Source organism: Sturnira hondurensis, unplaced genomic scaffold (genome assembly GCF_014824575.4).
Source record: "Sturnira hondurensis isolate 20B ecotype Veracruz unplaced genomic scaffold, ASM1482457v3 Scaffold0001390, whole genome shotgun sequence".
NCBI lineage: Eukaryota > Metazoa > Chordata > Mammalia > Chiroptera > Phyllostomidae > Sturnira > Sturnira hondurensis.
In genome coordinates, this window is record NW_028074021.1 from 40 (window position 1) to 144,218 (window position 144,179).

At 41.0% G+C, this 144,179-nt stretch overlaps 2 protein-coding genes and 1 long non-coding RNA gene across 4 annotated transcripts; 1 reads left to right on the plus strand and 2 right to left on the minus strand.

The window, feature by feature from the left end:
- Positions 1 to 893: 893 nt before the first annotated feature.
- LOC118974507 (uncharacterized) lies at positions 894 to 23,619 on the minus strand. The gene is made up of 3 exons (XR_005063917.1): positions 23,425 to 23,619; positions 3,496 to 3,623; positions 894 to 1,007 (listed from the first exon to the last, which is right to left on the minus strand). It is a non-coding gene; the product is annotated as an uncharacterized LOC118974507 (long non-coding RNA).
- Positions 23,620 to 41,478: 17,859 nt separating this feature from the next.
- LOC118974511 (ropporin-1) lies at positions 41,479 to 75,916 on the plus strand. 2 transcript variants are annotated; one of them, XM_037027975.1, is made up of 7 exons: positions 41,479 to 41,691; positions 42,148 to 42,227; positions 64,576 to 64,703; positions 67,467 to 67,584; positions 69,681 to 69,842; positions 74,777 to 74,952; positions 75,720 to 75,916. In XM_037027975.1, the coding sequence occupies exons 3-7, from the start codon at positions 64,588 to 64,590 to the stop codon at positions 75,784 to 75,786; spliced, it is 639 nt and encodes a 212-aa protein (XP_036883870.1). In that variant the 5' UTR covers positions 41,479 to 41,691; positions 42,148 to 42,227; positions 64,576 to 64,587; the 3' UTR covers positions 75,787 to 75,916. The 2 variants fall into 2 exon arrangements, with proteins under 2 accessions (XP_036883870.1, XP_036883861.1); XM_037027966.1 differs by lacking the exon at positions 42,148 to 42,227.
- Positions 75,917 to 91,800: 15,884 nt separating this feature from the next.
- LOC118974521 (coiled-coil domain-containing protein 14-like) lies at positions 91,801 to 120,045 on the minus strand. The gene is made up of 10 exons (XM_037027983.1): positions 119,849 to 120,045; positions 114,472 to 114,527; positions 114,073 to 114,145; positions 113,752 to 113,821; positions 113,540 to 113,662; positions 100,756 to 100,998; positions 100,555 to 100,649; positions 98,914 to 99,412; positions 96,778 to 96,919; positions 91,801 to 91,915 (listed from the first exon to the last, which is right to left on the minus strand). The coding sequence occupies exons 1-10, from the start codon at positions 119,876 to 119,878 to the stop codon at positions 91,807 to 91,809; spliced, it is 1,440 nt and encodes a 479-aa protein (XP_036883878.1). The 5' UTR covers positions 119,879 to 120,045; the 3' UTR covers positions 91,801 to 91,806.
- Positions 120,046 to 144,179: the final 24,134 nt, after the last annotated feature.

Below are 144,179 nucleotides of genomic sequence, written 5' to 3' on the forward strand. Positions count from 1 at the left end.
CATAATTAGTGGCGAAAGTAGAACTAGGTATTAAATCTCTTGCCTCTAGACTTCATGCAGTTCCTGTGCTAGGCCTCACACGCACCCCTCACCCTTTCCCAGGAACAACGTGAGGTCTATGTCTGGATGCTTCATGTTGCTTGGCCCCTGCTACCTCGGATCCCTGCCATGTCCACTGCACATGGTACCGGGTGGTTAAGAGGAAAAGGGAACAAATGGCCAGCTGTTGGCCAATGATGCAGTAAGGGCACAGATGCCCCAGTGAAACATAACTACACTTTCCCAGGCCCTCTGATTCTAGTGAAATGCTGAGCCTCTGGCTAAGTCAGACTTAAATCGCCCCGAACTGCTCTGTCCTGGTTTCTAAAGCAGGGTTTCATGGTGCTAAACCGTATTCCTCATCCATTCTGCAGGCGGCCCCCAGGATGACGTGGCAATGAAGAGAGCCAGAATTCTCCTGAAAATTAGGCTCCCTCCATCCCCACCTGGAATAACCAGGGAACTACAATATGCCCCTCCCCAAACTGTGATTGTCCTCATCTTGTGATCTTGATCCAGATCACAGTAAGAAAGACACTGGCAAGGGATGAGGACTTGCAAAAACACTTTCTGGACAGGAGGGGTTAGTAGCATTTCCTGGAGCCCCTGGACATTCTGCTCACCACAAGGAAATCTGGGGTGACCTCACTGACAGCCCAGCTTACTGCCCATTTCGGTGTCATTCCTATTTCCCTCAGGGAAGAGTTACTGGCAGTGCATTGTTTAGTGAACTTTAGGATGATCCTTAGTGGCCAGCTGGCTTTTCAGGGGGGTGGTGGGCTTTTGTTTGTCCCTGCCGACCTCGATGTCGTACCCCCGCATCTGCTCAGTGCTGCAGTATGACCCTTACCCTAGAATGCAGGATCTTCAACAGCTCAGGTGTAAGCTCTGCAAAGTTAGATGAGGCAACTGGCTGAGACCCATCTCTCACTGGAGGAACGTCTCCGCGGGTCAGAGCTCCAAAATACCTATAACAAAATAGTTTCTGCAAACACAGCACATAGGCAAAGAAATTTTTGCTTGTAAGGAACTAAGTATACAAGGTCTGTCCAGAAGGTATCCAGCCATGTAATATGAAAAACAGAGATATTTATTGAAGAAGATACAAGAAACATTGTACACAGGACAATGACATCTCAGTCCCCTTCAAAGTAGGCACCTTGGGATCTCACACAGTTCTCCCAAACACCATCAGCTGCCCCATCATGTTTTCCTGAGTCTTATCAACAGTCTGAAATCTCTTCCCTTTCAAAGGCGATTCTAGTCTTGGGAAAATCCAGAAGTCGCAAGGTGCCAAATCTGGGCTGTAGTGGGGCTGAGTCACCTGGCTGGTTTGATGTTTCACCAAAAACTCTGCATGAAGCATGATGCATGAGCAGGCACATGGTCATGATGAAGCCGCCAGTCACCAGTTGCCCATATCTATGGCCTCTCAATCATCCAAACAGCTTCCGCAGAGTAATGTTCAGACTTAATGCAAAGTCTGATGCAGACTCATTGCTCTACTCACTCATTTTGAATGTGACAGCCACACAATACACATGCTCAGCCAACAAGGTCGATCACCGCCCCCTTCCCCCTCTTACTAGTAAAGTGCAGGCGTCATTGTTCACACATGCTCATTCTAGTCCACTTTCCTTGGCTGTCAGGTTACATTGATTTCATGTAAACAGTTCTCATTCTATTAACAATCGCTGGACTTTTCCCAGACAGACCTCATATAGTTTGTCTTGGAAATTCTTTGTGGAGTTCTATGCTCTAAACTGCTGCAGGTCTCTTAGTCACATGAAACCATCTGCTAACAGCTTTTCTGTGTATGAATAGATGGAGAGTGCTGTTGGTCATGATCTTCTTTTTCACTGCTGTTGACCTGCAAACTGACTCTTCATGGATAGCTAAAAAATTTATAGCACATGATATAACATGGGAGCAAGCAAGCTATAAGAATGGAGTGTTTTCTTACATAAATGTCATTTCTTACGTTCAAGAAATGCCATTTTTCGTGGTGTAAAATAGCAGCACAAGAACAACAAAATGAGGTTTTAAACTATTGTATCATATAAAACAGTGTGCCTGAGAAGCCAAAAGAAATCAGTCTTCTGACACTGAAGTTCAAGCTTAGAGATAATGCATAAAATTCAGAATGCAGAACTAAACAGGCATCATTACAGCAAAGCAACCCCATTTCCATCTCTTTTTATGAGCAATCACTGGCTTATTTTCATTCCATTTATAAGAAGCCTCATTGTGGCCCAACCCAGGAACATGAGCACATTGTCCCAGAGCCTCTGGAAGCCTCCTCTCAGTCTGCATTGTGTGTGTTCCCCAGGTGTCCACACCTCTTTCCCACCACCACTCAATCCACCTACTCAACCTCACCTTCTCCCTTCCCCCAACCCACCAGCTCTGATCAACAGCCTCTCTTACTCTACTTTCCTACTTGAATGCTACTACAGAGGCCGTCAAACAGTGAAAACAGACTGAAAATTATCTGGGAGGTCTGGTAAGCTCCCAACTCCTGTCCCAAGTCCCAGTCCCCCAGTTGCCAGGAGGCACTTTGTCTAAAAAGCGATTTCAATGCCGAGAGACTTTCTGTACAAAGCTGTTTCAGTCTGGCCAGCAGCCACTGTGTAAGCTCCTTCCACTGAGCAGGTTCTGGGGGCCCTCCTGACAGAGGGCACCTGCATTTGAGGTGCACTGTTTGCAGCCAGGCCAGGTGTTCGGCAGTCCTTATGGACTCCAGAGTCCTTCTGACTCTGTTGTGCCTCATTTCTCCAGAATGCAATATGCACTGTGTGGACAAGTCAGTTCAAAGAAACATGAATGAGAATTAAAATTTCCCTAATGATAAAATACAAAAGGTCACTGGTTGGAGATCAAGATCAAGTTTCAACAACAATGGAGGAAGGAGTCTCATGAAAGGAGTGAACCAGCTTGGACTAGTCCCACAATTAATTCACCCTGTGAGCCTGTGAGCCCACCACAACCCTCCCCTGGGTGCACTGCTGTCATCTAGTGGTGATGCCAGAGACCGAGGCCAGGCTGTACATGGGGCAAAGCCCTGCCAAGTTCCACGATTCTGAACTTTTCTTTCCCCTGGGACAGTGAGCTGGGGTGCAGGGATGGTTGGAGTGTGGGTGTCCTGATGTGAGGTGATAATCCGACTTAATGATTGCCCTGGGACAGTTTGCCTATTGTCCTGGCATCCTATTGCTCGGTCTGGTTTGCTCAAGGGCATCTCATCTCCACTCGGTTTGATGAATTTATGTGTAGAGTTTAAAGCATCAAAGAAATGAGAAAGTTGAACATCAAAGATTGTGCTAATCCATCCCAACTCCCAGGGTGCAGTGGTGACAACCTCCTCACAGTCTTCCAAGACCCCCCCACCCTTCCACTCCAGCCCCTATCTCCACCCCCAGTGGAAACCAGGGCTGGAGGTGAGGAAGGAGCACGTACTCGGCAGCCCACTGGATGAGGTCCTGTGGCTGGGTCCGAAGGGCGGCTTTGGTAAATTGCTTCAGCAATTCCGGCAGCTCCGGGGGAATGCATATTTGCTTATCCATCTGAGGCATTGATTGGTTGGCCTATTGGCAAAGAAAAGAATAAAATGGGAAACTCTGAATCATCAGGTGACAGGAATCCTGGACAGGAGGGTCCCCAGCCTCTTTGACACTTCAGTAGTGGGGAGTTCATGACCCTACCAGACAAATGCATTCTATTGGTCCACAGCTCTGAAGTTAGAATGTGGTTTTACTACTTCTTGCTTTTTGTTGTAAATAATTCTCTCCTTTGACATTAAAGAACATACAAAACATTCTTTCACTGAAAAAATAGAGATCAATAAGAAATAAGCAAAAAAATCTTCTAGTGATATCAACCTAAATACTGGGCATCTCCTTCCAGAATATTGTCAGTGTAAACTGTTTGTGTGCATCAAAGTGGGGTCATACAAGACAGCTCATGAACTCCACAGCATATCGCCAACATCTTCCACGCTGTGCAACTCTTATCAGCCAATTAAGACTGGGGCAAAATCTGTTCTGTGAATCCTCTATTATTTGGCATTAAGTTGCTTACAAATAAAAATGAGCATTAAGTAGTCATTTGATGAACATCTCTCTTTACATCTATAGGAACTTATCTATTCCAGTTGTAAAAGAGAAAACTCATACATTTCACTCAGAAAGTTCCAGGATATGTTGGAACAAAATATGAAAATCCATACATACTCTATGCACAAACAACAAATTAAAAGATTTTGACTGTATTTAGTGCAGAAAGAGTCTAGGTATTCTGAAAAGCCCTCCCTCAAAAACCACCCAGGTGTAGACAAATCCCAGCAAACAATACCTTTCAATTTGCCTTGTTAAGTTGCAAGAAAATGAGGGAAATCAGCAATTGCTCAAGTAAAGTGAGTAAAGTAGAAACAGAATGATAAGCAAATGACAAAATTAGGGGCCAGTGTTGATGCCAGGAACTTGGAACTTTCAGACAAATGGCCAGACAAGTTGGGAACAGACTGGATCTGGGGCCCCCAAAATGGAAACAGCTGAACTGAAGGACTCTCATACCACTGTCCCCTTCCAATTTGAGACCCTCCAGAGTCCACACGCCCTTAGGGTGAAAGGGTCGGACTGAGAATATCTGCCTATTGGCAGGGGGAAGTTAGAGAAATCCGATTCCATTGTTACTTCTTTTGGGGGGCAAGATAGTTTCCTACAAATCTGTAACCACAAACTAAATCTATGCTCTAAATTTATAACACCCACCAACCCTGTCTTGTGCAGCTCAGTGGATTGAGCACGGTCCTGCAAATCAAAGAGTCACTGGTTTGATTCCCAGTCAGGACACTTGCCTGGGTTGCAGGCCAGGTCCCCAGTAGGGGGTGCACAAGAAGGAACCACACATTGATGTTTCTTTCCCTCGCTTTCTTTCTCCCTTCCCCTCTCTTTAAAAATAAATAAACAAAATCTAAAAAAAGATTATAGCACCTACCAGCCTGGTTGGAAAATCCCAAGACAAAAAGTTAGAGAGGCCTCAGTTTATTAGTACTCCATTATATTTTACTTTATGTTCTTTTATTTGGAGGAAGAGGAGCATAAAGATATTAATTTTAGACTTTGTGAAAAATCAAGTATGCACAGTAAAATTTCAAGGATAATACTATGAAAGTAATATCACCACCAAACTGGCAAAGGAGACATAAGGAATTAGGAACAACCATAGCAAAACAAAACAACTTGTTAATCAAAAAGAAGTAAGAAAGGAGAGGGAAACATAGGAAAAGTGTATAAATAACATAGTAGAAAAGATTCCATTTATATCAGGAAGGAAGGAAGGAAGGAAGGAAGGAAGGAAGGAAGGAAGGAAGGAAGGAAGGAAAGAAGGAAGGAAGGAAAAGAAACAGTGATACAGAAATTACCAGTGTATTTTTGAAAAATTCAGCTATAGGCACATCTGAAATGATGTAACGATGTGGGAGGACTGTAGGTAAAAGCACATATGATTAAATAGGCAAATGATAACCAAAATAAAGTTAATATAGACGTGTTAATACTAGACAAAAGAGACTTGAAGGCAGGAGGCATCATTAGGAATTAAAAGAGTCACTACATAATGATGAAAGCCTCAATTTGTGGAGAGGACAGCTGTAGACACCACCATGTGTGAATCTCGTGACGCTGGCTGGAAAGGCAATACACAGTTCAGGGTTACACGCATTTTCCCAGGGTTATAATGAAGAGCACCAATGATAAAACCCAAATCCGAAAGCTCTTACCTGTGTCAGGGAAGGAGAGGGTGTGGTCAGGAGATGCAACAGGGGTCCCAACACTATAGGTGATGCGCTGTGTTTTAGCTCAATGGTGGCTGCCCACATGTTGTCTCATTACTTTTATGCCTATACTTACATTGTGCATTTTGTTTTGTGTGTATAAAATATTTCATAATTTTAAAGTTACTAATACAAGTTGATTGTCTCTGGTAAGTTTTCAACATATTTTACTTAGCAAAGAGCATTGCTTTATTTTGTTCACATTGTCTGCAAATGTATTTTTAAAAATCTGGTAAAATATACATAACACACAGTTTTTAGCTTTATGTTATGTGTCTTAAGTGTCCGTGGACATTGAGCACATTCACATTGTTGTACAACCGTCACTACCTTCCGTCTCCAGAACTTTTTTCACTTTCACAAACTGAAAACTCCGTATCCATTAAACAATAATTCTCTATTTCCCCTCCTCTGAAACCCTGGCAACCACCATTCTGTTTTCTGTCTTTATGAACTTGACTCCCCTAGGTACCTCATGTAAGTGGAATTGTAAAATGCTTGTTCTTTTCTATATGGATTATCTCACTTAGCATAACGTGCTCAGGGTTCGTCCATGCTGTAGCATGTGTCAGGATTTGCTTTCCTTTTAGAGCTGAATAATATCGCATTGTCTGTATGCACCACATTTTGTTTATACATTCATCTGTTGTTGAACATCTGGGTTATTTCAATCTTCTTGCTATTGTGAATATTGCTGCTGTGAACATGGGTATACAAACATCTCTTTGGGTTCTTGCTTTTAATTCTTTTGGGTAGTACACTCAGAAGTGGGATCAGATGGTAATTCTAACTGTAAGTTTTTGAAGACCTGTCCTACCGTTTTTCACAAGGGCTGCACCCTTTAACTGTTCTCATATATATGGACAAGGTCTTTGCGTCCTGCAGCTCTTTGATTGCTATTCTGAAGGCTCAGGTGGCCTCATGTAGATGAAAAAAGGCCCAACCCTAATGAAATAGGCTTCCACGACAACACTGATCATGATTACCCTTGCTCACCACAGGCTAGACAAATAAAACCTACACTTCACCCAATTACCTCTCTAGCAACTGTTCTGTGGCCTCTCATCATTTTTTGGCCAAGGAATCCCTACCCATGCAAATTCTCCATACCTGTTTATTGTCCTTTCTCAATCTTCAGTTCTTCTTTAATCTCTCACAATTTTTTCTGCTCTCATCATTCTATTGTTTCATTAAAAGTCACCAATTACATCTGTTAACTTCTGACATGTGCCAGATACACTGTTAAGTATTTTGTATACATATTCTCACTCAAAATATCCTTATGAGGTAGATTATAGTATCAGCATTCTACAAATGATAAACTAAGAGAGAAAAACTTTTGAAATGACATGTAACTAATAAGAGGCAGAGGTAGGATCTGAACACACAGCCGGAGGTAGTTAGTAGCCTGTTCAACATGACTGTCCTGTCCCTCTTGAGGCTTTCTCTTGACTTGATGGTACACACCATTCTTGCTTTTCTGTTTTCCTCATCTCCTCTGTCACAGTGACTTTTCTTCCTCCTTCCTCTTGCTAAACCAGAGTTCACAATCTTCCCAAAGTTGAGTCTTCAGCATTCTGAGCTTACATCTTTCCACTGCCCTTCTTGCAGAGCTCATACCCTCTCACGGCTTCCCCTACCACAAAACTGTGCTGACCTCTCACTTACGCTCCCATTGCACACTTCCTCCTACCTCAAGGACACATCTCCACAAAAACTCATTCTCCCTCTCCCAGCTGAGTCCCAGATTTGTTTCTGAACACACTGTCACCATTTTCTCAGTTACTTGGCATTAAAGCCCTAGGACCATGCATTCTCTTCAATCTGTTGAATCTGCCACTAAACCCCATTGATACTTCCTTTGAAATATCCTCCCTTCTCTAGTTCCAGTCCTTTGACTTTGATTCAGCTCCTTGCCACCTATTGTGCAGCCTCTTAGCTGGAATCCTTGCCTCCAGTCATTCTCTGGCCTATTCTGGTCACTGTGTCTAGATAGATCTCCTATGCCTTCGTTAACAGGTTAGAGAGCCCTCTCTTAAGGCAATTATATCCTGATTTTCGAGGTTTTGCATGAGTCTATACATATGATTTTCAACATAAATTTTCTGCTAGCACTTAACACAAATTTGCAACACAAAGTTTACTGTGGCTTCTTTCCAACAAATTATCCATTCAAACCTCAGCACTTTCTCTTCCTTTGTTAGCCATCATGTTTTTCTCTTTTCCTCAGGATGTTGCTAATTCTGGTTTCCTCTTCCTTTTCATCTATTCAAACCCTACACACCCTCAAGGTTTGTCTTGAGTCCATAGTGTGCCAAAGGTCCTCCTAGAAGACTTACTTGCGTATGATCAAACATTATTTGTGATACATTCTACTTTGTACAGATTTCTAAAGCTGAGCTTCTTACAAGTGGTCATGGCAGAATATGTTAGAGGTGTGCCCCAGAGATTGGTGGTTGTAAACATTTTTATAGTGATACAAAATTTACAATCATTCTACGCCCATTCACAAATTTAAAATAGTTGAAAGTCTACTTGGATACTGTTTGGACAAGTCAGTAAACTCCCAGATTTCAGTAATTATTGTTTGTGTTCTTAAGGTTTTATGCAAAGCATCCGCCATTAAAGATGCTTATAGAGGATTTTCCCCTTTAACCATCATGTTAAACCGTAATTCTGATTATTGCTTTAATTGCAATGCATTATCAGTTATCATCTTTTGTGAATATGTGTTGCTTTTTAAAAAAGATTTTATTTTTAGAGAGATGGAAAGGAGAGAAAAAGAGAGGGAAAGAAATATCGATGTGTGAGAGAAACATTCACTGGCTGCCTCTTACAGGCCCCCACTGGAGACCTGGCCCACACCCAGGCATGTGCCCTGGACAGGAAATTGAACCAGCGACCTTTCTCGGTTTGTAGGCCGACACTCAACCCACTGAGCCACACCAGCCAGGGCATGAATGGGTGTTTCAAATATTTAGTTCTTTAATTTGATCTTATTTTTCACATAATTTTCTCCCAATAAAGAAGGTATATGTACTTTCATCAAAATATAATTGATTTTTTTCATTTTTAAAATTATGATTTGAGCCCTGGGCAGTGTGGCTCAGTTGGTTGGAGCACCATCTCATAAACCGAAGGGTTGTGTGTTTGATTCCCAGTCAGGACACATGCTTAGCTTGTGGGTTCAGCCCTGATTCTGGTGAGTCCAAGAAGCAACTGATGGATGCTTCTCTCTCACACTGATGTTTCTCTCCCTCTCTCTCTCTCTCTCTCTCCCCCCCCCCTCTAAAATCAATAAACATATCCTTGGGTGAGTATTTTTTTTAAATTGTGACATTTTACATGTATGTATATTGATATATTTTGGCCTTTGATGCAAAATATCCAAAATCTGATTCTTCATTAATTTTATAATGACATTATTTGTTTATAGAAATAAACAATGTTTGTTTCTAAAAACAAATAATAATAGAAAATACTTTAATTGGTTCAGTAAAGAAAACTTCAACCTTTAAAATCTTATGAAAAACACCCTGGCTGGTGTAGCTCATTGGATTGAGTGGAGGCTGAGAACCAAAGGGTCACCAGTTCAATTCTCAGTCAGGCACAGCCTAGGTTGTGGGCAAGATCTCCAGCAGGGGGCATGTGAGAGGCAACCACACCTTGATATTTCTCTCCTTCTCTTCCTCTATCTAAAAATGAATAGATAAAGTCTTTAAAACATCTTATGAAAACCACTTTTCAAAATATTTTAACTGTACTTGAGTATAAAGAATATTTATATTTTGTGAAAAGCTAGCACTTCAGTTATTAAATTAAATGATAATACTTCTGAAATTCCCCCTTATCAAATACTTACTTTTTCAAAAACTTTATGACTTATAATAGCTTAAGAAGATAGACCTTATTTCCTTTGAATATTGATTTATTATAGTCAGAAACACCTATGTCTCCTTAAGTACTTTACATGTTATGTGTCTTTCTACCATAAAGTATAATTTAAATCTAAATATTAATCATTTTAACTATATTATTATAGTTGAATACTTTTTAGAGATTCATAAAACATATGCACTTAAAAATATAAAGTTAAAAATATATAAAGCTAATAAATATATATAAAATTAAGTCACTTATTAGGCAATATAGTGAAGTTTATTTTGAATTTGGATGTGTTTGCCTTGATCATTTTTTCCTTTTTCTGCCTAAATAACTCATTATCATTGAAAAGTTATCAAATGAAAAAAATGATGGTGCCAGGTAAATTATGCCAGAGCCTTAACAGAAAATGTCTATATTGTACAGAGAATGTCTTAAGGCAGTAATTCTTAAAGTTTGGGGCCTCAGCACCCCTCTACGCTTTTCAAAGCTATTTAGGCCCTGACCAGTCTGGCTCAACTGGTTGGGCTTTATCCCACAGAGGAAGAGGTCACCAGATCTATTCCTTGTCAAAGCACATGCCTGGGTTCTGGGTTCGGTCCCAGCCTGGACTGGAGAGGAGGACGAGAGGTAACCAATTGATGCTTCTCACATGGATGTTTCTCACACTCGTTCTCCCCTCTTCCCCCCTCTCTATAAATAAATAAATAAATAGTTTTAAAAAAAGTTACTGAGGACCCTAAGAACTTTCATTAATGTGTGTTATATCTATCAATATTTATCATTTTTTAAATTTAAAAATATGTATTTACTTAAAATACAAATATTTTTATTTGTTAACATAAGTAATGTAACTTTTTGAAAAATACTTGTTTTCAGAAACAAAAAAGCCCTTAGTGAGAACTGAGACATTGTTTCACATTTTTGCAAATCTTCTAGTATCTGGGTTAATAGAGAAGAGCTAGATTCTCATATCTGCTTTGCATTCAATCTGTTGTGCTATCACACATCCTGTGGCTTCTAGAAAACTCCACTGCACAGTCTTAAGAAAAAGAGAAAGATATATCATGTCTTTGCAAAACTACCAGAATAGTTTGAACCTTGTGACTCCTAACCCACCAAAGTCTCAAGGATCCTTAGAGGGCCCCAGAACCACACATGGAAAACCAGTGTTTGTGAAACTGTGTGCAACCATACTGACAAACACAACAGTAGTTGACATCAGACTGGTCACATACTTAAGAGGTAAAGGTCACATACTTAAGAGGTAAAGCCACAATGTCCCTACAGTGATAAAATCACTCATTTACTAACCTGCCTGGGAAATGACATTAGGAGCTAAACTAAGTAAAGGAAGTAAGAGAAGCGCTGCTCTGGAGCAACACTAGGAAAATGCCCGGATGACGTTCTCTGGGAGACTGATCCATCAGAGCGCTTCCTCGCATAGCAAGGAATCTGCAGATGGAAGGGACGGAGATGGGCTAACAGCTTATCTAGTCGGAATCCTCTAAGAGGAATGCTTGGAAGAATATGCTTTGCCTAAAATTACCAAAATAAACGACTCAGGATAAAGTATTTGGGCACTTTACATACTTTAAAACAAATCAGATTTTCTGGGTTATCCAAGCACAGTGGTTTCCATGCCGGTGGGAAAGCTGTGATGACCAGAAGGTGAGGAGGATTCACTTCCTCTCTGTTCTCCATGGCCTGAACACCTAAGATGCAACTAAGACATTGTTCTGTTCACGTAGAGCTCTCAGCTATGCATTTGCCTGTAGATGCAAATTCCACATTAAAGGACGTTACTAATAAAATCCAAGCAGCTATGGCTCAGTCACTGCATTGTTGTGGCTTAATGCAAAGAAAGGGTGAGATGTTTCCTACCAAGGTACCAGCAATGGAAAAGGGTTTTCTGGAGGTTAGGACCTAAAGGAGGAATTTTTAAAAAATGATTCTTATTGAAGAGTTGGAGAGGAGAATTTATTGTCTTTACAAAATTGGCTTAACACTTTTTGAGGACTGGAATGAATTTAATCAAAATTGTGAGGAATGTGTGAAAATATAACGAAGTATACAAGCAATGCTCATGAATTCCAAGGAAAGGTGAGGTTAGAATTAATTCAGTGGGGGGGTTTGACTGATAGTCTAACTTTGGTCCTAAAGAAGGCTAATAGCAAACATCTGCTAAGCGTCACATTATTTGGAAATACATGACATGCAAAAATTCAAGTACATGAGAAATCCATTCATGTTATCATAAGAATTTCAATGAAAGAAGAGATAAATTACCCGGATTCTAGTTAATAGTGAGAAAGGAGTTTCTGTCAATTGGGGAAAAACCAATAAATAGCCTTGTACCACTCGCAAAGACCCATCTGTGGGGCCACCTTTCTCACCGATGGTGACTACAAAGCTGAAGAGAACAGCACTAAAAAGTTTTGATCAGGAACTACACGTAGTCATCTCAACACAAAGCAGGATACAGCAAATGCATGATAAGAAAGCAAGCTTGATTCCTCCATTAAAAATAGTAAATATTTCATTTAGAATATTACATGTTTAAATAAATCAAGCACTAATATCTTCACTCTCATTCTGTATTTTCCTTTTTATTGTAATTATGTAAATATATATCCTGCACTTTTCATAAGTACCCTATGCACCAGCAACACCCTGTAGTTCACCCTGGTGTGCATCACAAATATTCTCTCTATGGGCCGTGGTATGAGCAAGGCTGGGGAAGCCTGCTGGTACAGTGCAGTGACAAGTACTTCTGTTGAAAAACGTCTAAGTTCTGTTTCAGTCTTTTTTAAAAATATTTTTTAAATATTTTATTTATTTATCTTCAGAGGGGAAGGGAAGAAGAGAAGGAGAGAAATATCAATGTATGGTTGCCTCTCATGAGTCCCCTGCAGGGAACTGGCCTGCAGCCCAGGCATGTGCCCTGACTGGGAATCGAACTGCGATCCTGTGGTTCATAGGTCCGTGCTCAATCCACTGAGCTACACCAGCCAGGTCAGTCTTTTAACATTACGTGTTATAAAAGAAATGCTGGTGGTTACTGAAATCAACTTCTGGTGAAATCTGAGATTTATATCATTAAAAAATGTTCATTAGAAGGTGAACTGTGACAAACTAATTGTTAAGGCAACAACTAACTTCTATTTTAAATGACTCAACTGTGGTATTGATTAGAAGCCAGGAAGAAAGTTCGACACAAATTATCACAGCAGATGAACTTCTTCTGATGACAGAGAAATTTTGATTGCAGAGTTCATATAGTATCACACAGACCAAAGACACTTGGTATATTGTAAAGAAAATAGAAGCCAAGGAAATGAGAACACCTAGCTAACCGCTCACTAACTCTCTTACTGAAACAGCATGATAAAGCGATGTAACTTTCTATTGGTTTGTAACCAGAAGCTGGGATCCCCTGGAGAGAATTGAAATTGTTTGCTGGGGTTGGTAGAGGGAGCAGGGCCTTTAAGAATCTGACACCTATAAACAAACAAAGCAGGAACAAAGTTTAAGATGGCCATGTGATTCTAAGATCCAGATAACCTGAGAAAGCTGAAGAACCAGAAAATAGGCTTGTATCAAGTCAGGCTTCATTTCATCGACAACCATTCTGGATACAGGTTGTTCCTTAGGCCTCGCTCTACCTTTATTTATGAGACGATAACATAGTGGCAATCTTTACAACACCACCCAGTGCTGCACATGCCAACCTTGCATCGCTGCTACTCTCTAGCTCCTCCTGCTTCCACAGTGATTGTTGCCATTCCCCAACAAAACAGTTGTTTCTTATTTAATCTCCACTGAATGCCTTTCCCTTCCAGCCTGCACCGCCCCGGACTATTGTCCTCACTCTCAGTAGCTGCAGTCATTTCCTACCTGAGATCAAGGGTGTAGAAGTGAATCACACTGCCATTCTCTGCCTACTTCAGTTTATCTCTCTGATCTTATATTCTTTCCTCTACCTCTTGAGCGTTTAGGTTTTGCCTTGTCCAAGACCTGAGCTACAGACTTTGACTGGTACCCCTCTACATGCCCCAGAAAATTTCCTTGTTGCTGCCTCCCTGGCACCTTCTCTTCCAACAAACAGGCACAGTCTGGCCATCTCTTATTTATTTTTCTTTACCCTTGCTACCCTTCCTTTGGTCTAATTCTCTCTTTCAAACCTCCCAAGTGCTCTAAGGACTGACTTTTTCCACATGATTCCTCCTTCTTTAAGCCCTGATAAAGCTTCCATTCTGATGATTGTCCTGGAACTGCTTTCACAAATTCAGATGTCATTGAAGCCTCAAGGGCTATAAATCCAGTGATTTTCCCCATAACACTTCCTGGGATCTGTTTTGCATTTGAGAAGTTGATCACTCTCTCATGAAGCATCGTGTACCTTTGGACGACGCTTATACAGTCTGTTATACAGTCTTGCTTGTCCTAAGTGTCCGCTGTTCCTTTTTCCTTTCCCTTTTGTTCATTTTTGTCTCTACCATCACTTTGTCAAAGAATTTCCTAAAGGTCAGCCCCTGGCTGTTTGTTTATAATCCATATATTTCTCTCTCAAATAGTTTTTATAAATTTTGGTAAATGTTCTGTGTATACCTAAAACAATATTTCCTCTGGAGCTGTTGGGTGCCGTGTTCTATACATCAGAGGTTTAGTTACGTAGTTCAAATCTTCTATGTACTTTACTTTTTTCATCTGATAACTCCATCGGTTACCGAGATAGGTATGTTAAAAACATCTCTGGGGTAGTTGTTTTTCTTTTAGCATTTACAAAAATATGTTAATGAATGCTCTTGAATTTTGTAAATATAATATTCATTATACAATCAAACATATGGAATCTGAGTTCTGGCCATGATGGATGCACAGGTAGAAACCCTTCACTTCTTCTCACGACCAAAAGGAAGACAACAACCAATCTAAAATCAACAAACAACCAGAAATGCCAGAATATTAAACTGCATGGAACTCTGAAAACTAAAGAATTAAAGAAACTGTCAACCAGATCAACCAGACAAATGTGCACAGACAAAGAAATAGGGCCCAAATGAAAGAACGGAGCAAAACTCCAGAAAAAGAGCTAAGTGATATGAATATAGCCAACCTATCTGATGGAGAATTTAAAGCCCTGGTAATCAAATGCTTACAGAACTGACTGATCACAAGGTGAATGAACAAATGAAAGACACCCAAAGTGAAATAAAGCAAAATATGAAGGGAACCAGCAGTGACAGGAAGGAAACCAGGACTCAAATCAACAATATGGAACAAGAAAGAAATAAACAATTAACCAGAACAGAATGAAGAAACAATTCAAAAAAGTGAGAAGGGCTTACAAACCTCTTTGACAACTTCCAGTGTTCCCATATCCAAATTATAGGGGTGCCAGAAGGAGAAGAACAACAGCAAGAAATCAAAAACTTATTTGAACAAATAATAAAGGAAAACTTCCCGAATCTGGTAAAGGAAATAGACTTCCAAGAAGTCCAGGAAACCCAGAGAGTCCCAAAGAACTTGAACCCAAAGAGGAACATACCAAGGCAAATCATAATTAAATTACCCAAGATTAATTTAAACTCCCAAGATTAAAGAGAAGGAAAGAATCTTAAAAGCAGTAAGAAGAAAGGAGAGAATTTCCTACAAAGGAGTTCTCGTAAGGCTATCAGCTGATTTCTCAAAAGAAATCTTGCAGGCAAGAAGGGGCTGGAAAGAAGTATTTAAAGTCAGGAAAAAGAAGGACCTACATCCAAGATTACTCTATCCAGAGAAGTTATCATTTAGAATGGAAGGACAGACAAAGTGCTTCCCAGAGAAGGTCAAGTTTAAGGAGTTCATCATCACCAAGACCGTATTACATGAAATGTTAAGGGGACTTATCTAAGAAATTGAAGATGATCAAAAACTATGGACAGTAAGATGACAACAAACAACTATCAACAAGTGAACCTAAAATAAGAAAAACAATGAAAACAAAAACTAAGCAAACAACTAGAACAGGAACAGAAACAGGGAAATGGACATCATATGGAGTATTTTCAGTGGGGAGGGGGAGGGGAGGAACAGGGAAGAAAAGGTACAGGGAAGAAGCAGCATAATTAGTAGGCATAAAATAGATGGGGAGAGATAAAAAATGGTATAGGAAACTGAGAACTCAACTTATATGTACAACACATGGACATGAACTAAGAGGGTAGGAATGCTGCAGGGTTGGGGGGGTGCAGGGCAGAGGGGAGACAAAGGATTAAAAATTGGGAAAACTGTAATAGCATAATCAATAAAATATACTTAAAAACATATGGAATCTAGTGGAACTAGGTTATTTTATAGTAACTGAACTACAAAGCAGAGCCATGAACTATGCAGAGTCACTTTAGTAAGAGAATCAAGGATGACATTATCTTTCAAAGCTTTCTCTGTAATACTAATTTCTTTTTTAAAATTGTTTTGTTGTTGTTCAAGTACAGTTGTCTGCATTTACTCCCCACCCCAGCCATTCCTCCCTCCCTCCCTTGCTTCCACCCTCTCCTGGTTTTGTCCACGTGACCTTTATAGTTGTTCCTGAAATACCTTCCACCTTTCCCCTCATTATGCCCTCCCAGCTCCCCTCTGGTTACTGTCAGTTTGTTCTTAATTTCAATGTCTCTGGTTATGTTTTGCTTGCTTGTTTGTTTTGTTGATTAGGTTCCACTTAAAGGTGAGATCATATGGTATTTGTCTCTCACTGTCTGGTATATTCCACAGAGCATAATGCTCTCCAGTTCCACCCATGCTGTCCCAAACAGTGGAAGCCCCTTTCTTTCTGCTGCATAGAATTCCATTGTGTAAATGTACCATAGCTTTTTGATCCATCCATTACTGATGAGCACTTAGGTTGCTTCAGCACTTGGCTATTGGAAATTGTGCTGCTATGAACATTGGGGTGCATAGGTTCTTATGGATTGGTTTTATTTATTCTTTTAGTTTTGTCAATTGTTGCTTGATAAATTTTTCCGCTCTGCTATTAGGTGCATACATATTTAAGTTTTTTCAATCTTCCTATTGAATTAACCCTTTCATTGTGTTATTGCCCCTCTTTATGCCTAGTTTTACTTCTTTTAAAGTCAACTTGATTTGCTAGTTGGTTTGCTTAATTTTTGCAAGGTATACATTTTTCCAAACTTTTCTCACCATTATCTTTGTATCTTTTTGTTTATGTGTCTTTTGGAACCAACTTTAAGAAACTACACTCTGAAAATTGTGTCTGTCAATTGTATTATATAGTCCAGTTACATTTAGTATAAATACTGGTATGGTTTTTTAAACAAATTTTGTTTTCTGTCATTTGTTTCTTAAAAGTACATGTCCTTCACATCTTTGGTTACATTTATTCCCTTATAGTTTATGCTTTCTGTTACTGTTGTAAATAGGATTATTTTCTTAATTTCTGTTTTTATTCTTTTCTTATCTCTTTAAAGCAGTCAAATATTTTTTACTATTCCAACTTTTCTCTTCTATTAGCCTTTTTAGTTATATATTGTTTTATTATTTCTTTACTGATTACCCTAACAATTACAATTTACATTCTTAATTTATTAAGTCTACCCTAATACTTTTACTTCATCAATAATAACAATAACCTTATAACAATTTAATATTTTTCTCCCACCCATTGTACAATTACCATTTATTTCTACATACATTATTGTGGACATATGAGTTATTTGTAAATAGTCAATTTTCATTTTTCTCACTTCTTTAAGCCCATGTGTTCTCCTTTCCTAATGGTCAAGGTTAAACCCTTAATACTCTCTGGGCTTATTTTCTTTCAGGTTGAAAAATTCTGTTTTCAATAGTGCAGGTTTGTGGGGAAAGAAGTCTATAATTTTTTGTTTGTGTAAAATGGATTAATTTTGTCTTTCTTTTCAAAGGATATACCCACTGATTATAAAACTAGGTTAGGAACTTTTTCCTGGCAGTTCTTTAGGTCTGTAATCCTACTGCCTTTTTGTCTCCAGCGTTGGTTAAAAATAAGCCAAATGACTTTTAGTTGTCCCTTTGGAGGTAATGCACCTTTTTTCCTCTGGTTTTATGCTTTTCTCTTTATCTTTGATTTTCATTAGTTTCATTATGATGCCCAAGTGTTTCTAGGTTCTGCTGAGCATCTTGGCTGTGTGGGTTGATGCATTTCATCAACTTTAAAAAGTTCTCAGGCATTGCTTCTACAAATACTGACCCTACTCTTACATTCTAGAATTCTACACTCTCTCTCCTGATGTCCTAGGACATTGATTATATCTATTTTAGGCCATATATAGTCTGTTTTGTTTGTCCATTTTTTCCATCTGTTGTTCAGTTTGGATATTTTCTGTAGATCTCCCTTTAAGTTCCCTAACCATATTTTCTGCTTTCCAGGCTGCTGTTAAACCTGTTCAATGAATTATTTTTTTATACTCACCCAAGGACATTTTTTTCTCACTGGTTTTAGAGAGACGGGAAGGGAGAAAGAGAAACACCAATGAGAGAGGGAAGCATCAATCAGTTACCTCCCATACAAACCCATGCTGGGGACTGAACTCACAACTTAGGTATATGACCTGACTGGGAATCAAACCTGCAACCTTTCAGTTACGGTATGACACTCCAAATAACTGAGGAATACCAGCCAGGGCTATTCAATGAATTCTTAATTTTAGATATTGCATTTTTTTCTTCTAGAGCATCGAGGATTTTAATAAAATATAATCTCTGTGTTGAAATTCTGCCTGTCCGCTTTTGCATTTCTTCTGTTGATTTTCTTGAATATGTTCTATATAGGTAGTTTAGGGTCAGTGTCTGATGACTTCACTGGTTGGATCTACCTGTGGGTCTCGTCCCTAATGTCTTTTTTCCTCTTGATTCTAGACACACTTTCTTGCTTCTATGCATGCCTCGTCCTTTTCAACTATGTCAGACATTGTGTAAAAACTGAAGTGTTTGGATGCCTTAAAGTTCTGACCTGTCTTGCCAGTGGTGTTTGACTACTCCATAGTAAGTCTTTCGGCAGGGGTCAAACACAGTCCTCAGTCCACATCCAAAGTTGGTGAATGTCCCCAGGGAGGAAAATGGCTTGTGATCCTCAGCGCACCTTGGAAGGACTCTCCACACTAGAAGTTTTAATCTAGTCCTCATTGTTTCTAAAGGTCTCTGATGTCTTTACAGTGTTCCTAAAAATTACTTTTCTAGATTTTTTTTAGTTGTTGCAATGGGAGCCTGGAGCTGCTTCAAACTACTCTTTTCTAGTTGGAGGTAGAGATGCTTTAGTTAGTTTTGTTTTGCTTTAGGATTTAACCAGAGCTTTGTGGCAGTGACTCCCAAATCTCCAGCTGTAAACTCTCAACCATGCGCACTTGTACCCACCACCTACCTACTCTATAGTTCCCCTGTCCCACAAAAGCATCCAAAACAAACGTCTTTTACTCTTTCAGTTGCATCAGTCTGATGTATCATAGCCCTTTTTGATTCATCCTTCTCTTCCATTCCCCACTTCAGTGCTGATGAACTTTAAAAAAAAAATCTGTCAGGAAAATAAAAAGGAACATCTTTGCTTTTTTTTTTTAAAGAAGGGGCTTAATTTGACTTACAATATCGTTCAGTGTCTTCAATTTACAAATGACAGAATTGATGTACAAATAAGTGAAGGGTTTGGCACAGTTTCTGTTGGAGTTTAATCAAGAACTCAGGTCTGCCTCATTGCTCTTTCCACACTGTCCCATGCTGCCCCTCTCTGAATAAGGCAATTGCACCTCTTTCTTTCTTATCAAAGTGATGCCCTATCTGACTTTCAAGCTCCCCTTGATTTGTTTGACTCATACTATCTTGCTTCTCCAACTTTATTTCACATAAGTCTGGAATTTTTCTATCTTGAGCCCGCCCATGTCCAAGTCAACCCAGATTTGGATGCTGACAACGAAATTGCTGAAAGTAGTCCCATATGACCTTGTCTCCCCACACATTGTTTTGAGTAGAACTTTTGGCTCTGTTGTTAGTAAATTTCCCCAAATTGCTTGTATATCATGCTAACACCACCTCTTGGAAGTTACGAGTTCTACATTCATTATTTAACAAGTGAACCTCTTTTGATTTATCTTAAATTAGCCATGCTTGTATTTCAGTGATTTCCCCTAGGTTCACATCATGGTACACAAATCCAAGGCTACCATGTACAGACTGCCATGTTAACCGTGCTTCCTAAAGCTGTGTCGCACGTCCCCTGATTTGGGAATCCGGTGTACAAATTTGGAGGCACCTTAGCCTTTTCTTTTGTAAGTGCATGCAAGTCTCCATTTTTCAGAGTAAAGTGTCAGAATACCCCCACATCATTTTCACCCACTTCCTCAGGCTCTCTACTTCTGACTTCACTGCAGCTTTTCCATGATCCAAGGACTTAATGCATAAAAGGGCTCTGAAGGGTGAACGTACCTTAGTTTTCAATACAACATCAAGGCTATGCTTCTGTCCTGTTTCTGTTACCCTTCCTGATGATGTTCAACATTGACTTGTCTTTTCCAATAGGTCCCATAGGGTGGATTGAGCTGTACTTAAGAAGCGCTCTTGACTATAAGACAGGAGACCAGGATTCTGGTCTTGGGCCTATCTCTTACCCATTATGTGATCCTGGGCAAATAATTAACTTAACAAAACTTAAGTGTCAGGAATACTGCTGAATACAGGGATAAAGAAATACATGAGTCCCACACCCTGCCCTCAGATAGCTCCCAGGCTACTGGAAGAGACTGACAGGAAAAAAAAATCAGTGATTAAAACAGAGTTTAATAGTAAGTATCCACAAGTCTGCACTAGATATAGGTGACCAGGTAATCTCCTAGGTAAGGAATCTAACTTAGCTAAAGGTAAAAGGAGATCAGAAAATACTTCCCAAAGAGTTATGATATTTAAACAGAGACTTGAGGAAAGCTGGTTTCTTGGTTGCTATATTCTCAGCCCCCAGAGCAATGTCAGGTACAGAGCAGGTACTGCATAAGCATCTGTTTACTGATGAGAGCAAGGAGGGAATTCTCTGTGGCTAAGATGACTTAGACAAAGGTGGGGAGGTGTCAGAGAACAGGGCGAATTTAGGGAACTATGATTAATTATGGAGGGCTAGCGTGGAGAAAAGGGGAGTATTTGGGCCTAAGGCTAAAAACACAGCCCAAGTTCAGAATATAAAAGGCCTGGTATGCCAAGGTAAGGCTTTTGGACTTTCTATTAAGTGCAATAGGGAGCCACCAGAGAATCTGAGAACTATAGTCATGAAATCAGATTTTGATTTTACCCTGATGCTCCCTCCAGTTATCCATTTACTGCCTCTTCTCCAAACTCACCCTGCAGTGCCTCCTCAGCAAAACAGAACTAGACCTGTAAAATATTTCTCGTTTTGTCAGTGGGCATAATGTTCAGCTTCCTCAGGAGAGGGTGCGAGAAGGATACTGGGAGAGGAAGGGGTTCGTTGTGGGTTCCCAGGTCCTTTTATCAGGCCTGGGAACATGCAATTTCTCCAGTGCTAGGATCCTGCAGTGCAGTTTCTCCAGCATCTGCAGGACGTGATCTCTTCAGTGCCTGACTGCTGTACCGTCCAGTCTCCAGCAGTTCCCAGCTTCCCTAGCACCTCTCTTGGGAAGCTTTGTAGCAGAGTGAAGCCAGTGAGTCAGTCCCCTTTTCATGAATGGCTTCTCCAGGACTCCAGAGAGATTTTGGCCTCCTTGGCACCTCAGCAATTTCTCTGCCACCCAATGAGATATGGTCACACCCGTGACATCAAGCTCTTAGAAGGTTGTCTCTTTGGGATCTGTCTCTAGGGTTGTGGTTGCGGTTGGTCCCTGTATCTATGTATGCTTGTATCTATATGTGCTCTTTATGTCTTACTAAGCAACCTTCTATTACTCCAATCTCATTATAGTTAAACACTCTTTCTATTGAACTTTCTTTGTTAAACTTTTTATTGAACTTTCTTTGTTATATGATTCCTTTCTCTGTTGGACTCTGAAATAGGCATTGATTGACAGAAAAAGGAGTGGACCAAAGCCTCAGGCAGGGATTCTGGTTAGGAGAACATGGAAGCACTTTTGGTAACAACTCTCAAGCACTGTTGCCCTGAAAAGGGGTTGCAATGGGGAGGGATAAGAGAGACAGGAGCTACAGGACTTGGTAGCCACTGAGGGAGGAAGAAGAGGAGAGAGAAGAGTTTAGGGTGACTCCCCACTTGTCCAGTTTGGGGGACTGGGCCGTTGGTGGCCCCACAGTACAAATGGAGAGCACTGAAGGAGGAGCAGGTCAAACCCTCCTCCCTTGTTCCCACACACTGTCAGGAGGGCTGTGTCCTTCTGAGCCACAGAGACTTAGCATTATAGGCCCCTTGGGTTGGAGAGGCCCAGAGCCCAACTTTTATGCCTTTGAGTAATACGAACCACTTGTTCATTTCAGATCAGAGAAGTGGGGAAAAGTCCATTTTAGCTTAACATTTCATGAGAATGATGTTTTTGTAAAGTTCTTTTCCATTCTTAAAGCTTTCAGTATGGTAGGCCCTCCTCAATCGCCCATCCTAGCCCCTCATCTCCAGCTCTTAAATTCAACCAATTTCCTCTTTTTTTAAACTCACATCACTCCCAATCAGAATCATGGCCAACACTCCCAATCAGAACTGTAGCACTCAACACTTCTTTTAGCTGAGTGGTAAAGAATTTAGGTCTCATCACATATGGAATATAGATTCGTTTCTGGAACCTCTCACTTGGTTTTATTGGTGTGGGCTAAACAGGGCTTCAGTTATACAAATGAGGGGCTCCAGTTACCTGAATGAAAGGCTCCAGATGCCAGAATCCCAGAGGTAGTGTCTATGAACAGCTCTTGGAACCTAAGACCAAGCAACTGCATGGACTTGTTTGGGTTTGGAATAGGAGGTGGTGGGTTTTGGACACATGGTTACTGTTGCTTGGAATGCACTGGCCACCTTTTCACAGGTGTTTCGGATCTCAGCTCAGCTTTCCCTGAGCTCTCCCTTAGTTTTATCGTATCGTCTCAGAGCACCACTTACCCAACTCGCCTCACCAGCATTTAGCTCCAAGTTTAAACTACATGTGTGATTCTTTTAATCCTTAGGACCACCTGCCTCTCCCAGTGGACGGTAAACTTCAGGGCAGAAATGCTCAGTTACTGTTCACTATAGTCTCACTATAGCTTGGTGCCTGGAATATATATAGTCAGCGCTCAAAAAATATTAGGAAAATGAATCAATGATAGCTCTTTATAAAGTGCTAACCATGCTCATTGGTCCTCATGACAACCCCAGTCTCCTCCCCTACCCCCCACCCTCGGTATTCTTATAACCAGGTTACAAAAGAAAAAGAACAGGTTTGGCCAGTCAGTGAGGTCCGGGACTCTGATTCCAGATTCTGTTATGTTTCCAAATCATTGTTCTCTGTGTAAGAAATCACAAATAGTAGTTCTTGGTGCAAAAATACAGATATAGTATGGGCAGAGAACCAAAAGCACCCATGGTCATATTCTCTTAGAGACCATAATCCCCTGCTCTTGTTCAGAATCCAGGTGGGCCCTAGGGCAGGACTCTTCCCTTAGACCCATGCAGCCCCTGGCGTGCTCGCCGCTGTCCCCTCCCTCCACTTCCCTTTCGGGGTTGCTACCTGAGGTTCGCCCCCAAATAAGCTGTCTGGCACCAGCTGACACCTGGTGCCTGGCCTCAGGCGGGAAGTGCGGTGAGAGGTTCGGTGCCTGGCACCCTTGGCAGAGGGAAAGCAGTAGAACTTGGGCAAGGTCGGTACCGGCCTTGGCTTGGAGCCACAGAAGAGGTGGAGCGAGAGCGGCCTTTGTTAGAGCTTAGCCTTCGCCTGGCAACACTGACGCTCACTGCCCTGCCTGGGAACCGTGGGGGAGGAGCTGAGGAGCGGAGGGGCGGGGGCGAACGTCACAGAGCAGCCCTTCCGCCCCACCCACCCTGCCCCGCCCACCCGTCTCACTCTGCCACGCCCCCTGGGCCGCTAACTCCTGCAGGTTCTGCGTCTCCAGAGTCCTGCCAGGGCGTCCTTAGGAGAGACTGGGAACAGCTGAGGGTGTTTGCTTGTGGTGGGAGAACCAGGTAGCCTGGCCGTTTAAGAATGGGGCTGGGGCCTTAGGAAACCTGCGGGGATGTGTGGGAATTTACAGTGGACTTTTGTACATTACAGAGCGGAAGTGGAGGAGCTTAAAATGATCTTTTGGTTTGTGGAAGGTGGGCAGGGGACAAGTCCTTAGGAATAATATTAGCAAGCATTTTTGAAGTACAGGTTCTGTGTGTGTGTATGGGCGCCAGTATGAATCCTAAGTACATAGCGCCTATTAACTCGTTTAATCCTTAGGACCACCCCAGAGGCAAGAACTATTACTGTGTTTACTGAGAGATGAGGGAACGGCAGAGTGGTCAAGTGACTTGCCCAAGATCACAGCAAATGTTAGACCTAGTATTTCAACCCACATTTGGGGGTTCTAGATTCCTCACTCATTATCTATAATGCTAAGAAAGGGGATAGTGTTACTGTGGTTAGGAATAGAGCTCCAGATGCCTGAAGCTACAGAGAAAGAAGGAAAATATTCACTATGCGCAATGGCATCAAAGTCTCCCAGTAATTCTGGAGAGAGATGTTTACCTTCGTTTTAGAAATAAGAAACAGGCTCAAAACTCTGAGTAACTTTCCTATGGACGCACAGCAGGCAGTAGGGCCAAAGAGGACTCTAGGTCTAATGATTTTAAGATTTTGCTTTTTTAACTCTCGAATAGGCCCCCATCCCTCTCTGGTACATCCTTTGTCACTTTACACCCATTTAGAAAAGTCCTCTCCTGGACTTCCACCAAGATGGAGGCATAGGTGGAAACACTGTGCCTTCTCCCACAGCCAAGTTTGAATACAACAAAGGTTTGGAGAACAAAGACACACCCAAAGACCAGAAAACAGAATTATACGGAAGTCCAATAACTACGAACCATTCAACGGGGACGGTAAGAGGGCCGGAGCCAGCAGCGGAGCAGGGTCGGGCAGGACAGATCCCCCGACCTAGGTGCGCAGGCAGCCCAGAACCAGTCGGGGTGTGGGGCAGACTGACCGTGGGCGCACATTCGCGCACAGTGAGACGGACCATGCAGGCCCCAGGGGGCGAACCCGCTGGTGGAGGGCTGATGGCGGTGGCACACTCGAGTGCAGTGGAACGAAATAGGTGGGCCTGGTGGCGGTGGCAGCTGTGGTGCTGGTGGGGGCCTCGACGGCAGGCGGCAGGCAGGACACAATTGTTCCTCTTTGACCTCGCCCCCACATACAATGTCACAACCCATCGACTTAGTTGCCCTGCGCTAGTGAACACTTTAGGGCTCCAATCCTGCTATGGAACAGGCACGAACAGCCCAAAAGATGGCGCAAGAAGAACTCAAAGTCCCAGAGCCGATAACTCTCAGCGACCGAGAAATTGCCAGCCTCTCAGAAGCACAATTCAAGACACTGTTTATCAGGATGCTCACAGAACTGGTTGATTATAGTCACAAATTAGAGGAACATACGAAGGCTAAACTAATTGAAATGAAGGGAGATGCCCAGGAAACCAATAGTGATAGAAAGGAAACGGGGACTCAAATCAATGGAATGGACCAGAAGGAAGAACTAAACATCCGATCAGAAAGGAATGAAGAAATGAGAATTCGAAAAAATGAGGAGAGGCTTAGGAACCTTCAGGACATCTTTAAACGTTCCAACATCTGGATTATAGGGGTACCAGAAGGGGGAAAGAAACAGCCATGAGTGGAAAACTTATTTGAACAAATAATAAAGGAGAACTTCCCCAGTCTGGCAAAGGAAATAGACTTCCAGGAAATCCAGGAAGCTCAGAGAGTCCCAAAGAAGTTGGACCCAAGAAGGAACACACCAAGGCACATCATAATTACATTAGCCAAGACTAAAATGAAGGAGAGAATCCTAGAAGCAGCAAGAGATAAGGGGACAGTCACCTACAAAGGAGTACCCATCAGACTGTCAGCGGATTTCTCAAAAGAGACCTTACAGGCAAGAAGGGGCTGGAAAGAAGTATTCCAAGTCATGAAATCCAAAGACCTACAGCCAAGATTGCTTTATCCATCAAAACTTTCATTTAGAATGGAAGGACAGATAAAGTGCTTCTCAGATAAGGTCAAGTTCAAGGAGTTCATCATCACCAAGCCCTTATTATATGAAATGCTAAAGGGACTTATATAAGAAAAAGAAGATGAAAAATATTAACAGTGAAAAGACAGCAAACACACAGTTATTAACAACCACACCTAAAACAAAAGCAAACCAAGAGGACAGCTAGATCAGGAGTGGAACCATAGAAATGAAGAACACATGGCGGGTTAGAAACAGGGGTGGGAGGAGGAGAAGGGGAGAGAAGGCACAGAAAATAGCATAGATGGTAGGTAGAAAATAGATAGGGGGAGGGTGAGAATAGTGGAGGAAATATAGAATCTAAAGAACTTGAGACACGTGGTTATAAACTAAGGGGGGGAGAATGGCAGGGGAGGGAGTGTGCGGGTGGAGGGGAATGAAGGGGGGAATAGAAAAACTGTAATGGTGTAATCAATACAATATATTTAAAAAATAAAATAAAATAAAAAGTCCTCTCCTGAGGATATGTTTATTGATTTTATACAGGGGCGGTGATAGAATGAAACATCTATGTGCGAGAGAAACATCTATTGGTTGCTTCTCAAGAATCCACTTGATGGGGATCCAACCCACAACCTACGTGTATGTGCCCTGACCTGGGGCTCGCAACCTTTTTGGTGTACAGGACAACACTCCAACTAAATTAGCCCCCCAGCTAGTTGTTTTTAAGGTGTCCATTGTACCATCCAACCCTTCAATCCATTTACACAGTGTTGTGCACTAGTCTAAATCAGTGAGTTGATCCAGGACCTTCAAAGGTTTCTCTAGTTGTGAGATGAAAGCCGTTGTCTCTCCCTAAAACAATTTCAAGCATCAATGAACAAGCATCATTTTACAGCTGGAGAGTTCTATATAATCTGGGTATGGCCACTAGCCCACAGGTGATTTGAGGATGAAAGAAATCTAATCAGTTGCCTTCCAGAGCCTTCTCTGGAAGGGTCCCCAAGCAATGGTGTAGGCACATGTTCAGCAGAGTGTGCTATAGGACTGGAGGGGGAGACTAGAGGTTTGAGGGCTTCAGGTGTATCTTCCAGGAGAAAAAAAAAGCCACTGGGGACTGTCTGTGTGTGCATGAGAGGCAAAGGTGTGCTGGTCTCTTCCTGCTTTCATACAGAGTGAATGAAACAGGCAGGAATGGATAATAATGATCTTCATGTAAAACAATGGGTATTTCTGGGAATCAGTGGCCAGTTGGAGATGAAAGGTAAAAAAGAGACTTTTAGTGTGGCAGCTTAAAAGTAAAAGGGAAATTTCATGATACTGTCTGACCAAAGTGGTCTGATGTCTACCTGCAGGAGGCCAGGTGATCAGCAGAGCTGAGGTTATCCCTAATCTACCAGTTAATAAATGCAACAGAATATACTGAAGGGGATGACTTTACAAAGAAATGATCATCACAAAATTCTGAGAGGCACGTGAGTAGAAGGAGGAGGAGCATGGAGACAGATACCATTGGCAGTGGTCTTGCCCTTGGTGTGGATGGTGCTTTTGTGGGCATCCATTATGTCTCAGGGCTTACACACACTCTTTCATATGTTTTAGATATTACATAAAATGTTTCAGTAAACTCATCAAAATAGGGCACTCTATTTCTATTTTCTTGTGTAATTGAGAATTAACCACATGTTTCATTTTATTTTTCTCTCATTCCCATCAACATACAAACACACTCCAATTTCTCCATCATACTCCTCTCCAGATTTGCCCCGTTTCGGGCACTTCTCATGTCTCCTCTCTCATTTTCTGCTTGCTGTTTACTGAACGTTTTTGTGGCCCCTCCCACCACATTCACATGTTGGAGCTGCAATCCCCAACGTGTTGTTATTTGGAGGTAGGACCTTTGGGCGGTGTAAATTCAGATGAGGCATCTATCATGGGTTTGAACCTCATTTTCATCTGGGGCTGCATCAGCCTGGAGGTGGCCTCCAAAGGACCGAATGTAATTTAGGACTGTACAGATGTAACCACTCCTTAACAGTTAAGTGAGAGCTTGGCACCGCCACCAGGTGGAACCAAGGTGCCGAGCGGGATAAAACAAGGTGGGGGGCTGGATTTGGCTGGAGGGCCTTGTGTTTGAGTCTTTAAAATGGGGTTAGTGCCCTTAGAAGAAGTGGGAGAACTTCTGGCCAAGATGGAGGTGTAGGTAGACACACTGTACCTCCTCGCACGACCAAAATAAGGACAACAACAATTTAAAAACAAAATAACAATGAGAACTGACAGAAAATTGAAGTGTATGAAATTCAGACAACCAAAGAGATAAAATAGAGACATTCATCTAGACCAGTAGGCGGGGCAGAGTCAGGAAGCTGGGTGGAGAGGGGTCACAGCATGAAAAACAGAGGCCCTGGGTGCACAAGGCACCCCAGGCGTGCCAGACGGCAGCGGGCAAACTCCGGGTGCGGGGTGGCAATGGGCAAACCCAGAGAGGTGGCAATTGTGAAATGAGGCACTGCGTGCAAGGTGGCTGGCTGACTGAGCAGTCCCACATTCGTGGGCAGATAAACCTGGCTAAGTTGGGGAGTGAGACAGACCGCACAACCCAGGGTCCCAGTGCCAGGAAATAAAGTCTGAAAACACCAATTGAAAACACCTGTAGGGGTTGAGGCACAGGAAGAGACTCCCAGCCTCATGGGAGAATTCATTGGAGAAACCCACAGGGTACCAGACGGTGTGGAGGTCCACCCACAGGAGAATCAGCACCGGAGGGGCCTAGTTTGCTTGGGGGAGGCCGTGAAGGGGACTGAAATCAGAGGGAGAGTGGACGGAGTGCCATTGGTCCCTCTCAAACCCCGCCCCCAGATACAGTGTCAAAAGCCAGTGACTGGGTTGCCCCGCCCTGATGAACACCCAAGGCTCCACCCCTCATACATAACAGGTGTGACAAGACCAAAAAAAAAATGGCCAAAATGGAACAACAGATCAAAGTTCCAGAAATAAGTGACAAAGAGATAGCCAACCTATCAGATGCATAGTTCAAAGCATTGGTGATCAGGGTGCTCACAGAATTTGTTGAATTTGGTCGCAAATTAGATGAAAAAATGAAGGCTCCACCAAGTGAAATGAAGGAAAATGCACAGGGAACCAATAGTGATGGAAAGAAAACTGGGACTCAATTCAATGGAATGGGCCAGAAGGAAGAAAGAAACAACCAAACAGAAAAGAATGAAGAAATACGAATTCAAAAAAAGTGAGGAGAGTCTTAGGAGCCTCCAGGACATCTTTAAATGTTCCAACATCCAAATTATAGGGGTACCAGAAGGGGAAGAGAAAGAGCAACAAGTGGAAAAGTTATTTAAACAAATAATAAAGGAGAACTTCCCCAATCTGGTGTAGAATATAGACTTCCAGAAAGTCCGGGAAGCTCAGAGAGTCCCAAAGAAGTTGGACCCAAGTAGGAAAACACCAAGGCACATCATAATTACATGAGCCAAGATTAAAATGAAGGAGAGAATCCTAGAAGCAGCAAGAGATAAAGAGACAGTGACCTACAAAGGAGTTCCCATCAGACTGTCAGCTGATTTCTCAAAAGAGACCTTACAGGCAAGAAGGGGCTGGAAAGAAGTATTCCAAGCTACAAAAGGCAAGGATCTAATCCAAGTTTCCTCTATCCAGCAAAGCTTTCATTTATAATGGGAGAGCAGATAAAGTGCTTCTCAGATAAGCTCAAGTTCAAGGAGTTCATCATCACCAATCCCTTATTCTATGAAATGTTAAAGGGACTTATTTAAGAAAAAGAAGATGAAAAACATGTATAGTAAAATGACAGCAAACTCACAATTATTAACAACCACCCCTAAAACAAAAAGAAAAACAAACTAAGCAAACAACTAGAACAGGAACAGAACTACAGAAATGGAGATCAAATGGAGGGTTAGCAAGAGGGGAGTGGGAGGAAGAGAGGGGGGGAAAGGTACAGAGAATGAGTAGCATAGATGGTACGTAGAAAACAGACAGGGGGAGGGCAAGAATAGTGTGGGAACTGTAGAATCCAAAGAACTTATGACACATGGACATGAACTAAGGTGGGGGGAATTTGGGTGGAGGAGGGTGTGCAGGGTGGAGGGCAATGAAGGGGGGCAATGGGACAACTGTAATAGCATAATCAATAAGATATATTTTTAAAAATTGGGAGAGAGTAGCATTGTCGCTCTATGACATGTGAGGATGCATGGAGAGGTGGCAGTCTACAAACCTTCATATACTCCCGCACCAGGACCCAATCTACCAGCACATTGATCTTCAGCTTCCCAGCCTCTGAAACTGTGAAAAAATAAATTTGTTGTTTAGCTACCTAGTCTAGGGTACATTGTTATAGCTGCCAAAACTAAGACACAGGTTCTTCCTCTCTCCCTGATTCCTTAATGTTGCAGTGCCCCAGGACTTACCCCTGGACTTCTCTGTCCACACTTGCTCCCCACCCACCTTTTTAAAAAATCTTTTCATCTTCGCCCAAGGGAATTTTTTTCATTTGCCTTTTTTAAAAAGAAAAAGAGAGAGAGAGAGAAAGAGAGAAACATCTGTGTTAAAGACAAGCATCAGTTGGTTGGCTGTACACTCACCCAGACCGAGGACCTGCAGTGGACCAGGGATAGTACCTGCCACCTGGGTGTGTGCCCTAACCAGACGATGCTCCAGCTGAGCCACACCAGCCAGGCCTCCCCCAACCCCTTTTTAGTCTCATCAAGTCTCAGGTTTTATATAATCACATTTATATTTCTAACCCCAGTTCTCCTCTAAACTCCACACTAGAATATCCAACTCTCTACTTGATAGTACCACATGGTGTCCAAGAGGCCTCTTAAACTTCACGTGCTCCTGGTATTCCTTTTCCAACCAACTCCTTCGGTCTTCCCTGTATAAGCAAATAGCAATTCCATCCCTGCAGTTGCTCACACAAAATCTTGGACACTATCCCCAGTTGGCTTTACTCTCATACCTTAAATGAGTCAGATAAAAAGCTGTTGGCTCTGTCTTCACTAGGTACCCAGAGCCTGAGAGCTTCTCTCCACCTCCGCCACCACTGCCCTAATCAAGCAAACTTCGTCCCCCACCTGGACCAGTGCAACGGCTTCCTGTCTCACCCCCTGGTTTCCACCCTTGCCCTCCTATGGCCTATTGTGTACACAGCTACCAGAGTAATCCTATGGAAACCTGACTGATCACGGCCTTCCTGTGTTTGGATTCCAGATGCCTTCCACCTTACTTGGAGTGAGAGACAAGGTGGTCTGCAAGGCCCTCTGAACTGGCCATTTTCTCATTTTCTCTTCCCTCACTTCCCTCCAGCCACACTGGCTGTCTTGCTATCCCTTAGAAACCCTAGGGCCTCTCCTGTCTCAGGACCTTTGCACTCACATTTCTTTGTCTGGAGCATGATTTCCTCCGATATCCAAAAGGATATTCACTCCTCAGCTCCTTTCAGTCTGTCTTCAAATGCCACCTTTTCAGGGAGCCTTCACCGACCCCTCTGTGGAAAATGGAATACCAGCATCCCTTCCAGATAGTCCTGTTCTTTGCCATCACTACATACCATGTAGTTTTCTATTTATGTTATTTTATTTCATCCAATTGAATGCATTTATTTAACTTACTTTATTGTTGTTCAATTACAGTTGTCTGCATTTTCTCCCCTCCCCTCCCCCCACCCCAGCCAAACCCACCTCCCTCCCTTGCTTCCACCCTCCCCCCTTGGTTTTGCCCTTGTGTCCTTGTGTCCTTTATAGTAGTTCCTGAAACTCCTTCTGCTCACTGTCCCCTCCCCCCTCCCCTCTGGCTGTTGTTAGACTGCTATTAATTTCAATGTCTCTAGTTATATTTTGTTTGCTTTTTTCTTTTGTTGATTATATTCCAGTTAAAGGTGAGATCATATGGTATTTGTCCCTCACCACCTGGCTTATTTCACTTAGCATAATGCTTTCTAGTTCCATCCATGCCGTTGCAAAGGGCATAAGCTCTTTTTTTTTCTCTACTGCATAGAATTCCATTGTGTAAATGTACTATAGTTTTCTGATCCACTCATTTGTTGATGGGCACCTAGGTTGCTTCCAGCACTTAGCTGTTATAAATTGTGCTGCTATGAACGTTGGGGTGCATAGGTTCTTTTGCATTGGTGTTTCAGGGATCTTAGGATATAACCCCAAGAGTGGAATTGCTGTGTCAAAAGGCAGTGCCATTTTTAATTTTCTGAGGAAATTCCGTACTGTTTCCCACAGTGGCTGCACCAGTCTGCTTTCCCACCAACAATGCACTAGGGGTCCTGTTTTTCCACATCCTCTCCAACACTTGTCTGTTGATTTGTTTAGGATGGCCATTCTGACCAGTGTGAAGTGGTATGTCAATGTGGTTTTAATTTGCACCTCTCTAATGGCTAGTTATGCTGAGCATGTTTTCATGTGTTGCTGGACCCTCTCATACTGTGTATTTTTTGAAAATGTTTTATTTCTNGGTGGGGGATGTTGTGCATAACAGAAGAAGAATAAAGTGGGATAAAAACAGAAGGCTCCAGAGACAAGAAACGCAAGCAGTTTTGAGGGGAAGCCTGAAAGTCCAGCTCCCGGCCCACTCTCCATTCCACGTGCCCCAGGGACTGTATCTGCCACAAGACACCACATCTTTCTAATAGATACAAAAGTGCCATACAGGCTGGAGGCAGTCCTGAGGAGTCAAAGTCACCACAGAAGCCACAAGTGTCAAGGACAGAGAAGTCTTGTCTGCCCCACCACGTTCCCAATGGTTAATTTCTCTCTCTTTTTTAAATTTACTAAAAAAAAGTTTTTTATTTTAGAGAGATGGGAAGGGAGGGAGAAAAACAGGGAGAGAAACATCGATGTGAGAGAGAAACATCGATTGACTGCCTTCCATATGCACCGCAACCAAGGACTGAACCTGCAACCCAGGCGTGTGCCCTGCCTGGGAATTGAACCAGGGACCTTTTGGTTTGCAGGATGATACCCAACAAACAGAGCCATTCTGGCCAGGGCAAAAATCACTCAAATTCTTAAAGGAGTAGAATTTCATGGGGTAGACATTGTTCCTTTGTGTGGAATAAATAGTTTGTTCTTTATAAGAAAGTGATTATAGGAGGTGCTGCACCCCTAGGGGTGGAAAGAAAAGTAGCAGGAGGAAAAGGGGTCCAGAACCATGAAAGATAGGTATGCTTGTCTGCCTCTCTGGTTCTCTCTGAAGAAAGAGGGTGCACTTTCTCATTGTCGTTCTCCCTCACAAAGATGCACTTTGTGATAGGCAGAATTCCAAGATAGCGCCAAGATTTCAGCCCCCTACTGTATGTGTCCTGTATAATCTCATCTGGTTATATATAATTTCATCTGTTTACATGTGGGTGGGACCTGTGAAAATGCTGGGAATCTTTGATAACTCTTGTAATTAACATTGTTTGCAAAAGGGAATTTTTCTGGGGTAATTAAGGTCCCTATTGGATAACTTCGAGTTCCTGAAAAGGGAGATTATCCTGAGTGGCCCTAACCTAATCAGATGACAAGAGCAGACACCCTCTCTGGCAGGGAGAACACAAACAGCTGTGTTGTGAGTTGCTGTGACAGGGCCATATAGCTAGGACCTGATGGTGGCTTCCAAGAGCTGAGCGCTCTCTCTGGCCAATGGCCAATAAGAAAACACAGACTTCAATCCTACAACAACAATCCTTCAATCCTTCAATCCTCAGCAACAAACTGAGTTCTGCTGACCCTGATCGTCTTACAAGATTGCAGCCCCAGCTCATACCTAGATTTCAGCCTAGTGTGTCCTTTGAGCAGAGTATCCTGCCCTGTGGACACTGAGATTGTCAATTGTGTTGTTTTTAGCTGCTAAACTTGTAGCGATTTGTTACACAGCCGATGAAACTGATGTATATATGAGGAGAAATTATGTACACAGGGTGGATTGGCTCCATGCACTGCTGAACCCTGGAACTGCACGGGGCGTGGACAGGCCTCCAACGTGGTGCAACCAGTGCCACTGCCCAGTCCCAACCCCACAGTGACCCAAACAGCTCACATGATGGGGCCCCATCTCATTCCTCCCGTGAAGTGACAAACTGAAGGTCTGAAAAAGCTGAACCACGACTTGAGCCACTCAGGATAGGTGGGACTTACCTTCTGAGCTGACATGCTGGTGGCACTAAGGCTGGTCAGGGTCCCTCCTCCTGATGCCACACTTGCCCTTGCTTGGCCTAATGCGACTTTAGCTTCTCAGATACAAGTAGCGAAGCTGAATGAACCCTGAAGTATCACTTCTCAGGAGAGCCTCTTGGAGGCAGGTAGGAGAAGGAAGAAAAATGGAAGGAGAAGAATAAAAGGAGAATTTTATTCGGTAAACAAATATTTATAGTGCCCATTATATTTGAAGTCCTGTTCCAGGCCCCAGCAATACACAGGGAAGAAAACAAAAATCCATAAACTCCAGCAAGCAAACATAGAGAAATAAAACATTTTCAAAAAATACACAGTATGAGAGGGTCCAGCAACACATGAAAACATGCTCAGCATAACTAGCCATTAGAGAGGTGCAAATTAAAACCACATTGACATACCACTTCACACTGGTCAGAATGGCCATCCTAAACAAATCAACAGACAAGTGTTGGAGAGGATGTGGAAAAACAGGACCCCTAGTGCATTGTTGGTGGGAAAGCAGACTGGTGCAGCCACTGTGGGAAACAGTACGGAATTTCCTCAGAAAATTAAAAATGGCACTGCCTTTTGACACAGCAATTCCACTCTTGGGGTTATATCCTAAGATCCCTGAAACACCAATGCAAAAGAACCTATGCACCCCAACGTTCATAGCAGCACAATTTATAACAGCTAAGTGCTGGAAGCAACCTAGGTGCCCATCAACAAATGAGTGGATCAGAAAACTATAGTACATTTACACAATGGAATTCTATGCAGTAGAGAAAAAAAAAGAGCTTATGCCCTTTGCAACGGCATGGATGGAACTAGAAAGCATTATGCTAAGTGAAATAAGCCAGGTGGTGAGGGACAAATACCATATGATCTCACCTTTAACTGGAATATAATCAACAAAAGAAAAAAGCAAACAAAATATAACTAGAGACATTGAAATTAATAGCAGTCTAACAACAGCCAGAGGGGAGGGGGGAGGGGACAGTGAGCAGAAGGAGTTTCAGGAACTACTATAAAGGACACAAGGACACAAGGGCAAAACCAAGGGGGGAGGGTGGAAGCAAGGGAGGGAGGTGGGTTTGGCTGGGGTGGGGGGAGGGGAGGGGAGAAAATGCAGACAACTGTAATTGAACAACAATAAAGTAAGTTAAATAAATGCATTCAATTGGATGAAATAAAATAACATAAATAGAAAACTACATGGTATGTAGTGATGGCAAAGAACAGGACTATCTGGAAGGGATGCTGGTATTCCATTTTCCACAGAGGGGTCGGTGAAGGCTCCCTGAAAAGGTGGCATTTGAAGACAGACTGAAAGGAGCTGAGGAGTGAATATCCTTTTGGATATCGGAGGAAATCATGCTCCAGACAAAGAAATGTGAGTGCAAAGGTCCTGAGACAGGAGAGGCCCTAGGGTTTCTAAGGGATAGCAAGATAGCCAGTGTGGCTGGAGGGAAGTGAGGGAAGAGAAAATGAGAAAATGGCCAGTTCAGAGGGCCTTGCAGACCATTTTATCTTTCACTCCAAGTAAGGTGGAAGGCATCTGGAATCCAAACACAGGAAGGCCGTGATCAGTCAGGTTTCCATAGGATTACTCTGGTAGCTGTGTACACAATAGGCCATAGGAGGGCAAGGGTGGAAACCAGGGGGTGAGACAGGAAGCCGTTGCACTGGTCCAGGTGGGGGACGAAGTTTGCTTGATTAGGGCAGTGGTGGCGGAGGTGGAGAGAAGCTCTCAGGCTCTGGGTACCTAGTGAAGACAGAGCCAACAGCTTTTTATCTGACTCATTTAAGGTATGAGAGTAAAGCCAACTGGGGATAGTGTCCAAGATTTTGTGTGAGCAACTGCAGGGATGGAATTGCTATTTGCTTATACAGGGAAGACCGAAGGAGTTGGTTGGAAAAGGAATATCAGGAGCACGTGAAGTTTAAGAGGCCTGTTGGACACCATGTGGTACTATCAAGTAGAGAGTTGGATATTCTAGTGTGGAGTTTAGAGGAGAACTGGGGTTAGAAATATAAATGTGATTATATAAAACATGAGACTTGATGAGACTAAAAAGGGGTTGGGGGAGGCCTGGCTGGTGTGGCTCAGCTGGAGCATCGTCTGGTTGGGGCACACACCCAGGTGGCAGGTGCTATCCCTGGTCCACTGCAGGTCCTCGGTCTGGGTGAGTGTACAGCCAACCAACTGATGCTTGTCTTTAACACAGATGTTTCTCTCTTTCTCTCTCTCTCTCCCTGTCTCTCTCTCTCTCTTTTTCTTTTTAAAAAAGGCAAATGAAAAAAATTCCCTTGGGCGAAGATGAAAAGATTTTTTTAAAAGGTGGGTGGGGAATCAAGTGTGGACAGAGAAGTCCAGGGGTAAATCCTGGGACACTGCAACATTAAGGGATCAGGGAGAGAGGAAGAACCTGTGTCTTAGTTTTGGCAGCTATAACAATATACCCTAGACTCGGTAGCTAAACAACAAATTTATTTTTTCACAGTTTCAGAGGCTGGGAAGCTGAAGATCAATGTGCTGGCAGATTGGGTCCTGGTGCGGGAGTATATGAAGGTTTGTAGACTGCCACCTCTCCATGCATCCTCACATGTCATAGGGCGACAATGCTACTCTCTCCCACTTTTTAAATGTATTTTATTGATTATGCAGTTACAGTTGTCTCATTTCCCCCTTCATTCCCCTCCACCCTGCCCCCCCACTATTCCCCCCTTTAGTTTATGTCCACATGTCTCAAGTTCTTTACCTTCTGCATTTCCCATACTATTCTTGCCCTCCCACTGTCTGTTTTCTACCTACCATCTATCCTACTTATTCTCTGTACCTTTCCCCCTCTCTCCTCTTCCCACTCCCCTGTTGCTAACCCTCCATTTGATCTCCATTTCTGTAGTTCTGTTCCTGTTCTAGTTGTTTGCTTAGTTTGTTTTTCTTTTTGTTTTAGGGGTGGTTATTAATAATTGTGAGTTTGCTGTCATTTTAGTATACATGTTTTTCATCTTCTTTTTCTTAGATAAATCCCTTTAACATTTCATAGAATAAGGGATTGGTGATGATGAACTCCTTGAACTTGAGCTTATCTGAAAAGCACTTTATCTGCCCTTCCATTCTAAATGAAAGCTTTGCTGGATAAAGCAATCTTGGATTAGGTCCTTGCCTTTCATAGCTTGGAATACTTCTTTCCAGCCCCTTCTTGCCTGTAAGGTCTCTTTTGAGAAATCAGCTGACAGTCTTGTGGGACCTCCTTTGTAGGTGATTGTCTCTTTATCTTTTGCTCTCTCTAGAATTCTCTCCTTCATTTTTATCTTGGCTCATGTAATTATGATGTGCCTTGTTGTGTTCCTACTTGGGTCCAACTTCTTTGGGACTCTCTGAGCTTCCTGGACTTTCTGGAAGTCTATATCCTACGCCTGATTGGGGAAGTTCTCCTTTATTATTTGTTTAAATAACTTTTCCACTTGTGCTCTTTCTCTTCCCTTTCTGATACCCCTATAATTTGGATGTTGGAATGTTCAAAGATGTCCTGGGGGCTCCTAAGACTCTCCTAATTTTTTTTTGAATTTTTGTTTCTTCATTCTTTTCTGTTTGGCTGTTTCTTCATTCCTTCTGGTCCATTCCATTGAATTGAACCCCAGTTTTCTTTCCATCACTATTGGTTCCCTGTGCATTTTCCTTCATTTCACTTGGCTTAGCCTTAATTTTTTATCTAATCTGTGTCCAAATTCAACAAATTCTGTGAGCACCCTGATCACCAATGCTTTGAACTATGCATCTGATAGGTTGGCTATCTCTTTGTCAATTACTTGTATTATTTCTGGAGCTTTCATCTGTTGTTCCATTTCAGCCATTTTTTTTTGTCTTGTCACACCTGTTATGTATGAGGGGTGGATCCTTGGGCGTTCATCACGGCGGGCAACCCAGTCACTGGCTTTTGACACTGTATGTGGGGGCGGGGTTTGAGAGGGAACAATGGCACTCCGTCCACTCTCCCTCTGATTTCAGTCCCCTTCACGGCCTCCCCCAAGCAAACTGGGCCCCTCTGGTTCTGATTCTCCTGTGGGTGGACCTGCATACCGTCTGGTACCCTGTGGGTTTCTCCAATGAATTCTCCCATGGGGCTGGGGGTCTCTTCCTGTGCCTCAACCCCCACAGGTGTTTTCAATTGGTGTTTTCAGACTTTATTTCCTGGCACTGGGACCCTGGGTTGTGCAGTCTGTTTCACTCCCCAACTTAGCCACGTTTATCCGGCCACGGATGTGGGACTGCCCAGTCAGCCAGCCACCTTGCACGCAGTGCCTCATTTCACAATTGCCACCTTGCTGGGTTTGCCCATGGCCACCCCCCACCCCGGGGTTTGCCCACTGCCGTCTGGCACACCTGGGGTGCCTTGTGCACCCAGGGCCTCTGCTTTTTGTGCTGTGACCCCTCTCCACCCAGCTTCCTGACTCTGCCCCGCCTACTGGTCTAGATGAATGTCTCTATTTTATCTCTTTGGTTGTCCAAATTTCATACACTTCAATTTTCTGTCAGTTCTCATTGTTATTTTGTTTTTACATTGTTGTTGTCCTTATTTTGGTTGTGCGAGGAGGCACAGTGTGTCTACCTACACCTCCATCTTGGCCAGAAGTTCTCCCACTTCTTCTAAGGGCACTAATCCCATTATAAAGACTCAAACACAAGGCCCTCCTGCTGAATCCAGCCCCCCACCTTGTTTTATCCCGCTCAGCACCTTGTTTCCACCTGGTGGCGGTGCCGAGTTCTCACTTAACTGTTAAGGAGTGGTTACATCTGTACAGTCCTAAATTACATTCGGTCCTTTGGAGGCCACCTCCAGGCTGATGCGGCCCCCGTGAAAATGAGGTTCACACCCATGATAGATGCCTCATCTGAATTTACACCTCCCGAAGGTCCTACCTCCAAATACCAACACATGGGGATTGCAGCTCCAACATGTGAATGTGGGGGGAGAGGCCACAAAAATGTTCAGTAAACAGCAAGCAGAAAATGAGAGAGGAGTCATGAGAAGTGCCCGAAACGGGGCAAATCTGGAGAGGAGTATGATGGAGAAATTGGAGTGTGTTTGTACGTTGATGGGAATGAGAGAAAAATAAAATGAAACATATGGTTAATTCTCAATTACACAAGAAAATAGAAATAGAGTGCCCTATTTTGATGAGTTTACTGAAACATTTTATGTAATATCTAAAACATATGAAAGAGTGTGTGTAAGCCCTGAGACATAATGGACGCCCACAAAAGCACCATCCACACCAAGGGCAAGACCACTGCCAATCGTACCTGTCTCCGTGCTCCTCCTCCTTCTATCCACGTGCCTCTCAGAATTTTGTGATGATTATTTCTTTGTAAAGTCATCCCCTTCAGTATATTCTGTTGCATTTATTAACTGGTAGATTAGGGATAACCTCAGCTCTGCTGATCACCTGGCCTCCTGCATGTAGATATCAGACCACTTTGGTCAGACAGTATCATGAAATTCCCCTTTTACATTTAAGCTGCCACACTAAAAGTCTCTTTTTTACCTTCCATCTCCAACTGGCCTCTGATTCGCAGAAATACCCATTCTTTTACATGAAGATCATTATTATCCATTCCTGCCTGTTTCATTCACTCTGTATGAAAGCAGGAAGAGACCAGCATACCTTTGCCCCTCATACACACACAGAACAGTCCCCAGTGGCTTTTTTTTTCTCCTGGAAGATACACCCGAAGCCCTCAAACCTCTAGTTTCCCCCTCCAGTCCTATAGCACTCTGCTGAACATGTGCCTACACCATTGCTTGGGGACCCCTCCAGAGAAGGCTCTGGAAGGCAACTGATTAGATTTCTTTCATCCTCAAATCACCTGTGGGCTAGTGGCCATACCCAGATTATATAGAACTCTCCAGCTGTACAATGACCTCCAAGAGCCTGACAAATGCCAACAGACTGTGCCCCTTACAAATGGATGACAGTAGGCTCTGAAAAGCCCTCTGCATACATAAACCAAAACCCCAGCTTCCACCGACCCTTGTTCACTGGTGCTTGAAATTGCTTTAAGGAGAGACAATGGCTTTCATCTCACAACTAGAGAAACCTTTGAAAGTCCTGGATCAACTCACTAATTTAGACTAGTGCACAACACTGTGTAAATGGATTGAAGGGTTGGATGGTACAATGGACACCTTAAAAACACCTACCTGAGTGGCTAATTTGGTTGGAGGGTCGTCCTGTACACCAAAAAGGTTGCAAGCCCAGGTCAGGGCACATACACATAGGTTGTGGGTTGGATCCCCAGTAAGTGGATTCTTGAGGAGCAACCAATAGATGTTTCTCTCCCACATAGATGCTTCATTCTATCACCTCCCCTGTATAAAATAAACATATTCTCAGGAGAGGACTTTTTTTTAAATGGGCGTAAAGTGACAAAGGATGCACCAGAGAGGGATGGGGGCATACCTGAGAGGTTAAAAAAGCAAAATCTTAAAATCATTAGACCTAGAGTCCTCTTTGGCCCTACTGCCTGCTGTGCGTCCATAGGAAAGTTACTCAGAGTTTTGAGCCTGTTTCTTATTTCTAAAACGAAGGTAAACATCTACCTCCGGAATTACTGGGAGACTTTGATGCCATTGTGCACGGTGAATATTTTCCTCCTTTCTGTTGCTTCAGGCATCTGGAGCTCTATTCTGAACCACAGCAACGCCATCCTCCTAGTGCTTTAGATAATGAGAGTGAGGAATCTAGAACCACCAAATGTGGGTTCAAATACTAGCTCTATCATTTGCTGTGATCTTGGGCAAGTCACTTGACCACTCTGCCGTCCCCTCATCTCTCAGTAAACACAGTAATAGTTCTTGCCTCTGGGGTGGTCCTAAGGATTAAATGAGATAATAGGCGCCATGTACTTAGGAATCATTCTGGCGTCCATACACATACACAGAACCTGTACTTCAAGAAATGCTTACAATTATTATTCCTAAGGACTTGTCCCCTGCCACCTTCCACAAACCAAAAGATCATTTTAAGCTCCTCCGCTTCCGCTCTGTAATGTACAAAAGTCCACTGTAAATTCCCACACATCCTCGCAGGTTTCCTAAGGCCCCGGCCTCATCCTTAAACCGCCAGGCAACCTGGTCCTCCCACCACAAGCAAACACCCTCAGCTGTTCCCAGTCTCTCCTAATGAGGCCCTGGCAGGACTTTTGGGACTCAGACAATGCAGGAGGTAGCGGCCCAGGGGGCGTGGCAGAGTGAGACGGGTGGGCGGGGCAGGGTGGGTGGGGCGGAAAGGGCTGCTCTGTGACGTTCGCCCCCGCCCCTCCACCCCTCCGCCCCTCAGCTCCTCCCCCACGGTTCCCAGGCAGCGCAGCGAGCGTCAGGGTTGCCAGGCTAAGGCTAAGCTCTAACAAAGCCGGCTTTCGCTCCACCTCTTCTGTGGCTCCAAGCCAAGGCCGGTACCGACCTTGCCCAAGTTCTACTGCTTTCCCTCTGCCAAGGGTGCCAGGCACCGAATCTCTCACCGCACTTCCCTCCTGAGGCCAGGCACCAGGTGTCAGCTGGTGCCAGACAGCTTATTTGGGGGCGAACCTCAGGTAGCAACCCCGAAAGGGAAGTGGAGGGAGGGGACAGCGGCGAGCACGCCGGGGGCTGCGTGGGTCTAAGGGAAGAGTCCTGCTCCTGGGCCCACCTGAATTCTGAACAAGAGGAGGGGATTATGGTCTTTAAGAGAATATGACCATGGGTGATTTTGGTTCTCTGCCCATACTATATCTGTATTTTTGCACCAAGAACTACTATTTGTGATTTCTTACACAGAGAACAATGATTTGGAAACATAACAGAATCTGGAATCAGAGTCCCGGACCTCACTGACTGGCCAAACCTGTTCTTTTTCTTTTGTAACCTGGTTATAAGAATACCGAGGGTGGGGGGTAGGGGAGGAGACTGGGGTTGTCATGAGGACCAATGAGCATGATTAGCACTTTATAAAGAGCTATCATTGATTCATTTTCCTAATATGTTTTGAGCGCTGACTATATATATTCCAGGCACCAAGCTATAGTGAGACTATAGTGAACAGAAACTGAGCATTTCTGCCCTGAAGTTTACCGTCCACTGGGAGAGGCAGGTGGTCCTAAGGATTAAAAGAATCATGCAGTTTAGTTTAAACTTGGAGCTAAATGCTGGTGAGGCAAGTTGGGTAAGTGGTGCTCTGAGACGATATGATGAAACTAAGGGAGAGCTCAGGGAAAGCTGAGCTGAGATCCGAAACACCTGTGAAAAGGTGGCCAGTGCATTCCAAGCAACAGTAACCATGTGTCCAAAACCCACCACCTCCTATTCCAAACCCAAACAAGTCCATGCAGTTGCTTGGTCTTAGGTTCCAAGAGCTGTTCATAGACACTACCTCTGGGATTCTGGCATCTGGAGCCTTTCATTCAGGTAACTGGAGCCCCTCATTTGTATAACTGAAGCCCTGTTTAGCCCACACCAATAAAACCAAGTGAGAGGTTCCAGAAACGAATCTATATTCCATATGTGATGAGACCTAAATTCTTTACCACTCAGCTAAAAGAAGTGTTGAGTGCTACGATTCTGATTGGGAGTGTTGGCCATGATTCTGATTGGGAGTGATGTGAGTTTAAAAAAAGAGGAAATTGGTTGAATTTAAGAGCTGGAGATGAGGGGCTAGGATGGGCGATTGAGGAGGGCCTACCATACTGAAAGCTTTAAGAATGGAAAAGAACTTTACAAAAACATCATTCTCATGAAATGTTAAGCTAAAATGGACTTTTCCCCACTTCTCTGATCTGAAATGAACAAGTGGTTCGTATTACTCAAAGGCATAAAAGTTGGGCTCTGGGCCTCTTCAACCCAAGGGGCCTATAATGCTAAGTCTCTGTGGCTCAGAAGGACACAGCCCTCCTGACAGTGTGTGGGAACAAGGGAGGAGGGTTTGACCTGCTCCTCCTTCAGTGCTCTCCATTTCTACTGTGGGGCCACCAACGGCCCAGTCCCCCAAACTGGACAAGTGGGGAGTCACCCTAAACTCTTCTCTCTCCTCTTCTTCCTCCCTCAGTGGCTACCAAGTCCTGTAGCTCCTGTCTCTCCTATCCCTCCCCATTGCAACCCCTTTTCAGGGCAATAGTGCGTGAAAGTTGTTACCAAAAGTGCTTCCATGTTCTCCTAACCAGAATCCCTGCCTGAAGCTTCAGTCCACTCCTTTTCCTGTCAGTCAATGCCTATTTCAGAGTCCAACAGAGAAAGGAATCATATAACAAGTTTAACAAATAAAGTTCAATATAAAGAGTGTTTAACTATAATGAAATTGGAGTAATAGAAAGTTGCTTAGTAAGAGATAAAGAGCACATATAGATATAAGCATACATAGATACAGGGACCAACCACAACCGCAACCCTAGAGACAGATCCCAAAGAGACAACCTCCTAAGAGCTTGATGCCAAGGGTGTGACCATATCTCATTGGGTGGCAGAGAAATTGCTGAGGTGCCAAGGAGGCCAAAATCTCTCTGGAGTCCTGGAGAAGCCATTCATGAAAAGGGGACTGACTCACTGGCTTCACTCTGCTACAAAGCTTCCCAAGAGAGGTGCTAGGGAAGCTGGGAACTGCTGGAGACTGGACGGTACAGCAGTCAGGCACTGAAGAGATCGCGTACTGCAGATGCTGGAGAAACTGCACTGCAGGATCCTAGCACTGGAGAAATTGCATGTTCCCGGGCCTGATAAAAGGAGTACATCTGTGAACCCACAACGAACCCCTTCCTCTCCCGGTATCCTTCTCGCACTCTCTCCTGAGGAAGCTGAACATTATGCCCACTGACAAAACGAGAAATGTTTTACAGGTCTAGTTCTGTTTTGCTGAGGAGGCACTGCAGGGTGAATTGGGAGAAGAGGCAGTAAATGGATAACTGGAGGGAGCATCAGGGTAAAATCAAAATCTGATTTTATGACTGTAGTTCTCAAATTCTCTGGTGGCTCCCTATTGCACTTAATAGAAAGTCCAAAAGCCTTACCTTGGCATACCAGGACTTTTATATTCTGAACTTGGGCTGTGTTTTTAGCCTTAGGCCCAAATACTCCCCTTTTCTCCACGCTAGCCCTCCATAATTAATCATAGTTCCCTAAATTTGCCCTGTCCTCTGACACCTCCCCACCTTTGTCTAAGTCATCTTAGCCACAGAGAATTCCCTCCTTGCTCTCATCAGTAATCAGATGCTGTTGAAGTACCTGCTCTGTACCTGGCATTGCTCTGGGGGCTGAGTATATAGCAACCAACAAACCAGCTTTCCTCAAGTCTCTGTTTAAATATCATAACTCTTTGGGAAGTATTTTCTGATCTCCTTTTACCTTTAGCTAAGTTAGATTCCTTACCTAGGAGATTACCTGGTCACCTATATCTAGTGCAGACTTGTTGATACTTACTATTAAACTCTGTTTTAATCACTGATTTTTTTTTCTGTCAGTCTCTTCCAGTAGCCTGGGAGCTGTCTGAGGGCAGGGTGTGGGACTCATGTATTTCTTTATCCCTGTATTCAGCAGTATTCCTGACACATAAGTTTTGTTAGGTTGATTATTTGCCTAGTATCACAAAATGAGTAAGAGATAGGCCCAAGACCAGAATCCTGGTCTCGGGCCTTATAGTCAAGAGCACTTCTTAAGTGCAGCTCAATCCACCCTATGGGACCTATTGGAAAAGACAAGTCAATGTTGAACATCATCAGGAAGGGTAACAGAAACAGGACAGAAGCATAGCCTTGATGGTGTATTGAAAACTAAGGTATGTTCACCCTTCAGAGCCCTTTTATGCATTAAGTCCTTGGATCATGGAAAAGCTGCAGTGAAGTCAGAAGTAGAGAGCCTGAGGAAGTGGGTGAAAATGATGTGGGGGTATTCTGACACTTTACTCTGAAAAATGGAGACTTGCATGCACTTACGAAAGACAAGGTTAAGGTGCCCCCAAATTTGTACACCGGATTCCCAAATCAGGGGACGTGNATTGAAAACTAAGGTATGTTCACCCTTCAGAGCCCTTTTATGCATTAAGTCCTTGGATCATGGAAAAGCTGCAGTGAAGTCAGAAGTAGAGAGCCTGAGGAAGTGGGTGAAAATGATGTGGGGGTATTCTGACACTTTACTCTGAAAAATGGAGACTTGCATGCACTTACAAAAGAAAAGGCTAAGGTGCCCCCAAATTTGTACACTGGATTCCCAAATCAGGGGACGTGCGACACAGCTTTAGGAAGCACGGTTAACATGGCAGTCTGTACATGGTAGCCTTGGATTTGTGCACCACGATGTGAACCTAGGGGAAATCACTGAAGTACAAGCATGGCGAAGTTAAGATAAATCAAAAGAGGTTCACTTGTTAAATAATGAATGTAGAACTCACAACTTCCAAGAGGTGGTGTTAGCATGATATACAAGCAATTTGGGGAAATTTACTAACAACAGAGCCAAAAGTTCTACTCAAAACAGTGGGTGGGGAGACAAGGTCCGATGGGACTACATTCAGCAAATTCGTTGTCTGCATCCAAATCTGGGTTGACTTGGACATGGGCGGGCTCAAGATAGAAAAATTCCAGACTTCTGTGAAATAAAGTTGGAGAAGCAAGATAGTATGAGTCAAACAAATCAAGGAGAGCTTGAAAGTCAGATAGGGCATCATTTTGAGAAGAAAGAAAGAGGTGCAATTGCCTTATTCAGAGAGGGGCAGCATGGGACAGTGTGGAAAGAGTAATGAGGCAGACCTGAGTTCTTGATTAAACTCCAACAGATACTGTGCCAAACCCTTCACTTATTTGTACATCAATTCTGTCACTTGTAAATTGAAGATACTGAACTATATTGTAAGTCAAATTAAGCCCCTTCTTTAAAAAAAAAAATGAAATGTGTTCCTTTTTATTTTCCTGACAGATTTTTTTTTAAAGTTCATCAGGACTGANGACAGTGTGGAAAGAGTAATGAGGCAGACCTGAGTTCTTGATTAAACTCCAACAGATACTGTGCCAAACCCTTCACTTATTTGTACATCAATTCTGTCACTTGTAAATTGAAGATACTGAACTATATTGTAAGTCAAATTAAGCCCCTTCTTTAAAAAAAAATGAAAGGTGTTCCTTTTTATTTTCCTGACAGATTTTTTTTTAAGTTCATCAGGACTGAAGTGGGGAATGGAAGAGAAGGATGAATCAAAAAGGGCTATGATACATCAGACTGATGCAACTGAAAGAGTAAAAGACGTTTGTTTTGGATGCTTTTGTGGGACAGGGGAACTATAGAATAGGTAGGTGGCGGATACGAGTGTGCACGGTTGAGAGTTTACAGCTGGAGATTTGGGAGTCACTGCCACAAAGCTCTGGTTAAATCCTAAAGCAAAACAAAACTAGGAAAAGCATCTCTACCACCAACTAGAAAAGAGTAGTTTGAAAGTAGCTCCAGGCTCCCACTGCAACAACTAAAAAAAAATCTAGAAAAGTAATTTTTAGGAACTGTAAAGACATCAGAGAGCTTTAGAAACAATGAGGACTAGATTAAAACTTCTAGTGTGGAGAGTCCTTCCAAGGTGCGCTGAGGATCACAAGCCATCTTCCTCCCTGGGGACATTCACTAACTTTGAATGTGGACTCAGGACTGTGTTTGACCCCTGCCTAAAGACCTACCATGGAGTAGTCAAACACCACTGGCATGACAGGTCAGAAATTTAAGGCATCCAAACACTTCAGTTTTTACACAATGTCTGACATATTTGAAAAGGACGAGGCATGCATAGAAGCAAGAAAGNCAGAGAGCTTTAGAAACAATGAGGACTAGATTAAAACTTCTAGTGTGGAGAGTCCTTCCAAGGTGCGCTGAGGATCACAAGCCATCTTCCTCCCTGGGGACATTCACTAACTTTGAATGTGGACTCAGGACTGTGTTTGACCCCTGCCTAAAGACCTACCATGGAGTAGTCAAACACCGCTGGCATGACAGGTCAGAAATTTAAGGCATCCAAACACTTCAGTTTTTACACAATGTCTGACATATTTGAAAAGGATGAGGCATGCATAGAAGCAAGAAAGTGTGTCTAGAATCAAGAGGAAAAAAGACATTAGGGACGAGACCCACAGGTAGATCCAACCAGTGAAGTCATCAGACACTGACCCTAAACTAACTATATAGAACATATTCAAGAAAATCAACAGAAGAAATGCAAAAGTGGACAAACAGAATTTCAACACAGAGATTATATCTTATTAAAATCCCTGATGCTCTAGAAGAGAAAATGCAATATCTAAAATTCAGAATTCATTGAATAGCCCTGGCTGGTATTCCTCAGTTATTTGGAGTGTCATCCTGTAACTGAAAGGTTGTGGGTTTGATTCCCAGTCAGGTCATATACCTAAGTTGTGAGTTCAGTCCCCACTATGGGTTTGTATGGGAGGTAACTGATTGATGCTTCCCTCTCTCATTGGTGTTTCTCTTTCTCCCTTCCCCTCTCTCTAAAACCAATGGGAAAAAAATGTCCTTGGGTGAGTATAAAAAATAATTCATTGAACAGGTTTAACAGCAGCTTGGAAAGCAGAAAATATGGTTAGGGAANTGGGTTTGATTCCCAGTCAGGTCATATACCTAAGTTGTGAGTTCAGTCCCCAGCATGGGTTTGTATGGGAGGTAACTGATTGATGCTTCCCTCTCTCATTGGTGTTTCTCTTTCTCCCTTCCCATCTCTCTAAAACCAGTGGGAAAAAAATGTCCTTGGGTGAGTATAAAAAATAATTCATTGAACAGGTTTAACAGCAGCTTGGAAAGCAGAAAATATGGTTAGGGAACTTAAAGGGAGATCTACGGAAAATATCCAGACTGAAAAACAGATGGAAAAAATGGACAAACAAAACAGAGTATATGGCCTAAAATAGATATAATCAATGTCCTAGGACGTCAGGAGAGAGAGCGTAGAATTCTAGAATGTAAGAGTAGGGTTAGTATTTGTAGAAGCAATGCCTGAGAACTTTTTAAAACTGATGAAATGCATCAACCCACACAGCCAAGATGCTCAGCAGAACCTAACCAGGAACACTTGGGCATCATAATGGCAGTCTAATGAAAATCAAAGATAAAGAGAAAAGCATAAAACCAGAGGAAAAAAGGTGCATTTTCTCCAAAGGGACAACTAAAAGTCATTTGGCTTATTTTTAACCAACGATGGAGATAAAAAGGCAGTAGGATTACAGACCTAAAGTACTGCCAGGAAAAAGTTCCTAACCTAGTTTTATAATCAGTGGGTATATCCTTTGAAAAGAAAGACAAAATTAATATATTTTACACAAACAAAAAATTATGGACTTCTTTCCCCACAAACCTGCACTATTGAAAACAGAATTTTTCAACCTGAAAGAAAATAAGCCCAGAGAGTATTAAGGGTTTAACCTTGACCATTAGGAAAGGAGAACACATGGGCTTAAAGAAGTGAGAAAAATGAATATTGACTATTTACAAATAACTTCATATGTCAACAATAATGTATGTAGAAATAAACAGTAATTGTACAAAGGGTGGGAGAAAAATATTAAATTGTTATAAGGTTATTGTTATTATTGATGAAATAAAAGTATTAGGGTAGACTTAATAAATTAAGAATGTGAATTGTAATTGTTAGGGTAATCAGTAAAGAAATAATAAAACAATATATAATTTAAAAAGCTAATAGAAGAGAAAAGTTGGAATAGTAAAAAATATTTGACAGCTTTAAAGAGATAAGAAAAGAATAAAAACAGAAATTAAGAAAATAATCCCATTTACAACAGTAACAGAAAGCATAAACTACATGGGAATAAATGTAACCAAAGATGTGAAGGACATGTACTTTTAAGAAACAAATGACAGAAAACAAAATTTGTTTAAAAAACCATACCAGTATTTATACTAAATGTAACTGGACTATATAATACAATTGACAGACACAATTTTCAGAGTGTAGTTTCTTAAAGTTGGTTCCAAAAGACACATAAACAAAAAGATACAAAAATAATGGTGAGAAAAGTTTGGAAAAATGTATACCTTGCAAAAATGAAGCAAACCAACTAGCAAATCAAGTTGACTTTAAAAGAAGTAAAACTAGGCATAAAGAGGGGCAATAACACAATGAAAGGGTTAATTCAATAGGAAGATTGAAAAAACTTAAATATGTATGCACCTAATAGCAGAGCGGAAAAATTTATCAAGCAACAATTGACAAAACTAAAAGAATAAATAAAACCAATCCATAAGAACCTATGTACACCCCAAAGTTCATAGCAGCACAATTTCCAATAGCCAAGTGCTGAAGCAACCTAAGTGCTCATCAGTAATGGATGGATCAAAAAGCTATGGTACATTTACACAATGGAATTCTATGCAGCAGAAAGAAAGGGGCTTCCACTGTTTGGGACAGCATGGGTGGAACTGGAGAGCATTATGCTCTGTGGAATATACCAGACAGTGAGAGACAAATACCATATGATCTCACCTTTAAGTGGAACCTAATCAACAAAACAAACAAGCAAACAAAACATAACCAGAGACGTTGAAATTAAGAACAAACTGACAGTAACCAGAGGGGAGCTGGGAGGGGGTAATGGGAGGAAAGGGGGAAGGTATTTCAGGAACAACTATAAAGGTCACGTGGACAAAACCAGGAGAGGGTGGAAGCAAGGGAGGGAGGGAGGAATGGCTGGGGTGGGGGGTAAATGCAGACAACTGTACTTGAACAACAACAAAATAATTTAAAAAAAGAAAATAGTATTACGGAGAAAGCTTTGAAAGATAATGTCATCCTTGATTCTCTTACTAAAGTGACTCTGCATAGTTCATGGCTCTGCTTTGTAGTTCAGTTACTATAAAATAACCTAGTTCCACTAGATTCCATATGTTTTTAAGTATATTTTATTGATTATGCTACTACAGCTTTCCCAATTTTAACCCTTTATCTCCCCTCTGCCCTGCACCCCCCAACCCTGCACCATTCCTACCCTCTTAGTTCATGTCCATAGATTGTACATATAAGTTCTTTGAGTTCTCTGTTTCCTATACCATTTTTTATCTCTCCCCATCTATTTTATGTCTACTAATTATGCTGCTTCTTCCCTGTACCTTTTCTTCCCTGTTCCTCCCCTCCCCCTCACCACTGAAAATCCTCCATATGATGTCCATTTCCCTGTTTCTGTTCCTGTTCTAGTTGTTTGCTTAGTTTTTGTTTCCATTGTTTTTCTTATTTAAGGTTCACTTGTTGATAGTTGTTTGTTGTCATTTTACTGTTCATAGTTTTTGATCTTCTTCAATTTCTCACATAAGTCCCTTTAACATTTCATATAATAAGGTCTTGGTGATGATGAACTCCTTAAACTTGACCTTCTCTGGGAAGCACTTTGTCTGTCCTTCCATTCTAAATGATAACTTTGCTGGATAGAGTAATCTCGGATGTAGGTCCTTGTTTTTCCTGACTTTAAATACTTCTTTCCAGCCCCTTCTTGACTGTAAGGTTTCTTTTGAGAAATCAGCTGATGACCTTATGGGAACTCCTTTGTAGGCACTTCTCTTCTTCTTGCTGCTTTTAAGATTCTCTCCTTCTCTTTAATCTTGGGTAATTTAATGATGATTTGCCTTGGTGTGTTCCTCTTTGGGTCCAAGTTCTTTGTGACTCTCTGGGCCTCCTGGACTGCTTGGAAGTGTATTTCCTTTACCAGATTGGGGAAGTTTTCCTTTATTATTTGTTCAAATAAGTTTTTGATTTCTTGCTGTTGTTCTTCTCCTTGGCACCCCTATGATTTGGATATGGGAACACTTGAAGTTGTCAAAGAGGTTTGTAAGCCCTTCTCACTTTTTTGAATTGTTTCTTCATTCTCTTCCGGTTGGATGTTTATTTCTTTCTTGTTCCATATTATTGATTTGAGTCCTGGTTTCCTTCCTGTCACTCCTGGTTCCCTTCATATTTTGCTTTATTTGGGTGTCTTTCATTGGTTCATTCACTTTGTGACCAGTCAGTTCTGTGAGCATTTTGATTACCAGGGCTTTCAACTCTCCGTCAGATAGGTTGGGTTTCTCCCTATCACTTAGCTCTCTTTCTGGAGTTTTGCTCTGATCTTTCATTTGGGCCCTATTTCTTTGTCTGTGCACACTTGTCTGGTTGATCTGGTGGACAGTTTCCTTAATTCTTTAGTTGTCGGAGTTCCATGAAGTTTAATTTTCTGGTATTTCTGGTTGTTTATTGATTTTAGATTGGTTGTTGTCTTCCTTTTGGGTGTGTGAAGAAGTGAAGAGTTTCTACCTATGCATCCATCATGGCCAGAACTCAGATTCCATGTGTTTGATTGTATAATGAATATTATATTTATAAAATTCAAGAGCATTCATTAACATATTTTTGTAAATGCTAAAAGAAAAACAACTACCCCAGAGATGTTTTTAACATACCTATCTCGGTAACCGATGGAGTTATCAGATGAAAAAAGTAAAGTACATAGAAGATTTGAACTACATAATTAAACCTCTGATGTATAGAACACAGCACCCAACAGCTCCAGAGGAAATATTGTTTTAGGTATACACAGCACATTTACCAAAATTTATAAAAACTATTTGAGAGAGAAATATATGGATTATAAACAAACAGCCAGAGGCTGACCTTTAGGAAATTCTTTGACAAAGTGATGGTAGAGACAAAAATGAACAAAAGGGAAAGGAAAAAGGAACAGCGGACACTTAGGACAAGCAAGACTGTATAACCGTCATCCAATGGTACACGATGCTTCATGAGAGAGTGATCAATTTCTCAAATTCAAAACAGATCCCAGGAAGTGTTAAGGGGAAAATCAATGGATGTAGTAGCCCTTGAGGCTTTAATGACATCTGAATTTGTGAAAGCAGTTCCAGGACAATCATCAGAATGGAAGCTTTATCAGGGGTTAAAGGAAGAGGAATCATGTGGAAAAAGAGTCAGTCCTTAGAGCACTTGGGAGGTTTGAAAGAGAGAATTAGACCAAAGGAAGGGTAGCGAGGGTAAAGATAAATAAATAAGAGATGGCCAGACTGTGCCTGTTTGTTGGAAGAGAAGGTGCCAGGGAGGCAGCAACAAGGAAATTTTCTGGGGCATGTAGAGGGGTACCAGTCAAAGTCTGTTGCTCAGGTCTTGGACAAGGCAAAACCTAAAGGCTCAAGAGGTAGAGGAAAGAATATAAGATCAGAGAGATAAACTGAAGTAGGCAGAGAATGGCAGTGTGAATTCACTTCTACACCCTTGATCTCAGGTAGGAAATGACTGCAGCTACTGAGAGTGAGGACAATAGTCCGGGGCGGTGCAGGCTGGAAGGGAAAGGCATTCAGTGGAGATTAAATAAGAAACAACTGTTTTGTTGGGGAATGGGAACAATCACTGTGGAAGCAGGAGGAGCTAGAGAGTAGCAGCGATGCAAGGTTGGCATGTGCGGCACTGGGTGGTGTTGTAAAGATTGNCCCGTTCTTTCTCTCTCTCCTCTTTATTTCTTCCTTTCTTTCACTCACCCTTCTTTCTTCTCCAATTCTCTTCTTCTTGCTGCTTTTAAGATTCTCTCCTTCTCTTTAATCTTGGGTAATTTAATGATGATTTGCCTTGGTGTGTTCCTCTTTGGGTCCAAGTTCTTTGTGACTCTCTGGGCTTCCTGGACTGCTTGGAAGTCTACTTCCTTTACCAGATTGGGGAAGTTTTCCTTTATTATTTGCTCAAATAAGTTTTTGATTTCTTGCTGTTGTTCTTCTCCTTCTGGCACCCCTATGATTTGGGTATTGGAACATTTGAAGTTGTCCAAGAGGTTTGTAAGCCCTTCTCACTTTTTTGAATTGTTTCTTCATTCTCTTCCGGTTGGATGTTTATTTCTTTCTTGTTCCATATTATTGATTTGAGTCCTGGTTTCCTTCCTGTCACTGCTGGTTCCCTTAATATTTTGCTTTATTTCACTTTGGGTGTCTTTCACTGGTTCATTCACTTTGTGACCAGTCAGTTCTGTAAGCATTTGATTACCAGGGCTTTAAATTCTCCATCAGATAGGTTGGCTATATTCGTATCACTTAGCTGTTTTTCTGGAGTTTTGCTCCATTCTTTCATTTGGGCCCTATTTCTTTGTCCGCGGTCTGGTTGAGCTGGTTTACAGTTTCTTTAATTCTTTAGTTGTCGGAGTTCCATGAAGTTTAATTTTCTGGTATTTCTGGTTGTTTATTGATTTTAGATTGGTTGTTATCTTCCTTTTGGGTCTGTGAAGAAGTGAAGGGTTTCTACCTGTGCATCCATCGTGGCCAGAACTCAGATTCCATGTGTTTGATTGTATAATGAATGTTATATTTAAAACATTCAAGAGCATTCATTAACATATTTTTGTAAATGCTAAAAGAAAAACAACTACCCCAGAGATGTTTTTAACATACCTATCTCAGTAACTGATGGAGTTATCAGATGAAAAAAGTAAAGTACATAGAAGATTTGAACTACGTAATTAAACCTCTGATGTATAGAACACGGCACCCAACAGCTCCAGAGGAAATATTGTTTTAGGTATACACAGAATATTTACCAAAATTTATAAAAACTATTTGATAGAGAAATATATGGATTATAAACAAACAGCCAGGGGCTGACCTTTAGGAAATTCTTTGACAAAGTAGAGACAAAAATGAACAAAAGGGAAAGGAAAAAGGAACAGCGGACACTTAGGACAAGCAAGACTGTATAACCGTCATCCAATGGTACACGATGCTTCATGAGAGAGTGATCAACTTCTCAAATGCAAAACAGATCCCAGGAAGTGTTATGGGGAAAATCAATGGATGTAGTAGCCCTTGAGGCTTCAATGACATCTGAATTTGTGAAAGCAGTTCCAGGACAATCATCAGAATGGAAGCTTTATCAGGGGTTAAAGGAAGAGGAATCATGTGGAAAAAGAGTCAGTCCTTAGAGCACTTGGGAGGTTTGAAAGAGAGAATTAGACCAAAGGAAGGGTAGCGAGGGTAAAGATAAATAAATAAGAGATGGCCAGACTGTGCCTGTTTGTTGGAAGAGAAGGTGCCAGGGAGGCAGCAACAAGGAAATTTTGGGGGGAATGTAGAGGGGTACCAGTCAAAGTCTGTTGCTCAGGTCTTGGACAAGGCAAAACCTAAAGGCTCAAGAGGTAGAGGAAAGAATATAAGATCAGAGAGATAAACTGAAGTAGGCAGAGAATGGCAGTGTGATTCATTTCTATACCCTTGATCTCAGGTAGGAAATGACTGTAGCTACTGAGAGTGAGGACAATAGTCCGGGGCGGTGCAGGCTGGAAGGGAAAGGCATTCAGTGGAGATTAAATAAGAAACAACTGTTTTGTTGGGGAATGGGAACAATCACTGTGGAAGCAGGAGGAGCTAGAGAGTAGCAGGGATGCAAGGTTGGCATGTGCGGCACTGGGTGGTGTTGTAAAGATTGCCACTATGTTATCGTCTCATAAATAAAGGTAGAGCGAGGCCTAAGGAACAACCTGTATCCAGAATGGTTGTCGATGAAATGAAGCCTGACTTGATATAAGCCTATTTTCTGGTTCTTCAGCTTTCTCAGGTTATCTGGATCTTAGAATCACATGGCCATCTTAAACTTTGTTCCTGCTTTGTTTGTTTATAGGTGTCAGATTCTTAAAGGCCCTGCTCCCTCTACCAACCCCAGCAAACAATTTCAATTCTCTCCAGGGGATCCCAGCTTCTGGTTACAAACCAATAGAAAGTTACATCGCTTTATCATGCTGTTTCAGTAAGAGAGTTAGTGAGCGGTTAGCTAGGTGTTCTCATTTCCTTGTCTTCTATTTTCTTTACAAAGTACCAAGTGTCTTTGGTCTGTGTGATACTATATGAACTCTGCAATCAAAATTTCTCTGTCATCAGAAGAAGTTCATCTGCTGTGATAATTTGTGTCGAACTTTCTTCCTGGCTTCTAATCAATACCACAGTTGAGTCATTTAAAATAGAAGTTAGTTGTTGCCTTAACAATCAGTTTGTCACAGTTCACCTTCTAATGAACATTTTTTAATGATATGAATCTCAGATTTCACCACAAGTTGATTTCAGTAACCACCAGCATCTCTTTTATAACACGTAATGTTAAAAGACTGAAACAGAACTTAGACGTTTTTCAACAGAAGTACTTGTCACTGCACTGTGCCAGCAGGCTTCCCCAGCCTTGCTCATACCACGGCCCATAGAGAGAATATTTGTGATGCACACCAGGGTGAACTACAGGGTGTTGCTGGTGCATAGGGTGCTTATGAAAAGTGCAGGATATATATTTACATAATTACAATAAAAAGGAAAATACAGAGTAAGAGTGAAGATATTAATGCTTGATTTATTTAAACATGTAATATTCTAAATGAAATATTTACTATTTTTAATGGAGGAATCAAGCTTGCTCTCTTATCATGCATTTGCTGTATCCTGCTTTGTGTTGAGATGACTACGTGTAGTTCCTGATCAAAACTTTTTAGTGCTGTTCTCTTCAGCTTTGTAGTCACCATCAGTGAGAAAGGTGGCCCCACAGATGGGTCTTTGCGAGTGGTACAAGGCTATTTATTGGTTTTTCCCCAATTGACAGAAACTCCTTTCTCACTATTAACTAGAATCCGGATAATTCATCTCTTCTTTCATTGAAATTCTTGTGATAACATGAATGGATTTCTCATGTACTTGAATTCTTGCATGTCATGTATTTCCAAATAATGTGACGCTTAGCAGATGTTTGCTATTAGCCTTCTTTAGGACCAAAGTTAGACTATCAGTCAAACTTCCCCACTGAATTAATTCTGACCTCACCTTTCCTTGGAATTCATGAGCATTGCTGGTATACATCGTTATATTTTCACACATTCCTCACAATTTTGATTAAATTCATTCCAGTGCTCAAAAAGTGTTAAGCCAATTTTGTAAAGACAATAAATTCTCCTCTCCAACTCTTCAATAAGAATCATTTTTTAAAAATTCCTCCTTTAGGTCCTAACCTCCAGAAAACTGTTTTCTATTGCTGGTACCTTGATAGGAAACATATAACTCTTTCTTTGCATTAAACCAACAATGCAGTGACTGAGCCATAGCAGCTTGGATTTTATTAGTAACGTCCTTTAATGTGGAATTTGCATCTACAGGCAAATGCATAGATGAGAGCTCTACGTGAACAGAACAATGTCTTAGTTGCATCTTAGGTGATCAGGCCATGGAGAACAGAGAGGAAGTGAATCCTCCTCACCTTCTGGTCATCACAGCTTTCCCACCCACACGGAAACCACTGTGCTTGGATTACCCAGAAAATCTGATTTGTTTTAAAGGATATAAAGTGCCCCAAATACTTTATCCTGAGTCGTTTATTTTGGTAATTTTGGGCAAAGCATATTCTTCCAAGCATTCCTCTTAGAGGATTCCGACTAGATAAGCTGTTAGCCCATCTCCGTCCCTTCCATCTGCAGATTCCTCGCTCTGCGAGGAAGCGCTCTGATGGATCAGTCTCCCAGAGAACATCATCCAGGCATTTTCCTAGTGTTGCTCCAGAGCAGCGCTTCTCTTACTTCCTTTACTTAGTTTAGCTCCTAATGTCATTTCCCAGGCAGGTTAGTAAACGAGTGATTTTATCACTGTAGGGACATTGTGGCTTTACCTCTTAAGTATGTGACTTTTAATTAACTCCTTGAACCCAGTCTGATGTCAACTACTGTTGTGTTTGTCAGTATGGTTGCACACAGTTTCACAAACACTGGTTTTCCATGTGTGGTTCTGGGGCCTTTCAAGGATCCTTGAGACTTTGGTGAGTTAGGAGTCATGAGGTTCAAACTATTCTGGTAGTTTTGCAAAGACATGATATGTCTTTCTCTTTTTCTTAAGACTGTACAGTGGAGTTTTCCAGAAGCCACATGATGTGTGATATCACAACAGATTGAATGCAAAGCAGATATGAGAATCTAACTCTTCTCTATTAACCTAGATACTAAAAGATTTGCAAAAATGTGAAACAATGTCTCAGTTCTCACTAAGGGCTTTTTTGTTTCTGAAAACAAGTATTTTTCAAAAAGTTACATTACTTATGTTAACAAGCAAAAATATTTGTATTTTAAGTAAATACATATTTTTAAATTTAAAAAATGATAAATATTGATAGATATAACACACATTAACGAAAGTTCTTTAGGGTCCTCAGTAACTTTTTAAAAAAGATTTTATTTATTTATTTATAGAGAGGGGGGAAGAGGGGAGAACAAGTGTGAGAAACATCCGTGTGAGAAGCATCAATTGGTTACCTCTCGTCCTCCTCTCCAGTCCAGGCTGGGACCGAACCCAGAACCCAGGCATGTGCTTTGACAAGGAATAGATCTGGTGACCTCTTCCTTTGCGGGATAAAGCTCAACCAATTGAGCCAGACCGGTCAGGGCCTAAATAGCTTTTAAAAGTATAGAGGGGTGCTGAGGCCCCAGACTTCAAGAATTACTGCCTTAAGACATTCTCTGTACAATATAGACATTTTCTATTAAGCCTCTGGCATAATTTACCTGCACCATTGTTTTTTTCATTTGATAACTTTTCAATGATAATAAGTTATTTAGGCAGAAAAAGGAAAAAATGATCAAGGCAAACACATCCAAATTCAAAATAAACTTCACTATATTGTCTAATAAGTGACTTAATTTTATATGTATTTATTAACTTTATATATTTTTAACTTTACATTTTTAAGTGTGTATGTTGTATGAATCTCTAAAAAGTATTCAAGTATAATAATATAGTTAAAATGATTAATATTTATATTTAAATTATACTTTATGGTAGGAAGACATATAACATGTAAAGAACTTAAGGAGAAATAGGTTTTTCTGACTATAATAAATCAATATTCAAAGGAAATAAGGTCTACTTTTTAAAAAAATATTTTATTCATTTATCTTCAGAGGGGGAGGGAAGGAGAGAGGAAGAGAAACATTAATGTATGGTTGCTTTTTGTGCATCCCCTGCTGGGAACTGGCCCCTGCTGGGAACTGGCCTGCAACCCAGGCATGTGCCCTGACTGGGAATCCAACCGCGATCCTGTGGTTCGCAGGCCTGCGCTCAATTTACTGAGCTACACCAGCCAGGGCCAGGTCTATCTTCTTAAGCTATTATAAATCATAAAGTTTTTGAAAAAGTAAGTATTTGATAAGGGGGGATTTCAGAAGTATTATCATTTAATTTAATAACTGAAATGCTAGCTTTTCACAAAATATAAATATTCTTTATATTCAAGTACAGTTAAAATACTTTGAAAAGTGTTTTTCATATGATCTTTTAAAGATTTTATCTATTCATTTTTAGAGACAGGAAGAGGAAAGAAATATCAAGGTGTGGTTGCCTCTCACATGCCCCCTGCTGGAGATCTTGCCCACAACCTAGGCTGTGCCCAACTGGGAATTGAACTGGTGACCCTTTGGTTCTTAACCTCCACTCAATCCGATGAGCTATACCAGCCAGGGTGTTTTTCGTAAGATTTTAAAGGTTGAAGTTTTCTTTACTGAACCAATTAAACTATTTTCCATTATTATTTGTTTTTAGAAGCAAACATTGTTAGCTAACATCCTTTAATGTGGAATTTGCATCTACAGGCAAATGCATAGATGAGAGCTCTACGTGAACAGAACAATGTCTTAGTTGCATCTTAGGTGTTCAGGCCATGGACAACAGAGAGAAAGTGAATCCTCCTCACCTTCTGGTCATCACAGCTTTCCTACCTGCACAGAAACCACACAAACATTGCTTATTTCTATAAACAAATAATGTCATTATAAAATTAATTAAGAATCAGATTTTGGATATTTTGCATCAGAGGCCAAAAATAAATATATACATACATGTAAAATGTCACTATTTAAAAAAAAATACTCACCCAAGGGTATGTTTATTGATTTTAGAGGGGGAGGGGAGAGAGAGAGAGAGGGAGAGAAACATCAGTGTGAGAGAGAAGCATCCATCAGTTCCTTCTTACTCTCACCAGAATCAGGGCTGAACCCACAAGCTAAGCATGTGTCCTGACTGGGAATCAAACACACAACTTTTCGGTTTATGAGATGGTGCTCCAACCAACCGAGCCACACTGCCCAGGGCTCAAATCATAATTTTAAAAATGAAAAAAATCAATTATATTTTGATGAAAGCACATATACCTTCTTTATTGGGAGAAAATTATGTGGAAAATAAGAGCAAATAAATAAAGGAACTAAATATTTGAAACACCTATTCATACCCTGGCTGGTGTGGCTCAGTGGGTTGAGTGCCGGCCTACAAAACGAGAAAGGCCGCTGGTTCAATTTCCTGTCCAGGGCACATGCCTGGGTGTGGGCCAGGTCTCCAGTGGGGGCCTGCAAGAGGCAGCCAGTGAATATTTCTCTCACACACCGATATTTCTTTCCCTCTCTTTTTCTCTCCTTTCCCTCTCTCTAAAAATAAAATCTTTTTAAAAAAGAAACATATTCACAAAGATGATAACTGATAATGCATTGCAATTAAAGCAATAATCAGAATTATGATTTTAACATGATGGTTAAAGGGGAAAATCCTCTATAAGCATCTTTAATGTCAGGTGCTTTGCATAAAACCTTAAGAACACAAACAATAATTACTGAAATCTGGGAGTTTACTGACTCATCCAAACAGTATCCAAGTAAACTTTCAACTATTTTAAATTTGTGAATGGGTGTAGAATGATTGTAAATTTTGTATCACTATAAAAATGTTTACAACCACCAATCTCTGGGGCACACCTCTAACTTATTCTGCCATGACCACTTGTAGGAAGCTCAGCTTTAGAAATCTGTACAAAGTAGAATGTATCACAAATAATGTTTGATCATATGCAAGTAAGTCTCCTAGGAGGACCTGTGGCACACTATGGACTGAAGACAAACCTTGAGGGTGTGTAGGGTTTGAATAGATGAAACGGAAGAGGAAACCAGAATTAGCAACATCCTGAGGAAAAGAGAAAAACATGATGGCTAACAAAAGAAGAGAAAGTGCTGAGCTTTGAATGGATAATTTGTTGGAAAGAAGCCACAGTAAACTTTGTGTTGCAAATTTGTGTAAGTGCTAGCAGAAAATTTATGTTGAAAATCATATGTATAGACTCATGCAAAACCTCGAAAGTCAGGATATAATTGCCTTAAGAGAGGGCTCTCTAACATGTTAACAATGCTATAGGAGATCTATCTAGACACAGTGACCAGAATAGACCAGAGAATGACCAGAGACAAGGATTCCAGCTAAGAGGCTGCACAATAGGTGGCAAGGAGCTAAATCAAAGTCAAAGGACTGGAACGAGAGAAGGGAGGATATTTCAAAGGAAGTATCAATGGGTATCAATGGGGATTCAACAGACTGAAGAGAATGCATGGCCCCAGGGCTTTAATGCCAAGTAACTGAGAAAATGGTGACAGTGTGTTCAGAAACAAATCTGGGACTCAGCTGGGAGAGGAAGAAGGAGTTTTTGTGGAGATGTGTCCTTGAGGTAGGAAGAAGTGTGCAATGGGAGCGAAAGTGAGAGGTCAGCACAGTTTTGTGGTAGGGGAAGCCATGAGAGGGTGTGAGCTCTCCAAGAAGGGCAGTGGAAAGACGTAAGCTCAGAATGCTGAAGACTCAGCTTTGGGAAGATTATGAACTCTGGTTTAGCAGGAGGAAAGAGGAAGAAAAGTCACGGCGAGAGAGGAGATGAGGAAAACAGAAAAGCAAGAATGGTGTCTACCATCAAGTCAAGAGAAAGCCTCAAGAGGGACAGGACAGTCATGTTGAACAGGCTACTAACCACCTCCGGCTGTGTGTTCAGATCCTACCTCTGCCTCTTATTAGTTACATGTCATTTCAAAAGTTTTTCTCTCTTAGTTTATCATTTGTAAAATGCTGATACTATAATCTCCCTCATAAGGATATTTTGAGTGAGAATATGTATACAAAATACTTAACACTGTATCTGGCACATGTCAGAAGTTAACAGATGTAATTGGTGACTTTTAAGGAAACAATAGAATGATGAGAGCAGAAAAGATTGTGAGAGATTAAGAAGAACTGAAGATTGAGAAAGGACAATAAACAGGTATGGAGAATTTGCATGGCCAGGGATTCCTTGGCCAAAAATGATGAGAGGCCACAGAACAGTTGCTAGAGAGGTAATTGGGTGAAGTAAAGGTTTTATTTGTCTAGCCTGTGGTGAGCAAGGGTAATCATGATCAGTGTTGTCATGGAAGCCTATTTCATTAGGGTTGGGCCTTTTTTCATCTACATGAGGCCACCTGAGCCTTCAGAATAGCAATCAAAGAGCTGCACGACTCAAAGACCTTGTCCATATATATGGGAACAGTTAAAGGGTGCAGCCCTTGTGAAAAACGGTAGGACAGGTCTTCAAAAACTTACAGTTAGAATTACCATCTGATCCCACTTCTGAGTGTACTATCCAAAAGAATTAAAAGCAAGAACCCAAAGAGATGTTTGTATACCCATGTTCACAGCAGCAATATTCACAATAGCAAGAAGATTGAAATAACCCAGATGTTCAACAACAGAGGAATGTATAAACAAAATGTGGTGCATACAGACAATGCGATATTATTCAGCTCTAAAAGGAAAGCAAATCCTGACACATGCTACAGCATGGACGAACCCTGAGCACGGTATGCTAAGTGAGATAATCCATATAGAAAAGAACAAGCATTTTACAATTCCACTTACATGAGGTACCTAGGGGAGTCAAGTTCATGAAGACAGAAAACAGAATGGTGGTTGCCAGGGTTTCAGAGGAGGGGAAATAGAGAATTATTGTTTAATGGATACGGAGTTTTCAGTTTGTGAAAGTGAAAAAAGTTCTGGAGACGGAAGGTAGTGACGGTTGTACAACAATGTGAATGTGCTCAATGCCCACGGACACTTAACACACATAACATAAAGCTAAAAACTTTGTGTTATGTATATTCTACCAGGTGTTTAAAAATACATTTGCAGACAATGTGAACAACATAAAGCAGTGCTCTTTGCTAAATAAAATGTGTTGAAAACTTACCAGAGACAATCAACTTGTATTAGTAACTTTTAAATTATGAAATATTTTATACACACAAAACAAAATGCACAATGTAAGTATAGGCAAAAAAGTAATGAGACAACATGTGGGCAGCCACCATTGAGCTAAAACACAGCGCATCACTGATAGTGTTGGGACCCCTGTTGCATCTCCTGACCACACCCTCTCCTTCCCTGACACAGGTAAGAGCTTTCGGATTTGGGTTTTATCATTGGTGCTCTTCATTATAACACTGGGAAAATGCGTGTAACCCTGAACTGTGTATTGCCTTTCCAGCCAGCGTCACGAGATTCACACATGGTGGTGTCTGCAGCTGTCCTCTCCACAAATTGAGGCTTTCATCATTATGTAGTGGCTCTTTTAATTCCTAATGATGCCTCCTGCCTTCAAGTCTCTTTTGTCTAGTATTAACATGTCTATATTAACTTTATTTTGGTTATCATTTGCCTATTTAATCATATGTGCTCTTACCTACAGTCTTCCCACATCGTTACATCATTTCAGATGTGCCTATAGCTGAATTTTTCAAAAATACACTGGTAATTTCTGTATCACTGTTTCTTTTCCTTCCTTCCTTCCTTCCTTCCTTCCTTCCTTCCTTCCTTCCTTCCTTCCTTCCTTCCTTCCTGATATAAATGGAATCTTTTCTATCATGTTATTTACACAATTTTCCTATGTGTTTCCCTCTCCTTTCTTACTTCTTTTTTGATTAACAAGTTGTTTTGTTTTGCTATGGTTATTCCTAATTCCTTATGTCTCCTTTGCCAGTTTGGTGGTGATATTACTTTCATAGTAATTACCCTTGAAATTTTACTGTGCATACTTGGTTTTTCACAAAGTCTAAAATTAATATCTTTATGCTCCTCTTCCTCCAAATGAAAGAACATAAAGTAAAATATAACGAAGTACTAGTAAACTGAGGCCTCTCTAACTTTTTGTCTTGGCTTTTTCCAACCAGGCTGGTAGGTGGTATAATTTTTTTTTTAGATTTTATTTATTTATTTTTAAAGAGAGGGGAAGGGAGAAAGAAAGCAAGGGAGAGAAGCAGCAATGTGTGGTTCCCTCTTGTGCACCCCTACTGGGCATCAGATAAATTGATTCCCAACCCAGACAGGTGCCCTGACTGGGAATCAAACCAATGATTCTTTGATTTGCAGGACCGTGCTCAATTCACTGAGCTGCACAAGCCAGGGTTGGTGGATGGTATAAATTTAGAGCATAGATCTAGTTTGTGGCTACAGATTTGTAGGAAACTATCTTGCCCCCCAAAAGAAGTAACAATGGAATCAGATTTCTCTAAATCCCCCTGCCAATAGGCAGATATTCTCAGTCCGACCCTATCACCCTAAGGATGTGTGGACTCTGGAGGGTCTCAAATTGGAAGGGGACAGTGGCATGAGAGTCCTTTAGTTTAGCTGTTTCCATTTTGGGGGCCCCAGATCCAGTCTGTTCCCAACTTGCCTGGCCATTTGTCTGAAAGTTCCGAGTTCCTGGCATCGACACTGGCCCCTAATTTTGTCATTTGCTTACCATTCTGTTTCTGCTTTACTCACTTTATTTGAGCAATTGCTGATTTCCCTCATTTTCTTGCAACTTAACAAGGCAACTTGAAAGGTATTGTTTGCTGGGATTTGTCTACACCTGGGTGGTTTTTGAGGGAGGGCTTTTCAGAATACCTAGACTCTTTCTGCACTAAATGCAGTCAAAATCTTTTAATCTCTTGTTTGTGCATAGAGTATGTATGGATTTTCATATTTTGTTCCAACATATCTTGGAACTTTTTGAGTGAAATTTATGAGTTTCCTCTTTTACAATTGGAATAAATAAGTACCTATAGATGTAAAGAGAGATGTTCATCAAATGACTACTTAATGCTCATTTTTATTTGTAAACAACCTAAGGCCAAATAATAGAGGATTCACAGAACAGATTTTGCCCCAGTCTTAATTGGCTGATAAGAGTTGTACAGCGTGGAAGATGTTGGCGATATGCTGTGGAGTTAATGAGCTGTCTTGTATGACCCCGCTTTGATGCACACAAACAGTTTACACTGACAATATTCTGGAAGGAGATGCCCAGTATTTAGGTTGATATCACTAGAAGATTTTTTTGCTTATTTCTTATTGATCTCTACTTTTTCAATGAAAGAGTATTCTATATGTTCTTTAATGTCAAAGGAGAGAATTACAACAGAAAGCAGGGATTAGTAAAACCACATTCTAACTTCAGAGCTGTGGACCAATAGAATGCATCTGTCTGCTGGAGTGGTGAACTCCCCACTACTGAGAGTGTCAAAGAGGCTGGGGACCCTCCTGTCCAGGATTCCTGTCACCTGATATTTCAGAGTTTCCCATTTTATTCTTTTCTTTACCAATAGGCCAACCAATCAATGCCTCAGATGGATAAGCAAATATGCATTCCCCCGGAGCTGCCAGAATTGCTGAAGCAATTTACCAAAGCCGCCCTTCGGACCCAGCCACAGGACCTCATCCAGTGGGCTGCTGAGTACGTGCTCCTTCCTCACCTCCAGCCCTGGTTTCCACTAGGGCTGGAGATAGGGGCTGGAGCGGAAAGGGGGGGGGGTTTGGAAGACTGTGAGGAGGTTATCACCACTGCACCCTGGGAGTTGGGATGGATTAGCACAATCTTTGATGTTCAACTCTCTCATTTCTTTGATGCTTTAAACTCTACACATAAATTCATCAAACTGAGTGTAAATGAGATGCCCTTGAGCAAACCAGACTGAGCAATAGGATGCCAGGGCAATAGGCAAAGTGTCCCAGGGCAATCATTAAGTCGGATTATCACCTCACATCAGGACACCCACACTCCAACCATCCCTGCACCCCAGCTCACTGTCCCAGGGGAAAGAAAAGTTCAGAATCGTGGAACTTGGCAGGGCTTTGCCCCATGTACAGCCTGGCCTCGGTCTCTGGCATCACCACTAGATGACAGCAGTGCACCCAGGGGAGGGTTGTGGTGGGCTCACAGGCTCACAGGGTGAATTAATTGTGGGACTAGTCCAAGCTGGTTCACTCCTTTCATGAGACTCCTTCCTCCATTGCTGTTAAAACTTGATCTTGATCTCCAACCAGTGACCTTTTGTATTTTGTCATTGGGGAAGTTGTTATTCTCATTCATGATTCTTTGAACTGACTTATCCACACAGTACATATTGCATTCTGGAGAAATGAGGCACAACAGAGTCAGAAGGACTGCCGAACACCTGGCCTGGCTGCAAACAGTGTGCCTCAAATGCAGGTGCCCTCTGTCAGGAGGGCCCCCAGAACCTGCTCAATGGAAGGAGCTTACACAGTGGCTGCCAGCCAGACTGAAACAGCTTTGTACAGAAAGTCTCTCGGCTTTGAAATCACTTTTTAGACAAAGTGCCTCCTGGCAACTGGGGGACTGGGAATTGGGGCAGGAGTTGGGAGCTAACCAGACCTCCCAGATGATTTTCAGGCTGTTTTCACTGTTTGACGGCCTCTGTAGTAGCATTCAAGTAGGAAAGTGGAGTAAGAGAGGCTGTTTATCAGAGCTGGTGGGTTGGGGGAAGGGAGAAGGTGAGGTTGAGTAGGTGGCTTCAGTGGTGGTGGGAAAGAGGTGTGGACACCTGGGGAACACACACAATGCAGACTAAGAGGAGGCTTCCAGAGGCTCTGGGACAATGTGCTCATGTTCCTGGGTTGGGCCACAATGAGGCTTCTTATAAATGGAATGAAAATAAGCCAGTGATTGCTCATAAAAAGAGATGGAAATGGGGTTGCTTTCCTGTAATGATGCCTGTTTAGTTCTGCATTCTGAATTTTATGCATTATCTCTAAGCTTGAACTTCAGTGTCAGAAGACTGATTTCTTTTGGCTTCTCAGGCACACTGTTTTGTACTATACAATAGTTTAAAACCTCATTTTGTTGTTCTTGTGCTGCTATTTTACACCAAGAAAAATGGCATTTCTTGAACGTAAGAAATGACATTTATGTAAGAAAACACTCCATTCTTATAGCTTGCTTGCTCCCATGTTATATCATGTGCTATAAATGTTTTAGCTATCCATGAAGAGTTAGTTTGTAGTTCAACTGCAGTGAAAAAGAAGATCATGACCAACAGCACTCTCCATCTATTCATACACAGAAAAGCTGTTAGCAGATGGTTTCATGTGACTTAGAGACCTGCAGCAGTTTAGAGCATAGAACTCCACAAAGAATTTCCAAGACAAACTATATGAGGTCTGTCTGGGAAAAGTCCAGCCATTGTTAATAGAATGAAAACTGTTTATGTGACATCAATGTAACCTGACAGCCAAGGAAAGTGGACTAGAATGAGCATGCGTGAACAATGACGCCTGCACTTTACTAGTAAGCGGGGGAAGGGGAGGGTGATCGACCTTGTTGGCTGAGCATGTGTATTGTGTGGCTGTCACATTCAAAATGAGTGAGTAGAGCAATGAGTCTGCATCAGACTTTGCATTAAGTCTGAACATTACTNACTCCACAAAGAATTTCCAAGACAAACTATATGAGGTCTGTCTGGGAAAAGTCCAGCCATTGTTAATAGAATGAAAACTGTTTATGTGACATCAATGTAACCTGACAGCCAAGGAAAGTGGACTAGAATGAGCATGCGTGAACAATGACGCCTGCACTTTACTAGTAAGAGGGGGAAGGGGGGGGATGGTAGACGTCATTGGCTGAGCATGTGTATTGTGTGGCTGTCGCATTCAAAATGAGTGAGTAGAGCAATGAGTCTGCATCAGACTTTGCATTAAGTCTGAACATTACTCTGCGGAAGCTGTTTGGATGGTTGACAGGCCATAGATATGGGCAACTGGTGACTGGCAGCTTCATCATGACCATGTGCCTGCTCATGCATCATGCTTCATGCAGAGTTTTTGGTGAAACATCAAACCAGCCAGGTGACTCAGCCCCACTACAGCCCAGATTGGCACCTCGCGACTTCTGGATTTTCCCAAGACTAGAATCACCTTTGAAAGGGAAGAGATTTCAGACTGTTGATAAGACTCAGGAAAACATGATGGAGCAGCCGATGGTGTTTGGGAGAACTGTGTGAGGTCCCAAGGTGCCTACTTTGAAGGGGACTGAGATGTCATTGTCCTGTGTACAATGTTTCTTGTATCTTCTTCAATAAATGTCTCTGTTTTTCATATTACATGGCTGGATACCTTCTGGACAGACCTTGTATACTTAGTTCCTTACAAGCAAGAATTTCTTTGCCTATGTGCTGTGTATGAAGAAACATTTTTGTTGTAGGTATTTTGGAGCTCTGACCCGCGGAGACATTCCTCCAGTGAGAGATGGGTCTCAGCCAGTTGCCTCATCTAACTGCGCAGAGCTTACACCTGAGCTGTTGAAGATCCTGCATTCTAGGGTAAGGGTCGTACTGCAGCACTGAGCAGATGCGGGGGTACGACATCGAGGTCGGCAGGGACAAACAAAAGCCCACCACCCCCCTGAAAAGCCAGCTGGCCACTAAGGATCATCCTAAAGTTCACTAAACAATGCACTGCCAGTAACTCTTCCCTGAGGGAAATAGGAATGACACCGAAATGGGCAGTAAGCTGGGCTGTCAGTGGGGTCACCCCAGATTTCCTTGTGGCGAGCAGAATGTCCAGGGGCTCCAGGAAATGCTACTAACCCCTCCTGCCCAGAAAGTGTTTTTGCAAGTCCTCATCCCTTGCCACTGTCTCCCTTACTGTGATCTGGATCAAGATCACAAGATGAGGACAATCACAGTTTGGGGAGGGGCACATTGTAGTTCCCTGGTTATTCCAGGTGGGGATGGAGGGAGCCTAATTTTCAGGAGAATTCTGGCTCTCTTCATTGCCACGTCATCCTGGGGGCCACCTGCAGAATGGATGAGGAATACGGTTTAGCACCATGAGACCCTGCTTTAGAATCCAGGACAGAGCAGTTTGGGGCGATTTAAGTCTGACTTAGCCAGAGGCTCAGCATTTCACTAGAATCAGAGGGCCTGGGAAAGTGTAGTTATGTTTCACTGGGGCATCTGTGCCCTTACTGCATCATTGGCCAACAGCTGACCATTTGTTCCCTTTTCCTCTTAACCACCCGGTACCGTGTGCAGTGGACATGGCAGGGATCCGAGGGAGCAGGGGCCAAGCAACATGAAGCATCCAGACATAGACCTCATGTTGTTCCTGGGAAAGGGTGAGGGGGGCGTGTGAGGCCCAGCACAGGAACTGCATGAAGTCTAGAGGCAAGAGATTTAATATCTAGTTCTACTTTTGCCACTAATTATGGTCTCAAACGGTCCTCTGTCCCTTGGTTTCATTTCAGGCTGCCCTCTCTGCCTCACAGGAATGNGCCAGTAACTCTTCCCTGAGGGAAATAGGAATGACACCGAAATGGGCAGTAAGCTGGGCTGTCAGTGGGGTCACCCCAGATTTCCTTGTGGCGAGCAGAATGTCCAGGGGCTCCAGGAAATGCTACTAACCCCTCCTGCCCAGAAAGTGTTTTTGCAAGTCCTCATCCCTTGCCACTGTCTCCCTTACTGTGATCTGGATCAAGATCACAAGATGAGGACAATCACAGTTTGGGGAGGGGCACATTGTAGTTCCCTGGTTATTCCAGGTGGGGATGGAGGGAGCCTAATTTTCAGGAGAATTCTGGCTCTCTTCATTGCCACGTCATCCTGGGGGCCACCTGCAGAATGGATGAGGAATACGGTTTAGCACCATGAGACCCTGCTTTAGAATCCAGGACAGAGCAGTTTGGGGCGATTTAAGTCTGACTTAGCCAGAGGCTCAGCATTTCACTAGAATCAGAGGGCCTGGGAAAGTGTAGTTATGTTTCACTGGGGCATCTGTGCCCTTACTGCATCATTGGCCAACAGCTGACCATTTGTTCCCTTTTCCTCTTAACCACCCGGTACCGTGTGCAGTGGACATGGCAGGGATCCGAGGGAGCAGGGGCCAAGCAACATGAAGCATCCAGACATAGACCTCACGTTGTTCCTGGGAAAGGGTGAGGGGGGCGTGTGAGGCCCAGCACAGGAACTGCATGAAGTCTAGAGGCAAGAGATTTAATACCTAGTTCTAGTTTCATCACTAATTTTGGTCTCAAACAGTCCTCTGCCCCTTGGTTCATTTCAGGCTGCCCTCTCTGCCTTACAGGAACGACCTAGGAATGAAGCAGCAGATAATAAAAGCATTAGGAAAATATAGTATAAATGTACATTTTTCTCATAATTCTGACATCTGAAGTGAAAATGATTAAGTTATATCTTAGTATATAACTTATGCTAAGATATTCGGCCAACTCATTGGCTGAATACTTCTCTACCCCATCAAATATAGCTGCTAATCAGAGCCCCCTACTATCCCCTGACACCCCCATCTCTTTCTAGATTCTGGGAGAACACAGGGCCTTTCCTGGGCAGGCAGTGCTCAGGGCATGCTTCTATCCTGTCGCTCATTCTCTGTCTTGTGTCTGTCTACCCCCCTGCAGGTTGCTGGCAGACTGATTATCCATGTCAGTGAGCTGGGCCAGATGTGGAAGGTGCTGAGTCTCCCACCCGAGCTGTTAAATAGTGTGATCAATGTGGGCCGCTTCACGGAGGAGATTGAGTGGCTGAAGTTTTTAGCCCTTGCTTGCAGTGCTCTTGGTGTTGTAAGTTAGCTTGAATGCTTTTTGTCCTCAAGGGGAAGTCTCTCTTCGGGCCTGGAAGGGCAGGCATTCTATGTACACAGTCAACTCTCCAGGGCTCTGCCTCTTCTTATCCACTCCTTCTCCTGTCTGAATCGGTTTCTCAGCTCATCAGTCTGAAGTCAGGGTTAGGAGGAAAGAGAAAAGGAAGCTGTCATCAGGCACTGGGGAGAGGTTGACTAAAATGTGGCTTTTGGGTTATTTATGATTTACAATCATTGCACTTGAATTTATTTCCATCTCCACTTTACTCCCTCCGTTCATGTTCCCTGAGATAAGTGAGACCCAGCTGTGGAATAAGATTTGCTTATACCTGGGTTGCAGACACCTAGAAGGTATACCCTTGGGAGGACTTTAAAAGAGAGTTGCAGCTTTATATAAAACTACTGGATAAGCATAATTGGATAAAACGTCAGAGATAAGAGAGCCAGAAAGGAGAAAGGAGGCTGTGTCTAGACTTACAGTCATGACATCATCGTGGAAGCAGTACGTTCATACAGATGTATGCCTTTTCCAAATCCAACTGGTGGAAAAGTCATCCCACTGTTTTAAAGAAAAAGATACTTCTATAACTTAAATGAGAATTCGTCAGAAACATGATTTTTAAAAAAACCCTGAAATACATACAAGTTTAAAAGTTACTGGGAAAACTATTGCTTCTGCCAAAACCAAAAGGTATGAAAAGGTATAGTTTGAATCACTCAGCATATTTAATCCAGATCTCATTCTTTCCTCTCAAATATGCTTGAAATGCACATTTGAGCTTTCGGTTTCTAGGAAAATGGGTTTCCCCTGATACTTGTATCATGTTCATTTCTGTAGAGAGGAGGAGAGACAAGGCCATTTGTAGTCGTTTTTTGGTCCCTGTTGTTCTTTATGGCAACATTACACAACAAATAAACACTCTCCTCCAGAGAGAAGAGGGAAGAGCAGCAGGGGCAGGTCAGTTGCCCTTGAGCGTCATCAAACTTCCTTGGAAAAAGCCCCAAGGACTGGGGGAAATCATGGAGGGAAAATACAAAACGGACAGTTTCACCCAAGTTTCCCAGGATCACAGATTTACACCACATTCAGAGATGTCAGGCGGGTGAGGGGAATTATTTTTATTTTATCTGTAGTTAATTCTGATTTTCCTGATCTACCCTGCCCATGAAGAGTGGAGTAAGCAAATAAGTAGATGCAGTCCAATACGGAAACTTTTGTCTGATGCAATTACTGAAACAGCTTTAAGGTAAAGTGTCCAGTCTTTCAGGTGTCTCCTCACTGCTCCACTGTTTAAGATGGCAGCTGAGAATGGGCAGCTTGTAGTCACGGGATGTGAAGTTCAGCACAGGGAATACAGTCAAGAATATCGTGGTAACTATGCATGGTGTCAGGTAGGGTATTACACTTCTCAGGGGACCACTCCATAAGTTATGCAAGTATCTAACCTCCATGTTGTACACCTGATACCAATATAATGTTGAATGTCAACTGTAATTGAAAAAAAATTAATCAATTGACTAAAAAAATGATGGCATCTGAGTGTATTAGGATATTAGGAAAGGGGTGACTCTAGGACCTTAGAACACCCAAGTGAAGGGTTTCCCACATCCCGTGGTCCTCTCTGGCACCTCTGATCTGCCCAGAAGTAAATACTCATCTTTGTGGTCGCTAGCTGTTTGCAGCTTATGTCGTTGGTCTCGCTTTTCTTGTGGTACAATAGTCCCCACTGGCTCATTGTCACTGGTGCTCAGGGCTCCTGGACTCTCTTCCAGATCTCCCTCACCTGTTCCCTGGCTTCAGTGGTCACCTCCATGCCCCTCAACCACCTTGGGACATGTCTGCAGTTTCTCTTTGTCCACATACCTCACAGTAACCAAGAGTGACTTTGAAAGCCACACTCCAACCCTCCCTCTGCTTAGCCCACTGTGCAGCTGCTAGGTTTACTTTGACGTGGCTGCTTCCCGAATTGGAGGGGAAGGCACGAAGTGAGTTGTATCTTTCTACCTCCCTGCTCAAATGATGAGGTTAAGTTAGATGTCCCATGAAGTTCTTTCATCTCTAACATTCTGTACTTCTATTCCCCCTTCTCTGCTTCCACTGAGACACCCTGAGGCCCAGCTCTGGATAAGAATGGATCCCCTCCAGTTCTGAGAGGTCCAGAGGTGGATGACTTTGCCCCTCATCCTTCTATGTCAAAGAACACCCAGCAGTGAAGTCAGCCTGAAGGTCCAGTCTGTAAATACAGGGTGCTGTGTGAGTTCAGGAACCAGTGCTGTTATTCCCATGTGTTACATGTTAGACTGCTGTAGGGAACGTACATGTGGGAGTGGTCAGGATGTTGCCAGCAGCAGGAAGGCTTGCATTCTAGTTAGTCCACGTACCTCTAGAGGCGAGCCCAGAAATCCTTCCTTTCTTTGCCAACTCACCAGCCAGCCATGGTCGCTTCCCTTTCAGCACACCCTTCTTCTCCAACAGCCTTCAGCACCTCCTGGTCCACTGACACCAGTTATTCAAAGAGATCTGTAATTGTGTTCACTGGAAACAATAACATATTTTATTAGCGAATAATTTGCTTTCTGAGCCTTTCATCTCTAATTTTGAAAATGAGGATCATAAGATGCTCAGACACTATCTCTGTGAAGTGAATGCCTGTCTGACCAAAATACCTAGTGCATCAGAATGCAGATTTCTGTTTCTTTTATTTAAGTTTACCAAAAAGCTCCAGGCAAGAGAATTCTTTATCTATTCACCCATTTATGAAATCTCTTACACTATTTTAAAATCTTATGAAGGCAATAGAATTTGAAGGTTGTTTAAATGATCAGTAAAGATGTTTGGGGTACAAAGCATCTGTACTAGTTCGCTAGGGCTGCCATTACAAAGCACTACCGACTGGGAGGCTTACAGTGAAAATGTGTTTCCTCACAGTTCTGGAGGCTGGAAATCTGAGGTCAAGGTGTGTCTGAGGACAGTCTCCTCTGGTTTGTAAATGGCCAATGCCTCCCTCTTTCTCTACATGGTGGTTCATGTGTGCGTGTATATATCTTCTCTCTCTCTTGTTCTCTCTGTCTCCCCCACCCCAAATTCCACTTCTTATAAAGAAGCCAGACTTACTGGATTAAGGCCCACTCCAATGACCTCATTTTAATGTAAATTACTCCTTAAAGGCTCTATTTCCAAATGTGAGTTGGGGCTTCAACCTGTGAACTTCGGGCCAACACAATTCGCACCATAACAGCTCCTCCGTTGGGATGAAACTGTAGAAAGAGGACAACAGGACAAGGGCAGTGTGGGGGTAGGTTTGCTGCTGTTTTAAGAAGAGCAGAGAGAATGACCTATGGGTGGAAACTAAGCAGGTCAGTTCACACATGCTTGCAAGTCTAGCCCAAACCATGGTCATGCTGACCTCATCTTACATGCACGTTCTCCATCCTCACTGACTGCCTCTTACCCAGCTTCTTGTGTGCCTGGCCTCCGGTCCTCCCCCGTGGTAACGTGTGGCACACTGCCTCAGTCAGAGCTTCACAGCAATTTCTTGGGCAGGACTCCCAAGGGCAAGAAAAAGTGGGTTGTTGAAAACCTAAAATTTCTTTGACATTAAGTAGTACACCATTTTAAACCTCATAGACACTGAAAATTCTATTTCACAAAATAACAATATTTGTGAATGTAAAATATTTAAATATGACATCAATTATAATTAATTAATGCAAAATTGTCTATATTATCTGCCACCAGGTAAAGCTGTGTCCCTAGGAAGGAGGGTCAAGTTGATTCAGCATCTTCACACACTTCACAGACAGACCTGCATCCCTGGGTAGCACGCACCACAGTGAAAGACACACCATGTAGACGTTCACAACACTCAGGGGGAGGGAGAGAGCGTGACAGCAGACAGGACTGCAAACCAGGCACAGCACTGGCCAAGCACTGGGGGAGTTCCTGCAGCTGCTGCTCCTCAGGACTAACTTCACTGCTCCCTGCAGCGCGTGTGAGGAGAAGCCACATGTCATCTGTTTTCATAAGTCACTGTGGTATATGTGCCGACCTGTCTTTGCCACTTCGGAGCTAAACAATCCTTCCTTTGAATCTTTCCTCTGTCCCATCATTTCACAACCCTTTTCCTCTTCAAAGCGCAGTTTTTATGTGAAGACAAAGTGAAACTTCGGTTCTGAACGTGATACTTTAATGTTCAAGTTTCATTGTAAGGAATATTTGCTCTGTAGCAACCCTTCCATTACAACTTCTAGCATTCATGATCTACTAGTTTTTCCTAGCAACTACAAGGTCAGTGTCAGATAATGTACTGGGTAGTTCTGGTTATATGGATCCACATGTTTTATTTTTATGTTTTATTTCTAGATCCACATGTTTTAGAAGAACTAGGCTCATTGTGATGCTCAGTGTCACTTTCCCTGAAGCTGAAACTCTTATCTCCCCAGGGGCATTGCCCTCCCCCTACTTGCCCTCAAACCCAGGCCCCAGTGGCCTTCCCTCCAAGTATCTGGTTACACTAGTCAGCCTCTTGAAGACAACCCTGGAGAACAATAAGAATAATAACTCATTTTAATTTTGGAGAATGCAAATCCAATTCTTGTTGAGCAAGTTTGGTCTGATTAAAATAATAAATATGTTAAAGTATTGAGCAGTTTATAAATCTAATTCCTTGACAGCATCCCTCCAACACAGAAAGAAGAGGGGGGAAAAAAGAAGATACCCAGTAGACCAAGATTATCTGATCGAATTAAATAACATTCGGGTAGAAAAAATTAAAACTTGCCAGAATATTATACTATTCCCACTTCATTTTATGAGAGCAAATTTTTTGTTTTCTTTCTCATATCTAAACTGGTCTTAGGAATCTAGCCTGGAATAGTGACTGTCTCCTGATTTACTCTTATGGCTTTGTGCAGACCATTTCCAAAACTCTCAAGATAGCATGTGAAGTTCTATCATCTGACCATGGTAGTGGACCTGCCCGGATCCCTTTCAGCACCTTCCAGTTTCTCTACACATATATTGCTGAAGTGGACGGGGAGATCTCTGCATCACACGTCAGCCGAATGCTGGCCTACATTGAACAGGAAGTGTAAGTAAATGTTTCCCATCTGAAGGGGAGAGGGAAGGAGGAAAATAAATCTAGCAAGCCAAGGCAAACTGAGGTTCCTGTGCTATACTGCTCTGGGAACAGAAATATGGAGAACAAGAAAGAAATAAGGATTCCAAAGAGCGGGGTGGGGGCGGGGAGGAAAGGGAGGAATGGTACAGGACAGTGATTCTGCGTGTGGCGAAGACCAGCAGCAGGGCATCACCAGGAAACCTGTTAGAAATACAGTTTCTTAACCTGCCACATTACTGACTTGGGAGGCCAGNAGGGAAGGAGGAAAATAAATCTAGCAAGCCAAGGCAAACTGAGGTTCCTGTGCTACACTGCTCTGGGAACAGAGAAATATGGAGAACAAGAAAGAAATAAGGATTCCAAAGAGCGGGGTGGGGGCGGGGAGGAAAGGGAGGAATGGTACAGGACAGTGATTCTGCGTGTGGCGAAGACCAGCAGCAGGGCATCACCAGCAAACTTGTTAGAAATACAATTTCTTAACCTGCCACATTAGTGACTTGGGAGGCCAGGGCCCAAGCGTCTGTGTCTTAGCAAGCCCTCCAGGTGAGGCTGGCTCATGGTCAGGTTGCACCAGTGGGGTAGGAGTGGAGCAGAAGGAGCAGGGGGTCCAGAGTTCAGGGAAAAAGCGAGTGATGAGGGCGGGAGCCACAGCAGGATTCACCCAGAGAGTTTACAAAGTCCTTCTTAAGAATAATCGTTAAAGGAACTAACCCCAGGCATATATCTCTCCCAAACAGAATTGGTCCTGATGGCTTAATCAAAGTGAGTGACTTTACCCAAAATCCCCAGGTTCGGCTGGAGTGAAAGCACATGTTTGGAATTTTAAAGGAAGATGCAGAGATGTTTGTGCTTCAGAATAACTGAACCCTATACACCATCCAATGTCCATTCTCTTGTACAACTGGTGCACACTAATAAACAGTTAGGCAGACATGAAATCAGAGATGTGTGGACTTAAGATGTGAAATTATTGGAACGAAACACCTTAATAGAAGATTAGTGTTCTTCCCACAAAGACACTAAGTGTGAGTGACTGAGGAGGCATGGATAGGAAATGCCTCTCAAGTCAAAACCAGGCTGTCAGATTTTCAAAGGTAGAACGTGAACCAGACACAGTTTTGATGTTTTCTGATTGTTAGACATAACTTAGGTGAGTATCTTTTACATGGTCAGTCTGTGTTTTTACCATTTATTTCTCCATTTGTTGGTACAATTCTAGTCATTCAGTGTTTGCCCTCACTCACCAATATTTATTGAGATGGGCTGTATGCCAGATAAAATGCAGGATGGCAGGTGAATCTGAATTTGGGATAAACAATGTTTCCTTCCCCGCACCTCCCCCCCACACACACACTAAACCTGGCCACCGTAAGCAGCATCTATGCTGGCTTCTGGGCACACACGAATAAATCATATCTGAATTCTGCCTTCACGGAGCTCACTGTTTCACACTAAGACATAAACATAAGTCACTTCAAGGGAAATGGCCCTGAGGGGTACTAACGAAGTGTCTCAGAGATCAGTAGGCTGTATGCCAGATAAAATGCAGGATGGCAGGTGAATCTGAATTTGGGATAAACAATGTTTCCTTCCCCGCACCTCCCCCCCACACACACACTAAACCTGGCCACCGTAAGCAGCATCTATGCTGGCTTCTGGGCACACACGAATAAATCATATCTGAATTCTGCCTTCACGGAGCTCACTGTTTCACACTAAGACATAAACGTAAGTCACTTCAAGGGAAATGGCCCTGAGGGGTACTAAGGAAGTGTCTCAGAGATCAGTAGTAAAGTGTTAATATGAACAGATTTTACAGACACCATAGACACACGAAATGGGGCCCTCTTGGGAAAATCCCCTGCATGAGCTGAAGTCCAGCTGACAAGGTCACAGAAAGTTTTTCTTTCTCCCATGAGACAGATGAGATCCATAGGCCTTGCAGCTCTTGTCCCTAAGGCCAGGTGTGCCAAGGTGGCTGGGTCCCTTCTATCTGTAATGCTACCCCCTCTTAAAAGTTACCTTTGCATAAAAATCATGGTATCTTATGCATATATCCTCTACAGAATTGGGGAGAAACTTGTCTATTAGTGTCTAAATAAGCAGAAGAAGATTGTGACAGGATATCACCATAGGCCCTTGACCTTGAGCTAGAGTAAAACAACGGAAAGAGCCGAAACATGTTCCACAACCATGGTCATCTGGCTGCACCTGCAGTGGCATGGCAACAGCTGATCCTCTCTGCTGTCTGCTGTCTTGCCAAAGGGGCCCCTCATTTATACCCCGCCCTGGAATCCTAGGCAGTTTGAAAAGCCTGAAACACTGCCGGTGAACCTGGCAGTCTAATGAGTGGGCATCAGAGAATGAGTGAAACCCGTCAGCCTGCCTCAGTGTGGCTGAAAGAAATTCTCTTTCACTGTCATCAGAGAATTTAAATATGATCTTGCCTTGGAGTAGGGAGTGAAGAGGGGCAAAGGGAACAACTCCAATATGAAAGACCCTAAGAAAGCAAATTAAGGCCCTGGCTGGTGCAGCTCAGTGGATTGAGTGCAGGCAGTGAACCAAAGTGCCTCCGGTTCAATTCCCAGTCAGGGCACCTGCCTGGGTTGTGGGCCAGGTCCCCAGTGGGGGCCATGTGAGAGGCAACCACACATTGATGTTTCTCCCTCCCTTCCTTTCTCTCTAAAAATAAATTAATAAAAATTTTTTTAAAAAATGTAAAACTTAAAAAAGAAAGAAAATTAAGTTCACAAACATAATAAAAGCAATGTTTCTGTGGCACTGTTTCCTCTGAAGTCATTTACATGAGTGAACGCCATATTCTCATCAGACACCCAACCTCTACAGCACATCTTCCAAACCTCCTTCAGCAATCACCCGAGTGTGGAAAACAGCTTTGCCTTCAACCTGCACTATGCTGTATTAACAGTGTTATAAATATGTAATTGAGAATAGTCAACATTTATTAAGCACCTACTATGTACAAGCCCCAGTTCACAATACTTCACATACATTCTCAACACCTTTCTAATAAATTGTCCTGGTGAAGTCAATACTATTATTCCCATTTCATAGATGAAACAGTCTTAGAGACGTTAAGTTGTTCACTGCCCATGGTGAGAAGCAATTTGAATTCGGGGTTGCCTGACCCCAAACTTGCGCTGCCTTGTATACTCAATGCCTGTCTTAGTATTGAGCTTCCCCCAGAAACAGCTTCCGAAACAAGGATGTAAGTGCAAGCAGTCCAGTATTTGGGAGGCAATCCCAGTAACAGTGGAAAGGAAGTAAGAAAAGTAAGTGATGGGAAGAAAGCCAACAGAGGGTGTGTTATCAGGCCAGCTCTCCTTGAGCCCAGTCCTTCTGGAGGGCTTTGGGAGACAGTGTGGAGCGTGCCTCAGAGGTATCCCACCTTAAGGGATGAGGGAGCTATTCAGCATCTGCTGAGGGCTGCTTCCTCACCAAATGCTGTTCTGTCCTTGACTGGGAGCTGCTTCCAGGGGCATTAACTTCCTGGCACTTCTAGCTTGCCCAGCTCCTGGCCTGAGCTTGCTTCCTTTGCTCCTGAAAAAAAGCGCTCAGCTAGGAAGTCATAGGGGTTCACAATAAGTATATAAATTGGGGCACCACCAAAATCGGCTGTAATGCCTTTCAGACATTTTAGTGAATCAAATTTTCAGCATACTAATCACTATCATCTCTCAACTTGGGTCAGGCACAAGGCCTAGGGGGGGCAGAGCAATGATTGGCTGATGCTATACTGGATTAAAATCACATTTGAGCGTTAAAGCTGGCACACTGCCCAAACCAACTCTTCTCTCCTTGTGATGAGATCATTCCAAATGGGCTCTCTTAGCCCTTGCTGCTAACACACCCTTGTCAGACCCATCCCACTAACCTTCCTATGGTGACCAGTAATACCTGAATCCTAGTGTGATACAGGTTAAGCTGTCAATCTGAGGCCCCTATAATATATGGTTTGTATTTCTCCTTTAAAAAGAAAATTTTCAAGAAGTAATAAAATCAGGATTTTATAAGGAAAAAAGTAGGCTCTTCCTTCTCTAAATAAAACTTATTTCATTAACGTGGAGACTGCAGATACATGTAAAGCTTCAGTGGGAAATGCAAAGATTGTGGCTCACCTCCGTCTTCTATGTGCTCCAGGTCTTTTCTCTCTTTGATGCTATTCACTCAGGCACCTCACTATCCCCACTTAACCAACCACTTTCAAGATCACGAGAGCCCTGCCACAGAAGAGGCTAGGAAAGCTCCTTTTGAATCAGGAAAAATTGGGATTAACTCAAAATCATTGGAGAGGCTCCTGAAGGCTTCTTATAAATAAGTATATATATATATGCACATATATGTTTCAGAAATGTGCACCATCATTTGAGGAAAATACAAAGCTTTTTAGCAAGTTCTCAGAATTGTCTATGATCTCAAGAGGTTTAAGACTCATTGGGTTAGAAATAATTCTGGAAGATACCAAATGGCTTGACGAAAAGCAACAGGGCAGTGCATCTTTCCAAACAGATCTAAGCTCATGCTCCCAACATTTAATTCATTATCCAGTCTACAGCTTCTTTTTTCATTTATTTTTTTACTATTTTTCAGTGGCAGTTATCTCCATCCCACCCCCATTGCTCTCCACACTCTGTCCAACCTCTGTTGCCAAAGACAATCCATACCCCACTGTCCTTGTCCATGAGTCCTTTGTACATGTTCCCCTTCTTTCCCCAACCATCTCCTTCCCACCTAGCTGTCAGTTGTACATTTCCATGTCTTTGGTTCTTTTTAGCTCATTTGTTTGTTGATTAGGTCCCACTTAGAGGAGAAATCATATGATATTTGTCTTTCACTGCCTGGCTTATTTTACTTAGCATATTATTTTCTAGTTCCACCCATGCTGTTGCAAATAGTAGGACTTTCTTCTTTCTTTCTGCTGCATAGTATTCCATTGAGTAAATGTACCCCAGTTTTTTGATCCACTCACTTACTGATGGGCACATAGGCTGTTTACAGCACTTTACTCTTGTAAATAATGCTGCTATGAACACTGGGGTGCATAGGTTCTTCTGAATTGGTGTTTCAGGATTCTTAGGGTATAATCCAATCAATGGAATCACTGGATCAAAAGGCNGAAGGCTTCTTATAAATAAGTATATATATATATGCACATATATGTTTCAGAAATGTGCACCATCATTTGAGGAAAATACAAAGCTTTTTAGCAAGTTCTCAGAATTGTCTATGATCTCAAGAGGTTTAAGACTCATTGGGTTAGAAATAATTCTGGAAGATACCAAACGGCTTGATGAAAAGCAACAGGGCAGTGCATCTTTCCAAACAGATCTGAGCTCATGCTCCCAACATTTAATTCATTATCCAGTCTACAGCTTCTTTTTTCATTTATTTTTTTACTATTTTTCAGTGGCAGTTATCTCCATCCCACCCCCATTGCTCTCCACACTCTGTCCAACCTCTGTTGCCAAAGACAATCCATACCCCACTGTCCTTGTCCATGAGTCCTTTGTACATGTTCCTCTTCTTTCCCCAACCATCTCCTTCCCACCTAGTTGTCAGTTGTACATTTCCATGTCTTTGGTTCTTTTTAGCTCATTTGTTTGTTGATTAGGTCCCCCTTAGAGGAGAAATCATATGATATTTGTCTTTCACTGCCTGGCTTATTTTACTTAGCATATTATTTTCTAGTTCCACCCATGCTGTTGCAAATAGTAGGACTTTCTTCTTTCTTTCTGCTGCATAGTATTCCATTGAGTAAATGTACCCCAGTTTTTTGATCCACTCACTTACTGATGGGCACATAGGCTGTTTACAGCACTTTACTCTTGTAAATAATGCTGCTATGAACACTGCGGTGCATAGGTTCTTCTGAATTGGTGTTTCAGGATTCTTAGGGTATAATCCCATCAATGGAATCACTGGATCAAAAGGCAGTTCCATCTTTAGTTTTTTGAGGGAATTCCATACTGTTTCCCACAGTGGCTGCACTTATCTGCATTCCCACCAACAGTGAACTAGGGTTCCCTTTTCTCAACAACCTCCCCAGCACCTGTTGTTTGTTGATTTTTGTTTATGATGACCATTCTGATCAGTGTGAAGTGGTATCTCATTGTGGTTTTAACTTGCATCTCTCTGATGGCTAGTGATGTTGAACATCCTTTTATATGCCTGTGGGTCCTCTGTATGTCCTCCTTGGAGAAGTGTCCACTCAGGTCCATTGCCCATTTTTTAAAGTGGATTGTTGCCTTTAGATGTGGAATCTTCATATATTTTGGAGTGCAAACTGTTGTCTGAGGTATTATTGGCAAATATATTTTCCCATACGTTTGTTTGCCTTTTATTTTGTTGAAGTTTTCTCTGCCTGTGCAGAAGCTTTTAAATAATGTTACTCTTACCTTTATATCCCTTGCTCTATGGGACATATAGGTGAAAATATTGCTATGTGGGATATCTGAAATTTTCTAGCCTTTGTTCTCCACTAGGACTTCCATGGTGTCATGATTTATACTTAAGTCTCTTTCGCATATTTAGTTTATTTTGGTGTATGGTGTAAGTTGGTGGTCTAGTTCCAGTTTTTTTGCATGTACCTGTCCAAATCTCCGAGCAACATTTAACAAAGAGGCTATTTTTAAAAAAGATATATTTTATTCATTATGCTATTACAGTTGTCCCATTTTCCCTTCTTCACTCCCCTCTGCCCTGCACACTCCCCACTTTAGTTCATGTCTATGGGTTGTACATATAAGTTCTTTGGCTTCTACATTTCCTATACTATTCTTATTCTCCCTCTTTCTATTTTCTACCTACCATTCATGCTATTTATTCTCTGTACCTTTTCCCCCTCTTGCTCCCTCCCACTCCCCTGTTGATAACCATCCATGTAAGCTCCATTTCTTGTGTTTCTTCCTGCTCTAGTTGTTTGCTTAGTTGCTTTTGTTTTTATTTTAGGTGTGGTGGTTAATGATTGTGAGTTTGCTGTCATTTTACTATTCATATTTTTAATCTTCTTTTTCTTAGAGAGAAATCCCTTTAACATTTCACATAATAAAGGCTTGGTGACGATGAGCTCCTTGAACTTCACCTTATCTGGGAAGCACTTTATCTGCCCTTCAATTCTAAATAATAGCTTTGCTGGATGGAGCAATCTAGGTTGTAGGTCCTTGCCTCTCATGACTTCAAATACTTCTTTCCAGCCCCTTCTTGCCTGCAAGGTTTCTGTGTAGAAATCAGCTGATAGCCTTATGGGAACTTCTTTGTAGGTAATTCTCTCCTTTCCTCCTCTTGCTTGTAAGAGTCTCTCCTTATCTTTAATCTTAGATAACTTAATTATGATGTGTCTTGGTGTGTTTCTTCTTGGTTCCAACTTCTTTGGGATTCTCTGAGCATCCTGGTCATACATGTCTAGTTCCTTCACCAGAATGGTGGAAAATGTCTTTTATTATTTGTTCAAATAAGTTTTCAATCTCTTGCTCTTCTTCTTCTCCTCCTGGCACCTCTATGATTTGGATGTTGGAACATTTGACGTTGCCCTACAGGTTCCTATAGCCTCTCCTCATTTTTATGAATTCTTCTTCCTTCCTTCTGTTCTAGTTGAATGTTTATTTCTTTCTTCTGCTCCAAACTGTTGATTTGAGTCCTGGTTTCCTTCCTGGCCCTGTTGGTTTTCTACAGATTTTCTTATATTTTACTTTGTGTAGCCTTCATTGCTTCCTTCATTTTGCCACCGAACTCAGTCATTTCTGTGAGCATCCTGATTACCAGTGTTTTGAACTCTGTATCAGAGAGTTGTCTATCTCCTTGTTGCTTAGTTCTTTTTCTGGAGTTTTGATCTCGTATTTCTTTAAGTCATATTTCTTTTTCTCAGTGCACCTGTTATGTTGTAAGGGGTTATGCTGTAGAGCCTAGGGTATTCACCAGGGTGGGCCAATCCACTTCACTATATTCTGGTGCTGTATGTGTGGGTGGGGTCAGAGAGGGAACAATACCCCTTGCTCACTTGCCTGGCTCTCTCCCCACTTTCCTTCTCTTCCTCTTCTTCCCATAGCAAATTTGGCTCTTCTGGTGCTTATTCCCAGGTGAGAGGGCTTGTGTGTGTTCTAAGATTCTGTGGGCCTCTCCAACTGACTGTTCTTTAGGCTGGGAGTGTTTCCTGCCACCATGACCCCCACAGGTTTTTATAGCCAGAGTTTTTGAGGCTTTATTTTTCTGCACTGGAACCCTGTGTTGTGTCATTTGCTGCTCCTTAGTTGTTCCTCCTGGTTTATCCACACATAAATATGGGAAGTCCTGTCCACCAGCTGCCTCCTTTCCTGCCTGGTTCCTGCATTGCCATGAGTTCTCTCCACCCCAGCTTTCCATCTCCTCTCCTCCTACCAGTGTGGATCAATATTTCTTCTTTAACTCCTTGACTGTCTTTGGACTTCCATGCAGTTTGACATCCTGGCAGTTCTGGTGTTTTTTTTGTATTTAAATTCCTTGTTATTTTTCCTTGGTTGTATGAAGAATTGGAGCATTTCAACCTATGCCTCCCTCTTGGCCAGAAATCAGATTCTCTCTCTGTCTTTGAAATTTCCTTTTTTTATTATGCTGTGTCTTGGAGTGTGCTGCTTTGGGTTCATTTTGAGTGGGACCCTTTATGCTTTCTGGACTGTATGACCTCTTCTCTCATCACGTTAGGGAATTTTCCTATCTTTACTTTTTCAAACAGGTTTTGTATCACTTGGTCCTCTTCTTCCCCTTCCGGTATCCCTATTAAATGGATATTTTTATATTTCATGTTGTCCTACAGCTCCCACAATTTTGAATTCTCTATCTGGGAATTTTTTTCTAACTTGTCCTCCGGCTCACTGATTCAGTCTTCTGCCTGATCTAACCTGCTTCTAATTCCTTCTACGGTGTTCTTCATTTCAGGTAATGTATTTTTTATTTCCTCTTCTCTCTTATTGATAGGTTTCTATGTCCTTTGTCATGCTGGTATAGTTTTCAGTAAGTTCTTTGAAGCTTCCTTGGAGTTCTTTGAAGTTCTCACTGAGCTCTGTGAGCGTCTTTATAAGCATTATTTTGAACTCGATGTCTGGTTGTTTGGTTGCATGAATTTCATTCAGCAATCTTTCTAGGAATTCTTCCTTTCGATTTAGGGTTGTTTCTTCATTTCCCCATTTTAGATAGCTCTTCTTGTTAGATTTATCTGCTTTAACTCCCAGCCTTTGTGGTGTGGTCTTCTGTGGCAGGAGACCTGTGGGACTCAGTGGTGCAATCTCTTTGATCACCTGTGCTTGATGCTCCTTCACTGCTCTTTATGCCTTTTATGTGGCTGCAACTGGGTTTTGGCTGTTGTCGAGTCATTTTGGGGGGGTTCTTCCCTCTGGCTGAAGGACTGAGTCACTTCACCCTTCATGTCTCATATGCTGCTGTACAGGTGCAGCCAGAACAAAAACCAACAGCCCAGAAATCCGACCCTCACCCACAAAGGTATCCCCCACCCACAATTTCACTATCAACAGGCAATGTGCCAATATCAATAAAGGTTTAAAGAGATTGAGACTGTTATAAGAAAGGAAAAACAAATATGACTAACTGAAAAAAAAAGAGATTTTGCCAGGGTAGAGGGAGGGTAAGTAGTAAGAGCAGGGAATAGAGACAAGGCAAAGTGGGAAAAGAATAAAATTTACTTTGTAACTAAAACAGGAAAAGGAAAGGTGGAATGGAGCAAGAGAGGAGAAGTATATAGTATTAGGTTAAAATTGAATTTTAAAGAAAAAACATTCATCTGTATTTAGTGAGAGAAAAAACAGACAACCCCACAAATATTATATATATTATATAGAGCAGATTTCTCTGCAATTAGTGATATATATATATATCCCTAATATCTGCAATATATATGTATGCAAAAAAATCTCCACCACAGAGATATTAACAACCAAATGAGCTAAGATTTACATAGATAGAATGGAATAAGAGAACACAATGAAAGAAAGAAAAGCTTAAGAGATGTCTAGACGAAACAGAATCTATTTTGAGAGGATAGAGTGAGAAGAAATACTAAGAGCATGAGGTGAAAACCTGGCTAAGACAGGAAATAATTAATGTTTAAATGAAAAATGGGAAGGGCAGGAGGAAGGTAGAATGGTGTAGGAGAGCTGAACAGTAAAATCTGAGATTTGAAACACAAAGATAGTCACTATGTAGAAATCAGATAGAAGAACTGTAATAACCACCACTCTATCCACTGCCTATGGGCAAAGACTGATAAAGTTGAAGAGAGCATAAGGGTATTAGGAAGAGGAGGAGGAATGTGAGCTGACTAATGACAATCACAAATGATGTTGAGAGGATGGAGAATGGAGAACAGTAACAAGTCATAGCAAGAAAGAAAACAGAATTTAAAACAAATAAAGGAGGAGGAAGGAGGTAGTATGGAGGAAGAGAAGGAAGGAGCAATATGTGGGATTTGAAATAATCTATAACACCTGGTACCTTATTATGTCCAAAGTTGGAGTGAAATGAATGTTAAGCAGCTTTGCAGGAGAGAATATGGTGTTTCCTTGTGCCTGTCTCTATTTTCTCTGCTCTGCTTTAGTAAATTGAGGCCCATGGAGGTGGGTAGCACGGTAGTGTCTGATGCAGGCCCTTTTCTTCTTTCCCCTGAGGAAGCAGGAAACTCCTGGGCCTGACCTTGCCACTCTGCTGAGCCTGTAATCCCCCAGGTGGTGGTTGGGTTTGCCTGTCTGTGAAAGACTCTGGTTGACTGGAGCAAATCTCAGGCATTCAGCTCCTTGCACACCTGAGCCTGCTGCTCTCTCACAGGAGGTTTGACCTGAATTCTCCACTCTGCTTAGGAAACTTTTGGGGCAGGTTCTCCCTTCCAGTGTTTTCTCTGGCTCTGATTTTTTTGATTAGCAAAGCTGCTGTGTCCTGGCTGACCTCGTGCATTAGCCTGCATGTCCAGGTCCCTGCCAAGCCTTGGGTATACCTCAGGTGCCCTTTTACAACAGTGTCTCTATGGCTCCCATGCAACAGTGTGGGTCCCTGGGGATCCTGTTCTCCACGAGCTCCCTTTCCCCCCAAATCACAGTATCCCCCAGTCAGGGCTGGCCCCCTTCTTATGGGGCCTCTGACAATGTTAGATAGAGTTTCTCTTTGAACCTTTCCTGGATGGCATTGGAAAGATCCCCTCAGCTCTTCTATGACACAAGGTGGTGGTGGCATGCTATCCCTCCTCCCTTCAGAGGTCTTCAGCCTGTTCCTGCTGTGCGTTTCTGAAGCCTGCAGTTTCTGAAGGCCCTCTCTCGAAGCCTCAGTAGTTTGAGGGTCCTCATGTGGATCTTCAGCCGCCCAGATTGTGCACCCAGCAGTGCTGGACTGGCCAGCAGTGGCAGGCACTGGAAAGTCCTGGTGGTTGGCTCCGGGCAGCCCACCAGCAGACAGTTCCCTGCACACACCTGCGGACTCCCCACTCTCCTCCATGTAAACTCTCGCTCACAGGCACTTTCACGCTCTCTCCACTATGAGATGTGACTTCAAATCTGGTCCGTGTCTGAGACCAGATGAATAGAGCTGCCCGCTACTCTGCCACCATCTTGGATCCCCAGCTTCTTACTTTTTGAATCTTGTATCCTAGCTATAAATCTTAACTGTGTTTTTAGTTTAGATTTTCATATACTTTGCAACTTTAGTTGTTTCTAACAAATTGTAACATAGTTAAATATGAACAGAGACTGTCACACCTCTGAGGTGAGCCAAATGGAAAAGTCATTGATCCACTACACTAAATTATAAAGCCCTGCCTCAACCAAGCAGTCATTAACTATCATACTAGAAGACCCAAATTTCCACATCAAGCTCAAAGGGGTGAGTTCTGTATAATCCTGAGTCTCAGACCATTCAAGTGGCATCAGCTGCAATGCACCAAAGCAGTCCAAACACTGGCTGGTTCATTTATTTACTCAAAAACTTTAAAATTCCTCCCACATACAAGGCATTGTGCTATGTACTGTGATGCTATAGTAAGATCCGTGCTTTTACAGAGACTAAATTCTACTTGGGAAGACAGAAATCAAACAATAAATCACGGAAGTGAAAAGTGATGCTATAACATCCTAGTGTTGGCCACATGACTTAGTTTATAGAAGTGGGACAGAGAGGTGGAAGAAAAGTCTTTCCTGAGGGAGTAACCGGAAAGTGAACTCAGAAGCCTACAGCTTCAGTTATCACAGGTGATTCAGAAATGTGTATCTGTAGCCCTGGCTGGTGTAGCTCATGGATTGAGTGCCAGCCTGTGAACCAAAGAGTCACCAGATTCATTCCCAGTTACACAATAGCCATGGGGATGTAGAGTACAGCATAGGAAATGGAGAAGCCAAAGAACTTATACACATGACCCATGGACAGGAACAATGGTGGGGAGACTGCTTGAGGGAGCAGGGGGTACTGGGAAAAGGCGCAAAAGGGGGCGGAAACAGGACAATGTAATAGCATAATCAATACAATATAATTTAGAAAAAAAGAACCAAAATCAATGCAAATATCTCCCAAATCTTCACCAACTCTTGCTCATTTTACCTTCGGTACAGAAGCACATCTGTCTTCTTCATCTTTCCTCATCCCGCCCTTCACTCTCAGCTACCAACATGCTTCCTGCACAATATGGTGACATTCAGTGAATCCCAACATGGTAGGAAACAGAAGACACCCTCAGCTGACATTTTAAAGATAGTTTAAAAATTAGCAGGGATGTAGATGAGTAAACCAACAAGGAATGTTGAGGCCCTTAGAGACAAACAAACTACCCTTTCATGATTTAAAAACAAAACAAAAGAAAAGAAAACCCAGCACACTAGGATTAGAAGGAAACTACTTCAGCATAACAAAAGCCATATAAACCCCACAGTGAACATCATACTCACTGGTGATAAAAACTTTTCATCAAAGATCAGGAACAAGGTAAGAAGGCCTACTTTTGCCACTTCTATTCAACACAGTCCTTGGAAGTTATAGCCAAACCAATTCATCAAGAAAAAGAATTCAAAGGCCTATGGACCAAAGGAATAGATAGGGAGCCCAGAAATAAACCCTTATATATATGTTCAAATGATTTGTGACAAGAGGCCAATACCATTAAATAAGGAAAGAACAGTCTTTTCAACAAATTGGAAAGAAAGAAGTAATATTATTTTTGTTCACAGATTACATAATCTTACATGCAGAAAACACTAAAATTTTGAACAAAAAATGTTAGAACTAATGAATGAATTTAAGAAATTAGCACAACAAATTCAACATCCAAAAATTAAGTTGTATTTCTATACAACTAAAAATGAACAATTCAAAAATGAAATTATGAAAATGATTCTATTTACAATGGCATAAAAAATACTTAGGAATTAACCAAGGAGGCGAAAGACATGTACATTAATGATGAAAGCAATCAAACATAAATAAATGCAAGCACATCCCATGTTCACTGACTGCAATACTTAATATTAAGATGCCAATGTTATTCGAAGTATTTACAATTCAATCCCTATTGCTTTCACAACGACTGTTTTGCAGAGACAGAAAAACTCATCCTGAAATTCATACAGCATCTCAAGGAACCCTAAATAGCCAAAGCAATCTTTAAAAAGAAGAACAAAGCTGGAGGATTCACACTTCCTTCTATTTCAGACTTACTACAAAGCTACTGTAACAAAAACAGCACAGTACTGGCATAAAAGCAGACATATGGACCAAAAGAATAAGATAGAGAGCCAGGAAATAAAAGCTTACATATATGATCAAATAATTTCTTACAAGAGGCCAATACCAGTCTTCTCAACAAATGATACTCAGAAAATGGATATCCAACATGCAAAAGAATAAAGTTGGACTCTTACCTAACACCCTATGAAAAAATTACCCAGAAATGGATTAAACACCTAAATGTGAGACTTAAAATTATAGAAATATTAGAAGGAAAACAGAGCAAAGCTTCATGACATTAAATTTTCCAATTATTACTTGGATATGACACTAAAGATGCAGGCAACAAAAGACAAAACAGACAAGTTGGAAACTTCATGAAAATAAAAACTCTGTTTTGTAAAAGACACAAAAGACACTATACATCAAAAGACAATATCAACAGAGTAAAAAGGCAACTGATCCTGTTGATTGTGAGAAAATATTTGCAAATCATACATCTAAGAGATTAATATCCAGAACATGTAGAGAACTCCTAAAACTCAGTTACAAAAATACCCAATTAAAAGTGGAAAAAGGAAAAAAAAGTGGAAAAAGGCCTTGGTAGATATTTCTTCAAAGAAATGGCCGATGAGCATGTGGAATGATGCTCAACATCACTAATCATCAGGGAAACAGAAATACAAAATACAATGACATACCACCTTACACTCATTAGGATGGCTACTATTTAAACAAACAAACAAAAAACCCAGAAAATAAAAGTGTTACTGAAGATGTGGAGACACTGGAACTCTTGTGCACTGTTGATGGGAACATAAAGTGGTGCGGCCACTCTGAAAAAGCATATGATGGCTCCTTAAAAATTAAAAATAGAATTACCATATGATCTTGCAACTCTGGCTACATAACCAAAAGAATTGAAAGCGGGGTCTGGAAGACACATTGGTATACCATGTTGACAGTGATGATATTCACAATAGCTAAAATGTGGAAGCAACCCAAGTGTACATCAACAGATATATGGATAAACAAAATGTGGTATACACATGCAATAGAAGATGACTTAGCCTTAAAAAAGAGGGAAATTTCCACACATGCTACATCATGGATGAAACTTGAAGTGAACTAAGCCAGTCACAAAAGAACAAATACTATAAATTCCCACTTATACTAGGTGTTTGGAGTAGTCAAAGTCATAAAGACAGAAAGTAGAATCATGGTTGTCAGGTGCTGAGGGTTAGGGGTGGGGTGGAATGGAAATTATTATTAAATGGGTACAGAGTTCGTTTTACAAGAATGAAAGAGTTCTGGCGATGGATGGTGGTGACGATTACATGCTATTATGAATTTATTTAATACCATGGAATTGTACTTAAAAATTTTTCAAATGGTACATTTTATGTTATGTATTCTATGTTATGTATTTTACCAGAGTAAAAAGTTGGGGGGGACACAAAAGAAAACAAACAAAAACAGAAGCTATTATCTTAAAAACAAAAGAGGAAAAAACCCAACAAACAAAGAAATGTAAAGAAATATAAAATTCTAAACAATAGGGAAATAGAACACCGGGCAGCCATTTTGTCATTGTAGATTAGCAAGAAACAACGTTGACGAAATGTTGACAGAAAACCTTCATGGTACAGTTATAAGGATCACATTGCATTGCTGCAACGTACTTACGTATGCACACACAGTTGGGCAAAGTCTACAAGGGAATGCAGCTAACTGGGTACCGGGATTACATGGGGGATTTTTATTTCTTGGTCATCTATATTTTCTAAAATAAGCATGTAGTATATCAGTAAAATATCAGTGTCAGCTTTTAAAAATCTAGTCAACTAAGAAAAAAGTCTGTAATTTTAGGTGAATATATTAAACACATAGGAGAGGGATGAAGGGAGAGGTTTCACAGTCTACTCTAATTCAAAACTAAATTTACTAAATACCCAGATTCCCAAAATCACTCAGTATGAGTGTGCAATGTATTAGTGGACAGCTTTTAGTTTCTAAGGTTTTTGTTTTAATTGCAATTGGTTTGCACTTAAACTTGCATTGACTTTCAAGAGATTACTTTTTCCTAATTAGAAAAATGAAATCAACTGATTTAAAATATTAACCCACAACTCAACGCCTTAAAACCAATGACTAATCTCCATTAAAATTCGTGCAGCGTATCATGGTAAGAATACTGTATCATTCTTTCACAGTAATTACCTAGGCTGAGGAGTAGACAGCTATGCATGGAAGTAAAACCAGATTCCAATTTTCAGGTGATGAGCACCATTCTGGGATCACGGGCCACAGTGAACAATTTTGAATTTGCCATTAAAATTATGCAGAGATAGCGAGACCAAGGACTAATTTTTATTGACCATTTGAAAATCATTCAAAATGTAACAGGGGACACAAAACTGAAAGCAAAAAGCCCAAACCCAAAAGCCCAGCGCATTTCTTTCTCAAACCTATCGGCCCTCTACCTGCTTCCCTTTCTCTGGACATCGCGAGGCCTTGGGGGCGCCAACCCTCCACCAGTTGCGCAATCCGCTAATTCTCTGCACCTCGCAGCGCCAGAACTCATGGTTAAGCCTCTCCTGGTTCCACCAAGTCCCGAAATCCGACCTCGGGCCTCCAGCCCCTCTTGGGGCCCTCCCCAGCTCCACCCCATTCGCGTTTCTCCGCCTTCTCCCAACCTCCCGCCAGTTCCAAGACCTGGGAGCCGGGAGAGGGCTATTGCGCAGGCCCAGTGCGCCGGGCTGAGGGGAAGGGAGAGGCGTCTGCCGCAAACTGCAAACTAGGAAGCGCGGCTTCTCCTGGGCTCCTTCCGGAAGCGGAAGCCCGGAGGGCGGGCCGAGGGCGGCAGATAGTCCACGGCGGTTAATTCCTTTTACCGTGCAGCGTGGCTTCCTTCGGTCTGGGCTTCTCTGAGACTGCAAGAGATGTTTAGGTCCGGATCTCGACAGGGCCAGGTGAGGGCTGTGGATCTGAGGCGTCCACTGTGGGAATAGAGGGGGTTCTCAGGCCGGGAGAAGTGGAGAACCAGAAGAAAAGAAAAGTGCCGCGTTAGACTTGCTGGTTAAGAGAAGTAGGGAAGATANCCACGGCGGTTAATTCCTTTTACCGTGCAGCGTGGCTTCCTTCGGTCTGGGCTTCTCTGAGACTGCAAGAGATGTTTAGGTCCGGATCTCGACAGGGCCAGGTGAGGGCTGTGGATCTGAGGCGTCCACTGTGGGAATAGAGGGGGTTCTCAGGTCGGGAGAAGTGGAAAACCAGAAGAAAAGAAAAGTGCCGCGTTAGACTTGCTGGTTAAGAGAAGTAGGGAAGATACCTGATCCTGACATCCGCTCTGTGCGTAGATGTACTCTCTGGTTTAATCGTTGTAGACCTCCTTAATCAAGGACCTCCTTTTATTTTTGTGCTGCCCTGAATCCTGCCTGCCTTATTACTGCCAGTTGCTGTATTAGATGAACTGTAAATGATTGTAGAGTCGTTTGTGGGCTGGCTTAGCACAGTGTCTGATAAGGGTTAGTACCACTCTCACATTTTCTGAAGATTGAGTGACAGCTTCAAAATTTAAGTACTTGTACCCATTGATGACAGTATTTGTTTTTTTCCTGTAAAAAGCAAAACAAAACCAAAAAATCTGTCTTTGAACTTAATCGCATCTAAATTCACCCATGTTGGTTATTAATGTTTGGTGACACCCTATGTAATCCTATTAATTAGGAACAGCTCCAGTACTATAGCTAGCCACTGTGACCACTTTCATTTTACTTTGATATTAAAAGGTAAATTAGGAACATCCTAATTTACCAACAATATAGATAAATAATATAGCAACAATATAGAGAAATAAACCTTCACATTCATCTACCTCATTCCTCTTCCCTACAGTAATGTACCTCAGTCAGATAGATGTATGTCTTTTGTATGTTTTTAAAAAATCTCTTAGTAAAGATATTTCACAAAAATTCCGGGTGCCTTTCTCAGACTACTAGGGAGGGATAATGGAACTGGAAGTACACATAAAAGTTCGAAACAATATCCCCCTCTACATCTCTCTATCTTCTCTAGGCTTCAGTGATTTTGAAATGTATCTTTATAATTATTTTAATTTTACTGTAACATTATAAAACTATTAAAATGTGGGGAAATTAATATATTTTCAATAAAGAAGTACTAAATCTTCTAAGAGCTCACAGTTATTTAAATGAGCATATTTTTATAACTAGCCAGGGAAGAGCCTTGCATGTCTCATGAAGTGTGCCAGTTATCTAAGCACTGAAAAATCAGTGTATTCAGCTGTCCCCCATGTAACCCAAACACAAACATGGTCACTTTGTAGCTTTTTAAAAATTTTGATGTGCTCTCATTTCTTTAATTACACAGATTTTTTTCTTTTAATTTTAGAGACAGTGATAAGTCACATTTTGTTCATACATCAGAAGCTTACTCATCGACATTAATTTCCAGACTAAGCTATTATTAATGTCATTGTCTCTTCCTTCCTTTCTTGATCACTGATTTTCCCCCACAGCAAAGATAACATTTTTATTTAAGTCTTGAAAGAAACCTCACCATAATTATGTATTCCTTTTCCAAAAAAAAATAAAAATAAAAATTTCAAAATTTACCAATTTGATCAGTATGCACTTTTGATTGAATCAATAAGTGAGTGGGTCATTATTGATTTTAGTAGTCCTTTAAAGCTATGTTCCTATAGCAGTTTTTTCTTTTAATAATAACTCATTATCTTCCTGGAAGAGGTATGAGAGAAAGAATGGTAGGAGCTATTGCCATTTGAAAAGCAGAACTCAAAAAAGATTTTATTTATTTTTAGAGAGAGGAGAAAGGAGGGAGAAAGAGAGGGACAGAAACATCAATCTGTGGTTGCCTCTCACACACCCCTCACCAGGGACCTGGCCCATAACCCAGGGATGTGTCCTGACTGGGAATCGAACTAATGACCCTTGGATTTGCAGGTTGGCACTCAATCCACTGAACTGGAGTGGGATAATACCTTTTTAAAAAAAAATTAAAAACAAATGATCGATAAAGTAGTGAGTACCATTTTCTTAAGTACCCTTTACAAATTAGCTCCTAAAACAACTCTAAAATGTTTTAAAGAATAGAAATACACAATAACCATTGATATGTTCCATGATCACAACATTAAAAGAGTATTCTGAGATTAAGTTCTGCTCGTTTAAGAAGCCATTAAAGTCCTAGAGGAGAGCATTGGCAGGAAAATCTCAGATATTCCACACAGCAATATTTTTACTGATATGTCCCCTAGAGCAAGGGACATAAAGGAAAGACTAAACAAATGGGATCTGATCAAAATTAAAAGCTTCTGCATGGCTAAGGAAAACAGTATCAAGATAAAAAGAGAAGCAACAGTTTGGGAAAACATATTTGCAAATGACACCTCAGACAAAGGTTTAATCTCCAAAATATACAAAGAACTCACATGACTCCACTCAAAGAAGACAAGCAATCCAATTAAAAAATGGGCAAAGGACTTGAACAGACACTTCTCCAAGGAGGACATACAGAGGATCCAGAGACACATGAAAAGATGCTCAGTATCGCTAGCTATCAGAGAGATGCAAATTAAAACCACAATGAGATATCACTTTACACCAGTCAGAATGGCCATCATAAACAAAGCAACAAATAACAAGTGTTGGAGAGGTTGTGGGGGAAAGGGGACTCTAGTTCACTGTTGGTGGGATTGCAGACTGGTACAACCATTATGGAAAACAGTATGGAATTTTCTATGAAAACTAAAAATGAACATGCCGTTTGACCCAGCAATTTCACTGCTAGGAGTATATCCTAGGAACCCTAAAACACCAATCCAAAAGAACCTATGCACCCCAATTTACAACCTATGCAGCACAATTTACAATAGCCAAGAGTTGGAAGCAACCTAGATGCCCATGGGTAAATGACTGGATCAAAAAACTATAGTACATTTACACAATGGAATTCTATGCTGCAGAAAGGAAGAAGGAGCTCCTACCCTTAGCAACATCATGGATGGAACTGGAAAACATTATGCTGAGTGAAATAAGCCAGGCGGTGAAAGACAAATACTATATGATCTCACCTTTAATGGGAATCTAAACAACAAAACAAACAAGCAAGCAAAATATGACCAAAGACACTGAAATACAGAACAGGCTGACAGGGTCCAGAGGGGAGTGTGGAGAGAATCACGGGAAAAGGGGAAGGACTCACATGAACAAGTATAAAGGATACATGGACAATAAGTAAGGTGGGGGGTGGAAATGGGAGGGAGGTCAGGAGCACTGTGGGGGGAGGGCTGGGAATATAAGACAGAAAACTGTACTTGAACAAGAATTAAATAAAAATAAATAAATAAATAATAAAATATTTGAAAAAAGAAGCCAATCATTTGATAGTTGTATCTTTAAAAACATGCTTGTTTATTTCAAATGCCTTTGGGATATTCTTTTGTTTTAAAAAATACAACTAAATAGTGAAGTATGAATAAGTGAGTCTCTACTTCCTAGCTGAGACAATTGAGGGCTTACTTATTTATTTATTTTTAGAGAAAGGAGAAAAGAGGCAGAAAGAGAAACATCAGTGTATGGCTGTCTCTTGTGCGCCCCCTACTGGGGATACGGCCCACAACCCAGGCATGTGCTCTGACCTCTCTGTGCCATCGTTTCCTCATCTGTAGATGAGAATAAAAAAATACCTATTTCATAAAGCTATTGTGAGAATTTAAAGAGATGGCCCATACAAATGTTATTGACACCCTGGTACATAAAACAAACATCTAATAAAAGTTAGAAGTAGTATTGGCTATGATTATTTACTCTTGGTTTTGATTATGAAAAATTAATGCTATTATTATAAGATAATTTAATTCAGAAACAAATACAATATTATTAGAATTTAAACCCTGCAACCCTACCATATATCATAGTCTCCTGGGTCTAATGATTGTTAGATAAATTATCCTAAGCAAGAAATCTCATTGGGTGTCATGTTTTTGCAGGTTCTAGATCCATGAATTTAACCTATTTTACACCTAGGTTCAAATAGGATTATTTTACTGTTTTCTAGTTTCTTGACAATGTTTGTGCAGGTTCCAGGTCCCATTTGATACAACGTCTATAGCTCATGCAATGTAACGCCCTCGCAGGGCACACTCACACACAGTGCTGCAGAAGCACCTGAAAATTTGCTTCAATTCTCTGTGAAGCACACTGATAAATAGATAGTGGCGCAGTGGCCTTGGTAGTCATCACTGAAACATTCAAACTTAAGATGTTGTTGATAATATGTAAGTGATTTCTATATTTCAAGATTAGATCCCTGCTTTACATCTTTCCTAAAGAAATTAAGACCATAATCCCAATATAAGTTGTAACAGTCCAAAGAAATTGAAATGAAATCTTTTTCTAAGTCTGAGTATAATGGGGCTACTGGTGCTCACCCCTAACGGGTTCTCCTCTCCAGTATGGAAATATGGGGAAAATTTATGTCCCAGATGTTTCCATTAGGCAGGATATATGCCTTTTTTTAGCCTGCGAAATCTAAGAAGTGAGACTGTCACTTCTGGGCTGGGGCATGTAAAAGTCAGAGTGCCATATGCATGTTCTCTTTTTCCTGGAAAACACTGAGACAATGGCCTTATGAGGGGAAACTAAGTCCTAAGTTGAAGGATGAGAGATCCATGTTGGTGTTGGTGTGAGGGAGAAGTAAACTTCTGCTGTGTTACACCACAGAGTTTTGGGGCTTTGTCACTGCAGCATAGCCAGGACTAGCCTGACAAAACCCTGAGGTATCAATACTTCATTTTCCTCTCTGAACACTACCAATCAAGTGGTAACAGAGGTAAAAGAGGTGGGGGGAAGTATGTACGAGTGGGCAGCAATAATGGCAATGTCAGAGAATGCTACCAGTGTGTGGGAAATGGGGGACACGAAGTACAAACACAGTGACACAGTAAACCTATTCTTCTGATGGAGGCCTGGACGTCTCATTTGGCACCTTCGTTCTGACTGTGGAACATCTCCGCACAGAGACAAAAATATTCAGAGCAATTCTTACCTACGTAACTGAGCATTTTCACTTCTTAGTGGTTGCATGGCCAGTGCTATTTCAACTTGAATATTTGGGTTTCCACTTGCTGCTGGAAGCAGAGATACACATGCCTCCAATTCTGTAATCAATCTCTGAATTTCTGAATCCTCTACAAAAGGCAAAAGAAATAAGTAAAAACACACTGTAAGTTGTTTTGGGATAAGATTAAGATTATTCATGTGTACTACTGAAAAAGAAATTTTTCAGATCTGTACATATTCACTATAAATAAACCCACTTGTTTCTAAATTCAATACACAAGCCCTGTTTTCCTTTCCTGCTGCCTGCTTATTCAGAAAACTTCTAAAGAAATTTAGACAACTAAAGATCAATCTTAAATCACAGCATTATTAAATTAGTGATTTTTTCTCAGTTAGCGTCTCATAGGAAGATAACGTACACCCATCCCCTAGCTCACATTACCAAAGGACTACAGGGTAGCTCCCTGTAATTGCTGACAGTATTCACATTTATGACAGTCTTTGATTCTGTTGTAAATGATTTACTTTAAGTGATCCAATGTGGCAAAATATTGAGGGAGGGTTTCTACTAAGATAAAGTGTTATTACTTAATTTTATAAAGGAGATCTAACACAACCAGCCACACCTCATTTGGTGTACCCTCAAAAGCAGTGCCCTTCTTTCAGTAATTGGGGGAAGTGGATGGTTTTGGAGGTGGCAAACATAGGTAGAATGTAGAATTTAGATCTTTTGTCCTTTCATTTTTCTCCTTTCACTTCCATTCAAGTATTTTATAGGCCGAAAACATTTAATAATTATAATATTAACTGATACCCAAAAGAGGAAGGAGGTATATTCTAAGTACCAAGAACTAGCTCAACCCCAGGGGTGTTTTAGCACCCCGATGAAAAGTATATGGAGAGTAAGCAACAACGTGCAACTACTAAGCAGCCCTCTACCAACCCTTTGCAGAGCGGTTTTGCTCATAAGTGTTGGAGGCAGTGAACTGGGCTCCCCCACTTTCTAGCATTATAACTGTAGTCAAATTACTTAACTCTTGCAGCCTAAATTTCTTCATGGTTAAACGGAAATAATAGTACCTCATAGGGTTGCTAAGAGGAGTGAATGAGAGACTGCTCTCCAAGCCTAGGTTTCCTCATCTGTAAAATGGGAGCAATAACAGTACCTCATAGGGTTGCTGTGAGGATTAAATGAGATAATTCACATAAAACACTTAGCACAGTGCCACGCATATGGTAAATGTTCAATAAGCAGTAGCTAATATTGTTACAATTATTATGATTACTATGATTAACTATTTGTTTGAGGGAATAGTGATAAGTTGAAGGTCTGAAAACAGATTTTAATGTATCTATAATATGTCTATTCAAACCTTTGGAATACATTCCTATAAATACACTTAAGAATTGATATTTTGTCTGTCAGTCTGCAAATATTCAATCAGTGCTTCCCCAATCAATTACCGTGCTTTCTAAGATGACAAATCTCTAACTTGCTCTAAGAAAAAGGCATTATTTAGAAAACACACACATAATGCAAGCAAATGAACACAACCTGGCTCAAATATCTCATAACTCCTCCTAAGACATTTTTCTTGATGCAATCAAAAAATCCCACAAGTACAATGAAAAGGGCATAAAAAGGTTTGGGTTACTTCTCCCAGTGAGATCTGTTGGGATAGTAGAAAACATCAGAATAGTTGCTTAATAAAGAAATGATGGGAAGAAAATCTCCACATCTTCTTAAAATAAACTGACGAGTCTCTTCCAGGGAGTTAATTATCTTTAGGGATCCTCTAACCCCTACAAGTTTATCCCTGCAAATTCTTTTTGGTTGGATCTTCTCAAGATCCCTTTTGATCAAGTAGAATGAACACACACTTGCAACTAAGACTGTTGGGTATTCCCTAGTACATTTCAAATCCACAGTAGAGCAATCAAAATCTAAAAAATAAGAATAAAGCTAGCAGAACTCATTCCCTTATTAGCAGGAAACATATTTCTATGGAGAACACCACAAACTCCATGATGGTTATTCTAAATTTAAATGATGACTACATAATATGGCATTGCTATATGGCATTAACACCATGCTACAGAAAATTATAAGGAACTCATCTACCTTGTTCTGCTACCAGGGCCTTTAGCTCTCCCAACAAATACTTTATGATTCTAACTTTTTCAGCACTCTGGTTCCTATTGTTTGCTTTCTGGAAACCCTTTATTCTTGAATCTCGCCCATGTATGTTTAAATCCTTTCCTTCACTTGTAACCTCTCCAATTTGTTCTTTGACACGTTTTTCTTCCTTAGTGGCCAAGACAGCTGGCTGTAACAGAGTGGGGCTTCGGTGTGTCCGACTGTCCGGATATGAATGCAACAGATTCATATATGTCTGGAAACACTGTAACAGGTCTGGTTCCTTAGGAACTTCTCGTTGTGGCAGAGTCCCATCGGCAAGGTCCCGCTGCCAAAGTGCTGGAACAGCTGCTGTGTCAGGTTTGGGTGGGCTACACTGAACTCCAAGACTAGTGCTGAAGGTATTCCTTAGAATACCAGCACAGTTCACAGAAACTGTGTTATGTTGTGATGTGGACTCGTCGTCACCATCCGTCTGAACTTCCTAAAGAAAAGACAAAAACAAGTTAACCCTTCAGAAATGTGAGCACTGGCATTAATTATAATCTGAATCCAAATCTGAAATATTAGAAAATGACTTCTGCAGGATGGAGTTATAGATTACCAGTGAGTAAGCTGGATTTCCTCTTAGTACAATATTCCAGTTGTTAAAAAGCTAATTTATTCTGCAATATAGGAATATTATAAAGCCACAACTAAAATAAGATTGTTTAGAAATATCACTCATGGTTTAAAGGAACAGGCATCAAAACTTAGCCCACTTAGGGACTAAAACAAACTTCTACTTTGGGAAATTTAATTTCCCTAAAGTAAGAAAGTAAGCTCAAACACACAAAAAGATTTTACACAGACTCACAGAAATGTTACAGTAGTAAGAACTGGCTGCTGCTTAAATGTCTCCCATGGGGGAGGAGTCACACAGACCATGTTATATATACTAAGTAGAGTATAAACAACTTATTAAAAATTTACAAACTGTAGATAAACATAAAAACATGTTTATAATACAAAGTTAAAAAGAAGAATATGAAACAGTACAAAATTTGGTTATGACTATGTATTTTTTAAAAAGCAAACTTAGCCCTGGCTGGAGTAGCTCGGTGGGGTTGAGCACAGGCTGCGAACCAAAGGGTCACTGGTTCGATTCCCAGTCAGAGCACATGCCTGGGTTGTGGGCCAGGTCCCCAGGAGGGCGTGTGGGAGGCAACCGTACATTGTTGTTTTTCTCCCTCTCTTTTTCCCTCCCTTCCCTTCTTTCTGAAAATGAATAAAATCTAAAAACTAACAAATACATAAATTAAAGAAACAAATAAAGCAAACTTAAATAAAACTAGAGAAAAAATCTACACAGAGAATTAAATGACTGGAAAGTTCTCTATCAATGTCAACAGCAATTGTGTTTGCTTGGTTGGTATGAGTGACTTCTTTTTTTCTGTCGAGCTCTTCTCCCTTTTTCCCCTCACCATTGTCTTTAATAAATAGGTAAAACAACTCGGGTAATGAAGTAACTGAGAAAAATAATTGATCTTTACACATCCTAGGGCACTAAGATATAATCAGTAACTTCAATTTTCTCTCTTGGAGATGACAATTTCTAAAAGTTACTTGTATATAAATTGTACCTACAGAATGAGCTACTGGAGGGCAGGGTGGCTGCTGAGGTAACTGGACTGGGGTGGAAAAGGATAAGCCATGACTAGAATGTGGAGTTGCCTGAGAGTCTAAAAGGTAAGAGAGATAAAAGAAAAGTCATTCATATTACTTACAATAACCACTCAAATTAATAAACAGTTTACACACGTTTTTAAAAACATCATCCATACTAACCAGAACCAGAACCAGACCCAGTGTGGCAAGGTACAGAAGGAATTCCATTAGGATTGTTCTTTGAAGCCGAGTTATTCATCAGTGACATTTGAGTCTGCACATGCTCACAGAGGGCTTGGTATATTACAGGTGAGTACATTCTATAATGATCTCGGAATGACCAATTTTGTGGTATATCTGAGGAGTCTCTTTCACTTCCAGCAAAAGTTTCATTAGGTATCCGTTTTTTATAATCTGAAGATACTAATGTGGAAGAAGGAAAAAAATCTGTAAATATAATTCTTAAAAAACTTTTATCATAAGAAATTTAGGGAAAAAAAACTTTCAGAAGTAGCTCAATTCACTGTATGTTACAGAAGGGTTTTTACCTCTCATCAACCATAAAGAAAATAACCTCAAATTCTTTTTTGGTTTGTAATCAATTAAGTTCTCCAGTCAAAATTATCTAGACTATGTCTTTAAATTCTCTTTTAAATTATCTATACTATGTCTTTAAAATCTCTTCTAAAGTCTCCTTTATCTTATTTATAAAATCTCCCCTTTAACTAAAAAACCTCTCTTAAGGGTGCTATTGCTCTCTAAAATCCAATATAACTCTTTCACCTTGCTCCTTATCCAGTTTCACGTTCTTGGAGGGAAATGAAATTTAAAAGGCAGAAAACTTTGTGACAAATCTGATGCTTTAATGGTTTAAAAAAAATCAATCAGAGCTTTGAAAACAATAATGGACGATCTACACATTGTACACTCAGACAAAATCCTAACCTGCCATTGAAAGTCTCCAAAGCCTGACCTTAATCTACTTTTCCAACCATCCTCCCATCACCCCCAACTCAAATTTTTCATTCCAGTCAGGCCCATTTAGACCCCCAACAAGCCTTTTTCATCCTCCTGCCGCATTACACAGAATGAATCTTTTCTTCCAATGCAATTCTACCCACTCAACAAGGCTCATCCGAAGTCTTCCCTCTTCAGTGAAGCCTGAATTCCCATCACTCCAGTCCAGTGACTGCTCTTCAGCATCCCAGAGCACATACTGTCTACACAAATCACTTCCCACTTGAGATGTACTACATTGCTTATCTTTCATTTTCGTCTAACGAAAATAAGCTTTTTCATGCAAAACTGTATCTGCTACTTCATTATTTTTCTCCCATAGTCCCGTTAGTCTATGTACAAAGAAGTACAAAGTAGAAACCCGCATATTTCATGTATTAGTATATTAACACATAAAAAACAACATTTTCTACATAGCACTACTTTACACATCAGTATCAAAATCTATTTCCCTGTTTAATAAGTTCTCCTTCCCAAATGTTTTTTAAAGACCATTAACAGAANGGGAAAATTTATGTCCCAGATGTTTCCATTAGGCAGGATATATGCCTTTTTTTAGCCTGCGAAATCTAAGAAGTGAGACTGTCACTTCTGGGCTGGGGCATGTAAAAGTCAGAGTGCCATATGCATGTTCTCTTTTTCCTGGAAAACACTGAGACAATGGCCTTATGAGGGGAAACTAAGTCCTAAGTCGAAGGATGAAAGAGATCCATGTTGGTGTTGGTGTGAGGGAGAAGTAAACTTCTGCTGTGTTACACCACAGAGTTTTGGGGCTTTGTCACTGCAGCATAGCCAGGACTAGCCTGACAAAACCCTGAGGTATCAATACTTCATTTTCCTCTCTAAACACTACCAATCAAGTGGTAACAGAGGTAAAAGAGGTGGGAGGAAGTATGTACGAGTGGGCAGCAATAATGGCAATGTCAGAGAATGCTACCAGCGTGTGGGAAATGGGGGACATGAAGTACAAACACAGTAACACAGTAAACCTATTCTTCTGATGGAGGCCTGGACGTCTCATTTGGCACCTTTGTTCTGACTGTGGAACATCTCCGCACAGAGACAAAAATATTCAGAGCAATTCTTACCTACGTAACTGAGCATTTTCACTTCTTAGTGGTTGCATGGCCAGTGCTATTTCAACTTGAATATTTGGGTTTCCACTTGCTGCTGGAAGCAGAGATACACATGCCTCCAATTCTGTAATCAATCTCTGAATTTCTGAATCCTCTACAAAAGGCAAAAGAAATAAGTAAAACCACAATGTAAGTTGTTTTGGGATAAGATTAAGATTATTCATGTGTACTACTGAAAAAGAAAAATTTTCAGATGTGTACATAGTCACTATAAATAAAGCCACTTGTTTCTAAATTCAATACACAAGCCCTATTTTCCCTTCCTGCTGCCTGCTTATTCAGAAAACTTCTAAAGAAATTCAGACAACTAAAGATTAATCTTAAATCACAGCATTATTAAAGTAGTGATTTTTCTCAGCGTGTAATAGGAAGATAATGTACACCCATTCCCTAGCTCACATTATCAAATGACTACAGGGTAGCTCCGTGTAATTTCTGACAGTATTCACATTTATGACAGTCTTTGATTCTGTTGTAAATAATTTACTTTAAGTGATCCAATGTGGCAAAATATTGAGGGAGGGTTTCTACTAAGATAAAGTGTCATTACTTAATTTTATAAAGGAGATCTAACACAACCAGCCACACCTCATTTGGTGTACCCTCAAAAGCAGTGCCCTTCTTTCAGTAATTGGGGGAAGTGGATGGTTTGGAGGTGGCAAACATAGGTAGAATGTAGAATTTAGATCTTTTGTCCTTTCATTTTTCTCCTTTCACTTCCATTCAAGTATTTTATAGGCCGAAAACATTTAATAATTATAATATTAAAATTATACCAAATAGAGGTAGGAGGTATATTCTAAGTACCAAGAACTAACTCAACCCCAGGGGTGTTTTAGCACCCCGATGAAAAGTATATGGAGAGAGTAAGCAACAACGTGCAACTACTAAGCAGCCCTCTACCAACCCTTTGCATAGCGGTTTTGCTCATAAGTGTTGGAGGCAGTGACCTGGGCTCCCCCACTTTCTAGCATTATAACTGTAGTCAAATTACTTAACTCTTGCAGCCTAAATTTCTTCATGGTTAAATGGAAATAACAGTACCTCATAGGGTTGCTAAGAGGAGTGAATGAGAGACTGCTCTCCAAGCCTAGGTTTCCTCAACTGTAAAGTGGGAGCAATAACAGTACCTCATAGGGTTGCTGTGAGGATTAAATGAGATAATTCACATAAAACACTTAGCACAGTGCCACGCATATGGTACATGTTCAATAAGCAATAGCTAATATTGTTACAATTATTGTGTTTACTATGATTAACTATTTGGTTGAGGGAATAGTGATAAGTTGAAGGTCTGAAAACAGATTTTAATGTATCTATAATATGTCTATTCAAACCTTTGGAATACATTCCTATAAATACACTTAAGAATTGATATTTTGTCTGTCAGTCTGCAAATATTCAATCAGTGCTTCCCCAATCAATTACCGTGCTTTCTAAGATGACAAATCTCTAACTCGCTCTAAGAAAAAGTCATTATTTAGAAAACACACACATAATGCAAGCAAATGAACACAACCTGGCTCAATATCTCATAACTCCACCTAAGACATTTTTCTTGATGCAATCAAAAAATCCCACAAGTACAATGAAAAGGGCATAAAAAGGTTTGGGTTACTTCTCCCAGTGAGATCTGTTGGAATAGTAGAAAACATCAGAATAGTTGCTTAATAAAGAAATGATAGCCCTGGCTGGCGTAGCTCAGTGGATTGAGCGCGGGCCTGCGAACCAGAAGTAGCTCAATTCACTATATGTTTTACAGAAGGGTTTTTACCTCTCATCAACCATAAAGAAAATAACCTCAAATTCTTTTTTTGGTTTGTAATCAATTAGGTTCTCCAGTCAAAATTATCTAGACTATGTCTTTAAATTCTCTTTTAAATTATCTATACTATGTCTTTAAAATCTCTTCTAAAGTTTCCTTTATCTTATTTATAAAATCTCCCCTTCAACTAAAAAACCTCTCTTAAGGGTGCTATTGCTCTCTAAAATCCAATATAACTCTTTCACCTTGCTCCTTATCCAGTTTCATGTTCTTGAAGGGAAATGAAATTTAAAAGGCAGAAAACTTTGTGACAAATCTGATGCTTTAATGGTTTTAAAAAAAATCAATCAGAGCTTTGAAAACAATAATGGACGATCTACACATTGTACACTCAGACAAAATCCTAACCTGCCATTGAAAGTCTCCAAAGCCTGACCTTAATCTACTTTTCCAACCATCCTCCCATCACCCCCAACTCAAATTTTTCATTCCAGTCAGGCCCATTTAGACCCCCAACAAGCCTTTTTCATCCTCCTACCACATTACACAGAAGGAATCTTTTCTTCCAGTGCAATTCTACCCACTCAACAAGGCTCATCCGAAGTCTTCCCTCTTCAGTGAAGCCTGAATTCCCATCACTCCAGTCCAGTGACTGCTCTTCAGCATCCCAGAGCACATACTGTCTACACAAATCACTTCCCACTTGAGATGTACTACATTGCTTATCTTTCATTTTCGTCTAACGAAAATAAGCTTTTTCATGCAAAACTGTATCTTCTACTTCCTTATTTTTCTCCCATAGTCCCGTTACTCTACGTACAAGAAATACAGAGTAGAAACCTGCATATTTCATGTATTAGTATATTAACACATGAAAAACAACATTTTCTACATAGCACTACTTTACAGATCAGTATCAAAATCTATTTCCCTGTTTAATAAGTTCTCCTTCCCAAATGTTTTTTAAATACCATTAACAGAAATGACTATGTCCTTGGTAGATCGCAGGTTATCCTGATAAAAAAGATAAATTTAGAATAATATGTAGCTTTTAGCAGTACCTACTAAAGCTGAACGTACAAATATTCTCTGACACAGCAACTGCAGCCCAGGCATAAACCTAACAGGAATCAGCGTTCATGCACACTAAATGATGTGCACAAGAGTGTCCGCAACAGCTTTATTTGTGGCAGCCAAAAACTGAAAACACCCAGGAGCCATGACTAGGAGAAATGGATACACTGTACACGGCAATGGAAAACAATAGATTATGGATATACACAACTATTTATTTGAACTTAACAGACATAATGCTTTATGAAAGATGTCAGACACAAGACTGCATGGTGTACAAATGCATGTATATTGAGTTCGAAAACAGGTAAAGCTATCCAATGGAGACAGAGCCAGAAAAATGGTTACTCAAGGAAGAAGGGACAGCTGATGGCAAGGATACTGATGAGGCAAAAGCCTGACAGGATATTGAAAATGTTCTATATCTTCATCTGGGTGGTGACTATATGGAAGTATACATACTCAAAACTTTATCGAGATTTATGCTTTATCAAAGTTATTCCTTAATTGTTTAAAAAGTGAAAGTTAAGTTTTTGTTCCACAAATATAGTATATTAAAAATAAAATCATTTCGGGGGGGTGGGCTGGGATAGGAGTAAAAGACAGACAACTGTACTTGAACAACAATTAAAATAAATAAACTTAAAAAAAATTTCTAAAAACATAAAGCTTACATACAAAAGCAAAAGGTTAAAAGCAAATTAAATATTATAACCGATGAAGACAAAACATTGAAAGAAAAACAGTAAATTAAAATTGGACTATGAAAATAGAGATGTTAGATGGCTCCAGTTTGACTTGAGGTGTGCCTCCTTTGAAGGTGATCTACTCCTGTGAAGCTACCTCCCAGGCCTGAATGTGAGCTCTAACATGAATCAGCTGAGTAACTTACACCAAACTACTTAACCTCTCATCACAAAAAAATGATAATAAAAGTGTTGCCTACTCTAGAAGGTTATTGTGAAGAGTAAATAAGGTAACACTTGTAAAGAATGCCTAGCACATAGTAAGAACTCAATAAATGTTACCTATATTACCAAATGACTGCAAAATCTTAGGACACACAAGTGAATATTTCATATTCACAAATTTCCCATCTGATATCAATAATAAACCTCAAAGTATGTCCTCCCCTTTTAAGCAATAATAGTTATTCTTTACTATCTGAATAAATGAGCTACAACAAACTGGTTAATTAACATGTAGGTAAAAATAGTTCTAATTAAAGTATAATTTTACTATAAATCAAATGGAAAAGTATCATCTGGATTATTTTAACTTTGACATCTAAAATGATGGAAGGTAAGATCATAGTCAGCTCATGGCTCTGCAGCACATAGTTCTTTGTTTCCTCTTAACTCACGGGTCTCTCTTCTGCTCTTGGATTTCCTTTGGCCTCATGTAAGACAAGAATTATCTGGCTTCAGGAGTCCTCAGATTTCACACTCACAGGTCCCAGGCACTGAGTTTCATTCACCTTCTTTTCATGGGATGATTTTCAGTCTCTGATAAAGCTGAGCTGCAATATTAGGCTTCGGCCAGCAGATGTCATCATTCAACATGAATTACTGAGCTTCACATTTCTTAAAAATCAAAGCCTTGGAATTAAAATGACTTACTTTCCTCCTTTATTAATGCAGTCCATATGAAACTCTAATGGTGGAGATCTGTATTTGAGAAAAAAAATCTTACCCCTGGTTGGTGTGGCTCAGTGGATTGAGTCCCAGCCTGTTAACCAAAGGGTCACCACTTTGATTCCCAGACAGGGCATGTGCCTAGGTTGAGGGCCAGGTCCCCAGTACAGGGCAGGCGTGAGATACAACCACACACTGATGTTTCTCTCTCTTTCTTCCTCCCTTCCCCTTTCTCTAAAAATAAACAAATAAAATCTTTTAAAAAAACTCTTGAAACAAATTATCCAAGGCAAGTGAAAACCAATAAAGGGATGTAAAAAAAAAAAAAGAAGAAGAAGAATGCATTTAAGCCCTGGCTGGCGTAGCTCAGTGGATTGAGCGTGGGCCTGCAAACCAGACGATCGCGGTTCGATTCCCAGTCAGGGCACATGCCTGGGTTGCAGGCCGGTTCCTTGCAGGCTAACTACCAGCAGGGGACGCACAAAAGGCAACCATACATTGATGTTTCTCTCCCTCTCTCCTTCTCCTCTAAAAATAAATAAATAAATAAAATCTTTAAAAAAAAAGAATGCATTTATATTACTATACAATTAACAAAAAAAATGAGCCTGTCATTACATAAATACAAATGAAACATATTTTCTTGCTGTTGTTCATCACACCGAAGCACCCTACATGAACATTTTACCTAGCAGATCAGGATGGCAATGCATCTAACTGGTGTCAGTCGATAACTCGAATCATGAAAGGGATGCATTCATTTATTCAGTCCACAGAAGTTTTTCAGTCTTTGCATTCTAGCTGCTGTACAGCACTGTTGCTTGAGTGCACATGCATTGTCTGACAGGTAAGGTAATTCCTGCCAGCCATCCAGTAGAACAAACATCTACTGCAGATAAGAACTAGTGGGTGCCTGTTATAATATGAAATATGTAAAAGTGCACCTGGCCTACATGGGGGCAATCAGTGCTGACAGTACCCTGCCTGTGGTGCTTTATTTCCCCAAGGTAAGCACAGCAACACATGTACGTTAACTGGAAGCAGAGTCATGTGCCCACAGCATTCAGCGGTGATCAAATGTGAAAAGCTACTTATTTAAAAAATGCTCTTTCTTTAACTGTCAGGAGCACTTTAAGTGTAAGCTCAATGCACTCCTGGAACTAGCTGTCTGCCTCCTTCCTTCTACGATGCATCAAAGTTAGCGGGCCTGACTCTGCAGACACTAAGTGATCAGGCTGGTCCTAGGCAGAAAGTTCATACGGGACCATGCCTCAGAAGATGGTTAACATAAAATAGTAAAATGATATAGTAAAACCATGCTAAAATTAAAGTAATATACAGATACTAGTTAACATACTGTAACAGATTCCTTAAAATTCTCACTTGTAGAGAGATTTACCTCACTTGTGGAAGGATGGAAAAAAAAGAGCAATATTGAGCATGGTTTTGGGGTATTATTGCGCACTGTGATAACACAGTATTAACAGCTGCCAACCACACTCAGAAAAAGATATCCTTTAAAGATAGTGCTACAGTTTTCTAAACTAGAAAAGATGGAGTCATTGAATCGAAGGAAAGGAGGCTTCTGCTTTTAATGAGTCAACCTTCAGAGAGTAAGTCAATAAGAGCTGATTTCTAATATTGTAACCTAAAGGGGACTGTTCTGTAGGAAGTAGGTCCTACCTTTTGATGACGAAAGTATAGGGAAACGGACGGTAAGAATATCGTAATCTGCCCTGGCTGGTGTGGCTCAGTGGACTGAGTGCCAGCCTGTGAACCAAAGGGTAGCCAATTCGATTCCAGGTTAGGGCACATTCCTGGGTTGCGGGCCAGGTCCCCTATAGGGGGCATGCGGGAGNGGTGACTGTCCTCTTATCTCTTGCTGCTTCTAGGATTCTCTCCTTCATTTTAATCTTGGCTAATGTAATTATGATGTGCCTTGGTGTGTTCCTCCTTGGGTCCAACTTCTTTGGGACTCTCTGAGCTTCCTGGATTTCCTGGAAGTCTATTTCCTTTGCCAGACTGGGGAAGTTCTCCTTTATTATTTGTTCAAATAAGTTTTCCACTTGTTGCTCTTCCTCTTCCCCGTCTGGTACCCCTATAATTCAGATGTTGGAATGTTTAAAGTTGTCCCAGCGGTTCCTAAGCCTCTCCTCATTTTCTGGAATTCTCATTTCTTCATTCTTATGTTTTGTTCTTCCTTCTGGTCCATTCCATTAATTTGAGTCCCAGTTTCCTTTTCCATCACTATTTGTTGCCTGTGCATTTCCCTTCATCTCAATTAGTTTAGCCTTCATTTGTTCCTCTAATTTGTGACTAAAATCAACCAGTTCTGTTAGCATCCTGATAAACAGTGTCTTTAACTGTGCTTCTGAGAGGCTGGCTATTTCCTAGTCGCTTAGAGTTATGGGCTCTGGGACTTTGAGTTCTTCTTGCGCCATCTTTTGGACTGTTCGTGCCTGTTACGTAGCAGGATAGGAGCCCTAGGTGTCGACCAGAGCAGGGCAACTCAGTCGCTGGGTTGTGATGCTGTACGTGGGGGCGGGGTCAGAGAGGAACAATGGGGTCCCGTCTGCCGCCTCCTGCCGCCTTGGCCACAGCTGCCACCGTCACCGGGGCCCTCGCGTTTCGTCGCACTGCACACGAATGTGCCACCGACGTCAGCCCTCCGCCACTAGGTTCCCCACTGGAGCCTGTGTGGTCTGTCTCACTGTGTGCGAATGTGTGACCACAGTCAGTCTTCCCCGCACCCCGGTCTGGCCGAATGGTTCGTTGTTGTCGGACTTCCACATAGTTCAATTTTCTGTTCTTTGGCTGCAACTTTGTTCTCCAAACCTTTGTTGTATTTAAACTTGGTTGTGGGAGAAGGCACAGTGTTTCCACCTATGCCTCCATCTTGGTGGAAGTGGCACAGACTTTCATTCACCTTCTTTTCAAGGGATGATTTTTCACTCTCTGGTAAAGCTGAGCTGCAATATTAGGCTTCTGCCAGCAGATGTCACCACTCAACATGAATTACTGAGCTTCACATTTCTTAAAAATCAAAGCCTTAAAATTAAAATGACTTACTTTCCTCCCTTATTAATTCAGTCCATATGAAACTCTAACGGTAGAGATTTGTATTTGAGAAAAAAATCTTACCCCAGGCTGGTGTGGGTCAGTAGACTGAGTGCCAGCCTGTGAACCAAAGGGTAGCCAGTTGGATTCCAGGTTAGGGCACATTCCTGGGTTGGGGGCCAGGTTCCCAGTACAGGGCAGGCATGAGATGCAACCACACATTGATGTTTCTCTCTTTCTCACTCCCTTTCCCTCTCTCTAAATATAAATAAAATCTTTTTTAAAAAAGAATATTGCAATGTGATCAGAGGTCAGAACTGCTGACTTGACTCTAATCCAATTAAGAATTTACTGCTTGGGATACAGAATGCCAGACATCTCTCAACTGCTCCTTCAAATCCAACCTCTACTCATCTCCGCCTTGCTCTCCAAAAGATGCTGATCTACATACAGTACATGGGTTACATTGTTAAGAGACCATCCTTCATGAGTCTCTTTAGCTCCCATGTATCTTGCTGGGTATACCAAGAAAGCAAGGGGTGACCTAAGCTCTTTACCTGGGCTGCTTCTCAGAGTGAAACCTTAGCTACGTAAAGAGATAAAGCAGTATTTCCCCTGAGACAAGTACAGCCTTCCTTATTGCTTACTACCCAAAGCAATGTAATCAGCAATTCAGTGTTCCTTAGCTGAAACTTAAGCCTGGACAGAATATCTAACATCCATCATTGTCCATCACATCACCCCCATGGGAACTGGTGGCAAGGGGGAACCAAGACAAATATGCTGATGTACACGCTGCTTGCCGCAGTATGAGTAATAGGCTCCTTTGTCTCTGACCCAGGAGTCTTGTGTCTCCTGCCAGTATCTGTGACACAGTGAGGCAAACTTACTTGCTTATAAGAATAAAAATCAAGTTGGATCTGATCCAAAGGGATTCTCCACATTATCAAGGAAAGAAAGCATGAGGTCAGAGTATATATGTTCCTTAAATGAACTTCACTGTTTTTGTCGGGGTGCCCGTTCTGTACAACAGTAGCTGAGTCCCACGAACCCCTCCATCACCTCACCCTTTGAGGCCTAGAAATGGTAACAGCTCCAATGCTGCCACCACTGGGTCAGTACAATCCTCTGTGGTTTCCCTATACTCCACTCACACCTTTGTATTGAGTTTCCTTGTCAATAAACCCTCCTTGAACTATCCAGTGTTGATTCAATTCAATAAACACTTGAACTGAAGTGCTGCCATCTGTTCCCTGTTGGAACTCTGAACAACAAGCAGTTACTCCGGGATCCGAGTTGCTGCCATGTCACCACTGTCAGCCATGAACGTTCCAAATGAGAATTCTTTGGGGAAGGGTGCCCTGGACAAGAAACAACCCACCTGGAGAAAAAAGTAGGACACTGGAGGAATAGGCAGACAGTACTACCAATCCTCTTTGTCCACTGGGCCCCAATACACAGGCCTCTGCTTTAAGAGTTTAGAACAGAAGTTGCCCTGGCCAGGTGGCTCAGCTGGTTGGAGCGTCATCCGTGCACCAAAAGGTCACAGGTTCAATTCCTGGTCAGGACACATACCAAGGTTATAGCTTCAATCCCCAGTCGGGTAACAGATAGTAGGCTACAGATCGAGGTTTCTCTTTTTTTCTCTTTTCCTCTCTCTAAAAGCAGTAAAGAAATTAAAATATCCTTGTGTGATGATTACATGAGGAGAGAGTTTAGAATAGGGGTTAACAGGCTAGAGGATTACTATTTGGGGCCTAGTAGCCGAGATGGTCTCTATCACAACTACTCAACTCTGCTGTTACAGCACTAACGCAGCCACAGAAAATACATAAATGGATTAGCATGGCTCTGCTCTGATAGAACTTTATTTATAAAATGAATACAATAGCTAACACTACTGATGAAGTAAAACTGACTATAGTATGCTGACCACTGGTCTAGACTAATGCTGACCAATAAAAATGTGATGTAAACCATATATGCAACTTAAAATTTTCTAGTAGTTAATCAAAAAAGTAAAAATAGGTAACATTAATTTTCATGTTTTATTCAAATCAGTATATCCAAAATATTAACATTTCAACCTGTAATTAACTTAAAATGTTATTTATTTTTTGCATTAAATCTTCTAAACCCAGTGTGCATTTTATACAAAGAACATCTCAATCTGGATGCTACATTTTCATCAGAAATACCTGATCTGTATTCAGATGTAATAAAATTTATACCTGCAAAACTAGATTCATGTACCCGTGTTATTCCAAACATACTTAAATGTTTTCTAATGACTGGATCAAGTAACCACTTCCAAGTTTAAATTAATTAAAATTAAAGGACAATTACAATTCAGCTCCTTGGTTGTACTAGCCATACTTCAAATGCTCAATGGCCATATGTGGTTAGTGACTACCACCCTGAATAATGCAGGTCGACATACTGTGAGGCTAACATGTAGCTGGTCTCTGCCTTAGTTCTCCGACTCAGGGACCCTATGCAACAGCAATCTCCCGTCTAGGGCTACTGTACTGCCATACCTGATTTTCTAAACTAAACTCCTTGCCTGAGCTGAATCTCAGCATGCACTGCTGTGCTAATGTTTCTGGCCCACCTGAGCTGTGGAACTCGCTCATCATCATTCTTGTCCGTGTGAGTTCCCATTGTGGAAATGTTCATCTCCCTTTTGGGCTATCATGTTCTACAGGTCTCCAAGGGACAACATAAGCAAAACTTGAGATTTCTCAGCTGTGTGCAAAATTATCACACTTCATTAAGTCAGCAAGTTAACTGTGAAGGTGGAAAATATCTTTGGCTACATTCACCATCGGTCAGTAGTCAGTAGCAGGCCCTCTGTCCCTGGAATTTTACCTCCTTATGTACCATGCATTCCAACCGTGCAGCTCAACAAGCTGAGCTACCAAACCTACCAAGATACAGACATACACAACAATGCAAAAATAATAACCCAATGAATTACTGATTATCTATGGAAACAAGTGGCACGGAGAACATAGATAATTCAACACACCTCCCAAATGGCATTCTGAGTTTTAATCGTGTCTCCTACAAACCTAAGTCGCTTTTCTACTTTTGTTCTTGGGAACTTGTTAGTTAACAAAGTAACTACTTGCCAATTAGAAGCTGACTAAGTAAAGAGAAGCACAAACACACCTAAATAACCAATATATGATTAAACTGAAAGACCAATTGCATAATCCTGATAAACTGATCAAAATCCTTAGAATTAAGTAGTCTATTTAAATAAGTAAAAAAATACTTACAAATTTCTTTCCGGACTAATGAAGGAAGAGTATGTTTTTCACGTCCTTTCTTTTTAGATCCATACCTTTTGCCCTCCGAAGGTCTAGGATTATATCTATTTTCAGAACATGCTATTTCTGAACCTATTAATAATTAAAACAAAAGTTCATAAGCACTAAAACAACTACATAATTAAAAGCTGATCAGCAAAGAAGCATTTAAAAAATAAAACCTGAATTTTCATTTCTCAAAATGTTCTGCAGCAAAGAAGCACAACCATCAAGCCCCTGTACAGCTTCAGTCTGTAAGGAGAAAGTCATTTAGCAATGTGTACATAAAATTTCAATGCAGGGAAAGAGAACTAACTGCATCGTTTAAAAATTTCTTTTAGGAACAATTTAGTATTAGTAGAAAACATAGTTGTAAAGCAACAGCAATCATACTTCCTTAAGGCAATTAATACTTTACCTCTGAATATGTATTCCCAACTTTTAGCTTTTCCCTGAAGACTAATTAAAATAATGTACACTACATTGATTCAGTTTAATCTTACCTGACTTTCTGAATCAGAATGGACGGGATAGCCAGAATCTGCATTAAAACGTGATATCTTTCTTAAATGAGTCCTAGAAAATAAATTGAACAGTTTTATAAATACTACACATTTTTCCCCCAAAATATATTGTAAGTAGTCATTTTCTTTTTAACAAAGGTTGGATAAGAAAAACTTGTCCAAATATGTATAAACCAGATTTATACAGCACTTTACGAAGACATAAACACTACTAAGCACTAGAATAACCAACATGGGTAGCTACGTAAGGCTCCTCCCCAGAGTTTTGTGATGGTAGAGACCCATCCAATTTTCTAGGGTAGGCTAAATTTAGTCCAGGCCAAAGCCTGAAAAATCTCTTGAGATTTCCTGAGATTGTAACCTTTGTTAAGTACTTACGACTTCTTTACATTCGTCAATTTAGCAGGTGCGGGGTGCTTTCCTGAAGATAACACCTACAAAATAATATACAAATACTTTTCTATTATACTTTTATTATGCTGTCTTGAAATACTACTTATTGTTTCCTTTTTTTATTTTGGCAAAACTTAACAAACTTACCATCTCTAAGTGTATACAGTTCTATGGCATTAAATACATTCGCACTGTTGTGCAACTGTTGCCGTCATTCATCTCCAGAACTTGTTCATCTTCCCAAAATGAAATTCTGAACCGATTAAACATCAACTTCCCATCCTTTCCTCCCTTCAGCCCCTGGCAAATATTCTTCTACTTTCTGTCTCTATGAATTTCACTATTGCAGGAAGCTCATATAAGTGGGATCATACAGTATTTGTGTCCTTTTGTGACTGACTTATTTCACTTAGCCCATCTTCAGTATTCATGCATGGTGCAGTATGCATCAAAATTTCCTACCTTTTTAAGGGTGAATAATATTCCATTTTATGAATGGACCATGATACTAATTTTTAATAAATGTGATATAGTCTAAAAACCAACTCAACTCATAATTTCTTCTATATAAAATGTCAAGCAAGCAATATATGTAATTGTTCCTTAAGTCTACTTGACTTGAAAATGAAGTTGAGATTTTAAAATAAGCAGAAGTACTTACTAGAGTAAGTTAGACTAGACTCAATCCCTGAATGTGTTCTACATTCCCCAAATTCTTCAAAACATGTAATTCAACATGTGGGGCAGAGTCCATAATTCTGATTCTATTTACCCACATTCTTCATAATGCCTGACAAGACTAGCACACATCATTCCTCTTTATCAACACCTCACTTTCTCAATTTTTCCTTTGAAAGTCATATAGCAATACTGATTTTATTAAAATTTTATTTTAAAAGTAATATAAGTAGGCTACCTTTTTGTAGAAGAAAAAAATATGCCTTTGCCTTTTATATGCACCCAGTATCGGGACTGGAACAACCACAGCTGCCTATGGAAAGGGAAACTGAGAAGCTGGGAGGAACAGCAAGGGAGGCTTCCGTGGTACACCTTTTTATAGCTTAGTAACTTTATACGAGGTAAATATATTATCTCTATTCAAATGTAATTTTCAAAAGACATGGTTAAATTCCCTACTCACTCCCTGAATTCATCATTCAGGTGTAGTCACTGTTACATTTATGATTTTTCTTGACATATTTACATATTTTATCCCCAGAGAGCGCTGAGCAGTAACTGAACTTTCTGGAGTTATAGCATGTTTTATTATTTGTTTGCATACGTACTCCCTCCTTCTAAGAATGCCACTGAGAATACATTGAAACAGCTGACTCCTGTCTTTCCTTGAGATAACGGAATATGATGGAGTCACGGAGCCAGCAGTAAGAACCAATGTTTGGGAATAAGATCCCACGAAACAGAGCCTTGCCGGTCCTAGCGCACACTCAGGGTCTTTCTCTTCTGCATATCTATGTGAGTGTCCTAGCCAGAATCATAATAAAAATATAAACCATGGGGCTGTTAAGTCTAAAACAACTACAATTATTATCTTTCAGAATTAAAAAAAGCACTGAGATAAATGTGTGGCATAACTGTGTTATACATAGTATTAATCCAAAAATATACATGAGGTTATATTACAATCAGGCAAAGAAAATTACCCAGGATAAAAACACCCTGCCACAGTAATGACCATATTGACACATTGAGCATCCACTGATAACTCTTGCCTTAATTAACCCACTTGCCAAGCATTGATTTTTCTTACATCATTCCTTCTAGTTACTGGCACTTGACTTCAGTGAAACACTTTTCCTTCTGCATTTACTTGTTACTATAGACTCACTGATTCCTCTTTTATTCAATAGGTTATGTCCACTATAATTACTTGGATGCTCAAGTTGTCCCAGATTCTATCAGTATGAGTCTCTTCAGACTGGTTCCTGTATCTTTCAACATGTCCCCTTTAGTTTCTGATCCATCCTTTACTTCCTGCAACAAGGGGCTCCAGGCTCTTTCTTTCGTCTAATTATGGTAAGAACAGTTAACATGAGATCTATTCTCTTAAATTTTAAGTGTACAACACAGTACTGTTAACTATAGACATGATGTTGGAACTTATCTTGCATAACTGAACATTTATCCTCACTGAATAGCAACTTCCCATTTCCCACTCCCTCTCTGCTTATATGAGCTTGACTCTTACTTTTTAAGTGGAATGAGGTGATATTTGTCCTTCTGTGGCTGGCTTATTTCACTTAGCATAATATCCTTAAGACTCATCTATGGTGCACAGAGCGGAATTTCCTACTTTTTGAAAAATGAACAATATTTCCTTGTGTGTATATAGCACATTTTCTTTATCCACTCATCCATCAATGGACATTTAGTTGTTTCCACATGTTGGCTACTGTGAATGCTTTAGTGAACACAGGAAGGAATTCAAATATGTCTTCAAGATTCGGTTTTTAATTGTTTTGGATAAATACCCAAAGTGGAAATAATTTTTGAGGAAATTTTATATAGCTTTTCATAGCAACTGTACCCTTTCACATTCACACCAACAGCAGACAGGATTCCAATTTCTCCACATCCTCACCAACACTTCATTTTGGGGTTTTTGTTTTAAAAAATAACTATCCTCACTGGTATGAGATGATATCTCATTGTGGTTCTGATGTGTATTTCCCTGATGACCAGTGATGTTGAGCAAAATCTTTTCATATCTGTTAGCCATGTGTATGTCTATAGTTAATATTTACAAGTTCTTTGCCCATTTTAAAATCAGGTTATTATCTATTTATTTATTTAGCCCTTGAGTTGTAGGAGTTCCTTACATACCATGGATATTAACCCTTTATCAGAAATATAGCTTACAAATATGTATTTTCCCGTTCCATAAGTTGTGCTTTCACTCTATTATTCTTTCTGTTGTGCACAAGTCTCTTATTTTGAGGTATCCAGGTCATCCTATGATTTCCCTGTCTCAGCCCTGACTGAAAGTGTTAAGAGAACTGTCTTAACCACATCTATTTCACCAAAAGGTGCGGTTCCCTTTACACAACATTATTTAAAAACCAACATTTAGGCACTAGATATGCTCCTTACTACTGAGGCCTCCAATCTTTTTTCATACATACTGTCACCATGACTTTATAGCTGTAATTTTAAATCTTGTGCTGGCACTTTTGAATCTTCTTTCCACATTATCATAGTCTTCAAAATTTCTTAATGATTGCATAGTATTTCTTCAAGTGCAAGTAATACAATGTGCCTTTGCTTTATGTTTTTCATAATTAAAAAATAAACCTTTCCATATACTGAAAACAGCCTTTTCACATTCAGGATTAAAAGCTTAATTATTTGGTGAAAGGTTATTTGTTCTTCAATGGCCCTTGTTAAAACTTGTAAAACTACTCTCCAAACTGAATGCCCCAAAACACAATGCACTAGATAATCAGACTATTTGACCTCATATTTTCTTCCAGTTTACTTTGCCATTTGAGAAAAATATAAGCATTTCTTAGGAATCAGACTTACAAGCAGTGCAAGATAAATTTACATTTGTGGAATGATTTCAAGTGTACTAAAGACTTTCATTTCCACTTAATCCACAGCCTGTGAGCTGATACTGTTTCTAAGAGGTGAACATCTAAATTTCAGAAAGATGATTTGTTAAACCATGCACTTTCATGGTATAGTGTAATGTTTAAAAGAATGGACTCTGGCCCCAGCCCTGTGGGTCTGAATCCTGTCTGCACTGCTAACCAGTTACCGTCAGGGAAGTTACCAGTATCTGAACTGCAAGAACTGCAGGGAAGTGATCTTTTTCTGAACTATTCATCCCTCAATTTCCTCATGTATAAAATGCTGAGGATAACAGTACCTACCTCCTAAAGCTACTGTGAAAAATAAATGAGAAATTATATGTAATATATAAAAGCACCCAGAGTACCTTCACATTGCTATCTAAATGTTAGTTGCTATTATCATCATTAAGGCAGTAGTGAACTAAGTTTTGAAGGAGCCTAAATTTTGTTCTATTTATGTCAAGTGTGAGATATGTTTCACCATATATCTGTGACTTATCTCCCCAATTCTTTGAGCAAAATTTTATAAAGGAGACTCAGAGAAATAAAAAGTACTTTCCTTACTATCACTACCACAGTAGAACAGAAATTTGAGTCTGTAGACTATGACTACAAAACCATTTTATTACCCCTTGATGACTGGGCATATTCTGAGTTGATTTATTATACCAGAAAAATCTATAAGGGTGGGTCTGGTCTGGAACTACTGAGAAAATCTTGAGCCAGGTCTTGAAAAAAGATTCACATTAATGGGAAAGACAGCATTATCGGCAAGTTAATAAGGGACAGAAGACCAAAAATTAAGGGAAGGCTGGATATATTTAAGGAAGAGTAAGATCATTCTAAGTAGCAGATCTCCCTCTATAAGAGTGGATTCGTTACCTGAAAATGTACTATATGTCATGTGCTGTCCTAGACCTTGAAGATGCAGGCATAAATTGTGTAGTAATGGAGGCACGTAGATTAGCGACTTCTCTAGCCTGAAAAGTGGTTTGATAAAGGATAGAACAGGGCACAAAAGGAGACCTAAGAGGTACCCAGTGGGGATGGGAGTGTTAAGCAAGGCTTCTTTCTACAAGTGGCCCTTGAGCTGAGACAGGAGATGGGAAGTGTAGCTACCAGATAGGAGTGCATTCTAGGCCGCAGAGAGCGCAAAGGCATGTTAGCAGGAGAGGACACGGGGCTGCCAAGACGCTGCCAAGACACGGTGCTGGATAATACTGGACTAGAGGCGGCGGCCGTTAAGGCCAGATTCCAAAAATCTCAAGCCAAGGAAGAGAGACTTTATCTGGAAGAGGAAGTGCTCCAGTGTCAGATTTGCAGCAGAAAAGAGTCATTTAGTTACAACTAGAAGTGTGCATTTGAGACAGGTAAGGCTATAGACAGTGACACGAACTAGGCTTTATTTTTTAACTACCAGTAAAATACGAGCAATTGTGACGAAGGATCAGCTAAGAGCGGCAATGGGAAGAGCCGAGAACCTGGATTTGATGCAACAATGTACTGAAGCTCGAAGATGTTAAGTCACCAGACCCAGAGGCGGAGGCTGACCTCCAATTCCAGTCCTACGAAGCCAGGGCTCTGCGGGTCTACGATTAAAACTGAGTGTACATCTACGCACAGAGCGGATGTCAGGATTAGTTGTCTTCCCTACTTCTCTTAACCAGCATTTCTAACGCGATCGTACTTTTTTTTCTTTAGGTTCTCCACTTCTCCCGGCCTGAGAACACCCTCCATTCCCACAGCGGACGCCTCAAATCCACAGCCCTCACCTGGCCCTGTCGAGATCCGGACCTAACCATCTCTCGCAGTCTCAGAGAAGCCCAGACCGAAAGGAAGCCACACTGCACTGTAAAAAGAATTAACCGCCGTGGACTACGGGCCGCCCTCGGCCCGCCCTCCGGGCTTCCGCTTCCGGAAGGAGCCCAAGAGAAGCCGCGCTTCTTAGTCTGCAGCCCGCGGCAGACGCCTCTCCCTTCGCCCCAGCCTAGCGCACTGGGCCTGCGCAACACTTCTCCCGGCTCCTGACTTCGAACTGGCGGGAGTTTTGGGAGAAAGCGCAGAAACGTGAATGGGGCGTGGCTAGGGAGGGGCCCCAGGCTGCAAAGATCCAGGAGGGGAGGGGAGGGGCCCAAGAGGGGCGGGGCCAGTGGAGCGGGTCCAAAAAGGGCCGGAGGCCAGTGCCGGAGGCCAAATACCGATACCTGGGGGAACTAGGAGAGACTTTACCAGGAGTTCTGGCGCTGGGCCAGGCAGAGAACTACCAGATTATGCACCTGGTGGAGGGTTGGCGCCCCGAAGGACTCGCGAGGTCCAGAGAAAGGGAAGCCGGTGGAGGGCAGATAAGTTTGAGAAAGAAATGCGTTGGGCTTTTGGGTTTGGGCTCTTTGCTTTTAGTTAGGTGCCTTCTGTGGCATTTTTAATGATTTTCAAATGGTCAATAAAAATTAGTTCTTGGTCTCGCTATCTCTGCGTAATTCTAATGGCAAATTCAAAATTGGTCCCTGTGGCCCTTGATCTCAGAATGGTGCTCATCAGCTGAAAGTTGGGATCTGGTTTTACTTCCATGCATAGTTGTCTACCCTTCGGCCTAGGTAAATTACTGTGAAAGAATGATACAGTATTCTTACCATGCACGCTGCACGAATTTTAATGGAAATTAGTCGTTGGTTTTTAAGACGTTGAGTTTGGGGTTAATATTTTAAATCAATTGATTTCATTTTTCTAATCAGGAAAAAGAGCAGCCTCTTGAAAGTTAATGCAAGTTTAATTGCAAACCAATTGCAATTAAAACAAAAACCTTAGAAACTGAAAGCTGTCCACTAATACATTGCACACTCATACTGAGTGATTTTGGGAATCTGGACATTTAGTAAATTTAGTTTTGAATTAGATTAGACTGTGAAACCTCTCCTATGTGTTTAATATATTCGCCTAAAATTACAGAATTTTTTTCTTAAAATTTTTTAAAATTTCTATTTCTTAGTTGACTTGATTTTTAACAACTGACACTGATATTTTAAACTACACGCTTATTTTAGAAAATATAGATGACCAAGGAATAAAAACCCCTCATGTAATCCCGCTACCCAGTTTGCTGCATTCCCTTCTAGACTTTGCCCAACTGTGTGTGCATACGTAAATATGTTGCAGCAATGCAATATGGTCCTTATAACTGTACCATGAAGGTTTTCTGTCAACATTTCGTCAATGTTGTTTCTTGCTAACCTACAATGACAAAATGGCTGCCCGGTGTTCTATTTCCCTGTTGTTTAGAATTTTATGTCCCCAACTTACATTTTTTTTTGCTTGTTGGGTTTTTTCCTCTTTTGTTTTTAACAAAAAATAGCTTCTGTTTTTGTTTGTTTTGTTTTGTGTCCCCCCAACTTTTTTACTGTGGTAAAATACATAACATAGAATATAACACGTAAAATGTACCATCTACAATTTTTAAGAACAATTCCATGGTATTAAATAAATTCATAATGTTGTGCAGTTGTCACCACCAGCCATCGTAAGAACTCTTTCATTCTTGTAAAACGAACTCTGTACCCATTTAATAATAATTTCCATTCCACCCATCCCTAACCCTCAGCACCTGACAACCATGATTCTACTTTCTGTCTTTATGATTTTGACTACTCCAAGTACCTCATATAAGTGGGAATTTATAGTATTTGTCCTTTTGTGACTGACTTATTTCACTTCAAGTTTCATCCATGATATAGCATGCGTGGAAATTTCCCTCTTTTTTAAGGCTAAGTCGTCTTCTATTGCATGTGTATACCACATTTTGTTTATCCATATATCTGTTGATGTACACTTGGGTTGCTTCCACATTTTAGCTATTGTAAATATCATCACTGTAAACATGGTATACCAATGTGTCTTCCAGACTCTGCTTTCAATTCTCTTGGTTATGTAGCCAGAATTGCTAGATCATATGGTAATTGTATTTTTAATTTTTGAGGAACTATCTTATGCGTTTTGAAAGTGGCTGCACCACTTTATGTTCCGATCAACAGTGCACAAGAGTCCCAATGTCTCCACATCCTCATGAACACTTTTATTTTCTGGGTTTTTTGTTTGTTTCTTTGTTTAAATAGTAGCCATCCTACTGAGTGTAAGGTGGTATGAAATTGTATTTTGTATTTCTGTTTCCCTGATGATTAGTGATGTTGAGCATCATCCCACATTCTTATTGGCCATGTCTTTGAAGAAATATCTACCAAGGCCTTTTCCCACTTTTAATTGGGTATTTTTGTAACTGAGTTTTAGGAGTTCTCTACATGTTCTGGATATTAATCTCTTAGGTATATGATTTACAAATATTTTCTCACAATCAGCAGGATCAGTTGCCTTTTTACTCTGTTGATATTGTCTTTTGATGTATATTGTCTTTTGTGTCTTTTAAAAAGCAGTTTTTTTATTTTCATGAAGTTTCCAACTTGTCCATTTTGTCTTTTGTTGCCTGCATCTTTAATGTCATATCCAAGTAATAATTGGAAAATTTAATGCCATGAAGCTTTGCTCTTTTTTCCTTCTAAGATTTCTATAATTTTAAGTCTCATTTTTAGGTGTTTAATCCATTTTTGGTTAATTTTTGGATAGGGTGTTAGGTAAGAGTCCAATTTTATTCTTTTGTATGTGGATATCCATTTTCTGAGTATCATTTGTTGAGAAGACTGTCCTTTCCTTATTTAGTGGTATTGGCCTCTTATAAGAAATCACTTGATCATATATGTAAGGTTTTATTTCCTGGCTATCTTATTCTTTTGGTCCATATGTCTGCTTTTATGCCAGTACTGTGCTGTTTTTGTTACAGTAGCTTTGTAGTGAGTCTGAAATAGAAGGAAGTGTGAATCCTCCAGCTTTGTTCTTCTTTTTAAAGATTGCTTTGGCTATTTAGGGTTCCTTGAGATGTTGTATGAATTTCAGGATGAGTTTTTCTGTCTCTGCAAAACTGTCGCTGTGAATGCAATAGGGATTGAATTGTAAATACTTCGAATAACATTGGCATCTTAATATTAAGTATTGCAGTCAATGAACATGGGATGTGCTTGCATTTATTTATGTTCGATTTCTTTCATCATTAATGTACAAGTCTTTCGCCTCCTTGGATAATTCCTAAGTATTTTTATGCCATTGTAAATAGAATTGTTTTCTTTCTTTCTTTTTTTGCTAAAAGGGTTTTTTAAAATTTAATTGTTCAAGTACAGTTTTCTGTCTTTTACTCCCATCCCAGCGCACCCCCCCAGTGCTCCCCACCTCCCTCCCATTTCCACCCCCCTTAGTTGTTGTCCATGTGTCCTTTATACTAGTTCCTGTAAATCCTTCCCCTTTTCCCCTGAAATTCCCTCCCCTCTCCCCTCTGGTCACTGTTGGCCTGTTCTCAATTTCAGTGTCATTGTTTCTATTTTGCTAGCTTGTTTGTTTTGTTGTTTAGCTTCCTGTTAAACGTGAGATCATATGGCATTTGTCTTTTACCGCCTGGCTTATTTCACTCAGCATAGTGCTTTCTAGTCCCATCCATGCTGTTGCAAAGGGTAGTAGCTCCTTCTTTCTTTCTGCTGCATAGAATTCCATTGTATATATATACCATAATTTTTTGATCCATTCATTTACTGATGGGCACCTAGGTTGCTTCCAGCTCTTGGCTATTGTAAATTGTGCTGTTTTGAACATTGGAGTGCAGAGGTTCTTTTGGATTGGTGTTTTAGGGTTCTTAGGATACAATCCTAGCAGTGGAATTGCTGGGTCAAAATGACACAGCGTGCCGCCGGCGGGGGGTGGGGCCCAAAAAAAGATTTGGAATGGTGTCCAGAACTCAAAGTGTATAGGAATACTGGAGAGACATATAAGATGTCCTCACCGCCACCGGCCCCCCTCCCCAAGTATCAGTTGGGGGAAGGGACAAATGGAGCAGGGCCATTGAGAGTTGTTTTACATAGCAACAGTTTCACAGCTAACCTCTAGAATGGTTATTTAACATCTATAACCTTTAATTGGTTTCATAGATATGTTAAAGAGCTGTGCCTAAGTTTTGAGCCAGGGAGAAGTGAGTGGCTTCTACCCAGGATGTACCTGGAGGCTGATCTTCTGATCTTCTGAAAGAGTGCCCGCGTGAGAGCTTGGAATTGATTGGCACTAAGACATGGGGCCATACTTGCCCAGGTGAAAGAGGGAGAGCTACGTTGTTTTAGAAGAGGGCAGACACAACAGCCATTGGAGGGAGAGCCATGTGGCTTTAGCAGAGTGAGGACCCCCTCTTGGCCGGGTGAAAAGGGAAAACCACACAGCTTTGCCAGAATGGACATCCCTGTGGCCAGGTGAAGAAGAAAGACAGGCGCTTTTGGCAGAGTGTGGTCCCCTGCGGCTTTGGAAGAAGAGACCCATGAGGCTTTGGCGTGCTCCCTTTGGCCGAGTGGCCTGGAAAGCAGAAGAGACTTCGACTAGAACTTGGTACAAAGAACTCTTGCCAGTGGAAGGTGCCGCATGACTCTGGATTAACTGGAGATCCTGCCTGGACAGGCAACACAGCCCACAGTGCCAGCGACCTGAAAAACAAATGTGTGCTCTTTTCCTGATTTACGGTACCCAGAGTTGAGACAGTAGGAGAAGGGAGCTGTGTGTGTGTGTGTGTGTGTGTGTGTAGGTGTATACCCTACAGGACTCTGATATTTTAAGGAAGGCATTGGGCCCGAATGACATTAAATAAACATTTTGTTTCCTTTTCACAAATCTCTGGCATTGAGAGATATCTTTACAATTGGCGGCGGACAGAAGAGCCCAGTAGATATTAGTATACCGTCCTTGGGAGGGGCTTCTGTTTTCTGTAGCAGTTTTTGGCATCCCTCGGTGGGCCAAGTATTGCCCCCTGCCCCTCGGACTTGTTATTCGGTAACAAAATGCCAGGTCCATTTTCAGTTTTCTGAGAAAATTCCATACTCTTTTCCATAGTGGTTGCACCTGTCTGCCATCCCACCAACAATGGATTAGGGTCCCTTCTTCTCCACATCCTCTTCAACACTTGTTTGTTGCTTTCTTTATGATGGCCATTCTCACCGGTGTAAAGTGGTATCTCATTGTGGTTTTAATTTGCATCTCTCTGATAGCTAGGGATACTGAGCATCTTTTCAGGTGTCTCTGGATCTTCTTTATGTCCTCCTTGGGGAAGTGTCTGTTCAAGTCCTTTGCCTATTTTTTAATTGGGTTGCTTGTCTTCTTAGAGTGGAGTTGTGTAAGTTCCTTGTATATTTTGGAGATTAAGCCCATGTCTGAGGTATCATTGGCAAATATGTTTTCCCATATAGTTGGTTCTGTTTTTATTTTAATTGTTTTCTTTAGCCATGCAAAAGCTTTTAATTTTGATGAGATCCCATTTGCTTATTCTTTCCTTATGTCCTCAGCTCTAGGGGACATATCAATAAAAATGTTGCTGCATGAAATATTTGAAATTTTCCTGCCAATATTTTCCTCTAGGATTTTAATGGTGTCACGGCTTATATTTAAGTCTTTTATCCACCTTGAATTTATTTTGGTGTATGGTGTAAGTTGGTGCTCGAATTTCGTTATTTTCCACCGTAGCTGTCCAGTTCTCCCAACACCATTTGTTGAAGAGGCTATTGTTACTACATTTTATGTTGCTGCCCGCTTTGTCAAATATTAATTGACTGTAGAGACTTGGGTTTATTTCTGGGTTCTCTGTTCTGCTCCATTGGCCTATATGCTTGTTTTTATGCCAGTATCAGGCTGTTTTGATTACAGTGGACTTGTAATACAGTTTAGTATCAGGTATTGTGATCCCTCCTACTTTGTTCTTTTTTCTCAAAATTGCAGCTGCTGTTCAGGGTCATTTATGGTTCCATATAAATTGTTGAAGTGTTTGTTCTATGTCTGTGAAATATGCCATTGGTTCTTTATTAGGTATTGCATTGAATCTGTAAATTGCTTTTGGGTAGTATGAACATTTTGATGATGTTAATTCTTCCAATCCATGAACACAGTATATGTTTTCATTTATTTGTGTCTTCCTTGATTTCTTTCTTCAGTGTTGTGTAGTTTTCTGCATACAGATCTTTTACCTTTTTGGTTAGGTTTATTCCTAGGTATTTTATTTTTCTTATTGCTCTATCAAATGGGATTTGTTTCTTGATTGCTGTTTCTGTTTTTTCATTGTTGGTATACAAAAATGCCTTTGATTTCTGGATATTGACTTTGTATCCTGCTGTTTTGCCGAATTCATTTATTAGGTCAAGAAATTTTTGGGTGGAGTCTATAGGACTTTTCATGTACACTATCATGCCATCTGCAAATAGTGACAGTTTTGTTTCCTCCTTTTGAATTTGGATGCCTTTTATTTCCTTTTCTTGTCTGATCACTGTGGCCAAAACTTCCAATACTATATTGAATAGAAGTGGTGAAAGTGGACAACCTTGTCTTATTCCTGATTTTAGTGGAAAAGCTTTGAGTTTTTGCCCATTGAGTATGATGTTGGCTGTAGGTCTCTCATATATGACCTTCATTATATTGAGAAATGCTCCCTCTATTCCCACTCTGCTGAGTGTTTTTATCATAAATGGGTGCTGCACCTTATCAAATGTATTTTCCACATCTATTGATATGATCATGTGATTTTTGTCTTTCTTTTTGTTTATGTGATGTATTACATTTACTGATTTGCAAATATGGAACCATCTTTGCATTCCTGGGATGAATCCCACTTGGTCGTGGTATATGATCTTTTTAATGTATTGTTGGATGCGATTTGCCAATATTTTGTTGAGGATTTTAGCATCTATCTTCATCAGCAATACTGGCCTGAAGTTTTCTTTGTTTGTTGTATCTTTATGTGGTTTTGGGATTAGGACAGTGCTGGCTTCATAAAAAGAGTTTGGGAGTCTTCCATCATTTTCGATATTGGGGAATAGTCTGTGAAGAATAGGAGTTAGCTCTTCCTTAAATGCTTTGTAGAATTCTCCTGTGAAACCATTTGGTCCAGTGCTATTGTGCTTTGGCAGATTTTTTGATTACTGCTTCAATTTCATTTACTGTTATTGGTCTATTCAGGCTTTCTGCTTCTTCTTCACTGAGCTTTGGAAGATTATATTTTTCTAGAAATTTGTTCATTTCTCCTAAGTTTTCAAATTTCTTGGCATACACTTCTTCATAGTAATTTCTTACAATCCTTTGTATTTCTGTGGTGTCAGTTATAATCTCTGCTCTTTCATTTCTGATTGTGTTTATTTGGGTCCTCTCTCTTCTTTTCTCGATGAGCCCACTTAAAAGCTTGTGTATTTTGTTTATCTTTTTAAAAAACCAACTCCTGGATTCATTGATCCTTAGAATTGTGCTTTTAATCTGTATGTCATTTAATTCTGCTCTGATCTTGGTTATTTCCTTCTTTCTACTTACTCTGGGCTGTCTTTGTGGCTGTTCCTCGAGTTCTCGTAGATGTAGGGTTAGGTTGTTTGTTTGAAATGTTTCTATCTTTTTTAGGTAGGCTTATATTGCTATGGACTTCCCTCTCAGGACTGCCTTCACTGTGTCCCATAAGTTTTGGGTTGTTGTGAGTTCATTTTCATTTGTTTCCAGAAACTTTTTGATTTTTTCCCTAATTTCAATCTTGACCCATTTATTGTTCAATAGCATGCTATGCATTCTCCATGATTTTGAGTGTTTTGGGTCTTTTCCCTTGGGGCTGAGTTCCAGTGTCAGTCCCTTGTGATCAGAGAAAATGCTTGGTATGATTTCAATTTTCCTGAATTTGTTGAGGCTCGTTTTGTGTCCTATCATGTGATCTATCTTTGAAAATGTTCCATGTGCATTTGAAAAAATGTATATTTAGCTTCTTTGGGATGAAGGGCTCTATATATATCAGTTAGGTCCATTTCATCTAGGGCATTGTTCAATGCCACAGTATTTTTGTTGATATTTTGTTTGGAAGATCTGTCCATTTTTGACAGTGAGGTGTTAAAATCCCGTACTATCATTGTGTTGCTGTCAATATCTTTCTTGAAGCCCTGTAAGATTTTCTTTATATAATTGGGTTTTCCTATGTTGGGTGCATATATATTTACAATGTTTATGTCTTCTTGGTGGATTCTTCCCTTGAGTATTATGAAGTGACCTTCTGGGTCTCTTTTTATGCCCTTTCTTTGAAGACTATTTTGTCTGATAGGAGTATTGCTACCCTTGCTTTGTTTTCCTGGCCATTTCCTTGGAAAATTTGTTTCCAGCCCTTCACTTTTAGTCTGTTTGGGCCTTTGGCCTGAGGTGAGTCTCTTGTGGGCAGCTATGTGTGGGTCATGCTTTCTTATCCATTCAGCTATTCTATGTCTTCTGATTGGAGCATTTATGCCATTTACATTTAAGGTTCTTATTGGTAGGTACTTATTCCTTGTCATTTTCATAACTGTGTTTCTCTCTTCTTTCCTTTCCTTAAAGGACTAAAATGGACTCTTTTAGTATTTCTTGCAGAGCTGGTTTGGTGGGGTGTATTCTTTTAGACTTCTTTTGTCTTGGGAGCTCTTTATTTGGCCTTCTATCTTCATTGAGAGCCTTGCTGGGTAAAGTAGCCTTGGTTGCAGGCCTCTGGTTCTCATTACTTGGAATATTTCTTGCCATTCTCTTCTTGCTTGGAGCATTTCCATTGAGAAGTCAGTAGCTAACCTTATTTGGGCTCCCTTGTATGTTACTTCCTTTTTCTCCCTTGCTGCTTTTAAGATTCTTTTTGTCTTGGAATTTTGCCATTTTAATGATGATGTGTCTTGAAGTGGGCCTCTTTGGGTTCCTCTTGATTGGGGCTCTCTGTGTTTCCTGTATTTGTGTGACTTTGTCTCTCATCAAATTAGGGAAGTTTTCCATCATTACTTTTTCAAGTAGGTTTTCTATCCTTTGCTCTTCTTCTTCTCCTTCTGGCATCCCTATTATTCAGATATTATCACCTTTCATATTGTCTTGCATTTCTCTTAATCCCTCTTTATTCTTTCTAAGCCTCTTTTCTTTTTATTGCTTTTTCTGGATGTTTTTTCTACTTTGTCCTCCAACTCACTGATCCAATCCTCTGCTTCATTGATCCTGCTTTTGATTCCTTCCATTGTGTTCTTCAGTTCAGAAATTGTATTCTTCACTTCTTCTTGGCCCTAGCTGATAGTTTCTATTTCCTTTTTCATGTTAATATAGTTTGCAGTGAGTTCATTGTAGTTCCCCTGTAGTTTCTGGTAGCTCATTGTGAGCTCTTTGAAATTCCTGATAACCAGTGCTTTGAATTCAATATCTGATAGCTGACTTGCCTCTATTTCATCTAACATTCTTTCTGAGGTTTCCTCCTTTCCTTTCATTTGGGGATTGTTTCTTTGTATTCCCGTTGTTTGTGAGACTCTTCTTATTAACTTCAGCTTCTTAAATTGATCTGTTCTGGCTTCCTGGGTATATGGTGTGAACTTCTGTAGTATAATACCTGTGAGATTCAGTGGTGTAGTCTCCTTGATCTCCCCAGCTCACTGGTCTTGGGCTGTCCTTTACTTTGGCTCTGAGTTTATCTTTGGGTTTAGGTTTTTTGGGGGGGGAGTCTTTCTTTTGTGGGTCCTTCCCACTACCTGGTGAACTGATGGTCCCTCTGTCCACCACCCATTTTAATTTGTTGTGCTGGTGAGGGCAGGTTGTGTTGAAGCTAGTTCTTCTGTGTGTACAGGGTTTTGAGGATTCTCTTTTGCTCTTGTTCAGTTGTTTGTATTGGGTAGTTTCTCCACTGTTTAGTTGTATTTCCAGATAGGTCTTGGGTTGAGGTTTGTGTGGTTTCCACTCCCTCCTTCACCTTCTTCTGTTGTTATCTGTTGGTGGTTCCTTTGTTGTTGGGTTTCCTCTTCCAGTGGGTATCCCAGTGTTCACCGCTTCCACCTATTCTTTTGTGTGTGTGTGATCATTTGGAGGGGAAGGCAAAATGGTTTATGACAGCAGGAGAGTATTCTATGATATGTACAGTAGCAGCTGGTAGAGAAGAGATAGGAGATCCTTTGAGTATGTATAGTGATAATGGTAATCTTCAACCCAACTAGCCACTTTTTAGAAAGGATGAAAAGAAGACAAGGCTCTTGTTGGGGAGGGAGGGTTTGTGAGTTGGATCTAGGAGGCAGTGAGTGAGGTTGTGGGAGGTGAGATTCTGAGGTAAGGTGAGAATAAAGGATGGTAAATAGGTGTAGTGTGAGAGAGAATAGAGTTAAACACTACAGTATTATAGTTCAGGAAACAGTGACGTGGGCTAAGATCTGGGAGGGGTGTTGTGTAGTATTTACAATAGTATGGAATAGCTATTATTTACAATTATATTAGAGCAACAATCATAGGACAGAATCTATGAGATACCAAGAATAGGGAGTATTGGACCTTCAATAGTGTGTTGATGAGCACAGGTGAAGTAATGGACAGTAAATTAACAATAGACTATGGATGGGGGGACAGGGGAAACCTGTCAAGTGATACAATATAACCAGCCAAGGCAAAGAAGACTATACAGAAAGAGCAGGAATACAAAGATACTATTAAAATTAAAAGATGTAAGAATAATGAAAAAAATAATAATACAAATATTCAGTAACTTGTAATTTCCCTGCTATAGCAAAGTGAAATTTATCTCTTTGTCTCTACTGTTGGGATGCCCCCTCTTTGGGTCCAACTCTGGTCTTTTCACAGTTTCAAGTTTTTTGTCTCACTTGTGGGGGGAAGAAAACAAAAAGTAGCAGAAGGGAGGAAAAAGTGATATGTTTGGAAAGAAAGGAAGAAGGAATAAAACAAGAAAGAAGGAAAGAGAGGAAAAAGTATTGAAAGATAAAACAATAATAAAGTTAAAAAATAAAAAATTACTTAAAAAAAAAACAAACTCATTGGTTTCCAGCTGACCAAACCAGTTTTTCTGGTCTCACTGACTGCAGCAGGCTGAAGAGCCATTGGTGTGGCCTTTCTCCCTTCTCAGTGTACTCAGCCAGTCTCACGAGCACTCTCCCAAGATCCAGACCAGGGCCTCTCCCTAGTGCTGCACCGAGGGAATTCAGGTCCTTTTTTAGAGCAATTTTTCGTTCTGGGGAGTCACCGCCAGGGGGCTGGGGTGCAGGTGCATGCCCGGCCAGGCTTCCCTGGTCCCTCAGGGTTGGGCATGAACCTTTCCCAGTGCTATAGGGGAACGCAAGGGTGACTCTCAATTCTCCTAAACCAGGGACCACAGACTCCACAGACTCCACAGGTAATCAAGACCCCCTTGTCTGCTTCCTTGTGCCCATTCCTCTCTCTGACACTTCAAGCAAACAGGTCTCTCCCGGTATTTTTCAAACTGTTCCTGGCTGGGTAGGGAGGGAGCTGATGACCCCAAGGACCTGGCTGCGAGCACTCCACTACCAAAGAGTCCGTGGCAGACCAGGCCCAGGCCCCTGGTACCAGGCCCAGCGGAGGCAGCATCCTTGGCCTGCGGCATCTGCACTGTCTCTCGGACCTTATACTGACCTGCACCCATCTCGTCAACGATGGTATTTCAGTGTCCACTACAGTTTCTGGACTCTTATTTTCCAATATTCTGGGGAACTGTTGGCTATTTGCTGTGTTCCTCCGCAGATCAGCCAGGTTTTTCTCCCATGCTTTGGGGGGAAAGCAGAATCCTCTTTGTCCTACTCCACCGTCATCTTCCAGAATTGCTTTCTTAATTTCCTTTTTGAATTGTTCATTTTTAGTTGTATAGAAATACAACTAATTTTTGTCTGTTGAATCTGTTTTGCTAATTTGTTAAATTCATCCATTAGTTCTAACATTTTTTCTTGAAATTTTTAGTGTTTTCTACATATAAGATTAGGTAATCCATGAACAAAAATAATATTACTTCTTTCTTCCAATTTGTTGAAAAGACTGCCCTTTCCTTATTTAATGGTAGTGACCTCTTGTCAAAAATCATTTGACCATATATGTAAGGGTTTATTTCTGAGCTTTCTATCTATTCCTTTGGTCCATATGCCTTATAAATCAATAAAATGTAAGCCTTTCCTTTCTAAAAAGCAGCTCTTTTATAGGTTTGTAGTTTTTTAAATTAGGGAAACCATTATCTGATCTGTTTTGCCTTACAGTGTTTTCCCTTCAATCACTGTATAAGTCACTGCAGAATCAATTACAGGAGTCACTAAAGAGCCAGGAATTACTACAATGTAAAAATGAAGAGCTTTTAAAAGTGATAGAAAATCAGAAAGGTGAAAACAAAAAATTTGCTGATATATTTAAAGAGAAAGATCAAACTATACTTGAAAATAAATAGCAATTTGACATTGAAACAAGTGGAATTAAAATTGGTATATATTTAAGCTGTAGTTACAGTCACATTTTTTAAAAGGAATAAGGAAACTGAAATTCACTTGTTGTTTCAGAAGCTACCCAAGAAGAGTTTCATTTGCTTAAGAAGGAACCAGACACATAATCCAGTCAGCCCCAGAGCCTCTCCTTGTCACCAAGTAGACTCAAGAAAGAGTAAAGTTTCCTCTCAAATACCATCTCAAGAGGCTAGGAGGATCTGCCACGCATCACTTAGGGATGTGTGTTGCAGCAAGTGACAAAAAAGAGAAACCAAAATGTGGGGAGGAGGGAGTAAGAAATAGAGAGGTTAAAATGGGAAAGGAATAAAGGCAAATGTGGAAGAAAGACGGTGATGAGTAGAGAGAAAAGAAATTATATATATATATATGGAGAGAGAGAGGTGCAGAGAAAGAGAAAGAACCTCTTCCTGGTTTGTGGGAACACTGCTCATTCATTTACTCAGTGTCTACAGCTGCTTTTGTGCTACAATGGCAGCGTTGAGGAGGTGTGACAGAGACCATAGGACACGCCAAGTTAAAAATACTTACTATCTAACCCTTTACAAAAAAGGTTTGCTGACTTAGAGTGAAAACATCGTAACTTCCTCTGATACTAGTAAGCTCTTTGTGCTTCTTCAGCTCTACATTGTGCTTAAAGTTATCTACAGAAACTATTATCCTGAAAGCAACTAGGGCTAGGGCCAAACAATGGAAAAATTAGGACTGCAGCTTAGAGAATGACCCAAGCAAAAGGGCGGCAAGATACAAAAGAAATTGTAAAGCTGAAGAACAAATCTGACTCTGGGGGGGAAGGGGTAGGAGGAGGTAAAGGGGGCGTAAATGGTGATGGAAAGAGACTGGACGTGGGGTGGTGAACACATACGATGTACAGATGATTTATTTACTGTAGAATTATATACCTGAAACCTATATAACCATATTAACCAGTGTTAGCCCAATACATTTTTTTAAAAATCTGAATTTCAGAAAATGGCTATAGATGGGAAATACACTCGGATATGTGTGTGTATAACATACAGAATCTATACTGTATTTTTATATATATTTATATTCTTCTGTTTCTATATACACATTTTCTGATTAGTATTTAGTAATACTACAGTCACAATTGCCCATGGTAGAAGATTGATATGTATAGTGCCCAAGAGAATTAAAGAAGTCAATCAACATAGCACATGAATAACAATAGAAATTTGAAATATGGACAACAGGTGAATTTAGGGAAAGAAAATGGTTTAAGTGTTTGCATCATCTTGTTTTGATATAGACATGAGGGTGCAGGTTGGAAAGTGGTGTCTTTAATATCTCTATCCAAGGTGCTATATCATGTGAAAGGGGGAGTCAAAGATAAAGGCCACCCAGTGAAACATGAAAATGTCAACTAAACTATTCTTGAGGATTTGCAAAGAAATGACTATTTTTAAGATTTTATTTATTTACTTTTAGAGAGAGGGAAGTGACACAGAAAGAGAGGGAAAAAACATCAATGGGTAAGAGATACACATGCCCCCAACTGAGGACCTGGCCCACAACCCAGGCATGTGCTCTGAATGGGAGTCAAACCAGTGATCTTTTGGTACACAGGCTGGCATTCAATCTGCTGAGAAAGCTTCTGCTGAGAAATTAAAGAGCCAGGTGAAAACCACATGCCTCATGCATTTGGCTAATTTTTTCCAATCTTATCTTCTTCAGATTACTCCTCCCTACATCCCATGACACCATCTCACTCTGTCTTTTACTCCCTACATACATACTCGCACATACATACACATTTCATCCCATGCACAAGATTTTGCTCTTCATTCTCATTTATCCAGCAATTCCTGCTCTGTCCCCATCCCTAAGCTTCTGCTCAAAGGCACAGACATTGTTGCTTACCTACCCAAAATACATTCTGTCATGCTTTCTTACTAAATAGACTGAAATATTATTCAGGAGAACAATCTATCCAGATAAAATATTTGCCACCCTGACTCCTTTGCAGCTAGGATGGTCATGTAATTGGTTTCTTGTCATGAGATATGACTCAGAGAAAGTGTGCAAGAGAGTTGGTGGGGCGGGGGAGTATGTGCCCTTCTAATATACACCCTGCCTTTCCCTTTCACATGCCTTTCTTTTTAATCTGCTCTCCTTTCTTTCTTCTTTTTCCTGCCTACTTCACAAACAGGAGACCTGAGGTGGGGCAAGAACCTTGGGAACATGAGGCAACAAAACAGTAAGCTGAGAATGGAGGAACAAAAAGAGAAAAGAAGCCTAGGACACTGATGATACCTTGAAGCTGTTGCATCAGGCTAGGACTATTTGTTATGTGAGAAGAATAAGCCTGCATTTAGTTAAGGTCCTATCGTCAGAGTTATGTAATGAGAAGCCTAATGCAACTAATTGTCACACTCATACTCTTCCTTCTACTATATATGTCACTCTCTCCCCACTCCATAGCCAGTTCTTGAAATCCTATGCTGTCTTCAGAGCCCACCTTAAATCTCACCTATTTGAAGAAGATATTCTATAACATCTCAAAATTGATCTCCCCCTCTCCCACAGGGTACAATTAAAATTAAACTCATGTGCGTGTATCAAGCCTGCTTTATGTTATAAATAACTATGTATGTTTAGTCACACATACCCCCACTAGATTGAGAGCTGCTAAGGGCAAGGGTCCTATTTGCCTCATTTTGAATGTCCTGCAGTACCCAGCACACTGCCCAGAGCACTTACTCAATAAAAGACTTGAGTTACTTTGAGTGGAGAAATGCTCTTCCCTTCCCAACTGTATATTACTGATCACATTAAAACACTTAGACACCTCTACTCAAGATGGAGGCGAATGTAGATACACTTTGTCTGCTCTCACAACCAAAAAAAGGACAACAAATTTAAAAACAAAAAACAACCAGAACTGCCAGAAAATCAAACTGTATGAAAGTTGGTCAACCAAAGAGTTAAAGAAGAAACATTCATCCATACCAGTAGGAGGGGCAGAGATGGGCAGCCAGGGCAGAGAAGACTCACAGCAAGGCAGCAGCTGAAGAATGAGGGCAGGTGAGGGGTAGCTGGTGGAGTGGGTGGTTCCATATTTGCATGTGGGTAAAGTGGGAGGAACAACTAGGGAGTGAGACAAACCACACAACCCAGGGTTCCAACTAGGGAAAATAAAGCCTCTAACCCTCTGGCTGAAAAAAACATGTGGGGATTGAGGAGGCAGGAGAAACTCCCAGCCTCACAGGACAGTTCATTGGAGAGACCCACAGGGTCCTAAAATGCACAGAAAACCACCCACCCAAGAATCAGCACCAGAAGAGCCCAATTTGCTTGTGGGTAGCAGAGGAAGTGACTGAAAGCTGGCAGAGAGCAGAGCAAGTGGGCATTACACCCTCTCAGAGCCCTCCCCCACATACAGCACCACAATACATGAAAGTGGGTTGCCTTGCCCTGGCAAATACCTAAGGCTCTGCCCCTTACTGCATAACAGGCATGCGGAGACAAAAAAAATATATGAAAGAATAGATCAGAGCTCCAGAAAGACTACAACTAAGTGATGAAGGGATAGCCAACCTATCAGACGCACAGTTCAAAACACTGGTAATGAGCATGTTCACAGAAATGGTTGCATATGGCTGCAAAATAAAGGAAAAAGTGAAAGCTATGAAAAGTGAAATAAAGGGAACTAACACTGAAGGGAAGGAAACCGGGTCTCAAATGAACAGTCTGGAGCATAAGGAAGATACAAACAATCAACCAGAACGAAATGAAGAAACAAGATTTCAAAAAAATGAAGAGAAGCCTAGGGACCTCCAGGAAAACTTTAAACATTCCAACATCTAAATCATAGAGGTGCCAGAAAGAGGAGAGGAAGAGCAAGAAATTCAAAACTTATTTGAAAAAATAGTGAAGAACTTCCCCATTTGGCAAAAGAAATAGCTTCCAGGAAGCCCAGGAAACTCAGAGAGTCCCAAAGAACTTGGACCCAAGGAAGCACACACCAAGGCACATCATCATTACATTAGCCAAGATTAAGAGAAGAAGAGAATCTTAAAAGCAGCAAGAGAAAAGGAGACAGTCAGCTACAAAGGAGTTCCCATAAGACTCTAAGCTGATTTCTCAAAAGAAACTTTATAGCCAAGAAGGGGCTGGAAAGAAGTGTTCCAAGACATGAAATGCAAGGACCTATACCCAAATTACTTTATCCAGAGAAGCTATCATTTATAATAGAAGGGTAGATAAAGTGCTTCCCAGATAAGGGCAAGTTAAAGGAGTTCATCATCACCTAGCCCTGTTTAATATGAAATGTTAAAAGGACTTACCTAAGAACAAGAAGAAGATTAAAAACCATGGGTAATAAAATAACACCAAGCTCACAACTATCAACAACTAAGCCTAAAAAACAAAATAAAACAAAAATGAACTAAGCAAACAACTAGAACATGAACAAATTCACAGAAATGGAGATCACATGGAGGATTATCATCAGGGAGGAGGAGGGAGAATGAGGGAAAAGGTACAGGAAATAAGCATATATGGTACGAGCAAAATAGACAGGGGGAGGTTAAGAATAGTATGGGAAACAGAGAAGCCAAAGAATGTATATGTATGACCCATGGACATGAACTAAGGCGGGGGAATGATGGTGGGGGGCATACAGGGTAGAGGGGAATAAAGGGAAGGAAAAAAATCGGAGTACTGTTACAGCATGATCAGTAAAATATATTTAAAAAATGAAACACTTAGCTTCTATGTAGAAAGGGTGGGAAACACTTAGCTTCTATGTAGAAAGGGTGGGAGAGTTACCAAATGGGAAAAGAGACCTTAGAAATCTTAGTGATGGGTTGACCAGGCTTTGACAGTTTTGAAACTGCACAGCCCATTCTGACTAGTGTCTGAGGTGTATAAACTAAGGTCAGAACAATGGACAGAAATGAAATGGTATTTAAAGCTAAAGATTGGGCCTCTATGCCATCAGACTCATACGCTTTTCTTCACCAAGCTCAATATCAAATCAGTATCTGCTGGAGATGTACTCCTATCCACAGCGGTGAATACAACATACTGCATTATAATCCCAGTTACACCTCTACTGCTTATTTATTTATTTTGTTTATCAAAAGTTCACTAAGCACCTAATGTGTTCCAGGCCTAGGGTGACCAGTCATTGGGAGGGGGGTTCCCATAGACACAGGCCTTTTCAGTGCTAAAACCCGGAGAGTCCCGCACAAACTAGGAAGGTTGGTTAACCAAGAAGCTCTGTGCTTGATACTGGATACAAATCCATTAAAAAGACAGTTATGGTCCCTGACCATGCTGAGCTCCACAGTCTAGTGGCCTTTATTTGGGGCTCCTAGTAATTACCAGTAGGTTTGCACCCTTTAACCACATTTTCAAGTCATTCTTGTGAGATATTTTTACACAGTAATCCAGTCCACCCAACACATCCAGGTGCTAACACTGCAAATCTCTTGGCACAGCTGGCTGTCCGTGTGGAGGAAAGATGAAGGACTTTGGAATAGGAGAGAGTAAGCAGAAGTTCAGTTCATGAATGCGGCCATTGTTCTACTGGTTGTGAATTCCAACCAACTTTAATCACAGACTGAGCCAGCTGTCTGTTGTTCTTAGAACAGCAGGCACACTCTATCTTCAGGTTCTCAGCCCTCTTTGTGACACTGATTAAGACCTGTTGGGTGGAACTGTGCCTACTTTGGAAGGGGCCAGAAGATGTCAACCTTTCCTGGAGTAATGTAGAGGTAATCTGACTGTGGCATCTGCTTATATAGCCATCACAGCTAGCTGGGGCATGAAGTTTTCTCCCTCATTGTTCCGGATGAATCCCTCCTATAGCTGAACGTTCGGTTAGAGAGAAAACTCTCTCATGCTTGGGTCCAAGGCATGTGGATAGCTTATTTCTCCCTTTAGAATGTCAGCCTTTCTCCCAGATAGATAATGAATCCTTCTGATCCCCATAATGTGAACATGCTATTCCCCAATAGTAGCCAATCATGCATGAAGCCTGAATATCCAGGTTCCTCCATTCTAAGAATCAGAAGAATACTTTTTCCTCTAGAGTGGACTTTTTCTCTTCAATTCCCAGACTTTATTTTTGCTAGGCTTTAAGAGCAACCACATGGCTGTGTATTTTTTACACTCATTATCTTATTTAAAGTACACCACAAGTCAAAGTAGCTATCATTATTCTCACTTCTAGATAAAGAAACTGAGTCACAGAAAGATTAGGGAACCTTCCTTGGATCAGATATTATAAGTGGACAGAGCAGAATTTGAATCCAATTCTATCTATTGGACTGTTCTGGGAATTACTTTGATGATCCAAAATGGATAGATCTTCTATGCTTAGATATATGCGTAAGAAGGACTTCAAGAATAGAAGCAATTTTGTGTCTATTGATGTCTAAAGTTTGTTTGAAGATGGGGTGTGCCTGGGAACCCTGAAAATCAAAAAGAAAGGCTGGACAAAAGCCTTGGTCTACTGCCCTGCGCTAGACCAAATGCGAATTTATAACTGCATGTGACTTTGTGCTTTGAAGCAATAGGGAATTAATTTCAAACTGCTTTGAAAGTTCTAATGAGCATTTGTCAACAAATAAAACTAAAATGTCTAATTTAATTTTCATGAAAATTTGTATGGCAAAAATGTTATAGGTATCCTTTGAAAATATATAGAACAGAGAAGTTAGGAGTCATATCTTGTTTATAGCACCTAGGCAGATTTATCTTTGAGGCGCAGAATTGAGGATCTCACAGCCTCACCACCTGGCTACCCAGGTGCCACACGGCAGCCGGTTGGTGCAGGGATCCCAGAACGAGCATTTACAAATGAGGAAAGCAAAGCCTAGAGTCATATCCCCAGTGTCTTCAAAACTGCCTGATTTATAGCAAGTGTTTGACAATTTTATTGAATAAATGAATAATTGAACAAATAAAGTAAGTGATTTTCAGAAGGTCACACAGCAGGGGAAGAATCCAATGTCCTAAATCTAAACTCCATTCTTGATCTATTTACATCATCATCTGGATAGACTGGCCAATTTTAAAATGGATATTTGAATGTTGGAATGAATAGGGCACTGTACCTGACTTAAGCAATACCAAAAATTTAATTAAAGATTTGGAAAAGATGGAGTTGGTGAGAACCAGATGCCAGGACCATTTGGTGTGGTTCGTTTGATTTCTAATGAGCATCTGCTCCACATCACCAATCCCTTTACAATTTTGTACAGCGCACAGTTTACATTACAAAGTCAACTACTCTTTATCATCTGTGTAGTCATTCACCCTTTTGCTGTCTCTCCCTGCTAAGTGTTTAATGTCTTCCCTTCCACATTCCTTGAGTGCCTGTTCCTGCCTGTCTCTGTCAGGCAGGTGGAACTCAGGGAATATAAAGGCACAGAGGCATTCCAAAGTCCACTTCCACTGATCGGGTATTTATCTACTGCTTTGGACGATCCCTATGTCCTGTATGGACGCATAGTAGAGGCTGGTTGAATAACCATCCACTGACTGAGGAGCATTCTAAGGTTTGTACTCAACTCTCCCTTGTCTGTGCTAATAGAGGGAATGAGGAATGTGGATGCATAGCAGATACATTTTTAAATATCAATATATAATCGATACTCATTTTAACTGTACATGTTATTGTTTTTACAATTTTATATACCTGTGCAATCATCACCATGATTAAGACAAGGCCTGTTTCCAGCATTCCCAAAGGTTCTCTTGTGCCCCATCTCAGTCAGTCTTCCCTTATTATGGCTCCCAATCTGCTTTCTGTCACTCTGGGTTGGATTTGTCGAGTTTAGGCTTTCATATAAGTGGAGTCATAGGGTATGCACTCACAGAAATTGTTTTTATTTGACTTCAGAATAGCTTCTCTGAGCTCCTCCCAGTGATGTCTGGTTCAGGCTGATATTAAAACGTGTTCACGTCCCCACAGCCACACTGATTTGCAGGGTGGGCAGAGCTAGGACTTGGAGGAAACCTGAAGGGCAGTTACAGAGGCTGATGAGAATAATGTTTGGCCAGGAGAAGAACGTTGCTTCTTCCCAGCGTTGGTAGACTATGGTGATGAATGTGTGCCCACTGTGTGCCTTGAACCTATTTTTCAATGTCTCTCAGTACAACTTCTCCTAAACATAATTGCCTAGGAACTTGTGTGCTTTGTCTTGAGTGGGCACTTTCTTTTGAAACTCCTGACTCCAACCAGCCTCTCTCAGCCACAGAGTCATTGCACCCTCTGGTGTAAATATGGGGATCTGTCACCCCTGTGGAATGGGGCATTCCCACCCATGCACGCATGGCCTCCTGCAGCCCCCCACTGCCAGCAGGATCCCTAGGCTCCCTCATCAAGAAGCCAAGGGTAGGGAAGTGTCAGGCTTGCTCCAGCTGCTGTTAGGTTCATGGGTCAGAGGCTGAGCTTGTAAACACATAAAGGCGGAGGAATATCCAGACATCAACTGCTTAAGAGAGGACAGGAACAGGAGAAGGGAAACCCCAGAAAAGACAGAGCCAGCTCAGCAAGAAATATGGGGAGAAGGGCAGAGGCACAGCCCAGAGAACAAAGCAGAAGCAATAGGGGATAGACTTTTTTTTCCATCTAAGAGAAATCCTAAAAATTCACTTCTCTCCCCCAAATAAATAAATTCAAACCCAGGCTATGAGAATCCCTGAAAAGTGGTTTTTAACATGGAAATGCTGACTTTTTTAAACCCTATATACCTCTAGGTGCTGCTGGACCTATGTAATCCCTTTAAACCTTGAATAACCCCAACTCTGGTGGTTAAAGTCTCATAGATTTTCACTAGCTTAAAATCAAGACACATCCATCATGTTCAGGAGCTTAGGGGTAGGGACAGAAGGCGAGCATCCCAGTGCCGTTTAAAACCACAGCACAGGCTTTTCATCAAGTTATTCCAAGAAAAGCCAAAATGAAAAGCACTCAGGTTTCTGAGTTGTGGTTCCATACGTTCTTTTACCCTTTTTCTTCCAAGGGGTTGGTGGAATGCGAGAGAGTTCTAACGTTATTTCGCCGAAAGCAAAATGTGGCCAAGGCCTATCTTATTTAGTTCTGTTTTTATGCAAAATAAAGCCAAAATCAAAGAACAAGAATTTTTAAAACTACTGCCCAAAGTCATTAGAAAGCAGTACTGTTTTTAGTAAGGTACCCAGAGAAACGAAGTCTGGGTTTTTTAAATGAGTATTTCATGCTAGAGAGTAAAAGTTATGGATACTATTCTACTGACAATAACTACCTTACCTTTTTCATTCCCAGGATATTCCAGGCACCTCCTTTGTGAAAAGGGTTGGGTATAGCATCTAATTTCATCCTCACAACAGCTCATGAGAAATAGTATCCTCTCTGTTTTACAGAGGAAACTGAGTCCAGATATTTTCAGTAACTTGCCCCAAATCACAAAAACTGGTAAATTTTGGAGCAAAAACTCAAACCCAGAGTTTGCTCTGGAAGGCCTAATGTTACCCAGGATGACCTCCACATTCTGTGGTACAATAGACCCAGCCCTCGGACTACCTGGAAAAATCTCATATATCACACTCTGGTAACTGATGTGTTCTCATCCTCTTCTTTTTTGACCTGGTCTAATCTTTACAAATCCAAAGACTTAAAAAAAAGTTGGCTATGTTAACTGAATCTTTAAGTTCAGACTACACAGAAAAGGTAAGAGTCCCTTGATTGTGTTGTTTGCTTCAAATTTCTATTTTCCTGCACTGATGTGCTACCAAGTGATCCCAGAAAAATCTCTAAACTTTAATCTCCTCACCTATTAAACAAGGATCTGTAAGATATAACTGAGGGGTTGTTATGAAGATTAACATGTTGGAATGCAGTCTGGAGACTGCAAAGACTAGGTGACTGCCGGGCCCTATAATGATTATGGTATCTTACATATAATTAGGAGTAACAGCACCAGTGAAGTCTAGCTTCACAGAGAAGAGAGAAGGAAGAAGACATTTCAACCACTGGGATGGAAGACGAAACTCATTTCAAAACACGCATGATTGAAACATATGTCTGGGAGAATGAAAATAGATGTCTCTCAAATGCAAATAAAACTAAAATGAGATACCACCTCACACCTGTCAGAATAGCCAGCCTCAATAAATCAAGAAACAGCCCCGACTGGTGTGACTCTGTTGGTTCGGCATCAACTCACAAAGCGAAAGTTTGCCAGTCAAGGCACATGCCTGGGTTGTGGCCTTGTCTCCTATGCAAGAGGCAACCAATCTATGTTTCTCTCCCTCTCTTTTTCCTCCCTTCCCCTTTCTCTAAAAATAAATAAATATAATCTTAGGAAAATAACTAATTAAAAGCATGTGTTGGTGATGATGTAGAGAAAAAGGAACCTTAGTACACTGTTGGTGGGAATCCAGATTAGTGCAACCATTATGGAAAGCCATGCAGAGGTTCCTCAAAAAATTAAAAACGGAATTGCCTTATGACAACACAATCCTACTCCTGGGAATATATCCAAAGAAACCCAAAATGCTCAAAAGAAAACATGCATCCCCATGTGCATTGCAGTGGTATTTACAAGAGCCAAGATGCAGCCCACATGCCCCTCAAAAGACGAGCGCAGACCAAAGCTCTGTTACACACACACACTGGAATGCTGCTTGACCACAGTAAGGTCTTACCTTTCACAACAGCATGGATGGACCTAGAGGATATTATACTGAGTGAGATAAGTCAGACAGAGAAAGAACAAACACCATACGATTTCACCTACATGTGGAATCTAAATGAAAAGGAAACAAAGTAGAAACAGACTCAGAGAGACAGAGAACAGACTGGTGGCTGACAGAGGGGTAGGAGGTTGGGGGACTGAGGGGAAAAGGTGAAGGAACTAAAAGGCACAAATTGGTAGGCATACAATAGTCAGAGAGATGTTAGTTACAGCAAAGGGAATGCAGTCACTAATATGATAATAACTAAATATGGGGGCCAGGCGGCCCCTGAAATATCACAAGGACCTTTCTGTAAAGTCTAACCACAGAATGATCGTCAAGTGGTCAGACATTACAGATGGTCCTCCTGGCATTTCAGGGGGGTTAGTGTCTGACCACTATGCTGTGCACCGAAAATTAATACAGAGTAATACTGAATATAAACTGTAACTGAAAATAAAAGTGATTTTAAAAATTTTAATTAAAAAAAGTAAAAACTGATAATTACAAAATAGTCATGGGGATGTAAAATATATCTTAGGGAATATAGATAATAAATGTCAACTGTAATTGAAAAACAGAAAACATTTTTTTAGTTGGCAAGATTCATATACAATCATCATTCATTTCACTCAACTGCACTTTATTCTGTTCTGAAGATGTTGAGTTTTTACTTAATGAAGCAAGACTCTCCACAGGCAAAAGATTACAACTCACTTGATGGCAACACCGGCTTTATTGAGGTGGTATGGAATCAAATCCACAATATCTTCAAGCTATGCCTGCATAGGTAGGATTGTTGCACTCCACAGAAAAGTAAGGTTTTAAAAATGCATCATGTCATACATTTAAGATCAATATTTTCACTATATTTTCATGTATACTGACACAAAAACATACAGATAGAGATGAGGAAGACCAATCATTTGCTAGTCATGGAGACGAGGACATTTTTACCTACAAATCTCCCCCACCCCAATGATGTCACTGACGACCAATAAGGGCCACCCTTGCTGGCTGGGTTCCCAGTAGGATGTAGAGGTGTCACCAGCTCTGTTGTGGCAGG

Coding starts and splice junctions, on each gene's coding strand:
- LOC118974521 (XM_037027983.1), bottom strand. CDS start 119,878: ATGGTTAGGTCCGGATCTCGACAGGGCCAG. Junction 114,146..114,471: donor TTGACGAATGTAAAGAAGTC/GTAAGTACTTAA, acceptor TTTATTTTCTAG/GACTCATTTAAGAAAGATAT. Junction 100,650..100,755: donor TGGGTCTGGTTCTGGTTCTG/GTTAGTATGGAT, acceptor CTTACCTTTTAG/ACTCTCAGGCAACTCCACAT.
- LOC118974511 (XM_037027975.1), top strand. CDS start 64,588: ATGCCTCAGATGGATAAGCAAATATGCATTCCCCCGGAGCTGCCAGAA. Junction 64,704..67,466: donor CTCATCCAGTGGGCTGCTGA/GTACGTGCTCCT, acceptor TTTTTGTTGTAG/GTATTTTGGAGCTCTGACCC. Junction 69,843..74,776: donor CTTGCAGTGCTCTTGGTGTT/GTAAGTTAGCTT, acceptor GGCTTTGTGCAG/ACCATTTCCAAAACTCTCAA.